The sequence below is a fragment of the Sminthopsis crassicaudata genome, chromosome X (genome assembly GCF_048593235.1).
Source record: "Sminthopsis crassicaudata isolate SCR6 chromosome X, ASM4859323v1, whole genome shotgun sequence".
Lineage (NCBI taxonomy): Eukaryota > Metazoa > Chordata > Mammalia > Dasyuromorphia > Dasyuridae > Sminthopsis > Sminthopsis crassicaudata.
Window position 1 is genome coordinate 78,272,660 of NC_133623.1, and position 144,179 is coordinate 78,416,838.

A 144,179-nucleotide genomic window follows, 5' to 3' on the forward strand; every position below is an offset into this window, starting at 1 on the left:
GTACCTGATCTAAAGCTATATTATGTAGCAGCAGTCACCAAAACCATTTGGTACTGGCTAAGAAATAGAATGGTAGATCAGTGGAACAGATTAGATACAAAGGACAAAAAAGGGTACATCTATAGCAATCTAATCTTTGACAAACCCAAAGATACCAACATTAGGGACAAAAATTCATTATTTGGAAAAAACTGTTGGGAAAACTTGAAATTAATATGGCAGAAATTAGATATGGATCCACACTTAACACCATATACCAAGATCAGATCAAAATGGGTCCATGATTTAGGCATAAAGAATGAGATCATAAATAGATTAGAGGAACAGAGGATAGTCTACCTCTCAGACCTGTGGAGGAGGAAGGAATTTATGACCAGAGGAGAACTAGAGATCATTATTGATCACAAAATAGAAGATTTTGATTACATCAAACTAAAAAGTTTCTGTACAAACAATACTAATGCAAACAAGATTAGAAGGGAAGTAACAAATTGGGAAAATATTTTTAAAAACAAAGGTTCTGACAAAGGTCTCATTTCCAAAATATATAGAGAACTGACCCTGATTTATAGGAAACCAAACCATTTTCCTATTGATAAATGGTCAAGGGATATGAACAGACAATTCTCAGATGATGAAATTGAAACTATTTCCACTCATATGAAAGAGTGTTCCAAATCACTACTGATCAGAGAAATGCAAATTAAGACAAATCTGAGATACCACTACACACCTGTCAGATTGGCTAAGATGACAGGAACAAATAATGATGAATGTTGGAGGGGATGTGGGAAAACTGGGACACTGATACATTGTTGGTGGAGTTGTGAAAGAATCCAGCCATTCTGGAGAGCAATTTGGAACTATGCCCCAAAAGTGATCAAACTGTGCATACCCTTTGACCCAGCATTGCTGTTATTGGGATTATATCCCAAAGAAATACCAAAGAGCGGAAAGGGACCTGTATGTGCCAAAATGTTTGTGGCAGCTCTTTTTGTTGTAGCTAGAAACTGGAAGTTGAATGGCTGTCCATCAATTGGAGAATGGTTGGGTAAATTGTGGTATGTGAAGGTTATGGAATATTATTGCTCTGTAAGAAATGACCAGCAGGAGGAATACAGAGAGGCTTGGAGAGACTTAAATCAACTGTTGCTGAGTGAAATGAGCAGAACCTGAAGATCGCTGTACACTTCAACAACAATACTGTATGAGGATGTATTCTGATGTAAGTGGAAATCTTCAACATAAAGAAGATCCAACTCACTTCCAGTTGATCAATGATGGACAGAAATAACTACACCCAGAGAAGAAACACTGGGAAGTGAATGTAAATTGTTAGCACTACTGTCTATCTACCCAGGTTACTTATACCTTCGGAAGCTAATAATTACTGGGCAACAAGAAAATGGTATTTACACACATATATTGTATCTAGGTTATATTGTAACACATGTAAAATGTATGGGATTACCTGCCATCGGGGGGAGGGAGTGGAGGGAGGGAGGGGATAATTTGTTTTTTTTTTTTTGTTTTTTTTTTTAAGGTTTTTTTTTTTTAATTTTTATTTTATTTTATAATTATAACATTTTTTTGACAGTACATATGCATGGGTAATTCTCCACAACATTATCCCTTGCACTTACTTCTATTCAGATTTTTTCCCTTCCTCCCTCAACCCCCTCCCCCAGATGGCAAGCAGTCTTATATATGTTAAATATATTACAGTATATTCTAGATACAATATATGTGTGTAGAACCGAATTTTTTGTTGCACAGGAAGAATTGGATTCAGAAGGTAAAAATAACAGTTTACATTCATTTCCCAGTGTTCCTTTTCTGGATGTAGCTGGTTCTGTCCATCATTAATCAATTGGAATTGGATTAGCTCTTCTCTGTGTTGAAGAAATCCACTTCCATCAGCATACATCCTCATACAGTATTGTTGTTGAAGTGTATAATGATCTTCTGGTTCTGCTCGTTTCACTCAGGATCAGTTGATGTAAGTCTCTCCAAGCCTCTCTGTATTTCTCCTGTTGGTCATTTCTTATAGAACAATAATATTCCATAACATTCATATACCATAATTTACCCAACCATTCTCCAATTGATGGACATCCATTCATCTTCCAGCTTCTAGCCACTATGAAAAGGGCTGCCACAAACATTTTGGCACATACAGGTCCCTTTCCCTTCTTTAGTAGTTCCTTGGGGTATAAGCCCAGTAGTAGTATGGCTGGGTCAAAGGGTATGCACATTTTTATAACTTTTTGGGCATAATTCCAGATTGCTCTCCAGAATGGTTGGATTCTTTCACAACTCCACCAACAATGCATCAGTGTCCCAGTTTTCCCACACCCCCTCCAACATTCATCGTTATTTGTTCCTCTCATCTTAGCCAATCTGACAGGTGTGTATTGATACCTCAGAGTTGTCTTAATTTGCATTTCTCTGATCAATAGTGATTTGGAACACTCTTTCATATGAGTGGAAATAGTTTCAATTTCATCATCTGAAAATTGTCTGTTCATATCCTTTGACCATTTATCAATTGGAGAATGGCTTGATTTCTTATAAATTAAAGTCAATTCTCTGTATATTTTGGCGATGAGGCCTTTATCAGAACCTTTAACTGTAAAAATTTTTTCCCAATTTGTTACTTCCCTTCTAATCTTGTTTGCATTAGTTTTGTTTGTGCAGAAACTTTTTAATTTGGTGTAATCAAAATGATCTATTTTGTGATCAATAATGGTCTCTAGTTCTCCCTTGGACACAAACTCCTTCCTCCTCCACAAGTCTGAGAGGTAAACCATCCCATGTTCCTCCAATTTATTTATGATTTCATTCTTTATGCCTAAATCTTGGACCCATTTTGATCTAATCTTAGTATGTGGTGTTAAATGTGGGTCCATGCCTAGTTTCTGCCATACTAATTTCCAGTTTTCCCAGCAGTTTTTGTCAAATAATGAATTCTTATCCCAAAATTTGGGATCTTTGGGTTTGTCAAAGATTAGATTGCTATTTTTATTCACTATCTTGCCCTGTGCACCTAACCTATTCCACTGATCAACTATTCTATTTCTTAGCCAGTACCAAATGGTTTTGGTGACTGTTGCTTTATAATATAGCTTTAAATCAGGTACACTTAGACCACCTTCCTCTGACTTTTTTTTCATTAGTTCCCTTGCAATTCTCGACCTTTTATTCTTCCATATGAATTTTGTTGTTATTTTTTCTAGGTCATTAAAATAGTTTCTTGGGAGTCTGATTGGTATAGCACTAAATAAATAGATTAGTTTGGGGAGTATTGTCATTTTTATTCTATTCGCTCGGCCTATCCAAGAACACTGAATGTCTTTCCAATTATTTAAATCTGACTTTATTTTTGTGGCAAGTGTTTTGTAATTTTGCTCATATAATTCCTGACTCTCCTTTGGTAGATATATTCCCAAATATTTGATACTATCGACTGTTATTTTGAATGGAATTTCTCTTTGTATCTCTTGCTGTTGGATTGTGTTGGTAATGTATAAAAATCCTGAGGATTTATGTGGATTTATTTTGTATCCTGTGACTTTGCTAAAATTCTGAATTATTTCTAATAGCTTTTTAGCAGAGTCTTTGGGGTTCTCTAAGTATACCATCATGTCATCTGCGAAAAGTGACAATTTGATTTCTTCATTTCCTACTCTAATTCCTTGGATCTCTTTTTCGGCTCTTATTGCCAAGGCTAGAGTTTCTAGTACTATATTGAATAGTAATGGTGATAGTGGGCAACCTTGTTTCACTCCTGATCTTACAGGGAAAGGTTCTAGTTTATCACCATTACATATGATGTTTACTGAAGGTTTTAAATATATGCTCCTTATTATTTTAAGGAATAGTCCATTTATTCCTATACTCTCAAGCGTTTTTAGTAGGAATGGATGTTGGATTTTATCAAATGCCTTTTCTGCATCTATTGAGATGATCATATGGTTTTTATTAATTTGATTATTAATATGGTCAATTATACTAATAGTTTTCCTAATATTAAACCAGCCCTGCATTCCTGGTATAAATCCCACTTGGTCATAGTGTATTATCCTGGGGATGATTTTCTGAAGTCTATTTGCTAATATCTTATTTAAGATTTTAGCATCAATATTCATTAAGGAGATTGGTCTATAGTTTTCTTTCTCAGTTTTCGATCTACCTGGTTTAGGTATCAGTACCATGTCTGTGTCATAGAAGGAATTTGGTAGGACTCCTTCAATCCCTATTTTTTCAAATAGTTTACATAGCATTGGAGTTAGTTGTTCTTTAAATGTTTGGTAGAATTCACCTGTAAATCCATCTGGTCCTGGGGACTTTTTCTTAGGAAGTTGGTTAATAGCTTGGTCTATTTCTTTTTCTGAGATGGGACTATTTAGACTACTTACTTCTTCCTCTGTTAATCTGGGCAAGCTATATTTTTGAAGGTATTCTTCCATTTCATTTAAGTTATTGAATTTATCGGCATAAAGTTGAGCGAAGTAGCTCCTAACTATTGTTCTAATTTCCTCTTCATTAGTGGTGAGTTCACCCTTTTCATTTTCAAGACTATCAATTTGCTTTTTCTCTTTCCTTTTTTTAATCAGGTTTACTAAGGGTTTGTCTATTTTGTTGGTTTTTTCATAAAACCAACTCTTAGTTTTATAAATTAATTCGATAGTTTTTTTACTTTCAATTTTATTAATCTCACCTTTTATTTTTTGAATTTCAAGTTTTGTGTTTGTCTGGGGGTTTTTAATTTGTTCCTTTTCTAGCAATTTGAGTTGTAAGCCCAATTCGTTGGCCCTCTCTTTCTCTATTTTATGTAAGTAGGCTTGTAGAGATATAAAACTTCCCCTTATTACTGCTTTGGCTGTATCCCACACATTTTGGTATGATGTCTCATTATTGTCATTTTCTTGGGTGAAGTTATTAATTATGTCTATGATTTGCTGTTTTACCCAATCATTCTTTAGTATAAGATTATTTAGTTTCCAATTATTTTTTGGTCTATTTTCCCTTGGCTTTTTATTAAATGTTATTTTGATTGCATTATGGTCTGAAAAGGATGCATTTACTATTTCTGCCTTACTGCATTTGATTTTGAGGTTTTTATGCCCTAGTATATGATCAATTTTTGTATAGGTTCCATGATCTGCTGAGAAGAAAGTATATTCCTTTCTGTCTCCATTTAGCTTTCGCCAAAGATCTATCATATCAAACTTTTCTAGTATTCTATTTACCTCTTTGACTTCTTTCTTATTTATTTTGTGGTTTGATTTATCTTATTCTGAGAGTGCAAGGTTGAGATCTCCCGCTATTATAGTTTTGCTATCTATTTCCTCTTGCAGCTCTCTTAATTTCTCTTTTAAGAATTTAGATGCTGCACCACTTGGTGCATACATGTTTAATATTGATACTGCTTCACTATTGATGCTTCCCTTTAGCAGAATATAATGCCCTTCCTTATCTCTTTTAATTAGATCAATTTTTGTTTTTGCTTGATCTGAGATGAGGATGGCTACTCCTGCTTTTTTGGTTTTGCCTGAAGCATAATAGATTCTGCTCCACCCTTTTACTTTTAGTTTGAATGTCTCACCCTGTTTCAGGTGTGTTTCCTGTAAACAACATATAGTAGGATTCTGACTTTTAATCCAGTCTGCTAACTGCTTCCTCTTTATGAGGCAGTTTGCCCCATTCACATTTATGGTTAGAAGGACTAATTCTATATTGCTTGCCATCCTATTAACCCCTGCTTATGCTTTTCCCCTTCCCTTCCCTTTTACCCTCCTATCCAGTATTAAACTGGTGAACACCACTTGCTTTTCACAGCCCTGCCTTTTTAGGATCCCTCCCCCACCTTAAAGATCCTCCCCTTATTTTACCCCTTTTCCTCGAAATTACTGTATTCCCTTCCCCTTAGCTTACTCCTTCCCTTTCACTTTTCAATGAAGTGGAAGAAGTTTCACCATAAATCGAATATGTCTATTGATACACGCTATGTTCATCTCCCTCCTTTCTTTCTCTCAGATATAATAGGTTACCTTTGCCTCTTCATGAGATGTAGTACCACCACTTTACACTTTTTTATGATATAATCTCCTTTCCACCTCTAGTTTCTAATACAAATTGTACATATGTTCTTTACATATTTTTTTGACAAAAGTATAGTTCTCAAGATTTCTTTTTACCTTTTTAGAAATCTCTTGAGTTCTGTATTTGAAGATCAAACCTTTTATGTAGGTCTGGTTTTTTCATCAAAAATAGATGGAATTCATTTATTTCGTTAAATGTCCATCTTCTTCCCTGGAAAACGATGCTCATTCTTGCTGGGTACGTTATTCTTGGCTGCATACCAAGTTCCTTAGCCTTTCAGAATATCATGTTCCAGGCCCTGCGTTCTTTTAATGTGGACGCTGCTAGATCCTGGGTTATCCTTACTGTGGATCCTCCATATCTGAATTGTTTTTTTCTAGCAGCTTCCAATATCTTTTCCTTTGTCTGATGGTTCTTGAACTTGGCCACTATATTTCTTGGCGTTTTGATTTTAGGGTCCCTTTCAGTAGATGATCGATGAATTTTTTCAATGTCTATTTTACCCTCTGTTTCCAAAACGTCTGGGCAGTTCTCTTTGATAATTTCCTCGAAAATGGTGTCCAAGCTCTTTTTTTCCTCCCATTTTTCAGGGAGTCCGATTATTCTCAAATTGTCTCTCCTGGATCTGTTTTCCAGGTCTGTTGTCTTTCTGGTAAGGTATTTGACAGTCTTTTCAATTGTTTCATTTCTCTGGTTTTGCTTGACTCCCTCTTGGTTTCTCCTTGAGTCATTCATTTCTACTTGTTCCAGTCTAATTTTCAATGATGTATTTTCTTCACTCACTTTTTTTATCTTTCTTTGTAATTGTCCAATTGAGTTTTTATCTTCTATGGAATTTTTTTCCATTTTATCCATTTTATTTTTTAGAGAGCTGATTTCTTTTTCCAGCTCACTAATCCTGTTTTCCTTGGAGTTGTTCACCTTTTCCAGCTCATTAATCCTGTTTTCCTTGGAGTTGTTTACCTTTTCCAGCTCACTAATCTTGTTTCTCAATGATTTGATTTCTTTATCCACTCTGTCTTTGAATGCATGGGATGACTTCTCCAGGCTCTCTTGCCAAGCTTCCCTTTCCTTTTCCCATTTCTCTTCCAGCTCTCTTGTGAGAGCCTTTTTGATTTCCTCTATGAGGTTCTTTTGCATTGAGGAGCAGCTTGTATCCCTCCCAGGGGATACATCTGGGGACAGTCTGTTCCTAGTCTCCTCAGCATTTGAAGTCTGCTCCCTCTCCACACAGAAGCTGTCAATGGTTAGAGCCCTTTTGAATTTTTTGTTCATTTTGTCAGAGTAGGAATCAAAGAAAACAAACTGACAAGAGAAACAATTGGTCTGTTTTGCGGGGGATGGGGCTGGATGGTATTAATGGGCTTCCTCTACAGACTGGGGGTAGGGCAGCAGAGAGCCACTAACAGAACAGCAATGACTGTACTGAGTCTGCGCTTCGAGAACGCACCGAGTCAGTCCAGGTGGGGGTTGGGGGTGGCCGGGCTCTGAGAGATGCTGGCTTTCTGGGGTTTCAATCTTCACCTCCGGTGTTTACACCCTCTCTGCTGCTCCTGGCTTGCTGCCAAGACGGAGCATCCACACTGGGGCAAAAGCCCTTTCACAGAAACGGCAGAGATCACACCGGGAGGGGATAATTTGGAAAAATGAATAAAAAAAAAAAAGATGCACTGGCTCCAGCAGACAGGTTTTATAACCCACTGGAAGGGCAGTGTCCAGGGTGAGCAGCTCCATTATCTTTACATAATTGCCAAGTGATGTGGAGAGATCCAGAAAGTGGTGAATGGAAGGGACCAGGTAGCTAACTGCTTGGGGGAGAGGGTTTGCTTGTATCTCTACATATGGAGAAGGAATCAGATGGATGCTGACATGCTGGATCTACCTTGTCCATCAGAGAGAGACAGAAGAAGAGAAGACCCTTGAAACGAAGGAGAAGACCCAAGAAACATCCAGTGGTTTCATCTCTGACTACGTCCGCCATGGAAAGAGCATGGCTCTTATGGCAATTGACTCATATACATTAAAATTATTAATAAGACTGCTGGAGGACTTTAAAACCAGCAGGAATCACTGGATTTCCTGAGACATGATAAGACTATTGACATGTAAGGCTTAAAAAGCCTCTAGGAGCAAAGAATGCAGTTCTAATCATGTGAGAGGACCTGAAGGATGAGAGGTATCAAGGCACAAGTGAGTTCTATGTGGAGGTGGCACATAGCCCCAAGAGGTGGCATCTGATTCCAGGTACCATGTCTCCCTCCTTAGTGCTCTCAAAGCCTAGCACTCCTCCCTATCTCTTCTTGGGCCAATCCTGTTATGCCAGGTTCCTAGAGGATCTCCCCTTCCCCCAAATCTTTAGGGGGTATAAATATGTGCTATCTAAGAATAAAGTTCTCTTTTGATTCACCCCTACCTCCTGGTTGGTCTGTCTCTGAGGGATCTGGGTTGGTGCCTGAAGTGTGGCATAGCCGTGCCGTCAATGGATGGGCATTAAGAGTAGCTCTAAGGGGATCTACAAAGTTAGAATAGCTCAAAGGAGGATGCTACATTGCAGGACTTCAAAACTTGCAGGAATCATTGGATTTCCTGACATGTAAAGTAATGGATAATAGATTGCTTTTGGACTATCTCTTGGCTGCTGAAGGAGACATATGTGTGATTGTTATTTACATACCCTCCTTCTAGGACTTCTGGAAATCTTTTACACCACCATGTTGATTTTTATTGTTTGTTATACAAGTACAATTCATGCTTGTTACACTACATTGAGCTTGCACAGGCTGTGGAGAGAGTCGTCACTACTAGTCTGTGTTATATTACCATGTGTTTGTGGGAGCATCCTCCCATGCTGATGGATTTATGTACACCTGTTTCACTTTCAGCTCTGAGGAAACCCGCTAACAATATCTGGTTTGACTCCCCATTTCCCTTCCTGAGAAATCAGAAAGGGTGTGACCACCTGTGTTCTAAAACAAAAGAAAGTGGAAGATGTAGAAGACAGGAACTCTGAATAGGTGTACTTAAATCTAGGACAGAAGGGTATTTATAGTTAAGTGCCTACTCAATGTGAGATAATGGTTCTCTAAGCACATACTTAATGTAACATAATAATTTAATCAATCTAGTTGGCTTGGGGTATATAATTAGGGTATATATGATGATGTAATGTTCTATAGTTGTGCATGCTCAGTTTGTGGTAGTGCAATAATCATTGTGGAGTATTTAAAGGGAATCTCAGACTCAGAATGCTCTCTCAGCAGCAGCTCTCAGCCACAGACACAAGAGAAGATGCCAGATTCCAGACTCCATCTTTTACTAGCCACATGGTCCTCCTGCCTCATTCACTCCTCCACTAAGACCAAGAACTCAGGCTAATCCGGAGGTTCTCAGAGAGCTAGTCCGGACATTACATGCCCCCTCCCAAATTTCCTGTGACCTCTTACTTGACAGCAGCCAGTGGCCTTGTTTCCAGCTTCCTGCTTATGGAAATCTGCCTGGCACAGGCATCTGTTGACCAGAACACACTGTTCCCCAACACTCTCTACTCTGGGTGATCTCCTTTGGTGGCTCATCAGGCCCCCTCATCATACACACTCCCTCCTGACCTCTCATCTCTCTCCATTCTCTCTTGGTGGCCTTAATAACTCCAGTGGGTCAAATGATCACACAGATGCAAGTGTGGAGGGAGCCATATCCTAAAACAACCCATGACCATGCAGATGCACTTGTGATGGGAGCCAGGTCCAAAAACACCCCATGATTATGCAGATGCAATTGTAGTGGGAGCCAGATCCAAAAACACTCCACGATTACACAGATGCAAGTGTGGATGGATCCAGATCCTAAAATGCACCACGACCATTGTTAAAAACAAGCTGAGGCTGAAAATCAGGAAACAAAGAACTTTTACTGAGAAAGTCCGGAGGAATTGGTATTTTCTGGCCAGAATTGTAATGGGAAGAGGGAACACTAGGTACTGAAGCAGACAAGCTTTATGCTGTTTGTTCTTCACAGTTCCCTCCCTTCAGATTATGAATGGACCAATTTCCCCAAGAGTGACATCATTTCTCACATTCTACTCCTAAACATCTTGCTCCTCCCTCTACATACATCCCATGATCCCTTAATGAAGTTGTAATTCCATGCTGGGTGTGTCTTCCTCATGCTTCCTCAAATTTCCATAACACTAGTTTGCACTCCTCATTGATAGGAGATGAATTAATTCATTAGTTCTTTTTAGCATGATCCTGACAGACCATTTACCTTAATTGTCAAGGGGGCCCAATTTTTGTTGTGAGTCTTGTATCATTCTAATCCTCAATGGCATCATGCAGAGAAGAAAAAACATATAAAAGTATTAGACCCCTAAATGCATTATTATTAATTAGGCCCCACTTTGTTTCCATCACTAACCTCCAGACCATGACAACCAATGAATGTTAAAAGGGGAATTCCAAGTCTGGATTGGAACATGTGAAAGTTTCCTGATATTCCATTTTATAAACTTGACCAGTTTTCTGCTGTCCATCAATTTTCATACAACCATATGATAAATTTAGCTTCCCACATTCCCCACCTTCTTCAGCTCACACTTGTCTGAGTAGTCCTACTCTGAGTGGTTTTGCTAGCCAATAAATCTAAGGCTCTTTTCTTCTGATTTGTGATGATTTTTACAGCAGCTTGAAGTTTAATCAACCTATGAAGGTGGTAGATTGGCATTCTAGAAGCCCAACTCTCATCCTGAGCCCAAGGGGCTGGTCCATAATTTTGCATGAACCTTTCTGGGAACTGAGTATCCCCCCACTTATTAGCATCACCAGTGTTGGTCAAAGATGTGTCAATAACCTTTTCTTTATGTCTAAATCATCATACCAGATTAATCCCAGATGATCTCCCTCCTCATCAGGCAGGAAGAAGAATTTAGGTCTAACCGTCCAATGTAACAACTGCCTATCCAACTGGCAGGCAAGTGAGTATAAGCCATTAGCCCACAAATCCAATAAGGGCCCCTTCGTGCTGGCTGTTCACGTGCAAATATTGTAGAAATGTTCCTCCCAACTGGGTAATTCTGTCTTGGAGTCCTAGGGGCCCACCTTCCATAGTATAAGCTCCATAAGAGAAGTCAGTGATATCTGTCTGCAGGTCATAAACCATATTTATTGATTCAGATGTTGTTTGTGAAAGAATGTACACTTTTATTTGATAAACTTGCTGTACTTACAAAACTTTTATATATTCTGTATTGGGAATAGAATAGAGAGAGAGGTTCAGGGATTTTTACTACAACTGCCTCTGTCTCCTCATATCATTATTGTGTCTCACATGACACGATCTATTCTGATGCCCAGAATGAGATCCCCAGCAGCTACTGTAGCAGGTGGCTCCCATAACAGATGTTAGCGGTGTAGTATGGGTGTCCTCTTACCGGATCTCTCCTTGGGATGCAGCATTAACTCCATACATCTCCTTTCTCTGGCTCCAACCTATGACAAGGCTGAGTGCGTGGGCACAAGATAATCCCAGAAGAGAGGAAGCATAAATAGACAGCTCTGAGCAGAATTTCCTCTCTTTCTTCCCAGTACCCCCACTGAGAGGATGAGTGAATAAAGACAGACCGTTTGCATCTCCCTGATTGGCTTGTCCACAGGCTCTGAAAACTGGTATGTATGGCCCTGACAGCCTAGAATAATGTGCCCACACAGTCCGGCACACCAGGGGCCCACCTTCCATAGTATAAGTTCCATTCTGCAGTATTCACACAGCCATAGCTGCTGTTCACTCTTCCAGTCACAACTTTGGACAATAGGACTTGATATCATACTTTCCCTACTCCAATACTCCTGAAAATACTTTCCTCTCAGTGAGTTGTTCTTCCAATGACATTCTATAAATTAATATGGGCGAGTAATCGCACCGTCCTTTTTATTTTATCCACAACATCTTGCCAAATAAGTCAAATCCCCCAACAGTAGAGTGCTCAATAATTCCTCAGAGGTACAGCATGAACTACTGAGAAGAATTGTTCCCCCCAAACCTGCTCCTTAATTACCAGGACCCAGGTGCTACCATTTGATTGGACATGAGTCTGACTCGAATCTCTTCTATCTCTACTGTAGTTGTTGAGGACAATGATTAAATGTGGAATCCAGAAAGCCTGTGAAAAGGTTTAAGGGAAATCTTTCCCTTTAAGGAGTGGCTCGGCTCCCCAAAGCCCCCCATTCCTCTCTCTGCCAGAGCTGTCGATCCCAGCCCCCACAGACGTGAATCCCAGCCCACTAGAGAAAATAAAGGAGTGCTTTGGTAATCTTTATCTGCCTCTCTGAGCAGAGCTGACAAAGTCCAAGAAAGATCGACATAACCCAGAGAAGTCAGTGATATCTGTCTGCAGGTCATAAAACAAATTTACTGACACAGATGTTGCTTGGGAAAGAATGTACGCTTTTATTTTATAACCTTTTGTTATTTACAAAACTTTTATACAGTTTGTACTGGGAATGGAATGGAAAGAGAGGTTCGGGGATCTTCACTACACCTGCCTCTCTGTTTCCTCCTATCATTGTCTCTCACATGACACGATCTATTGTGATGCCCAGAATGAGATCCCCAGCAGCTACTGTAGCAGGTGGCTCCCATAACACCCATTAGTGGTGTAGTTTGTATTTTTGCACTGTAAATGCAACTACATTTCCTCTCCCCCAACCACTCTCCCTCTCCAGTTTGATTCAGGCAATATATGCCTCTTACTGGGTCTGTCAAATGCCATATACATTTCTCAGCCTGAGACCAGAATCCAGTAGCATTATGTACCTCGGAATGGTTCCTGGGAATCCAGGCCTCTCTCCAAGGTACTGGCACCCAAGGCCATCTCTCAGATTGTCGTGGACCTCCACAAATCCAGCAATTGGTCACACTAAAACTTTTGGCAAAGGCTCCCATCACTTGTAGATATTTATTCTCCCCTGCTCCCCAAAATTGGAATCTTGGAATTGGTGTTCTTTCATTAAAGGACGTCGGGAGATAAATTAGAAAGGCAGGGATGAGGGTAATTGCCACCCTGAGGGCCATGGAAAGGCTTGATTATCCGAAAGCACCCACCCTTCTACAGTGGCACCTGGTCTCTGTCTATATAACTTCCAGAACCAAGGATGGTTGTGGACCTCTACACAAATAAGCCTAAAGGAAGAGGGATCTGGGAAAGGTCCCTGCGATTCCCAGCAAACTACCTTCAGGGGAATTCTGTTTCCATTGAGGTTCATCTGATCACAATGCATCCACTTCATCTCCCAGTCTACTCCCAAACACCAAGGGTCAAACAACCAAGCTATGAGTCTCTGGTACCGTTGGACCGGAGTCCAATCAGGATCATCATCACACGTGAGAGACATGAGGCAAGAGAATACTTTACAGGGTTAAAAGTCCCGCTGGTGATCTTGGTTTCTTGACCTTGTACCTTGGAGCAATCAGTCCAACTGTGTTCAGTAGTTCTTAGGGCAGTTGCAGCAATGAGGAGAATCCGGAATGGCCCTCCCCAGCTGGGATGCAGCTTTTCTCCCTTCGGGAACTTTAGCGGGGCCCAATCCCCTGGCTTGAAAGGATGGACCACGAAATCAAGAGGTGGAGTCTGAGCCAGGAGTCCTTTCCATCAGAGTTCTGAAAGGGAAGTGGACACTACCAGGATAGAGTCTCTCGGGCTCCTGTCCTTTGTCTGAAATGTTGGTATCTCCTCTTCCCTCCCAGGATAAGGCATTCCATAAAAAACCTCAAAGGGTGACATGCCTAGGTCTCTCCTAGGAGCCATCCTAATCCTAAAAAGGGCTGATGGCAACCACTTAGTCCACTACACACTTCTCTATAATCTGCTCTGCTATGATGTAAACCACTACTCATCCAAATTCGCTAAGAAACGCCTGAAATAATGCCTGGGTTCCCCAGTGACCACTTCTATGTAAAACTCCCAGCAGTTCCCTGGTCATTCCTTTGCTTATCATTTTCCCACCCCTCTGAGAGTACCTACCAGTCTTTATATCGTTAATGGCTCCAAGTTTCAAAGCTCCTCTGTTTCCTTCGGACTGAAGACAGGTACAGTCTTGGGATGGTCAAGTTGTGGAACTGTAACTAACATAATATGGATTACTGCTATTTCTTCTGGCAGTAGGAAATTCTCTAGCACAAGCCTAATTAATTTGCCAGGAGGAAAATCCTTCCCATTACACTTTATAAGACCCCATTCCTTCTAAGTCTTTCCAAAGGTATGCACTACCCCTTATGCATTTTTGGAATCTGTGTAGATAGTTCCCTCTGTTCCACTTATCACTTCAAGGCCTCATTTAAGGCATATTGTTGACAGGTCCGTGCCAACCAGGATCAGGTCTACTGCAGGGACCTAGACTCCAACACAAGACCAATCTGTCTCATTTCTAATTGCATAGCCATTCCTCCTTTTTCCCTGGAGCTTTCTCGAGGAGCCATCTACGAAAAAATGCTCTCTTATTTCAAAAAGAGTATCAAGTCTGATCTAACTTTGGTTTGGAGGTCTGTCACATTTAGACAGTGGGGTTCAGTTTCCCTCTGATCTGATTCCCTTTTGTGAAGGATGGTGGCCAGAGTCACACAATTCTTGGTACCTAAAGCAAAGTCATCTATTTTTTTTCTAATAATAATGATTGATATTTTTAATTTCATGAATCAGTCAGCCAATGACTTCTTCTTTGGTTCTGAATATCCCTAACTTGATGCAGATCACTCACTACCAATTCCCCCCCAAATTATTCGGCTTTCTTGCAACAAGGAAGCAATCCAGAAAATTGTTTGTACACATCCCCTTGAGATCACCCCGAGTATGTTAGACACCAAGGCAACTGGCTGCCTCTGTGTAGCCCAAGATTGAGTCAAAATCCCCAAGGCAGTCCCTTTTTTTAGCTTAAGATATAGATGCAAAGGTTTTTCAAATGTAAGTAAAGCCAACACTGGGGATGTAATGAGAGCACAATTCCCTCTTTAATTACAGGCAAAGATTGAAGATTAAGTTCTTAAATTCCAGTACTTGAGCATATTAAAGCACTTGGTCAGGACTTGGGGCTGGTAAAACGACCCAGTAGCTTTCTCCCCCCTTTTAAACATTCTTATTACAGCCATTCAAATTCTTAAACTAATTAACATCTAGATTACTTTTCTAAGAACCCAGCTGACAAAAATTTGAATAACATGGCCAAACTGACCAAATTTAGCAGTGCAAGAAGATTTAGAAACAAAACAATATGATAAACAATGCCATCTATTTTAAACTTGAAAGAGAACTCATTGTGGAACCAAACCCATAGAACCTTAGGTGGCTTCCATTCTGGTGAATGTATTTAAGGCTTATCTTACCTAGAAAGTCATTCTGCTCTTCTCCTTGGATTTTGCATACCAATCACGTCCAATTCCTAGAGTTATCAAATGGGAAGCAACTTCAACTAATTAAAGAAATCATAAAAACAATTAGCATTCGTATAGAATTTACTCAAAACCAGGCACTGTGTGAAGCGCTTTACAATTCTGGGATCCTCAGGACCATCCTGGGAGGTGAGGGCGATTATTATCCTCTTACAGGAAAGTAAGCCTTGCTAAAGAGACATAGGGATATTTGGTTCCCAGTCACACAGATAATACATTTCAAATCATATCAAATCCAGATTGGTAATTGCTCATGGAAACAGATTACAGTTTCCAGGTCCCAGTACTCTAAGCTCTTCAAAAGACAAAAAAGATCATTGTCCATAAGTCCTATTTCCATTTTATTAAAGACGAGTGGAGACAATTCCCTCTCCCTATAGTCTTTTCTCATACTTCCTTAAAGAGCTGGATTCATTCTCAAGGCCCTGCCTCCTTCACTTTTCCTTGAGCCTTTCCAGATCAGGAAGTAGCCCAAGGATTCAGCCAATGCAGAGAAATACTTAGAAAAGTGTAGTTTTACAGTTTGAATTCACTGGGCAGCTTAAAGGGTGCTGGGCCAAGGGTTACAAGCTATCATTTTGAGAATTTCCTACTAGAAGATTCCAGAAGAAAGACTGCTTTGCTCAAGAAGTTCTGCTGGCGCATGTGGCAGATGTTCCTGGACAGGGAAACCTTTGAGAGCTGCACAGTGGGAGGGAATTAAACAGTTCTCAGAACAGTGTAAGGAAGCATCTGAGATCTTATCATCACAGATCACAATGACATAGATACACACATACATAATCACACACACGCACACGCATATGTTCTGCCACATCCAATATTTGTAAAGTGTTGGGTGTAATAGAGGTTTCCTCCAGATTCTGCTGAGCGTTGGGTGCACACAGTTCCCCCGGCCTTTATCTGAACTTAGTCTTTAGACTAAAGCAGGTTCAAGGCTGAAACTGAAAAGTCTTTTCCTTTGCAATCTCTAGCTCTTCCCTGAAGGGGGAGGAAACCTCTGCAGGGTAAACTGAAGGTCAGGCTAGATCCTGAGGATGCACAATACTAGCCCCACTAATTCAGTTACTGATCTGCTGCTGGTCTTTGCCATCTTATTTCCATCAGCCTTTACCGATGGCATCCATAATCCAAAAGGACAAAAGAAGGGCTGCATTCAGGAAACTGTCACACTGATTTAGGGCATAACTCAGAAAAAATCACACACGTGAGGTAACTTGGCAGCCTCACAAACTTCCTGCCGCAGTTAATCTAAGAGTAATACTAGTAGATCATAATTTCTCTGTAAATAAGACCAAAATAAATTAAATGGGGGGGTAGAAGGAAGAAGAGTAAGGGAAAAAATGGGGAGGAGGAAGAGGAGGAAGAGGAGGGGAAGAGGAGGAGGAGGAGGGGGGGAGGGGAAGAGGAGGAGGGGAAGAGGAGGGGGGGAAGAGGAGGGGGAGGAGCAGCTGTGGGGGGCACGGTCAGGGTCAGTATCAGGGCAGAGGGGGGTTACCTCTTGGGGGTTAAAGGCAGGCGTCCTCCCAGAGCCGGGGTAGGCTCAGAGGAGAGGTGCTCCCTCTTGGGAGGTCAAGGTTGGGGACATTCAGCCTGGCGACAGTCAAGGAAAAACTCGGCCAGGAAGGAGAGGGAGAGGATCGCTGGTCTCGGGTCAGGGCCGGTGTCCGGATGGTGACCGGATGGTGACCAGCTCTCGACACCTCGGAGGGGGGCCTGGGGGCCGGGTGGGGGGGCGGCCTGGGGGGGACCAGAAAGGCCAGGACTCCAGGTACTCACTGTTGGGTGAGGCTGCACCTGACAGACGGACGGATGGGCGTCTGCAGATGGGCGGCCAGAAGGACACTGCCCACGGGAAGAAGTGGGGGAGAAGGCCCGGCCCTGACCCGCCTCACCTTGTCCCCTGGCCCTGCCCCCAAGCACAAGCTGTTCTCTTCCGCTCTCCCAGGGATGATCACGAGGACAATGCTTATCCTGACCCGACCGTGACCCAAAGTCACTTGGGGCACGAGGGGAGCTCCAGTCACGTGCCAGGGCGGAGCAGGCCCTGGCGGGAGAGGAGAGGCACGCGGCTGCCACGTCACTTCCTGGGGCTGGGGGCGGGGCGCTCCTGTGGGTAAAGACAGAAAGGAAGGAGATGTTCAGAGCGTGGCGCGGGAAGATACTGGGAACAGGGCCTTGGGGCAAGGGAGAAGGAGGTGGTCACTAGAGAGCTGTCCTCCGGCTCAGGTGACCAATTCCCCAGTTAGATCAATAACCCCGCCCCCTGCTCTCTGTCTCCATGGTTCCCACATTTCGCTGCTTTGGGACCCGCCCCATCCCGCCAGCCCTGGGGAGCGGGGAGGGTGAGGACCCCCCAGGGACAGCCGGGTCTCAGTCCTCGGGGCGGTGCCACAAAAGCACAAGCCGCTGGGGACGCTGACCCAGGCGGCTGCCTCAGCGGGGGCCCTGGGGGGGGGGCTGCGTCTGTGCCCCGGGAGCCCCTCAGGGACAGGTGCAAGGTGTTCCACTTCCCAGCGCATCCCTCGGGGCAGTGAGCAGCGCACCCAGAGCACCCAAGCAATGCCCCAGACCCACGTGGGCCCTTCCCTCCGGCCAGACTTCCTCCTCAGCCTCGGGGGAAACGAGCCCCACAAAGGACATGCTCCGGGGGCTCTGCAAGCACCCCTCCCGCCTCTCAACCTCGAATGGCTCCTGCCATACACAGCGGTGAGGCGGAAGGCTCCCCCTGTCCACTTCCAAGGAGACTCCGGTGCCAAAAGTCCCCCCCCACCGTGCCCGTGAGTCACGGACTGATCCCGCCTCGCTGAGGAGGCTTTCTTGATCGGTCCAGAGGGACTTCTCAGGGCTACAGATCCCGGTTCCCATGTGGCTCCATCCCGGGAGAACCTGCTGTTCCCCTGTCCGCGTTGTCCTGTGCTCTGTTTGCTCAGGAAACTCAACGGAACGTTTGCCGCCATTCCAGGGTTGCTGAATGCAATATGCAACACGCAGAATCCTTCAGTCTTCTCAGACTGCAGGACGGCCGCCTCCACTTCATCGGCTGCCCAATAGTTCTTTCCTCCCGGGAGCCTCACTTTCCTTAAACCGCCCGTTCAGACAATTGTCCTGTTCTGTCATTACCACCTCCTCAGGGTGCCCTGCATGCAGTGCCTCTTTACTCACAAATCCTCCTCCTTTCTCCCCTGGGCCATTTCTAGCCTCCCCACGGGTTTCACATGTCCCATGGTTCTTCTCCGATCCATTATTAACTCAGCAGCCAAAAGGATGTTCTAATCCCTTGATCAATTAACCTGCTCAGGAAATGCCTGGGGCTTCCCAATCTAACTACGGTGTCCTACAGACCCCTCTGTTTGGCACTGAGAGCTTTTTCAAACCTGGCCGTATCTTAGCTTCATAGCCTTAGTACATACTAATTGATCAGTCATCAGTTATCAAGCCTCTAAAGTACGCCAGGCAAAGTGCTCAGCCCTGGAGTTCCAAAAAAGTTTCTTCCCTCAAGGAGCTTCCGTTCTAAGGGGCAGACCACAAAGCGATCCGTTCAGACAGACTTCGTACAGAATAAACAGGAAGAATTAACCAAGTGAAGGCTCTGGAATTTAGAGGGCTTAGGAAAGACTTCTCATAAAAGATGCGATTTTACTTGGCAGGGAATCAGATGAGAAAAAAGAGCTTTGCAAGCAGGGGGGACACCCAGAGAAAACGCGAGAAGCGGAGAGATGGCGCGTCCTGTATGTGGGATCACCGGGGTGCCAATGTCACTGTTTGAATGGCTGAGGTGCAAGCAGCCTGGAGAGACAGGAGGGGGCCATTTCCTCTCAGGAGCTGTCTTCAGCAAGATGTAGCTGCTTCCTCTTCCTCACACAGGATACTTCATTAGCCATCTACTTGGCCTATCTCCCATGACTCCTACAAAGCAGGCACCTAATAAATGCTCCCTAACCAAGTAACTGACCTTCAGGTATTGCCCTTCACGCTTTTTCATTGACATGTGGTTTCTGTAGATTTTGAAATATTTAGGCTTGAGATCAATAAATCCATTCAAGAAACTCCCAAATCTCCTCTGTACATCGGGGATAAACACAGGCTCCAATCGTTGACTTTTAAAGCCCTTGACATTTATCCTACTTTTAAATTTTTATTCTATACTGTTCTCTTTCCTGTGTCTTCTTGTAATTATCTGCTTATTTTGTGCTTCACGTGACTCTTAATTTCTAGAAATCCCCCATGACAGGCACAACATGCCTGGCACATAGTAGGATATCAATACATATTTACTAAATTGAATTAAATTGACAGTAGGTGCATAATAAAACTTGTTGACCAAGCACTTGCCTTTAAGGAACATTACGCATCTTCTTTCACTGACATCTGGTGTTCAAACAGGATACTGCAATGTACTTTGAAATTTCAGACAAGGAAAAATACTTCAAAAGTCCTCATTTAAGGACATCCCATAATATCACTTCACAGTTACTTGAAGGCTACTACCTCATGTCCTTCTCCTAATATTACAGAGTCTAATTTTATTTATTTTAACCTGTAGGACAATGTACTTCAACTTAAGGGGAAACAAAGGCTGATAAATGAAGTCCTGAATTTGTGACAGGAAGTAGGTAATGAATTCCTTCATGGTACATAAGAAATGAGGCCAAATCATCAGTATCAAAATTGCCCATGAAACTCTTCTTGATCATCTGATATAGGACAACGTTACCTCCCAGCTGCTTACCTCAGCGGGGGTCAACTGGTTTCTCACCTTCACCAGGTCTTTTGACGTCTCCTCTCTGATTATCCCAATCAAAGAGCTATCTCTTTAGAGGTTCCACCACAGAGCATCCGAGTCACTCAAGTATGCAGCAACAGGTCTTTATTCTAACTCTTTACATAGTATTCTCTAACATTCCCTCTAGCCTTCCCTCTGGAGTTCTCCTGGAGTTCCCTTGAGTTCCTTCCCCACCTTCTGCAGCCCCCTTTTTATAGTCCCCTGGTCACATGAGTGAGAGTGCATAAGTTTGAGCATGATCAGCAAGAGCGAGGAAGCTTTTCCTCGTTAATGAGGTCTACTCAATACCTTTATGCCCTGTTTTCAGGCTCAGGCAGAATAAGCCTCTGAATGCTTCTTATACTCTGCCCTTGAGATCTGCCCCTGACCATAACAGGACAAGAACTCATGACTGTAGAGACACCACTGATTCGCTTTCACCCTCATTTTCACTTCATTCAACAAAATATCGATACCTCACAAGAGCTATATTCAGAGAATATAAATGCAAAAAAAGCAGTTTGTCTTAATTGTAATTGAAAGTACTTCAAGAACGTCATATCAAATCTTAGTGAGACTTGGAGCCATGCAAGTAATACTGGCTTTGCTGAGCAGAGTTAGTAAATTAAAAAGAAAACCCTGGGAGCTTACAAAAGCAGGCATTAAGTGTGGCCACGGCTGTAGTCATTGTCCTAAGTAGTAGAGCTGGGATTGCAGTCTAGCTCCTCTACTTCCAGATGCTAAATGATGTTTGCCATCTGTCTCCCACTGTTATATTTCGTCTGAACAGAGCCATGTCTCTATCTCTCCTTCCCTTGTGATTTGTCTCTCACAATTCTTCCCTTTATTTCTAGTAAGCATTGTGCTTCCACACATTTTTTCCCAATGCCTTTCTCAAATGTCCATAGCATTAGTTTGCACTCCTCTTTGAAGAGAGATGAATCAGTCCATTAGTTCTTTTCAGCATGATCCCAACAGACCCTTCCCCTGAAATGTGAACCAATCCCAATTTTTGTAGTGAGTCTTGTATCATTCCAATCATCAATGGCATCATACAACCAATGAATGTTAAAAGGGGAATTCCAAGTTTGCATTGGAGCATGAGAAAGTTTCCTGATATTCCATTTTATAAACTTGACCCATTTTCTGTCATTATCAATTTTCATACAGTCATTTGATACATTTAGCTTCCCACATACCCCACCTCCTTCAGCTCACACTTGTCTGAGTAGTCCTAGTCTGAGTAGTTTTGCTAGCCAATAAATCTAAGGCTCTTGTCTTCTGATTTGTGATGATTTCTACAGCAGCTTGAAGTCTAATCAACCTATGAAGGTGGTAGATTGGCATTCTAGAACCCCAACTCTCATCCTGAGCCCAAGGGGCTGGTCCATAATTTTGCATGAACCTTTCTAAGGGCTGACTATCCCCACGCCTATTAGCATCACCAATGTTGGTCAAGAATGTGTCAATATTCCTTTACTTCATGTCTAAATCGTCACACCAGCGTATTCCCAAATGATCTCCCTCCTCATCAGTCAGGAAGAAGAATTTAGGTTTAACCAGCCCAATGAAAACAACTGCCTATCCGACTGGTAGACAAGTGAGTATAACCCATTAACCCACAAATCCAGTAAGGACCCGTTAATGCTGAGTGTTCACATGTAAATGTTGTAGAAGCGGTCCTCCCAACTGGGTAATTCTCTGTGTCTTGGGGTCCTAGGGCCTACCTCCTTCAATAGTTCCATTCTGCAGTATTTACACTGCCATAACTGCCGTTCACTCTTCCAGTCACACAACTTGCGTGCAACAGGACTTGATGCCATATTTTCCCTACTTCAATATTCCTGAAAATACTTTCCTCCCTGGGAGTTGTTCTACCCACCCCACTCTATGAATGAATATGGATTATTATTCACACCATCCTTTTTATTTTGTGCACAACATCCTGCCAAATTAATCAAATCTCCCAACAGTAGAGCGCTTATTAATTCCTCAGAGGTAATGCACGAACTACTGAGAAGTGTTCCCCCAAAACCTCCCTTAATTATCAGGAGCCAGGTGCTAGTACTTAGTTCAATATGAGTCTGACTCCAGTCTCTTCTATCTCTATTGTCGTTGAGGACCATGCTTAAATGTGGAACCCAGAAAGCCTTTGAAACGATTCAAGGGAACAGCACCTTGAAAGCAGTGAATCCCAGCCTCCATATATGTGAATCCCAAATAAAGGAATGTTTTGGTAATCATTATCTAACTCTGAGCAGAGCTAACAAAATTCAAAAAACATGAACATAAGCCAGAGAAGTCCGTGAGATCTGTCATGAAACAAAGTTACTGACAAAGTTGTTGCTTGTGAAAGAATGTATGCTTTGATTTTATAATCTTGCTGTATTAAAAAAAAAAAAAACTTTTATATATTCTGTATTGGGAATGGAATAGAGAGGTTCAGAGAAACAATGCTCAGTGTCCACCTTCCATCCCTCTGATGTAATAATTCTTTTGCCCTTCTTCATAGGATGCAATAGAGTCTCCTTTCTTTTTTTCTTCTCCAGTACAATCTTTTTTTTTTTTTTTTTGGTCACCCTGCAATTGTTTTAGATTATCACATCAGAGTTAACATAAAACCACACCCTCTGTCTTTGTTTAAGGCTTCTACCTGCCACAGCAGAAATCATGTTTATCAGAGTTCTTTCCATAATATATTTCTGACTCCCAGAGTAGTTTTTACCACCAATGCATGGTTTCCCAAGAAGAAATCAGCTTGGTATTTTTATTCTCCACCAAAAACATATGAAGGACCTTGATCTTGCATGTGAGCCTTCAGGCAATCAATAAAGCAGATATAGGAGAACCTTTATTTTTGCCTGATGAAAAATGCCAAGTACAAAGAATTTGAACTTGCTCATGGTGTCTGGCATATATACCTCATGCACTTAATAAATGATTGATACAGCTTCTCTGGACACAGACCCTACCATCTCCAAATTTAAGAAAAAAACTAAACACATCATTTCTCAGAGCAGGAAGCCAGGGAAGAGTATGAGGACCTAAGTGTCCTTCAGAAATCCACCAAGTTAGAGAGGTCCTGACATCCTGTCCCTGGTACTTTTTATGCCCTTGAAGGACTAGGAAGATTTATTGGGAAGAGGGGCCAATCTGGTTCTATTCAGTCGAGACATCTTTTATGCTACTTACTATGTGCTAGGCTCTGTGCTACAGTGGAAATAGGAAGAATTGTTGAATAGTCCCTGCTCTCTCAAGTAGCTCACAGAATAATGGGAGAGTAAACAAACAGCCATGAAATGTTAGGTTCTTACTAAGTGCTAATGAGATAATGAGATATTTATTAGGTTCTTACTAAGTGCTAAGTCGGTACTTAACAATTCTCTAGTTCTGGCCTTTCCTGGTAGTTTGACTTGTGAATTCCTAAGGAAGAGCTTGTGTGCTTGGGAGGAGCAAGCTCATTGGTTGAAGTGGTTCTTCCCAGAAGCCCTTGCATTATCCCACGCCCATTCTCTGGGAGGATAAAAGAGGACAGCACTCCAGAGATAGGAGAAATCTCTGTTCTACACCTGGCTTGATGCAGCTCTCTGCAGGAAGGGAAGTCGGCTCTCTACAGGAAGAAGAATCTGTCCGAGAGATTTGAGTAGACACAGCAGATCTCCCCCTAGAGAGCGATCGGCAGTGTCTGGAGACAATAGCACACTACAATGAAATGCAAGTCATATACAGGAAATATTGTAAACGATCAATATAAAGAGGGCGCTAGAAATTTGCTGGAAAAGGGAAATGCTCCTACAGATGGTGAGATTCAATTGAAACTTGAAGAAAGCTAGGGAAGTCAGAGGGCAGGAATGATAAAGGAGAATGATCTTGGCATGGGGCAGCCACTGAAAGAAAATGCTCAAATTAGAAAAGATTGAAGATCTTGTCCTAGGAACAACCAGGAGGCAGATGCTTCTGTACTGAAGAATTCATCTTAGAACTGAGGGAAAGTGTCTAAGGGGTAAGGAAGCCGGACAAGTGGGTGGGTAGTTTGTAAAAGGTTTGAATGCCAGAGCGGATTTTTAGTTTGGATCCTGAGTTGATAGGGAGCCCCAGATGATTGATTTTTTCAGGTGAGGCCACACGGTACAACTTATGTAGGCCACCTGTTAAGACTGTGTGGCACAATCTGAAATGGGGATACACTGGAGGTCAAGACCTTAAACAATTTTAGCTCAATTCCTTATATATTTGAGAAATAACATTACTATGTGAGAAACTTGCTAATAATTTCCCCTACTTACCTGTTTTCTTCTACTTTTTATTTTACAATTTTTGTGCCAATTTAATTTCATGTAATCAATATTATCGATTTTGTTTCCCTTGATACTATTTCTTGTGTGGTCATAAAATCTTTCCTTATCCATAGGTCAGACAGGTACAGTTTTCTTTGTCCCCATGATTAACCAATGGTACTACAGTTTATGTCAAAATCAGGTTACCATTTTGACCTAATCATGGTATAAGATGTGCCATGTAGATTTTTGCTCAGTTCTGCCAAACTGCTTTCCAGTCTTCCCAACAATTTTTGTCAATTGATGAATCCTTAATGGTAATGCTTGGATGTGTAGGTGTACCAAACATTATATTAATATGATTTCCTATAGTGTACTGTTTACCTAATCTATACCACTGATTAACCCCTCTAGATCTTAGCCATTATCAGATCGTGTTTATGATCCCTGCTTTGTATTGTATATTTCTTTCTTTTTTGCTGTGGCAATTTGAGGTTAAGTGACTTGCCTAGGGTCACACAGTTAGGAAGGGTTAAGTGTGTGAGATAAGATTTGAACTCAGGTCCTCCTTACTTCAGGGCTGACTTCAGGCTCTATCCACTACACCACCTAGAGACAGAAGGAGAGAGAAGGAAACACCCAACAATGAGTAAGAAGTGGCAAAGAGGTAGAACTAAATCCAGTTCAGACAAGAGGCAACCAAGGTCTGAACTAGAGCAGTGGCTGTGTGAGTGGGGAAATGCAATAGATATTGTAGAGGTAGAAACAATATGGGAATGTATGAGGGAAGAAACTGAAAGCATAGTGGAGCCCTGCACAAAATTAGGAAAATAGAAAGGAGATATGTCAGAGGTAAGGGAAGATGCTATGGAGCACCCATTTGAAAGTAGCCAAAGGAACAATTCTGGTGATTGTCACTAGATGTGACAACTGAGATGCTAATAGAGGACTGATGGGATCACAAAGAGAGGATGTAGAGGGGGATGAGAAGGGGACTCAGAACAAATCTGGATATTTAGAAGCACATAGATAGCCAATTGTGTTTTTTCCAATGGAATCCTGCTGTTTGGATTCATATAGAAGCATAGTTTCGTTCATAAAATGTCAGAGTTTGGAAGGAACCTAGAGATCATCAAATGAAATCACCTAATTTTAGAGGGAAGGAAGCTGAAGCCCCAAAATGGGAAGTGAGCTACCCAAGATTGCAAAAGGAGGCAGTAACTTCCAGTGCTCTGTATGGAGGCTATCCTAAGAACCATTTTCAGCAGTGGTTGGTGGAGTTTTTTCAGCTCTCAGCAGCATCAATGCCGTTGGAGATGGTGCCCACTGATTGGTAACATCTATGAGCTTGGCATCTCTGTTTCTTGGTCAAGACTCGAGACCAATTTGAGTAGGATGGCTGTGATAACCGTGACTCATACCTACAGACGGAAGGGAGCCGAGAAATGGCATGTGATCGTGCAAGTTCTTCTTTTGATGGGATCATTGCCATGATGAGTCCGGAGGACAGCTGTGTAATGTAACATTACATAGATAGGTACATATAGATAGATACATGTAACATTACACAGCTGGGTGTCTAAATGGCAGTGAGTCAGGACCTTCGGTCCTGGAGTTTATGCAGGGTCTGTCACTGGCTGTCTGCCTCAAGAAATTGTTCAGGGACTGAAGAGCCATGGCGTGCTTTACAAATCCAGAGACACCGCCATAAAGATCTAGAGATCCCCTTTGCTCCTGGACCCTATCAGGCTGAGGTTTTTTGTCTGGGGAACTGAACAAATACTACTCATTTTCCTGCATGCCCTCTATTCTTCAGCCTTTGAGGGATGCCAAGAGCAATAACGACTGACTGCAGGAACATTGGATTCTGGGTGGCTAAAAAAGGGTGGGATTCATAAGATTTTGAAAACGTCGAGGCAGGATGTGCTGTTTATCCCATCACGAGTGCCAGACTGTCGGATTACAGGTAGGTCAGAGGATAATAAATGTGGACTGTCTCAGTCAGAAGGACGCTTTCTCAGGTTTTTTGGTTCAGAACTCCTTTTACTCAACTGTGAACAGGCGCCACATTCTTAACTTTGTTAGGATCTTCTCCGAGTTTGTCACGGTATTCCACATGGCTGCCGACCCCTTGAATCTTCATGTTCCGATAGATAGAGGGTTTTGCCTCATTAGAAACTTTTATAGCCCTGCTTATCCTACTGATCTATTTATGGCCATCTTTTTGGACCAGACCCAAAGAATTTCAATGATAGAATTAAATAATCCACTGCCTATTTGCAGCAGTGAAAGCCTATGATATAAGTGAAAATAAGTGATACTTGAAGCATTTTGGAAGAGCTGACTACCTTCCTTTCCCCTTCCCCCCCCCCCCGCCTTTTTTGTCCGGGTTCACAACCTAGCTCTGTTATCAGTTGTATAACCTTGTATAAACCACTTACGACGTCTTGATTTGTAAAATGATGTTGTCTTAATGTTCCTCTCAGCTCTAAAATGATCATCTCTCTTTCCTAGCAATATTATTGCCAAAAAGGGTATTGCTAGGGACTAGCAATTGGTCTAAATAGCACCATGAATCTATTTCAAGTAGCTTTCCATTTCTATCTGCTAAACTTTGATCTCAAATTCAAATTGGCAACTCAGAAAAGTTCTTAGGAATCTAAGACTGACCAGTCAGTCCTTGCCCTGTGTTCTGACCAAGCCCCGTTCTTTTCTCAGTTCCCTCAAGCCAACATTATTTAGGAGGAAAAAATGGAAATCAGACAATTTATAGGATATCACAACTGTAATATCTAGTGTATTTTGACTAAGATTTTCCCCAATTCCCCATAACTAACCTTATGTGATTAAGGCTAAACTTAAGACTATGTTAACTTAGTATCCTTGCCTATTCATCAGTTTGAAGGACTGCCCTATTAACCAGCTTTCCTGGTCCCATCTGACTTTCCTAGGAAGCTATTCCTGCCCACAAACAGGTGAACCAGAGACTAGGTAACGACCGTCACATTAATATCGCTCTTCCCATTTAGAAAAATGATGGACCTTAGCATTCGTTTCCTTTCATCATTTTTAGCTACACATAGTCTATTACAGTAATTTTCTTGCAGCTTTAAATCAGTCTCTGCCACCTGTTTGTCTTGCAGCTGTGTCATGGTTGATTCTTAGGACTGAACAGACCGTTAGCTTCTGGTCATTTCGATTTCTACAGGTTGACCCCTCCTTCTGATGCTATCCTATTTCCTTCTTCCTTTAGAATGCTTCAGCTGATGCCAAATGCTGTGCAAGTCTTAAAATTCCACAGCCTTGGACTAGTAAAACAATAACTTGTAAAGGCCTTATCTGGTAAGGGCTGAAGAGGTGTGTGCCCTGTTGGCCACTTGGGGATGCTAATGAGTCAGTTTGCCTTCTTATGCAGCTAACGCTCTCTGAGAGCCTCATGTGGCAGAAAGACATAATTGGGGAAGAGCTTGACTTGATGGTTCCTGTTCCATAGTTCACTAAGGACTAAGATTAGCACTAGTACAGTGCTTAAACTTCTGGAGTGAGGACCCCTTTTTAACGGCAAAAGAAGACAAGAAGCTACTATGAATTCAAAGAGAAATTCAATGAATTTAATCACATCAGCATCTGTTTTAAAAACAAGTTCTAGAAGGCACATATGCACTGCTGGTGCAACTGTGAATTGGTACGATTTCTGAAAAGAAAATTTAGAATCATGCCACAAAAGTGACCAAAACATCCATAACTTTGACCTGCTGGATATCCTGAGGAGAGCAGTGATAAAAAGAAATGGCCTCCATATAGTCCAAAATATTTCTAGTAGCACCTTTTTGCCGTAGCAAAGAACTGGAAAACGTGCCTATTAATTAGGAAATGGTTGAACAAGTTGGGCACAAACTGAATATTATATGTGACGAAACAATGAGAAATGAGAAAACTCTGCGATGGCTAGAGTGTAAATGGAAAAAACACCAGAGCAGCCGAATGCTGTGGAAAGAAGGGGATAGGAACCTTGCCTCCTTTGTAATAGTGAGGGATTATGGATGTGAACCCTTCCATATGACGTCAGACTGTTTAAAATGTGCCAGTATTATTGAATGTTCCCCTCCGTTTTGGGGATGTCTTGGAGTTGGGAGAGAGGGGTAGCACTTAGATGAATTTGAGTGTCAGTGAACCCTGGGCCTCACATAGGAACCAGGCTGCTGAGGTATAGTCCTTTCTGTCTCTAGATGTCTGATCCTATGGCACGGTGATATAGCGGGAAATAGGGGTGATAGACAAAGAATATATCAATTAAAGTTAACTTTTTAAAAGTGAGTTTTAAATGCATAAGGCCTTCCATCTATATAGTAAGTTATCTTGCTTCTTGAACTGAGTTAAGCAGAAATAAGGAAGCAAGAAGAGGATAAGGAAGACTAGAGCTCAATTTTCTTCCTTTTAATTCATATCGAGCTTTTCGTGACACCACATTCTCCTGAAAAACGCTGTGCTATGTGCATGTGGTATTCGTCTGAGCCATCAATATTCATGCCTCAGTGAAGGAAGGTGACATAAGGTAATAATGTACTTTCTCATCAGAGACTTACTTTGCAATGATAGAATGATAGAATAACCCAGAAGTCTTTGGAATGCATCCAAGACAGGATTCTTCTCTCTGCCGAGCTTCAACCAGAACTTCCCTAGCCCTCTTTCTTTCCCTCTATTTAGTAAAATGTGCCCTAGGTCTCCTGGCTGGAGCTCCTTTCCCGATTCTTTTCACCTCAACAAGTCCAGCCCCATGCAGGATCAGGGATCTCTCCAGAACCAGACAAGAGAGGTATAAACCCACCTATACTGGAGCTCCTGTTGCTGAGCATCTAGTCAGCTTTGCTGCTAGTTTTACCAACTGGCTTTTTATCCATAAGGTTTATTCATGCAGGTATTAATCTTTCAAAGTTCATTTTGAGTCTTCAAGCACTTATTAAGTGTACACGGTGCAAATCTGTGCTGAGAGTTAGGAATTTAAAGATGAAAACGACAGTCCCTGGCTTCACATGGCCTATATTCTGATCTGGAGTGAGGACCCCTTTTTAAGGTCAAAAGAAAACATGACAAGAAGCTACTATGAATTCAAAGATAAATTCAATACAGCATGTGCACAGGGAAGAATGCTACAAGGCTGTGATCAGGACAAAGGAGAGATCCAGAGGAAGGGCTCAAAGAAAATTTGAGGAGAAAGAGGTTACTTTTTAGCTAAGAGGATCCAGAGAGATTTCAGGAAAGAAGTTATGCCTAAATTGACCCTGAAAAGGAGAGAATATTTTAAAAAAAGATTTGGGCAAAATCCATTTTTGAAATGAGAAATGGTTTGTATAAATGCATGTATAATTGGACCATGAAGCCTATGCTCAGATATGTCCTTTCTGGTGAAAGGACAAGGTTTATACAGATAATTTACTGAGTAGGAGGGAGACATGATCAGACCTTCTTTTTAGTAAGATCCCTTTTTTTCTGTTTTGCTGAGGCAATCAGGGTTAAGTGAGTTGCCCAGGGTCACATAGGAACTTAACGCTAGGAAGTGTTAAGTGTCTCAGATCAGATTTGAACTCGGTCCTCCTGTCTTCAGGGATGGTGCTCCATCTACTGCACCACCTAGCTGCCATGGACGTGTCGGAATCCCTCTGACAGCCGGTTGGGGTGCACCGGAGTAAGGAGAGACCTGAGGCAGGTGGAGCTCCCTCCACCCAGCAGCCATTGGAATTATCCAGACAAGAGGTGCTGAAGGCCTGGCCCAGGATGGGGGCAGTGTGGGAAGAGAGGGGGAGACATATTTGTGATTTGTAAGGATGAAGTTGCCAGGCCTTGATGGTGGCTTGGATATGGGGAGTGAGGAGGAGTGAAGAGTCCAGAATGCGTCTTAGGTTGTGAGCCTGGGGGAATAGGAGGAGGATCGTGCTTTCCACAGTGACAGGGAAAGTAGGAGGGAGAGGGTTTATGGGAAACTTCTGCATCAGTTTGACCACTGCTAGGAAGAGAACCAAATATGGTCTGTTTGACCAACAGCCAGCTGGGAGTGATCAGATCGTGCCCATTGCTAAGAGGAAATGTGAACTAACCAGTTAGCCATAGTGCACAACTCGGGAACATCTAATGATGCTTAAAATATTAGCCTCCCAACCAAATGAGACAAATTAAACCCGGAAATGAATGTGTTGACTAACCGCACATATGTGTTGTCTCATTCTTGAAGTAGCAACAGCAAGAAGCAGCATGATGGAAGCAACACATGGCAGCTTCTGAGGGACTGGAATGGGTCAGCAGCCAACAAAGACAGATGGAAAGTGGACTAGGAATTCAGAGGAACCCAAGTCCTCCAGCTGGAAGAGCCTTTGGAGTCCAGATAATGCAGCCATCTTGTTTTACAGATAAGGAAATGGAGGCCCAGAAAGAGACTTGTAAATGGCAGAGCCGGGGTTCCAGAGCAGGTCCTCTGGCCTTAAGCTCCACACTCTGATTCCAGTAGAAGTCAGAAGGCTCCGAAGCCAAGCCCCTCAGAGTGAGAGCTGACCGAGGATTTGTTCCTGTTCTTAGGGAGTTGATTAATAGCTTGTTCTATTTCTTTTTCTAAAATGAGACTATTTAAACAATTTACTTCCTCCTCTGTTCATCTGGGAAGCTTATGTTTTTGGAAGTAGTCATCCATTTCACTTAGATTATCAAATTTATTGGCATAAAGTTGGGCAAAGTAACTCCTTATTATTCTCTAATTTCCTCTTCATTGGTGGAAAGTTCTCCCTTTTCATTTTTAAGATTAATAATTTGATCTTCCTCTCTCCTTTTTTCTAATCAGATTTACACAAGGTTTATCTATTTTATTGGTTTTTTCATAAAACCAACTCAGTTTTATTTATTAGTTCAATAGTTTTTTTTACTTTCAACATTATTAATTTCTCTTTTTAATTTTAGAATTTCAAGTTTAGTATTTGATTGGGGGTTTTAAATTTGGTCTTTTTCTAAAAGTTGCAAGCCCAATTCATTGATCTTCTCTTTCTCTATTTTATTCAAGTAAGCTTCTAAAGATATAAAATTTCCCCTTATTACCACTTTGGCTGTATCCCACAAATTTTGGCATGATGTCTCATCGTTGTCATTATCTTGAGTGAAATTATTTATTGTGTTTATAATTTAATGTTTCACCCATTCATACTTTAAGATGAGATTATTGAGTTTCCAATTACTTTTTGTTCCATTTACCCCTAACTTTTTGTTCAATGTAATTTTTATTGCATCATGATCTGAAAAGAAAGCATTTACTATTTCTGCCTTCCTGCATTTAATTTTGAGGTCTTTATGTCCTAATACATGATCAATTTTTGTATAGGTTCCATGAACTGCTGAGAAGAAAGTATACTCCTTTCTGTCACCATTCAGTTTTCTCCAAAGATCTATCATACCTAATTTTTCTAATATTCTATTGACCTCTGTAATTTTTTTTATTTGTTTTGTGGTTTGATTTTTCTAATTCTGAGACTGCAAGGTTGAGATCTCCCACTATTATAGTTTTGCTGTCTATTTCTTCTTGCAACTCTCTTAATTTCTCCTTTAGGAAGTTAGATACTATACCACTTAGTGCATATATGTTTAGTATTGATATGGCTTCATTGTCTATGCTACCCTTTATAAAGATATGGTTTCCTTCCTTATCTCTTTTAATTAGATCAATTTTTGCTTTTGCTTGATCTGAGATAAGTATGGCTACCCCTGCTTTTTTTTACTTCACCTGAAGCATAATAGATTCAGCTCTAGCCTTTTGCCTTTACTCTGTATGTATCTCCCTGTTTTAAAGGTGTTTCCTGTAGACAACATATTGTAGGGTTCTGACTTTTGATACAGTCTGCTATCCACCTCCACTTAATAGGAGAGTTCATCCCATTCACATTTACAGTTAAAATGACTAATTCTGTATTTCTGCCATCTTATTATCCCTGGATTATGCTTTTCTTTTTTTTGCCCCCCCAACCCTCTTTCCCAGCATTAAACATATGGGCCCCACTTGTGTCATGCCGCTCTCCCTCTTTAGGATCCCTCCCTCTCCCCTTTGAATCTCTTCCCCTTTCTTGTACCCTTCCCTTATTACTATTTTCCTTTTCCTTTTTCCTCTCCCCCTTTTTAATGAGGTGAGAGAAAATTCTCTGTAAAGCAAATAAGTCAATTACTTTCTATTTGAGCCAAATCTGATGAGAGTTATATTCACACAATGTTCCTCCCCCTCACTAAATTCCCTCAGATATAATATGTTTTCTTTGACTCTTTGTGGGATGTAGTTTCCCCTTTTTCTGACAATATCCCCTTTCCATTTCTACTTCCCTTTTTATGTTATATCAGTAAAAATCAAATTATACCTGTGGTCTTTATGTATATCCACAACAGAAATACAGTTCTCAAGAGTTCCTTTTACATTTTCCTTCTTCTCTTGAGTCCTATAGCTGGAAATCAAAGTTTTTGTTTAGATCTGTTTTTTTTTTCCCTTAGAAACAATTGGAATTCATCTGTTTCATAAAATGTCCATCTTCTTCCATGGAAGAAATACTCAGCTTAGCTGGGTAGTTTATTCTTGGCTGCATTCCAAGTTCTTTTGCCTTTCGGAATATCAGATTCCAGGACCTTCGATCCTTTAATGTGGAGGCAGCCAGATCTTGAGTGACCCTTATTGTTGCACTTCGTTATTTGAATTGTTTTTGTCCTGGCTGCTTGTAATATTTTTTCCTTAGTCTGATATTTATGAAATTTGCCCACAATATTCCTTGAAGGTTTTATTTTAAGATGTTTTTAAGAAGGTGTTCAATGAATTCTTTCATTGCCTATTTTAACTTCTGATTCTATTACATATGGGCAGTTCTCTTTGATGATTTCCTGTAAAATAGTATCTAGGCTCTTTTTTTTTTTTTTTTTTTTTTTTTTTTCAAAAAAGGGAGGGGGTGGGGGGAAGGAGGGGAAAATTTGGAACACAAGGTTTTGTAAGGGTCAATGTTGAAAAATTATCCATGCTTATGTTTTTAAAATAAAAAGTTTTAATTAAAAAAAAAGGTGAATGTTGAAAACTCTCTTTGCAATATATTTAGACAAGTAAAATATTATTTAAAAAAGCATTTATGACTAGGTGGTTCTAAGAATCCTTGTTAAGTTAACAAAAGAAAATTTGCAAGATCTTTTCTTTGTACCCTTTCCCACACATTAAACAACGATCAAGTTTCCTTTCAAAAATGCCCATGTAAATAGTTGATAGGCTTTAATGTCATAAGAGTAACTCCAACAAACTTCGTTAATAGTCTCTTAAAACTATTTCAGGTGAAAATTTCTCTTTAATTATGGGCAAAAGTGGAAGTTTATACATTCTTAAATTCCAGTACTTTGAAATATTAAAGCACATGATCAGTTAGGGTTGATAAAATGACCCAACAGTTTTCTCTCTCTCTTTTTAAACCTTCTTTTCACATTTTTAATCTAACAACATATAGATTGCTTTTCTAACAGCAGAGCTGACAGAAATTTTTACTAACACTTCCAAGTTTACCAATATAAGAAAATTTAGAAACATAACAATACGATAAACAATATCAAATATTTAAAACTTGAAAGAAAACCCATTATCAAACAAAACCATTACCACTTGAGGTGGCCTCAATTCAGTTGAATGCGTTTCCAAACTATCTTACACAGAAGTCATCTCATCTCATTTCCATTGCCCAGGCATACTGATTACCTCCATGTAAAGTTATCAAGTAGGAAGCAACTGCATCTAGTTAAAGAAATCACAAAAACAGTTAACATTCATACAGCACTTGCTCAATACCAGGCACTATGTAAAGTACTTTACAATCCTCTGATCCTCTCGACAACCCTGGGAGGTGGGTGCTATTATTATCCCCTTCCAGAAGGGTAAACTGAGGTAAAGAGACATAGAGTTACTTTTTTAGGGGTCACAATGCTAATACATTTCAAATCCAATCCAATCCAGTTTTATCACTAATGGTAACATTTCAATTTTTAGGGCCCCTACTCTTTGTCCTTCAAAAGACAAAACATTATTATCCATACATTTCCATACACTTCTATTTTTTTGAAAGATTGGTGGTAAAAATCCCCAGCTCCATATAATCTTTTCCTGTGCTTCCTTAAAGAGCTGGGTCAATTTTCAATCCCCTGTCTCCTTTCCTTTCTTTGGGACTTTTCAGATAAGGAGCTGGCTTCAGTATTCATCCAATACAGACAAACAGCTAGAAAAATGTACAGTTTTGCACAGTTTGAATGCCCACCTGCTATCACTGGGTAGGTAGCTTAAAGTGTGCTAGGCTAAGAGTCATAAGTGGCAGTTTTTAGAATTTCCTACTCTAAGATTCTAGAGGAAAGATTTCTTTTCTTAAGGGGTTCAGGTGGCTTGGTGTAGCAGATGTTCCCAAGCAGAGAAACCTTTCGAGCTGCACAGCAGGAGGGAATTAAATCATTTTCAGCTTGGAGAGTGTAAGGAAGCATTTGAAATCTTATATATCATCACACATCAATATATATGTATATATGTGTGGATACATATATATTTCCCCCCATCCAATAGCTATAGTGATAGGTTTAATATGGGCTTCCTACAGATTCTCCTGAAAACTGGGTGGACAGTTCCCCAGACTTTTATCTGACCTTAGTCTTTAGACTAAAAGGGGTTCAAGATGGATTCTGAAAAATCTTTTCCTTTGCAATTTCTAGTTCTTCCCTGAAGTGAAAACTCTGCACTGTCACCTCAGTGTAAGGCTAGATCCAGATGTCTCAGAATACTGACCCCCCCCCAACTCAGTTACTGATCTGCTATGGTCTTTTCCCAAAAGGGAAAGAGGGGAGAGGAATAGTATGGTGACCAGGGGATCATCTCTGAGGAGAATGATCAAGCTCAGTCTCAGAGGAGAGAGGCTATCCATCTTTCTCTGGTTCAGCATCAGAGTCAGACTCATGAAGTGGAAGAGGGAGGAGGAGAAGGGAGGGAGGGTAGAAGGGGAGGATGAGGAAGAAGATGGGAAAGGGTAGAGGCAGGGCATCTCTGCTACTCCTTGGGAGAAAGGTCAACCTCAGTCTCAGAGATGAGGAGAGGAACTCCCTCCTGGGAGTTCAATCTCCAAGGTTGGGGTCAAAGTCAGATTGAAGGAGGGAAGAATGGAAGAGGAGAGGGAAGGGAGAAGGGAAGGAAAGGAGATAGGGAAGGGGAAGGAAAGAGGGAGAGGAAGGGGGCAGAAAGGAGGGGCAGGAGAGGGAAAGGAAAGAGGGAGAGGGAGAGAATAGAGGGGAATGGCAAGGGAGGGAGACAGAGAGGAGACAGGCGGGGGGAAGACAGGAAAGAGAAAGGGGAGGGGAAAGGACAGGAGAGTAGACAGGAAGGGGGAGAGGGGAGAGAAAGGGAGGTGAGGGAGAGAATCTCTGGGTTCAGCCTGGGAGAATGGTTTGGGTCATTGTCTGGCTGGTGACCAGCTCTAAGCACCTAGAACATAGGGAGCAAGGGCTGGTTGGGGTCGGGAGGGGCTGCTTGGAGGGCAAGAGCGCTGGGGGTAGGGAGGATGGTTCTCACTGGTATCTGAGACTACACTGGACAGAGGAAAGGACAAACACTGGTCACCCAGCAGCAATGTAGGACAGACAAATGGAAGGATGGGCCCTCCTACTGAGGGAAGGAATGGGGGAGAAGGCATGGCCCAGCCCTGATTTCTGGGTCCCTGAGCACCAACACCCAGTGACAAGCTATTCTTGTCTACTCACCCACTGATGACCATGAAGGCAATGCCGATTACGACCTGACCAGGAGGAGTCAGACAACGACTAGCATGAAAGATGGTTGGAGCGGGAGGTAAGCTCCAGCCACATGCTAGCGCAGGGCAGGTATGTGGCTACCACTTCACCCCCTAGAGCTCCTGGGCTGCTTCCGGTCTCAACACTCACAGGGAAGGGCCTCCTCCTCTGGCTCCTCATCCTACTCTGTGTCTCCTTCCTCTCCATCTCTCCCTAGAGCTTGCAAGAATAATGGCACCCTAGGTGACAAGGCCCCCTTTTCCTTCCCCCAAATCCAAGGGAAAGGAAGGAAAAAGGAAGAGAGGAAGGGAGGAGAAGGGAGGGGAAGGGAGGGGAAGGGAGGGGAGAAGGGAAGTTAAGTAACAGTTGCCTTCAACTAACTAGCTGAAAAGAAAAGCAGGTCGTACATTTAAATATTATTTTAATAGTATTTTATTTTCCCAGATACATGCAAAGATTGTTTTCAAAATTAACTTTTGCAAAACCTTGTGTCCCTGGTTTTTCTCCCTTTCTCCCTTTCCCCAAAACAGCATACAATCCAATATAGATTAAATACGTGCAGTTCTAAACATATTTCCACATCCATTGTGCTGCACAAAAAAAATCGGGTCAAACAAACAAACAAAAACACAAGAAAGAGAAATCTCAAGCAAGCAAGCAAACAAAAAAAGGTGAAAATGCTATACTGGGATCCACACTCAATCTCCATAGTCCTCTCTCTGCTTGCAGATGGCACTTTCCATCCTAAGTGTACTGGAATTGGCCTTTAACTTCATTGCTAAAAAGAGCCAGGTCCATCACAGGTGGTCATCACACAATCTTGCTGTTGCTATGTACAATGTTTCTGGTTCTACTCACTTCATTTAGCATCAATCCATATAAGTCTCTCCAGGCTTCTCTGAAATCATCCTCCTGATCATTTCTTATGGAACAATCATATTTCATAACACTCACATACCATAACTTATTCTGCCATTCTCCAAATGATGGGCATCCACTCAGTTTCCAGTTCCTTGCCACTACAAAAAGGCCTGCTATAAACATTTTTGCACATGGGAGGGTCCTTTCCCCTCTTTTTAAAATTTTTTTTTATTAAAGCTTTTTATTTTCAAAACATACGCATGGATAATTTTTCGACATTGATCTTGTGTTCCAAATTCTCCCTCTCTTCTTTTAATATATACTTTACTGAAGTGGCATTTGTTGGTAGATGTAGATGGTTTTGTTTCATTTTGTTTTGTGTTCCTTTTCCATTTTTTCTTATTGTTTTTTTAAGCAAAATAAATTAAAAATACAATAAAAGACTACTGTGCACACCCACTAGAAAAAGGAGGAAGAAATGGAATAGTGTGTCCCAAAGAACACTGGAGCTCTGGGTACAGGCCAGAATGACCTGTCCTGTAAACCTGAGCTTAACAGTAAAGAACACTTTGAAGTGTTTTTAGTAAGGGGGGGGGTGGGAAACACTGAAGAGATCATTTGCTTCTTGGATACCCCAAAAAATACAAATTCGGTAACAGTGAACAAATGTATATGGCAACAGCAACAGAGTGACAACAGAAAGACCAATAAGAAACTTTTTGTCTAAAAGTACAAAAGAAAACTGCAATGAATGAGGAAATACGGTAGAGAACAGTGAAGAAAGAGACAGATTCCATGGATGCTCTCATCATAGGAAGAATACAGTGAAATAGAGTGGGTGCAGAGGTCATGACACAAACTGGTCACTGACACCATTCCTTCCACTTGTCCAAATTGGAGTAAGGAGGCAGGTTTCTGAAATTCCAACTGGTGAGCTGTGTGAAATCTGCACTGGATCCTCTCTTGTCCGCTACCACTTTTTCCAGCCCCAATCCCCACCTACAATTTAATTCTTCTAGTTAGGATTCCTGAGCCCAGAAGTCATGGAACTTTAGAATAGTTTCCTTTTTTTGAAAAAAAATACAAAACTTTAAAAACTAACTGAATGGCGTGGTTATAATTGACATAATGTATCTGGTGTTAACCCAAGAGCACATTCATGTACCTCAGTATTTAACTGAGCACTGACTACTACGTATTTTGAACTTTCTGTGGTCCTTTTGATTTGGTGTTTTCTTGGTAAAAATACTGGACTGGTTGGCCATTTCTTTCTCCAGCTCTTCTTACAATTGAGGAAACTGAGACAAACAGGATTAGGTGACTTGCCCAGGATCCAGTCTGTGTCTGAGGCCAGATTGGCTGGCACTTGGGAAAAGGAGTCTTTTTGGCGCCAAATCCAAACTCTATCTACAGTACCACCTAGATGCTCAATACTTTGAATGAGATCTCTAAAAAGATAACCAGAGGAAGGCTTGAATGAAACAAATAGGGGAGGCTTCATGTAAGGATGAAGATCATTCCCATGTTCTCTTGTGAACTTAACATTTTATAAAGGATTTTGTAATAGTTAGCAATAATTAAATGGGACTATTTGTTGTTTCTTAAATGGAGCAGCATGTCTTTAAGCCTAGGCTATGAATGAATGTCTAGCTCCAGAAAATTATTTCAGATGATATGTAACACAAGACTTCCTTTTTATAATGTCCTGTTGGTTGGGTGGAACCAAAATGGTGGAGCATAGACATCTCTATCTGAGCTCTCCAAGATGTCCCTCAGATCAAGCCTCTGAACTGGTTTTGGAGTGACAGAACCCACAAATATTTGGAGTGTAACAAATTTCCAGCAGAAGATATTTTGGAAGAACTTCGGAAAAGGTCTATTTCAGTGGGGTGGGAGGGGGGGGAGAGAGGCAGCCAAGTGCAGAGTGGTGTGGTATGCGGTGGGAATCAACTAGGAAGGATCTACAGCAGCACTGGTTATTCTGTCCTGGTTGCAAGCTGGTTCAGCACAAATATAAGAGGCAAATAGTGAGCCTCTGAACCCTAGAATAAGGCAAGACCAGGCCACACCCATCCAGCCCAGAAAGTTAGTACTGACCCAGCCCAACCACTGTCCCCTGTAGAGGAAGCTTGAACAATCTCACCTTTGTCCTAAAAGCAGACCTCAACCTTTAAAAAAAATGCAAAAAACTCTGACCATAGATAGTTTTTATGGAGAAAAAGAACAGACCTCAAACTCTGAGGAGACTAAAAGCAAACAATCTCCAGAGGAAACCCCAAAGGGTGATATGAGTTGGTTCCCATCTCAAAGAGCTCTCTTGGAAGAATTCAAAAAGGATCTTAAAACAGAAGAAAAATGGGAAAAGGAAATGAGAACACTAGAGGATAATTGGAAAAGGAAACACAGAAATCATCTGAAGAAAACTCCTTACAAAATAGATTTAGTGAAATTCCTTACAAAATAGATCTGACAAAATAGAAAAAGAAAACAACTCCTTGCAAAACAGAATTTGTGAAATGGAGAAAAAACCCATTGAACAAAACAACTAATTTAAAAATATAATTAATCAAATACAAAAGGAGCTAAAAAAGGTAACCAAATAAAATAATTCACTAAAAATTAGAATTGAACCAACGGAAATAAATGACTTAATAAGACATTAAGAATCAAACTAAACCCCCAAAAATGAAAAAAAAATGAGCAAAATGTAAAATAAATCAAAAGGACCATAGAAAGTTCAAAATACGTAGTAGTCAGTGCTCAGTTAAATACTGAGGTACATGAATGTGCTCTTGGGTTAACACCAGATACATTATGTCAATTATAACCACACCATTCAGTTAGTTTTTAAAGTTTTGTATTTTTTTCAAAAAAAGGAAACTATTCTAAAGTTCCATGACTTCTGGGCTCAGGAATCCTAACTAGAAGAATTAAACTGTAGGTGGGGATTGGGGCTGGAAAAAGTGGTAGCAGACAAGAGAGGATCCAGTGCAGATTTCACACAGCTCACCAGTTGGAATTTCAGAAACCTGCCTCCTTACTCCAATTTGGACAAGGAGAGACAATCTAAGGATTATTGGACTTTCTGAAACCCATGTTGGAAAAAAAAGAGCCTAGACATCATCTTTCAGGAAATCTAGGAAAACTTCCTGGATATCCTAGAAACAGAAGGTAAAATAGCCACTTAAAGAATTCACTTCAGGGTAGCTAGGTGGTACAGTGGATAGAGTACTAGCTCTTTAGTCAGAAGGACCTGAACTCAAATCTAGTCTCAGACACTTAATACTTCCTAGCTGTGTGACCCTGAGCAAATCACTTAACCCCAACTGATTCAGGAAAAAAAAAATTCACCAATCATCTCCTGAAAGAGACTCCAAAGTGAAAACTCCAAGGAATGTTATAAATAAAGTTCAGAATAATTGGATCAAAAAGAAAATACTACAAAGCCATCAGAAAAAAAATTCAAATATGCAGGAGCCATAATCAGATTACCCAGGACCTAGCAGCTTCCACTTTAAAGGATCTGGAATCTGATATTCTGAAAGGTGAGGAACTTGGAATGCAACCAAGAAAAAACTACCCCACTAAACTGAATATCATCTTTCAGGGAAGAAGATGGACATTCAATGATACAGGTGAATTTCATTTTTTTCTTATAAAATGACCAGAGCTGAACAGAAAATCTGATTCAAAACACAGAACTCAAGAGAAGCATAAAAAGGTAAAAAAAGAAATAACTCAAAAGAAGTATATCTCTGTTATGGGTATACTTAAGAGGGTGAATGTATAATTTGATTTTATTGTGATAATATGAAAAAAAAACACTAGAGCTAGAAAGGGGATTATACTGGAAAAAGAAGAAAATGGAGGTAAAATGAGAGAAAATTACATTTCATGCAGAGGCAAACAAGACCTATTATATTTGAGGGAAAGAAGGGAGGAATATGAACATTGTATGAATCTTACTCTCATCAGATTTGGCTCAAAGAAAGAATATCAGACCTATTTAGCTTCACAGAGAAACTTGTCTCATCCTATAGGGAAGTAGGAGGGAAAAAAGGGAAAGAAAGGGAAAGGCTAATAGAAAAGAAAATAGAAGTAGTAGGGAAAAAGTATAAGAAAGGGGGAGGGCTGTTTAAGGGAGGAAGGAAAGGGGGAAAAGGAAAGAGAAAAGTATATCCTGAAGGAAACAAGATGGCAGGAAATGGAGAATTACTCATTTTGACTGTGAATGTGAATGGGATTTTCTCTCCCAGAAAATGGAAGTGGATGGCAAACTGGATTACAAGCCAGAATTCTCCAATAATATTGTTTACAAGAAACACATTTAAAGCAGAGGACACATACAGAGTAAAAGAAAAAGGCTGTAGCAGAATCTGTTATGCTTCAGGGGAAGTTAAAAAAAAAAAGGCAGGGGTAATGATGATGAGGGTTAGGGAAGGGGGAACCCCTTTTGGGTCGGTGCAAAGATAGTCTCGTGACGGCGCAGAGTCCCTTGTAAAAGGGATTTACAAGCCCAAAAACCTAGATTGATAAAAAGGTTTATTGTAAGGATTTGGAAGTAAAGTTAAAGGTAGAATGATGCCAGGGCCAGAGGTGGTCACTGAGCAGGCAGGAACCCTTACATGGCCGGAAGGATGCCATGTTTGGGGGAAGGGCTCCTGCAAAGAGAGCTCCAGTTTGGCCCTTTTATATCTAAAGAGGCTTGTGGGTGGTATCTCAAGTTGGCTCAGATCCGGAGAGGGGTAGGACAGCCCAGTGACCAGGATTTGTAAATCAAAGGTCAGCCATTGGGAGGAGTTTCTTAAAGGGATCTCAACCCCCATCAATGATACTGATCTTAAACCAAGCAAAAGAAAAAAATGATCTAAGACATAAGGAAGAAAACTATATTTTCCCAAAGGGCACCATAGATAATGAAATAATATCAATATTAAACCTATATGCACCAAGTGGGATATTATCCATTTTTTAGAGGGGAAATTAAGAAGAGCTGCAAGAAGAAATAGAGAGAAAAACTATACTGGTGAGGGATCTCAACCTTGCTTTCTAGAACCACAAAATAAATAAAAAATATGTTAAGGAGGGTAATAGAATTCTAGAACAGTTACAAATGATAGACCTTTAGAGAAAATTGAATGGAGACAGAAAGGAATTTACTTTTTTTCTCGGCATTTCATGAAACCTAAACAAAAATTGACAATGTATTAGGGTATAAAAACCTCAAAATCAAATGAAGAAAGGCAGAAATCATAAATGTATCTTTTTCAGATCGTGATGTAATAACAATTAAATGTAATGAAGGGCCAGGGAAAAGAAGACCAAAAATTAGTTGGAAACTAAATAATCTGATCCTAAAGAATGAATGGGTGAAACAACAAATCATAGACACATTAATAATTTCATCAAAGGAAGTGACAATAATAAGACAACATACTAAAATTTATGCGATGCATCCAAAGCAGTTTTTAGGGGAAATTTTATATCTCTAGATGCTTACTTGAAGAAAATAGAGAAAGAGAAAATCAATGAATTGGGCATGCAACTAAAAAAAGCTAGAAAAGAACAAATTAAAACCTCTCAAGTAAATACCAAATTTGAAATACCAAATTTATCTGAAAATAAAAGGGGAGATTAATAAAATTGAAAATTAAAAAAAAACTATTGAACTAATAAACAAAACTAAGAGCCGGTTTTATGGGGAAAAAATCAGCAAAACCAATAAACCTTTAAGTTAATTTCATCAGAAAAACGAAAGAAAATCAAATTGTTAATATCAAAAATGAAAAGGGAGAACTTGTGACCAATGACTAGGAAATCAGAGCAATAATTAGTAGCTATTTTGCCCAACTGTATGCCAATAAATGATAATCTAAGTAAAATGGATGAATATTTACAAAAATATACATTGCCCAGATTATCAGAGGAGGTAATAAATTATTAGTCCCATTTTAGAAAAAGAAATAGATCAAGATATTTATCAACTCCACAAGAAAAAATCTCCAGGGCCAAATGGATGTACATGTGAATTCTACCAAACATTTAAAGAACAATTAATTCCAAGATGATGTAATTATTTGGAAAAATAAAGAAAGAAGGAATCCTACCAAATTCTTTTTATGATGCAGATATGGTGCTGATAACTATACCAAGTTAGGTCAAAACAAAGAAAATTACTAATTTTCCTAATGAATATTGATGCAAAAATCTTAAATATTAGCAATGAGATTACATAAAATCATCCCCAGGATAACATACTATGACCAAGTAGGATTTATACAAGGAATTCAGGGCTGGTTCAATATTACGATTAGCATAACTGATTATATCAATAACCAAATTAACAAAAACCATATTACCATCTCAATAGATGCAGAAAAAAGTATTTGACAAAATCCAACACCCATTCCTATTAAAAACACTAAAGAGAATAAGAATAAATGGAGTTATCCTTCAAATGATCAATAGCATCTATTTAAAGCCATCAATAAGCATCAGATGTTATGGAGATAAACTAGAACCATTCCCAATAATATTAGGAGTGAAACAAGACTGCCTACTATCACTATTACTATTCAGTATTGCATTAGTAATGTTTGGTTTGGCAATAAGAGAAGAAAAAGAGATTAAAGGAATTAGAGTAGGTAATGAGGAAACCAAATTATCACTCTTTGCAGATCACAATATGGTATATTTAGAGAACCCTAGAGAATCAAGTAAGAAACTACTAGAAATAATTCACAACTTTAGCAAAGTGGATATAAAATAAATCCACATGAATCATCAGCATTCTTATATATAACCAACAAAGTCTAGCAGCAAGAGATACAAACAGAAATTCCATTTAAAATAACAGTAGATAATATTAAACATTTGGGACTCTACCTGCCAAGGCAAAGTCAGGAACTATATGAACAGAATTACAAAACACTTTCCACACAAATAAAGTAAGATCTAATCAATTGGAAAAATATCAAGTGCTCATGGGTAGGCCGAGCTAATATAATAAAAGTGACAATATTACCTAAATTAATATACCTATTCAGTGCCATACCAATCAGACTCCCAAGAAATTATTTTACAGAGCTAGAAAAAATAGTAACAAAGTTCATCTGGAAAAACAAAGATCAATATTTCAAGCAAATTAATAAAAAATGCAAATGAAGGTGGCCTTGCTGTGCCAGACCTAAAAACTCTATTGTAAAGCAGTGATTATCAAAACTATTTGGTACTGGCTAAGAAATAGAATAGTCCATCAGTGGAAGAGGTTAGGTTCACAGGACAAAAGAATCAATGACTATAATAATCTAGTATTTGACAAACCCAAAGGCCCCAGCTTTTGGGATAAGAACTCAGTATTTTGAAAAAAAAAATTGCTGGGAAAATAGGAAATTAGAATAGCAGAAACTAGGCATTGACCCACATCCGAACACTATATACTAAGATAAGATTGAAATGGGTTCATGATTTAGACATAAAGAATGATATTATAAGCACATTAGAAGCATAAAGGATAGTTTACCTCTTAGATCTGTGGAGAAGAAAGGAATTTGTGACCAAAGAAGAACTAGAACTCATAATTGAACACCAAATAGATAATTTTCATTATATTAAGTTGAAAAGTTTTTGTACAAACAAAACCAAAGCAGACAAGATTAGAAGTGAAACAATTAACTGCCCAAAATTTTTACATTCAAGGGTTCTGATAAAGGCCTCATTTTTCTTTCTTTCTTTTTTTTTGAGACCAAGTTTTTATTTTTTTTATTATAACTTTTTATTGACAGAACATATGCCTGGGTAATTTTTTACAACATTATACCTGGCACTCACTTCTGTTCCAACTTTTCCCTTCCCTCCCTTTGCCCCCTCTTTTGGGCATAGTTCCAAATTGCTAGCCAGAATGGTTAGATCTGTTCACAATTTCACCAACAATGTATCAGTGTCTCAGGTTTCCCATATCCTATCCAACATCCAACATGAGGATTTCCAAATATATAGAGAGAATTGATTCAAATTTATAAGAATTCAAGCCATTCTCCAATTGATAAATGGTAGAAGGAAAAGAACAATTTTCACATGAAGAAATTGAAACCATTCCGAGTCCTATGAAAAGGTATTCTAAATCACTATTGCTCAGAGAAATGTAAATTAAGACAATTCTGAGGTATCACCACACACCTGTCAGATTGACATAGATGACAGGAAAAGACAATGACGAATATTGGAGGGGATGTGGAAAAATTGGGACATTAGTACATTCTTGGTGGAGTTGTGAAGTGATTCAACCATTCTAGAAAGCAATTTGGAACTACGCCCTAAGGGCCATCAAACTGGGCATACCCTTTAACCCAGCACTCTTTCTACTGGGATTATATCCCAAAGAGATCTTAAAGGAAGGAAAGGGACACATATGTGCAAAAATGTTTGTAGCAGCCCTTTTTGTAGTGGCAAGAAACTGGAAACTAAGTGGAGCCCATCAGTTGGAGAATGGCTGATGTTATGGAAGATGAATGTTATGGAATATTATTATTCTGTAAGATATAATCAGCAGGATGATTTCAGAGAGGGCTGGAGAGACTTACATGAACTGATGCTAAGTGAAATGAGCAGAACCAGGAGATCATTATATATGGCAAGAACAAGATTATACGATGATTAATTCTGATGGAAATGGCTCTCTTCAACAATGAGATGATTGAAAGATATAGGTACAAGGATAAGATTCTGTAGGTCTCGGCCCTCAGTTTCCCTCCATGGTCATGGGGTAATTACAGTAGAATGAACCTTTGTTATTCACCTTTGTAATTCACCCTTGTTATGCAGCTATTGAAGAACCCTGGGAACAAACATAACTATGTAAAGAACAACATCCTGGGTGGATTTTAGTCAAATCCACTAAGGACCCGTTATCTATATACAAGAAATAACACTTCACTCTTGACAGACTCTGGAACAACTCGTCCTACTTCTAGATTCACTCAAGAAAGTAAAGTCAGCATTGCTGGCATTTAGTCACCTTTGTTCCCTGGGCTCTATAAGTCATGGTAGATCAATACCCAAATTGGAAGCACCCATGGAGAGGATGCTCTGTCTGGGATCCTCCCAGTGGGACTTACGGGGTTAAAACCCAGGATTCCCTAGCCAGGGATCTGCAAAGTTGGTGCTTCTCCTGATTTGGTGATCTATGCTTTCCTTTCTCCTCCTTTGTCTATGTATATCTTTGTATTGTACTAGTTATATTAATCATAGGATTCATTAATTGCTTTTGGTGTAAGAACTACACTGTCACTTCTTGTTTTCCTTTTTTATAATTTATTTGTTATTAAATATTTTCATACAACCTGGTATCTCAGGTCTTGTTGGGAGAACGAGCCATTCTGAAGGAGCAGATTCATAAACCTTAATCTAGCAATGCTTCCGTCCAGTTCCAATGATCTACACCCAGAGAGAGGACCGTGGGAACTGAATATGGATCACAACATAGCATTTTCACTCTTTTTGTTGTTGTTTGCTTGCATTTTATTTTCTTTCTCAATTTTTTTTCTTTTTTCATCTGATTTTACTTGTGCAGCATGATATTTGTGAAAATATGTTTAGAAAAACTGCACATGTGTAACTTATATTGGATCACTTGCCATCTAGGGGAAAAGGTAGGTGGAAGGGAGGGAAAAAAATTAGAACACAAGGTTTTGAAAAGGTGAACATTGAAAATTATCCATGTATATATTTTGAAGAAGCTTTAATTAAAAAAATAATGTCCTGTCCATGATATCCCCAGGATTTTTGAATATGGTCTATAATCCATACTCTGGTCAATTTGTTGAGCACCTATTATTTACCAGACACTATGCTAAGAATGTGGGCATAGTGGAGACATAAAGAAATGTCCCCCCCCAAAAAAAAATATTTACTCTTCAGGAGATAACAATTAGGAAAATAATATGCAAGCATCTACATACAAGAGGGAGGAAGAGAGGGAGAGGAAGGAAAGGGGGAAGAAGGGGAGGGAGGGGAGAAGGGAAGGGGGGAGTAGAAGGAGGGGGGAGGGGAGGGAGAGGGGAAGGAGAAAAGGAAGAGGGGGAGGAAAAGGAGGGAGAGAAAGAGGAGGGGGAGGAGGATGAAGAGGAAAACAGACAAAATTGGTTATAAAACAATCTCAGAAAGAAGACACTAGAATTCAAGATTTGAAAAGCTTTCTCCTAGAATTTGGGGCTTTAAATGAGCTTGAATCTTATGAAATATAACTGAATAAATAATGGTAATAATCATAATAGCTAATATTTATATGCCACATACGTGCTGTATGGTGCCAGACACTGTACTATACAAAATTCAAAAAACCAGAGAAAATAGATTGATGACAACAACACAACCAAAACAAACAAACAAAAAAAAAACTAAAAGAAGAACAAATTCAAGAGTCCCAATTAAACATCAGTTTTGATACCCTGAAAATCAAAGGAGAGATTAATAAAATTCAAGGTAAAAATAAATAAAATTATAATGAATAAAATCTTAAAGATCTGTTTATAGAAATAAAATAAATAAACTGTTGAACTGGATTTAAAAAAGAACAAAACAGATATTCAGGACAAATATGATAAGAATGAATTCACCAAGCAATTATCAGAACTTATAAACCAATAAATTTGACAATCTAAATGAAATAGATGAAAATTTCCAAAAATATAAATTATCTGGATGGAAAAGCCTCCGATACAGATCTCAGTGGAAAAGTCTCTCTGACCCAGAAGTGTAACAAGGAAACTTTGTTAAACTTTGTTTAACTTTGTTAAAGAGCTAAAGTAGAATTTGAGTTAAATGGGGCAAATGCCTTCTGTTCAAGGAAAATGTTTAATTATCAAGGTTATGAAAAGCCAAGGATTGATTATAATTTTGGAGGAGATTACTGAACTTTTAAAAACTGTGCAGGTCATATGTCCTTGTTTTTCTCTGGAAAAAGAATTGGATCCAGATGAGTGGAAATTAGTAGGAGAGCAATTAGGTGAACACTACAATTCTAAACCAAACTCAATTTCCAAAATTCTAAAGGAAAAGAAAGAGCAAAATGGGGAGGTGTCAACTAAACTAGGTGAAAAGGATGAATCAGATAATAATGAAGTTAAGTACAAGTCTGAGCAAAAGGATCATTTCCCATCTCCTCCCTCAATTAACCCTTCAGGGGTGGAGCAAGAAGGAGGAGGGGAAGAGGCAGAAATACAAACAGAATCACTTGTTAAGCAGCCTATGACAAGATTAGAAAAAGCATTAGTTAAAGCTAAGAGAGAAGGACAGGATATAAGTGATTTTATACATGCATATCCTGTGATTGAAGATATTGACTCTATAGGCCAAAAAAGGAGAAGATATACACCTTTAGATTTGAATAAAATTAAAGATTTGAAAAAAGGTTGTACCCTTTATGGGGCTACATCAGCTTATGTTAAAATGTTACTAGATGGTTTGTCTTATGAAGTTCTAATCCCGAATGGTTGGAAATCCATAGCAAGGACATGTCTAGAATCTGGACAAAACTTGTTGTGGCTTGCGGAGTTTCATGAATTATGTAAAATTCAAGTCAGATGCAATTTGGAAATAGGAGTTAACACACAATTCACTTTTGAACACTTAGCTGGTGAAGGTCGGTATAGAGAGAATTCAGAACAGATTAATTAGCCCATGACAGTATATGAGCAAATTGCTAAGGCTGCAATAAAAGCTTGGGGTGTCCTCCCTGGACAAAAAGATCAGGGAGAGCCTTTCACTAAAATAGAGCAAGGTCCCAATGAACCTTTTGTGGATTTTGTGGGACATTTGCAAACTGCTGTCAAAAGAACTATTGGAGAAAATGCAGCTACAGAAATAATGACCAGACATCTGGCTAAGGAAAATGCCAATGAGATTTGCAAAAGAATTATATGGGGACTAGACAAAGATGCTTCTTTAGACGAGATCATAAGACACTGTCCTACAGTAGGAACAAATGCTTTTTACACCCAGACTATGATGAACATGGAAAGACAGGGTCCTTCCTGGCAAGGGACTTCTAGAGAAATTCGTTGATGTTTCCAATGTGGAAAAATTGGACATCTAAGAGCTCAGTGTAGTTATGGAGATAGAGTGAGAAGACAGGGTGGGAGAACAAGACCCAATACCCCATGTCCAAAATGCAACAGAAGACTCTGTTGGGCATCAGAGTGTAGAATAATTCAGGGAAACGGGATGAGGGGCCCAGGTCCAGGGCCCCAGGCAAAAAAGACTTGGGGCATGGTGGTACCTGAGGTTACACCCAAAGAGCCTTCAGAAGGTCGGGACTCTGATGTGATCTATCAGCGGAAAAACAGTCACATGGAAGAAAGGGATTACCTGATCAGTCAGCCAAAAGGCAATCAGATTGCAAAAATGGATTACACTTGGGAAGAATACAGGCCTTTTAAACCAATAGGGCTGTGTCCAGTGCAAACAACTCCAATGTAATTGCCAGATGATGATAAGAGATTTAGAAAGTGGTAAATAAAAGGAAATTAGGTAGGTTAACTGCCTGGGAGAGAGGGTTTGCTTGTATTTCTTCAGATGGAGACAGAAAAAGAGAAAGACCTCAAAACAAAAGAGAAAATCTAAGAAACATCTGACACTGAAAGAGCATGGCTAATAAAAAGACTGTTAAAGAACTTTAAAACCAGCAGGAATCATTGGATTTCCTAACACAAGATGAGACTAATGGACAATGGACTTATGGACATTTATAAATTCTCAATTTATGATTATTTGATCATGTTATTTGTTACATACTTCTAGTATGTATTATGTTACTATGTGTTTATGTAATCTATGTAATTATGTGTAATACCTCCCATATTGATGGATTTATGTTTCAAGGTCATGACCACCCTATGTTCTAAATCAAAAGAAAGGGGGAGATGTCAGGTTCTTACTAAGTGCTAATGAGATAATGAGATATTAGGTTCTTACTAAGTAATAAGTCAATACTTACCAATTCTCTAGTTCCGGCCTTTAAGGGGAGTTTTACCCCTTTGAACTTCTGGGGAGGAGCTTGCATATTTAAGAGGAGCAAGTTCATTGGTAGAAGTAATTTTCCCACAAGCCCTTGCGTTCTCACACGCCCATTCTCTGGGAGGATAAAAGAAGAAACCATTGAGCAAGGAATGAGTCGAGTCTGGGCCAGAGTTGGGACTGCGGCCTGGCGGAGCAGTTCTGGATTGGGTCAAGGAGAAGACGTCCTGTGGATTCGCTAGTCCTCCATACTTTTGGAGGGGAAGAAGAGGACAGAGAAAAAGATTCATAGAGAAAAGAAACCTCCTCCCAGAGAAGGATTACAACTGAGAGACGATCAGAACATTACAAAGCTCCTTTAAAATTTGGAGAGTACCAATAGCATTTGTTCTGGCCATCTGTTATCCTTTGCTCTCACCACATCTCCTTTTCAAATTTTACATTTCCTGGATATTTTCATGACATTTTTTTTACCCACAAATCATCTCTGGTAATATGCTTTAGTCTTCTCACTGCCCTCTGATTATGGTACTTCATGATTCATAGCCTCAGAGCATCAGATGAAAGTTATAGATGTTTAACACGATGAACAGAAAAATACTTACTTTAGACTTGCCTGATATTATCAAGGAGGATCACTAATCAAATTTAGCTCTATGTTTCAAGGAATCTCATATGACCTCTACATACGCATAGAAGACATATCACTAGAGAAGAGCCTTTAAGGTTTGCTATATTGAGTCAAGTGTTTTGAGTGTAAATGTGGCGATTCTAATGACATCACTGAAAAGAATAGCTTGCTAAAGAAATTTAGGCAAAGCAATCCCATTTTCCACCTTGGGTCTTATGCCTAGCTTTCCAAAAATTTGTTTTAATCTCTACTGCCTTCTAAAGTTTTGTCAGTCAGACAGCACATATTATTTGCCTATTATATGGCAGGCACCATGCTTAGAACACTTAGAACCCTAAGGGGTAGAGGGCAAAAGACAGTCCTTCCCTTCAAGGGATTCACAATCTAATGGTTTTCAAGGGTTGTCTTTGGGCTACCTATAGGACCTTATAAATCACCAGAGTTCTCTGGACATGAGTTTTCTCAGCCATAAAACAGGAAGTTGCACTAAATATTCTATGAGGTCCCATCCAGCTCTAAATTGGTATTACTAATGGTCCATAATATTTCTCTATAATTAGGTCCATGATTAGATTATACTCTAAACTAGTATGACCTGCAGCTACCATGTCTGTCCCTGGCAAGATGACCAGGTACGGGCTGGCTGAAGCAGTACCTGAGCTGTTTCAACCTCCTGACTGGACATTTCTTTCTTTTTTTTTCTGGATGTGAATAGCATTTTCAGCCATGAGTTTTTTGAAAATGTCTTGAATCATTGTATTGCTGAGAAGAGCTAAGTCAATCATAGTTAATTATTGAACAATGTTGCTATTACTGTGTACAATGTTCTTTTGGTTCAGTATCAGTTCATATAAATCTTTCCAAGTTTTTCTGAAATTTGCCAGCTCATCATTCTTTTATTTCCTCAGCCATATTTGATTTTTAAATTTTTTTTATTAATTGTATAATATATATATATATATTTTTGACAGTACATATCCCTTGCACTCACTTCTGTTCCGAATTTTCCCCTCTTTCCCTCCACCCCCTCCCCTAGATGGCAGGCAGTCCCATACATGTTAAATGTGTTATAGTATATCCTAGATACAATATATGTGTGCAGAACCGAATTTCTTGTTGCACAGGAAGAATTGGATTCATAAGGTAAAAATAATCTGGGAAGAAAGACAAAAATGCAAACAGTTTACACTCATTTCCCAGTGTTCCTTCTTTCTCTGCATGTAGCTGATTCTGTCCATCATTGATCAATTGCAACTGAATTAGATCTTCTCATTGTTGAAGATATCCACTTCCATCAGAATCCATCCTCATACAGTATTGCTGTTGAAGTGTTTAATGATCTCCTGGTTCTGCTCATTTCACTCAGCATCAGTTCATGTATTGACTGAGCATTTTTTTGCAAGGATTAAACTTCCCTGAACAGAGTAATATGCCCAATATTGGATAGATAAATACTTTTATCCATTTTCCATTCTTTTTCGATCAGCAGTATACTTTGTCAGCTTGGAGCAGTCCCTTCTCACCTTCATCATTTGTTCTAATGTAATGATGACTTTGGCCTTCTTGTTAATGTTCTGACTGCACATGGAAACTAATGTAGCAGTGACTCTTAAGTAATCTAATTTTTCCTATCTACTAAGACATAATCCATTTTTTTCTCTCTGATATTATTTTATCTTCATCATACCCAGCTCCCCCTAACTCTCCTTTTTTTTTTCTTTCTTTCCTTATTGAAGGCAATCAGAGTTAAATTTTAACTTCCCAGGGATACAGCTCTATCTAGTGAATGTCTGAAGCCAGATTTGAACATGGATCCTCCTCCAGACTCCAGGGCCACAGCTCTGTACCACTTAGCTGCCCTTGGCTCTCTTCTTAAAGAAAATATTCACAACATGCAAATTTGAGAGCTCTGGCTAGCCTCCAAACCATTTGACCTTTTAAAATTTCTTTGTCCTAAATCATGTTTTCCAGCTGGGGGTGGAGGGGTTAATCTATTACGTGCTCCTTTGGCATGGAAGTCACCAAGTACCTAGGTATATGTTGATTCTGTCAATTTCTCCACAAAAGAGTTTATTTGACACTTTCATATCCATTCAATCTCTCCAAATCAAAATTTCAGAATTTTCCATAAAATAAATGTACATATACCAAAAAGGATTCTAGGTGGCACAGGAGAAGGCTTAACATCAGGAAAACTCAGTTGGAATCATGCCTTTTATGTGATTCCTACTCAGATTTCCTGATGTTACTAGAAGTATGTCTCTTGGCAAATCACCTTTTCTCTTTACCCTCAATTTCTTCATCTGTAAAAGGGGACAATAATAGTCCCTATTCCACAGAGCTATTAGAGAATCAAATGAAATAATTTTGAGCAATCACTTAAATTCTCTGGGCCTCAGTTTCCTCATCTGAAAAATAAAAGAACTAGACTAAATGACCTCTAAGATTCTTTCCAGCTCCAAATCTATGATCATTCAATGCACAGAGTCCTATTAAGAAATTCAATTTGCCTAGTGCTATCCTAGGTGCTGAAATGCACACACACAAATGAATGTCCCTGCCCTTAAGGACTCAGTATAGTCTACCTGGGCAGAACTACACTTCTTTGGACTTGGTCTAGAATGACTGAGTTGATTTATTTTCTGCAGAGCTTCCCCCTCCCACCCCGAGGCAATTGGGGTTAAGTGACTTGCCCAGAGTCACACAGCTATCAGAGTTTTTTAAATGGTACCTAATGCATGTGAATTCCAAAGTACTCTGAACCCGTTTTAATTCAAGATGAAAAATTGTGTTGTTCTCTTAAAAACAGAGACATACTTGATGTGAGGAAGAGTAGTAAACAACAAAAAGCATGTAGAAGTCACAGTTTTTTACTTTTATTCTCAATACTTAGAAAGAAAAATTCATATATTAAAAGTTTAAGCTTCCACTAAGTGCATTTCAATATGTGGGTTTTGCTGAAGAAAAGAAGCTAGTTCCATAGCTTCCCTCTCCTGTCTTAGAATTTTACTGTTTATACATAGTAGGCAGGAAAAGAAGAGCACAGACTTCTCCAATCAAGATTGTTCTCTGTTTTGATCTTCAGTCCTGGAGAAACTTTGTGACAGAGAAGAAATCCCATGCCTTTATATTTCATTTCCTCTCCTTTCTCCCTCTTGTTTTCCTTAACAAAGGGGCAAAGGAGCCAGCAATGGAGTAAACTCTGACTCTGAGGTCTGGCAGTGAAACATACCTCCCCTACTTCCTCTTGAGGGAGGGGAACAAATGCTGGATTTTGATTCAAAGAAAACACTTTTAAATTCTAGTTCTTGACGCCAAATACCTCGGATGCACTGAAGAAGAGATGTCCCATCCCTGGACCTCAGTTTACATCATAGTTTCCAAAGTGAGAGGATTGGGATGGATTACTTCAAAAGTCCCTTCTATCTCTAAATCTATGATCACTTAATTCAGGTGAGAACTGGATTCCAGGGCTGCCTCAAGCAATTATGCCTCTCTGTGCCTCAGTTTCTTCATCTGTCAAAATGGGCCTTTTAGAAGGCCATCCAGAGGATCAAATAAGACAAAGTATTGCAGTTCTATGCAGTGTTAGTTATTATTAGCTCTGCTGTGGAGGAAAATCAGATTCTTGACTAATGAAGCAACAGATCTATGTGCTAGTTTTGATGGGCTTAATATAAATTTTTAAATGTTTGCAAAGTTATCTAACAATAATAATAATCATGCAAGGCTTGTAAAGTGTTTTTCTGTAGGTTAACTCAGGTGATTCTCACAACCACTCTGTGAGGTAGGTGTTATTATTATCTTTAATTTACAGGTGAGGAAATTGAGGCACAGAAGGGTTAAGTGATTATCCCAGGGTCACACAGCTAGGGAGTGACTGAGACAAGACCTGATCTCAGGCCTTTGTGAGTCCTATCTTCATTGTGCCACTAACTTCCCCAAATAAAATAATTAAAAAGTTAATTTAAAAAACAAGAGCTAGAATACTCATTGATGACTTCTGTGACCTCTGTGACCCTGGTCCAGTCATCACCTCTCTAGGTGTTAGTCTCTCCATCTGTTTAGAGAAGTGTTTGAAACCTAGGATCTCCAATGACTAGTCTAGCTCCAAACGCCAGGCTGGGATAGTCAGTCTGGAGGCTGTTTATGAATCTTATGAGTGTTTATGAATGGTGAAAGGGGAAAGTTTTCAATGCCATGTTTCAAACTAGAAAGGATCCTGGGTTGCTCATTTTCTACCTGAATAGTTTCCCAGCTTTTCTGCCTTAGGGATTTCTGTTGCCTTATTCTCTATACTGTCACTCCTCTCTCATGCATTGGATCAGTGTCTCCATAGTTTCACTTTCTCCTTTACTTTAATCATACATTGGATGAATTACTGATCTCTACCAGACCTCAGGTTCCTCCAATATAATAAAATGAAGTCCAACTAATGTTGTGATCTCATCTATCCCTTTGACCCTGAATTCTTATATTTTGACCAAGGAGAAGATGCTATAAAGTCTACACACACAGGCACACATACACCTTTGTTTCAGAATCATTACATTGATATTATGTCTTCTTTGCATCACATTTATATACATACTACATGGAAGAATGTAGGGAGACAAGGCCAGTAGCTCAAAGTTAGTTGAATAGCAGGGAGAAACCAATTCAACATTTTTTTCATTAATTTTATGATTATAATTATTTTTGACAGTACATATGCATGAGTAATTTTTTTTTACAACATTATCCCTTGTATTCATTTTTCCAAATTTTCTCCTCCCTCCCTCTACTCCCTCCCCTAGATGACAGGCAATCCCATACATATTAAATGTGTTACAGGATAACCTAGATATAATATATGTGTGTAAATCCAATTTTCATGTTGCATGGTAAGAATTGGATTCCAAAGGTATACTTATACATCATTGAAAATTAGACTCGAACAAGTAGAAATGAATGACTCAAGGAGAAACCAAGAAGTAGTCAAGCAAAACCAGAAAAACGAAACAATTGAAAAGAATGTCAAGTACCTTATTAGAAAGACAACAGACCTGGAAAACAGATCCAGGAGAGACAATTTGAGAATAATTGGACTCCCTGAAAAATGTGAGGAAAACAAGAGCTTGGACACTATTTTCGAGGAAATTATCAAAGAGGACTGCCCAGACATTTTGGAAACAGAGGGTAAAATAGACATTGAAAAAATTCATTGATCACCTACTGAAAGGGCCCCTAAAATCAAAACGCCAAGAAATATAGTGGCCAAGTTCAAGAACCATCAGACAAAGGAAAAAATACTGGAAGCATAGTAGTGCAAACAGTTTACATTCAATTCCCAGTGTTCCTTCTCAGGGTGTGGCTGTTTCTGTCCATCCCAATTCAACATTTAAAAACTATAGCAGATGCCCTTGTAAATAACTGAGCTAATTCCAGGCACCCATTTGTCTCCTTTCCATTTCTCCCAGGAAGCAACTTGCGCATTCTTCTTTCTCTCCAGAATATTTATTACCCTTCCTGACTTCACCTAACTTCAATAATCACCAGCATCTATAATACACAAACATTATTAACCATATGGGCTTAGTAGTAGACAGATGAAATAAGACCAAATTTCACCAAGTTAAAATGATAAATCTGTCATCTTGTTGACTTGGCAAACAACATTTATTTCCAGTAGCATAGATTTAAAACTAGTGAATGGTCAAAGCCAGCAAATCTAACCCCTCTCATTTTGCCAGTCTAAAAGTAAGGAAGTGGTTTGCCCAAAATAATAAGTGGCAGAGTCAGAGTTCAAACTAAAGTCCTTTTACACCAAATCCAATATCCTTACCTTTACATGTTGTCATTTTCCTTTTCTCAAAAAAGGAGAGGCAAGCGTGTGGATGGGAAGAAGAGGAAGAACAGAAAGACTGGGAAGTACTAGCAATTCCACCTGTGTGGAAACCCTAGACTTGACTGTCTCTTTCAAAAATATGATTTATATACATACAAGATACTTCTCCCTGTCTACCTTTTTAAGAGAGACTGGATGAGAAAGCACTTGAAGATGAGCATGGCTCCACCACTAACATTAGGAAAACAATTCTAAAAATATTTGCCTTACTGTTGCTGAGTCAGAGACATCACCTGTGTATGTGGGGGCACATGCTTCATCTTTGTTACTGGTATTATATTTAATAAACCTCTCCCCACAACTCTTAATAATGTGAAACAGTAAAGAGAAATGATAAGGGGCTCAATACAGACTCATTATATGTGAAAATGTTGTTAGTACTTGAATGACTGGCATCATTATTTGGATAACTTGAAAGAAAGGTTTGGGCTGAGCTGTGTATGATGGGGTGATTCTAAAAAAAATAATGTGTAGGGAGAGATTTAAAATGGGTACTTATTTCATGTGAATAAGGCATAAAAGAAATGATACAGAAAAAGCATGGAGGGCAGGAAATGCTGGAATCTTACCTTCATTGGGAATGGGTTAAATAGGAAACTATGTATATATCTAGAAGCATATAAAAGACTTTTGAATTCATAAAGAAAGCAAGGGAATGGGGTGGGGGAAGAGGACAAGGGAAGGACTCTTAGAAGATTGGGTTGGTTAAGGAATAGGAAGGCAAGATAGGAGACAAAAGTAAATTAGAGGAGTGTGGAAAGATATGGTAAATGGGGTGAGAAGGAAATATAGGAAGAAGGAAAATACACAAGTAATTATAGCTTAGGATGTGAATGAGATGAATATTTATCCATAAAATAGAAACGGATAGCACATTAAAAATCTGAATTCAACAACTGCTTCCAGGAAACGCAATAAAAATCAGAGCTACACACAAAGATAAAATAGAGGGCAGGAGTAGAATTTAATACACAAAAAGGCAGAAGTAGTAATCATGATCTCATACAAAATTAAATAGACTTACTCAAAAAATGAAAAATATCCTGTTTCAGCAATATTATTTAACTTTGTCTTAGACCATGTAAAATAAACATACAGTAAAAAATACTTGAGAGTATACAGGCCAAAATAGACACAGTAACTATATAAACTATAAGCATAAAACATTTTTCATATTTTATTATATAATAAAATCTAAATAACTGAAACAATACTTATTGTTCATGGGTGAGTAAATCCAATATAATAAAAAAGTGATAATTTTACCTAGCTAATCTATTTTTTCAATGCCATCCCAATTAAGTTACTAAAAATTAATTCACTGAGGTAGAAAAAATAATAGCAAAGATCATTTGGAAAAACAAAAGCTCAGGAATTTCGAAGAAACCAAGGGGTATAGATATATAGGAAGAAGATTCAGCAGTATCACAACTTAAACTGTGATATAAGGGGAGAGCATTGTTGAAGTATAAAATGTATAATTTTTATTACTTTAAATTAAAATTCTACAAATAAAACCAATGTAGCCAAGAATAGAAGAAATGAAGAAAACTGGGGAAAACTTTTACAGCCATCTCTCAGATAGGTCATGATTGTGATGAAATATTGTTGTAGTATATGAAAAGATGAGCTGACTGATTTTGATTTATTAAAAAAAAAAAAAACATGGGAAGACTAGGACCTATGTAGGAAGATGCTATCTACTTTGGAAGAAAGAGATCACAAATAGAAATATGCATAGTACAGTCTTATATATATATATACATGTATATGTTTATAGACATTTATGTATACTATATATAGCAATGCTTAATTGTACCTTCTTTAGGGTGGGGAAGTGAAGGAGAAGAAAAAATAAAGGAAAAAGTGAACAGCAGAAACACAAGAAAACTTACAAGGAAGCAAAGAAAAGCTGGGTAGCTTGGAAAACAATGTGTAGTATTTATTAAATAGGCTTTCTTGAAATGGAAATTTATTGCTTTATATTTAATCCCCTCTTACATTCTTCTCTTGTACATGGCAATGTACTTTGTTTTGTTTTGTTTTGTTTTGTTTGTATTTAAGTAATTTTAAAAATTTATTTTGTATTTTCCCCAATTACATATAAAAACAATTTTTAACATTCATTTTTAAAACTCTGACCTCCAGATTCTTTCCCTCCCCTCCTTTGGGAATGCAAGCAATTCAATATAAGTTATACATGTGTGATTACACAAAACATTTTCATTACAGTCATGTTATGGAAGAAAAGACACACACCCACACACATACACACAAACCCTGAAGAAAAATTAAGTTTTTAAAAAAGTATGCTTCATGACAAATGTGTAAATATGTTTAGAAGAATTGCACATGTTTGACCTATATTGGATTACTCGCTGTCTAGGAGAGGGGAAGAGAGGGAGGAAAATTTGGAACACAAGGTTTTGCAAGCGTGAATGTTGAAAACTATATGTATTTTGAAAATGAAACACTATTATTTGTAAAGGTTTCAACTCTTTGAATCAATGCTGCGGTTGGACAATTGAGCACTTGAGGCTAATTACTGATTGGACAATATTCCATAAGAATATGCTTGGAAAATGGCCCTTCCCACTATCCTGTGCTGGTCCAATCATTTGGTGTAAGCAGAGAATTGTGGGAGGGACTAGGAGGTACAATGAGACTAGCCAGGGTCACTTCTGCAAGAGAAACAAAGAGATGAGGTTGCAGAGATCCTACACTTCCACTCTCTTCACTTCTACCACCAAAGACCAAGAATAAAGACTTTTGCTTATCCTGATTCCAGCAGATTCTAAGGTATCCAGGGTGCTAATGCAGTTGCAACAATTATTTAAAAAAAAAAAAAAAGTATGCTTCAAATTGCATTCAGAGACAGTTTTTTCTGTGTGTATGGATAGCATTTTTCATCCTAAATCCTACAGAGTTGTCTTGGATCACTATATTGCTGAGAATAGGTATGTCATTCATAATTGAACATTTTACAATATTTCTGTTATTTTGCACACAATATATGTCACTTTGAATCAGCTCATGGAATTTTTTCCAGGTTTTTCTGAGAGCATCCTGCTCATCACTTTTAACAGCACAAAAGTGTTCTAATATAATTACATACCACAATGTAATGTTCCCCAACCAATGGGCATCCCTTCAACTTCTAATTCTTTGCCACCAGAAAAGAGCTGCCATAAAGTCCTTCTGTACACACAGGGTCCTTTCCTTTTTTTTTTTTTTTTTTTTATCTCTTTTGAGATAGACTTAGTATTTGGTATTACTAGGTGGTATTGCTAGGTATGCATGATTTATGTCCCCCTTTTTTTCATGTCCTTTTGGGCATAGTTCCAAATCACTATATAGAATGGCTGAACCAGGACTTCTGGCCAAGATGGCAGAGAGGACACACGCATCTATCTAAGCTCTTTCTTGCCATCAGAATAATTTTTTTCATGATATGGCTTTGGAATTAGTGCATGACTGAAAAAACCTACGAATACATTACCAACAGAAGATATCCTTGAAATTTTCCAGAAAAAGTCTGTTTTTGCTCATGGATCGGGATGGTTAGACATGGAGCAAACTACAGGCAGCAAGAGCATGGAAGGCAGCTTACACTGAGCAGACTGGAAAGGAGCCATTAGAAAATTTGCGGGGAGAACATTACCCAGTGTGAACTTCTTTGTCCTGGAAGCAAGCCAATAATACATCAGCAGAGAAACCATAAACACAGGGGGTAAAGACCTCAATCCTGAAACACTAGGGTCTCTGGGGACCTGACCACACCCACCCAAAACTCAAGAGTGACATAGCATGCTTTCAGAGTGGCTGCTGTGCATGCAGCACAGCCATTGTTGTTTCACTGCTGCCTCATTGCTACCTCCTGTAGTCTGTAGAGGAAGCTTGGTAATACCATACTACCCAAAAAGCAGACTACATTTGCTTTTTTTGTTTGTTTGTTTTCTTTGATTCTTTTTTGTCAAAAAGAGCAAAAAATTAAAGCAAACTCTATATAGATAGCTTCTATACAGATAAAGAGCAAACTTCAAACCCTAAGGAGACTAAAAACAGAGTGTCTCCAGATGAATCCTCCCCAAAGGGGGATATTATCTGGTCCTTACCACACAAGACTCTCATAGAAGAAATTTAAAAGGCTCTTACAAGAGAGCTAGCAGAAAAATGGGGAAAGGAAAGGAAAGCTTGGGTCTGGATAAGGCATCCCATTCATTTAAAGATAGAGTGGATAAAGAAATCAAATCCCTGAAAAACAGAATTAGTGAATTGGAAAAGGTATACAATTCCAAGGAAAATAGAATTAGTGAATTGAAAAAAGAAAATAGCTCTCTAAAAAATAAAATTGGTGAAATGGGAAAAAAAGTCCATGGAACAAAATAACTCACTTAAAAACTCAATGGACAATTACAAAAAGAAATAAAAAAGTAAGTGAAGAAAATAATTTATTAAAAATTAGAATTGAACAAATGGAAATGAATGACTCGAGGAGACACCAAGAATCAGTCAAACAAAACCAAAAAAATGAAACAATGGAAAAAAATGTTAAATACTTACTTGGGAAAACAACAGACCTGGAAAATAGATCTAGGAGAGATAATCTGAGAATGATTGGACTTCCTGAAAATTAGGATGAAAAAAAGAGCCTAGACACTTTTTTCCAGGAAATCATCACAGAGAACTGCTCAGATGTTACAGAAACAGAGGGTAAAATAGACATTGAAAGAATTCATCGATCACCTACTGAAAGAGACCCCAAAATCAAAACTTCAAGAAATATTATGGCTAAATGTAAGGATCCTTTAAATGGGCTGCCCTGGTGCAACAGGAGATTGAGTAGTCCAGAAGTAATCTCTGTGGATATAGGACTACCCTGTGGGTGGGATCCTAGCCATATTGAGATAGCTTCATAATGGGTGACGGCTGGTTGGCTGTGTGTGTGACCTCACAGGACCTTTATAAGCCCACTGCAGGCAACAAGTCGCTCTCTTTAACCTGGCTCCCTAGCCTGGGGTAGCTGAGCCAAGCTGATGGATAGCCGAGAGAGGTAAGGAGTTTGATAGTGAACAAGTGGATGTTCAGACCAGGTGTTCACTAGGGAGTTAACAGGTCAGGGCATTATGTGAGCAGGTATAATAAAGGCTTTTAAGATTACACGTGGCTGTTCTTGAGCGTGCTATCGGTTATTAAACTACCATTCAAGAAATCGTGGCCAGAGACCTTTGAAGGCCTCAGAGGAGGAGAGCTGGGTAGAGATGACACTGCAAAGGTCAGTGGTCAAAGATACTCTGTTGGGCCTAGGACAGACTGGTAATAGTAACTGCCAGGAGAGCATGTTACAGCTAAATTCCAGAACTATCAGACCAAGGAAAAAAATACTACAAGAAGCTAGAAAAAAAAAAAAATTCAAATATAGAGGAGCCACAATAAGAATCACTTAGGATCTAGCTGCTTCCACTTTAAAAGATCAAAGGGCCTGGAATATGATATCCCAAAAGGTTAAGGAACTTGGTATGCAGCCAAGAATAACTTACCCAGCCAAAATAAGCATTTTTTTCCAGGGAAGAAGATGGACATTCAATGAAATAGGTGAATTCCATCTATTCTTGATGAACAAACTAGAACTAAACAAAAAGTTTGATCTCCAAATATAGGACTCAAGAAAAACATAAAAAAGTAAAAAGAAATCCTGGGAACTATATTTCTGTTATGAATATACATAAAGAACACATGTATAATTTGGTTTTACACTTATAATATAAAAAAAGATGTTGGGAGCCAAGGGCTTCAGCCCAGGTGTCTCTCCCCCCTAAGTGGTCCTGCCCAGGTGTCTCTCCCCCCTAAGTGGGCCTTACCCTCAGACAAATAGTTTCGAGAATCGGCCAACCATAGAATATTCCAACATTGTATACTGTTCCTGCTCATTGAACCAGCCATTCCCATGTTCCTTTCCCAGGCCCAACCCTACTTCTCTTTCTCATGCTTTTTGCTATATAGGCTGTACCCCAAGAGCAATAAACTGAGACCTTGACTAGAATCTGCTTGGTCTCGCTCTTCTTTCTCACCCGTTTCTCTTTCAGGCTGGATTCCCCTCGACTCCCCAAATAACTGAGTCCCGCTGGACCAGGACAGGTGGCGCCCAACGTGGGGCTCAAGGTACGGACCCTTGCCAGACGGACCCCTCCCAGAGAAGTCATCACTACCCCCATTAGAAGAAGGACCACTTTCACCTCTCATGAGAGTTCCAGTCCTTGGTAAGTTTTGAATCGTCCATCTCATAGAAATGGGCCATAAGTTATTTAAAGAGCAGGTTTTTATAAAGGACCTTAAAGCATCCCTCAGAGAAAGAGGGGTTAGAGTAAAGAAAAAAGATTTAGTTAGGTAGTTTCTTTTTATAAATGAAACTTGTCCTTGGTTTCGGACCAGAACGGACCAGAGATTCATCCCTAGAAGTGGCTGAAAGTAGGCAGAGACCTAAATGATAAATTACAGAAGGAAGGGCCGAATGCTGTTCCCACAACTGCCTTTTCCTACTGGGGCTTGATTTGTGATATTGTAGAATCAGCATCTAATGACCCTGACAAACAGCAGCCCTCAACCTTTAAAAATAAGCACAAATGTAAAAAGATGTCTGACCATAGATAGCTTTTATGGAGACAGGGAAGAACAGACCTCAAACCCTGAGGGCACTAAAGGCAAAATTTCTCTAGATGTGTTGGTCTCCATCTCACAAAACTCTCTTGGAAGAATTCAAAAAGGATCTTAAAAGAGAGTTAGAAGAAAAATGGGGAAAGGAAATTAAAACTTTGCAAGAGGGCTTGGAAAAGGATAAACAGAAGTTATCTGAATAAAACTCTTTAAAATATAAACTTAGTGAAATGGAAAAAGCATATAATTCCTTACTAAATAGATTTGATAAAATGGAAGCTGAAAACAACTCCTTAAAAAACAGAATTTGTGAAATGGAAAAAAATTAAATGAACAAAATAACTCATTTAAAAGTTCAACTAGCCAAATACAAAAGGAGATTAAAAGAAAAACTAACTGATGAAAATAATTCACTAAAAACTAGAATTGAAAAAATGGAAGTGAATGACTCAATGAAACTTCAAGAAACAGTCAAACAAAACCAAAAAAAAAAAAAAAGATAGAGAAATAGAAAAAAATATAAAATACCTCATTGAAAAACAACTGACCTGTAAAAAACAGAACCAGGGGGACAATCTAAGAATTATTGGAGTACCTGAAAACTATGATGAAAAAAAAAAAAAAAAAAAACACCAGCCTAGACAACATCTTTCAAGAAATCATCAAGGAAAACTGCTTGATATCCAAGAACCAGAGGACAAAATAGCCATTGAAAGATTTCACCAATCTCCTTCTGAAAGAGACTCCAAAATGAAAACTCCAAGGAACATCATGGCTAAATTTCAGAATTATCAGACCAAGGAGAAAATACTGCAAGCAGCCAGAAAAAAACAATTCAAATGTCAAGGAAGATTACCCAGGACCTAACAACTTCCACTTTAAAGAATCAAAAGGCCTGAAAAATTATATTCTGAAGGGCAAAGGAGCTTGGATTACAGCCAGGAATAACCAACTATCCAGCAAAGCTGGATATCTTTTTCAGGGAAAAAAAAAATGGACATTCAATGAAATAAGTGAATTTCATTTATTTTGATGAAAAGAGCAGAGCTAAACAGAAAATGTGACCTTCAAATACAGAAGTCAAGGGAAGCATAAAAAGGCAAAAAAGAAAAAAAGAAAAAATTTAAAGTTAAAGTTTACATCCCTATATGGAAAGATGATATGTTTAACTCTTGAGAACTGTATCTTTGTTAGGGATATACTTAGAGGGTGTAGGTATAATTTGACTTTATTGTGATGATATAAAAAAGAAACTAGGGGTGGAAAAGATTATACTATTAGAAGAGGAAAGGGGAGGCAAAATGGGGAAAAATTGCATCTCATGAAGAGGCAAAAAGAGACTTATTACAATTGAAGGAAAGAAGGGAGAGAGATGAGCATTATCTGATCCTCATCAGATTTGGCTCAAAAAAAAGAATATCAGGCACAGAAGTAGAAGGGGAAAGGGAGAAGAAGCTGTAAAAGGGGAGGGAGGTGGTGGTCAGAAGTAAAACACTGGAAAGGAGGAAAAGGGGGAAAGGAAAGAGAAAAGTAGAATTTGGATAAAATAAGATGGTAGGAAATGCAGAAATATAAGGTTCTTGGTGGATTTTCCTGGTGGTCAGTTCAGTAATAACCACAAGAATAGCCAGGTATTAAAGTCCAAATTCTTTATTATCTCCTTCACAATCTTGTCTCCTTTCCTGGGGCCCAGGCTAGCTTTCTTAGAGACCTTCTGGAGTCATGGTTTCAATGGAGAAGCTAAGTAGGACAGCCCTGCCACCAAGATGGTGTGAGACGGGATAAATGAATCTGGCTCTCCTTGGCTCCAAGAGCTTGAGCTCTTGCCTCCAGTCCTCTTGTCTTCTCTGGCTCTGTCTCCAAGCTCTCTGGGTCTCTCTCTGGCTCTGACTCTGGCTGAGTTTGTCACAGCTTTATATGCTCTACACTGATTATAAACCAAACATTATATCACTAGGAAATCATAATTTGTTGTAAGATTAAATCAATCATACTGAATTTAGAGAACTATTAATCACCATATTAAATGAGATAACCATTGTCTCATCAATTCCACTGAATTAACACCTTGTAAGAATCCTTGTTTCAGGTTTAGAGTTGTGGCCCATAACATCTCCCAATTTCTTTTGTTTTAGAACATAGGTGGTCATGCTCTCCCTGACTTCTCAAGGAGGTGAGAACCCCAAAAAGGAGGTGATCACACCTTCCCTGACTCCTCAAAAAAGGGGTAAAAACATCCAAAAAGGAGGTGATCACGCCCTCCTTGACATCTCAGGAAGGGAGATGAAAACCAAAGGAAAATGGTGAATCAAACCAGATTATTGGGTTTCTGAAGGATCTCACTTGAAACAGGTATATATAAGTCCATCAACATGGGAGTTATTACATAAGCATATAGCAATATAATACAGGCTAGTAGTGATGTAACAAATAACATGAGTCAACATGAGGAATTATACATATCCATAAGTCCTAGAAATAGTCCAAAACCAATCTATTGTCCATTACCAATCTATTGTCTGGGAATCCAATGATTCCTGCTGGTTTTGAAGTTCTGTAACAGTCTTATGTCTCAGGGAATCCAATGATTCATGCGGGTTTTGAAATTCTGTAACAGTCTTATTATCAGCCATGCTCTTTCAGTGTCAGATGTTTTTTAGGTCTTCTCCTTGGTTTTGAGGTTTTTCTCATTTTCTGTCTCTCTCAAGGTGCTCATTGCCACCCATCTGATTCCTTCTCCATCTACAGAGAGACAAGCAAACCCTTTCTCCCAAGCAGTTAACCTATCTAGTCCCTTCCATTCACCACTTTCTGAATTTCTCCACATGACTTGGCAATTACATTGGAGCTGCTCGCACTGGACACTGCCCTTCTGTTAAGTTAAAAACCCTGTATTCTCCCCAATTGTAATCCCTTTCTCCCATCTGATTGCTTCTATACTGATTGATCATATCAGAGTCCTGAACTTCTAAAGACTCTCTGGGTCTTTAGACCCAGCTGCTATCATGCCTCACCTGTTTTTTGTTTGAGGTCTTGGAGCTGGTCCCCATCTCTCATTTCCCTGGGTCAGTCTACATTCTGAGGCCCAGTGGAACCCCTTATTGCATTTTGAACATAGGGTTTTGGGTCTTGTTCTCTCATCCTGTCTTCTCATTCTATCTCTGTGCCTACACTGAGCTTTCAAATGCCCTACTTTACCACACTGAAAGCATCAACGAGTCTCTCTGGGAGTCCCTTGCCAAGAGGGACCCTGTCTTCCAATGTTCTGCATCATAGCCTGGGTATAACACAGCATCTTATGATCTCCTCCAAAGGAGCATCTTTGTGTAGTCCCCATATAATTTTTCTACAAACCTCATTAGCATTTTCTTTAGCAAGTTGTTTGATCATTATTCCTGTAGCTGGATTTTCTCCAATTGCTCGTATGACAGCTATCTGCAGATGTCCCACAAAATCAGCAAAGGGTTCATTTGAACCTTGCTCTATTTTCGTGAAGGCTTCCCCTCTATCTTTTTTTCCTGGGAGGGAGGCCCATGCTTTGATAGCAGCAGCAATTTGCTCATAAGCTATCAAAAAATAATTAATCTGTACTGAAGCATCTGCACATTGACCTTTACCTGGTAGTTGATCAAAGGTGATTTGTATATTAACTCCAGTTTGCCTATTTTGTTAGGCTTGTATTCTACATAATTCACTATACTCCAAAAGCCACAACAAGTTTTGTCCAGGCTCTAAAGATGTCCTTGCTATAGATTTCCAATCACTAGGGGTTAAAATTTCATTATTAAAATTTCTCTAATACCATCTTAACATAAGATAATATAGCAAAATTTTCCTTCTTGTCTGTTTTTGTACTTACCCTAATTTCTGGGTCACAGATGTAGGTCCTTAGTACCACGTTCGGATGCCAAAATGTAAGGTTCTTGGTGGGTTTTCCTGAAGGTCTTGGAGCAGCTTTCGATTCAGTTCAGTAATAACCATGGGGCAGCTAGGTAGCACAGTGGATAGAGCACCAGCCTTGAATTCAGGAGGACCCGCGTTCAAATCTGGTCTTGGACACTTAACACTTCCTAGCTGTGTGACCCTGGGCAAGTCACTTAATCCCAGCCTCAAAAAAAAAAAAAAAAAAAAAAAAAAGTAATAACCAGGTGCTAAAGTCCAAATCCTTTATTATCTCCTTCACAATCTTGTCTCCCTCACAATCTTGTCTCCTTTCCTGGGGCCTGAACTAGCTTTCTTAAAGGCCTTCTGGAGTCTTGGTTTCAGTAGAGAAGTACAGGAGGCCAGGCCAGCCATCACAAAGCTGATGAAGATGGAATGAATCTGTCTTCTAAGGCTCTCAATGAATCTGGTTCTTAGTGCCCACTTATATAAGTCTACTCTACACTGAGTATAAACAATCATTATTATCATTAGGAAACCATTATTTGTTGTAAGATTAAATCAATCATGCTGAACATAGAGAACGATTAACCACCATGCTAAACTAGACAACCATTGTCTCATCAATTCCACTGACTTAACACCTTGCAAGAATCCTTGTTTCAAGTTCAAAGTTCTAGTCAATAACACAGAAGTAGTAATTTTAAGTGTGAATGTGAATGGGATGAACTCTCCCATAAAACAGAAGTAGATAGCAAACTGGATTAAAAGGCAGAATCCTACAAGATGTTGTTTACATGAATCACATTTAAAGAGAGGAGGGGAGGGGAGAAGAGGGAAGGGAGGGAAGGAGAGGAGGGGAGGAGAGGAGAGGAGAAAAGCAGAGGTAGCTATCCTGATCTCAGATAAAACAAAAGCAAAAATAGATCTAATAAGGAAAGAAACTACATTTTTTAAATGGTGCCATAGACAACGAATACTAAACATATATGCATATATGCACCAAGTGGTATAGCATCTAAATTCCTAAGAGAGAAGTTAAGAGAGTTGCAAGAAGAAATAGACAGCAAAACTACGCTAGTGGGGGATACCAACCTTGCTCTTTCAAAAACTTGACAAATCAAACCATAAAATATATGAGAAAGAAATTAAGGAGGTAAATAGAATTTTAGAAAAATTAAGCATGCTAGACCTTTGAGAAAACTGAATGGAGACAGAAAGTAACAAATTTTTTTCTCAGTAGTACATGGAACCTACACAAAAACTAACCATGTATTAGGGTATAAAAACCTCAAAATCAGATGCAGAAAGGCAGAAAGAGTAAATGCATCTTTCTCAGATCATGATGCCAAAAAAAAGAAAAAGAAAAAAGAAAGCAAATTAAATAAATGGCCAGAGAAAAAGAGACCACAAATTAATTGGAAACTAAATAATCTGATACTAAAGAATGAGAGGGTAAAACAACAAATCATAGACACAACTGATAATTTCTTCCAAGGGAATGATAATAATGAGCAGCATACCAAAATTTATGGGATGCAGCCAAATCAGTTCTTAGGGGAAGTTTTATATCTGTAGATGCTTACTTAAATAAATTGGAGAAACAGAAGATCAATGAATTGGGCATGCAACTAAAAAAACTAGAAAAAAGAACAAATTAAAAACCCAATTAAGAATCAAATTTAAAATTCTGGAAACAAAAAGGGGAGATTAATAAAACTGAAAGTAAAAACTATAACTTTTTTGTTAGGCTTGTATTCTACATAATTCACTATACTCCAAAAGCCACAACAAGTTTTGTCCAGTTTCTAAACATGTCCTTGCTATAGATTTCCAATATCAAGTCTTCATGGGTAGCCTGAGCTAATAAAATAAAAATGATAACTCTACCTAAATTAATCTACTTATTCCATACCATACTAATCAAACTCCCAAGAAATTATTTTAACAGAGCTAAAAAAAAAAACAACAAAATTCATCTAGAACTAATAAAACTGTGAACTGGTTTTATGAAAATACCAACAAAATAGATAAACCTTTAGTTGATTTGATTAGAAAAAGGAAAGAAGAAAATCAAATTATTAGTATGAAAAATGAAAAGGGTGAACTTTCTACCAATGAAGAGCAGAAATTAGGAGATATTCTGTCCAATTATATTCCAATAAATCTGATCATCTGAGTGAAATGAATGAATACTTAAAAAATATCAATTGCTCAGATTAACAGAGGAAATATATTACTTAAATAGTTCCATTTTGGAAAAACACGTTGAACAAGCTATTAATCAACTCCCTAAAAACAAATCTCCAGGGCAAGATAAAGTTATGTGTGAATTCTACCAAACATTTAAAGAACAATTAATTCCAATACTATACAAACTATTTGGAAAAATAGGGAAAAAATTCTTTTTATGACACAGATATGGTGCTGATACCTAAGCCAGGTAGAGTCAAAACAGAGAAAAGAAAATTAAAGATCAATTTCCCTAATGAATATTGCTTCAAAAATCTTAAACAGTAGCAAAGAGATTATAACAAATTATCCCCAGGATTATACACAATAACCAAGTAGGATTTATATCAGGAATGCAGGGTTGGTTCAACATTAGGACAAACCATTAGCAAAAATGACTATATCAATAACCAAACTAACAGAAATCATATGATTATCTCAACAGATACAGAAAAAGCATTTGGCAAAATCCAGTACCCATTCCTATTAAAAATACTAGAGAGTATAGGAATAAATGGCATTTTCCTTTAAGCAATAAGTAGCATCAATCTAAAACCATCAGTAGGCATCATATCTAATGGGGATAAACTAAAATCATTCCCAATAAAATCAGGCATGAAATAAGACTGTCCACTATCACAATTGCTATTCAATATTGTATTAGAAATGTTAGCTTTGGCAATAAGAGAAGAAAAAGATCAAAAGAATTAGAATGGGTAAAAGGGAAACCAAATGATCACTCTTTGTAGATGATATGATGGCATACTTAGAGAATCCTAGAGAATCAACTAAAAAACTTCTAGAAATAATTCACAACTTTAGCAAAATTGCAGGATACAAAATAAATCCATACAAAATATCAGCATTTCTATATGTTATCAACAAAGTCCAGCAGCAAGAGATACAAAGAGAAATTCCATTTAAAATAACTATAGATGACGTAAAATATTTGGGAGTCTATCTGCCAAGACAGGAACTATAGGAACAAAACAACAAAACACTTTCCACACAAATAGTCAGATCCAATCAACTGGGTAGCCTGAGCTAATAAAATAAAAATGATAATTTTACCTAAATTAATCTACTTATTCCATACCATACTAATCAAACTCCCAAGAAATTATTTTACAGAGCTAAAAAAAATAACAAAATTCATCTAGAAGAACAAAAGGTCAAGAATTTCAAGGGAATTAATGAAAAAAATGCAAATGAAGGTGGCCTAGCTGTACCAGACCTAAAACTAAATTATAAAGCAATGGTCATCAAAACCATTTGGTACTAGCTAAGAAATAGAGTGGTCAATCAGTGTAGTAATCTAGTGTTTGATAAACCCAAAGACCTTAGCTCCTGGGGCAAGAACTCACTATTTGACAAAAATTGCTGGGGAAATTGGAAAGTAGTATGGCAGAACCCAAGCAAGCATTGACCTTCACCTAACACCTTATATCAAGATAAGGACCAAATGGGTTCATGATTTAGAAACAAAAGGTGAAACTATACACAATTTAGGAGAACAAGGGATAGTCTACCTCTCAGATCTGTGGAGAAGGAAAGAATTTGTGGCCAAAGAAGAATTAGAGGACATTATGAAATGCAAAGTGGATAATTTTGATGATATTAAAAGTTTTTGTACAAAGAAAACCAATGCAGACAAGATTAGAAAGAAGCAGTAAGCTGGGAAAATTTGTTTGCATCCAAGGGTTTCTTGATAAAGGCCACATTTCTAAAATATATAGAGAATTGACTCAAATGTATTATAGTTTAAGCCATTCTCTAACTGATAAATGATCAAAGGATATGAACAGATAATTTTCAGATGAAGAAATTGAAGCCATTTCTAGTAATATAAAAAAGCTCTAAATCACTATTGATCATAGAAATGCAAATTAAAACAACTCTGAGGTTCTACTACATACCTCTCAGATTGGCTAAAATGACAGGAAAAGATAATGATGAATGTTGGAGGGGATATGGGAAAAGTGGAACACTAATACATTATTGATGGAGTTGTGGATTGATCCAACCATTCAGGAGAGCAATCTGGAACTATGCTCAAAAAACTATCAAACTGTGCATACTCTTTGACCCAGCAGTGTTTCTACTGGGCTTATATCCCAAAGAGATCTTAGAGGAGGGAAAGGGAGCCACATGTGCAAAAATGTTTGTGGCACCCCTTTTTGTAGTGGCTAGAAACTGGAAACCATCAATTGGAGAATGGCTGAATCAGTTATGGCATATGAATGTGATGGAATATTACTGTTCTATAAGAAATGATCAGCAGGATGATTTCAGAGAGGCCTGGGGGGACTTACATGAACTGATGCTGAATGAAGTGAGTAGAACTAAGAGAACACTGCAACAACAAGAATATACAATGATCAACTCTGAGAGACCTGGCTTTTTTCAACAGTGAGGTGATTCAGGCTAGTTTCAATGGTCTTGTGATAGAGAAAACCATCGGCACCCAGAGAGAGAACTGTGTGTGGATCACAATATAGTATTTTCACTTTTTTTGTTGCTATTTGTTCCTATTTACTAGGTGCTAACTCGGTTGTCTAATTTAGTATGGTACTAAGTGCTAACTGCTATTTGCTTGCATTTTGTTTTCTTTCTAATTTTTTTACTTTTTGATTTGATTTTTCATGTGCAGCATAACTGTAGAAATATTTATAGAGGAATTGCACATGTTTAGCAAATATTGGATTACTTGCAAAAAAAATCTGCACCACAAGGGTTTGCAAGAGTGAATGTTGAAAACTATCTATGTATATGTTTTGAAAATAAAAAACTTTAATAAACTTAAAAATAATAATACATATATTTTACTAAAATATAAGCTCCTTGAATGGAGAAAAAAATATTAATGAGCATCTTTTATTGCAGGCCTGTGTTTACACTGGAAATCTGAGCAGTTCCTTGAGTAAACACAGTCCTCCTAAAAGAATGAACAAATATTCTCCTTGATGGGCCTCTTGTGATGGAGTACTCCCTGTACCTGGGAGGCTGCTACATCTCAAGAGTCACATATCAAGCATAGCCTAATATCATATTTAGCCTATAAAAACCCCTTAGTAGAAAAGGAGTTTAAGAACTCGGCTAGGAAGTACTATACAGCTTGTCTACCAATGCCTCTCATTCAAGACTCGGAATAGCTGTGATCATGGATTCTCCCAGCCAAGGAATTCAGATGTTTGTGCCTCCTTGAAAGTGATGAGGATGTATGTTGTTTGTTATAGTGTCTTTATTGCTATGGCATCCACTGTGGTTTTTTTGAATTTTCTCTTCCCTTATGTCTCATTTAAATCAAGGTTCTGGGCAGTAATAAACTTCTGCCCACCCTAAGACTATGCCTTTTGAATCTAGATTAATCTTACAAGAGTTTAACATTCAAGATATATAAATGAGGGGTGGGTGCGTGTGTATATGTGTATGTAAAAGTCATTGGTTCAAAGGCATGAACAAACAATTCTTTAAAAAAAAAAAAACTGCAAACCATTCACAACTACATTAAAAAATGCAAATGAAGATAATCCTGAAGGTTCATCTTACACCTTGCAAATAGGCAAAAAAGAACAAAAAATGGCTAATATGTTGTTGGTGGAGTATGAAACTGGCATAACCATTTTGGAAAGTAATTTGCAATCATGCAAAGGAAGTAACAAAAATGCCCATACCCTTTAAAACAAAGACTTCGTTCCTGAGATAGTACCCCAAGGAAGCCATCAGGAAGAAAAAAGTCTGAATTTGCTCCAAAATGTTTATAACAACACTTTTTGTACCAACTAAGAATTAGAATCAAAGTACATGCATATCAACTGGGAAATGGCTAAAGAAAGAGTGATACATAAATGGAATGGAACACTATTGTGCTCTAAGAAATGATGGGTGTAGTCAGTACGGAGAAATATGAAATGTTTCTTTGTGGATTGATGCAAAGGGAAATATGTAGAGCCAAGAACACAGCATATATACATGTGCAAAAATGTTTGTAGCAGCTCTTTTTTTGGTGGTAAAGAATCAATTGGGGAATGGCTGAATAAGTTATGGCATATGAAAGTAATGGAATATTAGTTATTGTTCTGTAAAAAATGATGAACAAGCTGACTTTAGAAAGGCCTGGAAAGATTTGAAAGAACTGGTGCTGAACAAAACAAGGACTAGGAATACACTAACAGCAAGAATGTGCCATGATCAACTATGAAAGACTTGGTTCTTCTCAGTGGTTCAGTGATTCAAGGCAATCCCAATAAGTGTTAATAAAAACACGATCTATATCCAGAAAGAGAATGATGTAACTCAACCCATGCTATGCTCACTTTTTTTTCTGTTTTTTTTTTCTCTCTTAGTTTTCCCTTTTGTTCTGATTTTTCTTTCTCAATATGATTCATGAAGAAATGTGTATTTAAAAGTTAATATAAAGAAAACAGCATACAAGGTAACTACAACAATTTAAATGGAAAATGCTCATTCAACAAAAAGTTTTAAAAGTACCTGGAACAAAATGTTAAAGATCAAATGGGACTAACTACACCTTCAGTCTACCCTTTCCTGGAGGTGAGAGATCTCCAGGTGTTTTCCTATTACATCCACCAGTTAGAATGATTTTTTCCCCCTCCCTAAAAGAAAAAATACTTTTTGTCACATAGCATGACTCTCAGAAAGAAAGGATACATGGGCTAGCATGGTGATGTAAGAAAAAGAAAATATCCAAAAAAAAAAAAAAAAGAAAGAAAGAAAAAATTAAGACTCAATCTCAAGAATAATGATGGAGAGGCAGAAGAGGAATGAAAGGGGTTTGGGTTAGTGTTTACAAGTAGCAAATTTCATACTATAAACCTGTGAGGATGAAAACAATTAGTACTTGCTAAATATAGAGAAGTTGATAGATGGAAAAGATTACATATGCAGTGTAACAGATCAAATACAATAACATGGTGATTTCAAAAGTCCAAAAATAGCAGTAGGGGTGGGGCAAGGGAGGACACCTTATATGATAAAAGAGTGAAAGGATAAGTGAAAAGCGATTTGGCAAAAGTTTGATAGATCAACATCTCCCACCTATTTCAAACAAAACTACTAATGGCTACAGGAATTAGCTATAAAAGGGGAATCATTAGCAAATTAGAGGAGCAGGAGGAAATTATTTTTCACATCTATGGATAAGGGAAGAGGTCATGACAGAACAAAGGACAAAGAGCATCACAGAAAATAAAACGGATAAATCTGCTTCTATTGAAATGACTTTAAATAAACAAATCTAGGCTGAATTAAAGGGGCAACAGTTGAGTAAGGAAAAACAGCAAAGTTCTCCTATGAATGGTGAATGTGCAAGATACAGAAGGAACATATTTCAATTTTAAACATTAAGAGGCATTCTTCAAGAGATCAAACAAAAGATATGAACTGGAAGTTTTCAAAGGAAGAAATCTAAGCTATCAAGAGCCCTATGACCAAATGCTCCAAATCTCTTATAAGGAGGGAACTGCAAATGAAAACGCCCTGTCCTTTCAGTCTAAATCATAGAGATCCGCAGATTCACCGACAGGCCCCTCTTTCTGTCCTACAACATACATGGAAATGCTCCCTTCACCAGGAGCTGCAACCTGAACAAAAATAAGGAGACCGTGAAATTATACGTGGCCAAACAAAGGAGACGAAAAGGAGAAAGGGAGTTCATGCACAGTCTCCTCTCCCGTATCTCCAAGGCCAAGCCAAGGACGGGAGGAAGGGAGAAAGAGAGGAAGCCTCCAGCCCACTCCATTAATTCCAAGACCCCTCTCTCCTGACCGGCAGGTCAGCTCCGACAGGAGGAGCCCGCACACCCAAGTGCACCCGTGTGCACACACACCTACACACCCGCACACAGGATCCTACCTACACGCGCGCACACGACCCTCCCTCTCCCCGGCAGAGCGCCTTTCCCAGGGGCACTAAGACCCGCTAAGACCGGAGGGGAAGAGTAAGGAAAGGGGGGAGGGGAGTAGAAGAGTAGGAGGGAGTGGGGCACACATACACCCAACGCACGCACACGTAGGCTCCTTGGGGAGCCGCCAGCTAAGGGGAGGGTGGTAAAGGAGGGTAGGGAAACTGGGAAGAGGAGGGAGGAGTACGGGAAAGGAGAGGAAGGGGAGGAGAGAGGAGGCGGGGAAAGGAAAAGAGGCAATAAAGAGAGAGGGAAAAGGAAGGGAGGCAAGATGGAGAATGGGAAAAAGAGGGGGAATGGAAGGAGCCGGGGAGGGAAAGGGTAGGGTGAAGGAAAGGAGAGAACGAGGGGAGAGGGTAAAAGAGGGAGGGGTAAGGGAGGTCAGGAGCACCTAGGGCTGCCCTCGTCCCCTATCCCGTCCCAGCTGCACCGGGAATAACTTCCTCCGCGGGCGAAGAGCAGGGCTGATCCTGGAGAGAGTGGGAGGGGCCGATCCGGAAACATCAGACAAAGGGAAGTGAGTCAGCTCTGGAGCCGGAAGGGGGGGGGCGGGGCGGACGCTCGGCTGGCCTCCCCCAGAGCTGAGGGAGGAGGGAAAGAAGGAGCGAGGGGAGAGGTCGGGCTCATCACCTTTAGAGAAAACTCGGCCTGACAGGGAAGTCCCAGGGCAGCAAAATCCTGAGCTCCCCAAAAGGGAAGAAGAGCTCAGCAGCAGTATCTGCAAACCTGCAGGGACATGGATTGCTAACACACACATCCCTGAGCAGAGGAGGAAGGGGATGGTCTGGGGAGGGGTGCTTCTCCATCTCCTTTCTCCAAGGGTGAAACCGGGGTGGGGAGAAAGCGGGGGCTGCCCTGGCAGCCCCAGCTGCTCCTGACCAGGCTGTGGGACACTGGCAGCGGTTGCTGCTGGGTAATTCCCTGAATGAGGAAGAGACTTGATGTGTCCTCCCAGGCTGTAGGAAGCTGCCCTGCCCATTAGGAGCATCTCTCAGAGCACTTGAGGGGACCCAGGCATCCATCCAAGAGTCCCTGGAGGCCCCTTTGTCAGCCAGCTGCAGGGTTAGGGGCTGGACACTTGAGAGCTCTGGGGGACTCCCAGAGAAGCCAAATCCCTCCACCACACCTTGTCTCTCAGCAGTTTGTGCTCTCAGGCTTGCCTAGGGCACAGAGGCCTCAGGTGACTGACTTCCTGCTGCCCCTCCCCCACAATCCTTACAGGTGGTATGTGGTAGAGATTCCAGTGGTCAGCTCAAAGAATGTTTCCCAGCTTACCCCCTGATCTAAGAAGCTGGGGAGACCAATGAACATGCTCTTCTAATGAGATGGGAGAAGAGTAGCCCTATCAGAGGTGAGTCCCCCAAGGATATGGGGAAGCCACTGAAGCGGGTTGTGGTCCCTTTAAGAAACTGTATTTCCTATTGATCTGTGATTCTTTTCAGATTCCCAGCCCCTGCTGGCTGAGGTATCCTCCCCAGACAAGTTGTCTTTCCCGGATGCCAGAGCCTTTGATTCAATTACAAATCCTGGTCAAAAGCCTCACTTTGAAATATTGTTAATCCCAATAGAAGATCTGGCCTGTCCCAGCCCCCACTGGTTCTGATCTGCTCCGGTTGTCCCAGCCCCCACCAAGACACCCAATATAATAAGCTTCCATCAACTAAAGTCTTCGCAGATGGACCTCGGCAGCTTCCTTTGCTGCCAGGACGTTCTGTCCACTGAGAACTGCATTCTAGTGCAAAACTCCATTTTCCATGGATCTGCCACTCTAGAAGTCAGTCTCTGGGTAAACTGATTTCATCTAACAATAAACTTTCATTTGCAACTAATATTCAGCAATGAGTGAATTCTTTCACTCTAAACCTGCAGCCAATTTAAAGGGCATTCTTAACAACTCTCTTATAGCTACTAACCTCTAGACCATCAGCATCACTCAGACAGCATCACCACCAAGCCCAGAAGCTATGCATCATCCCCAGGAGGATGGAAGGCCCTCCGCCAGGCAAGCCTTCCAGCCCGAGATCCTTCCTCCATACCCTGCCCTGGCCCCAAATGCCCTATTTCTCTCGATGCCATCCTTCCAGTCACTAGATTCCCAGGATCCCAGATCTCCAGCATCAGCCATCTTCCTTTATCCGACAGTGGGGGAAACCAAGGCCCAGAGTGGAGTGGCTTTCCTAGGGTCACATAGATCTGGGCAGATGTGAAAAGCCTGGCAAGTTCAGTGATAGCAATGCCATGCTCACTACAGTCCCCAATCTCTGGAATACATCAGCTATGGACCTACTCTCATTCCCTGTCAGGTAGAAGCCCAAATGCCTAGTATCAGGTAGAACCAATTCCCAGACGATCCTGATTGTACAGTATGATTATAAGGAAAGGAGCTTGGGGCAGCTAGGTGGCGCAGTGGATAGAGCAGCAGCACTGAATTCAGGAGGACCCGAGTTCAAATCTGGTCTCAGACACTTAACACTTCCTCAGGAAAAAAAAAAATAATAATAATAATAATAAAGAAAGGAGCTCTTTATCAGCCTCCACTGTCCATCCCCTAACCTCTGGGTATCTCTAAACTACCCTTTCAGATATTGATATTGATTAGCATACCCAATCAGATATTGATTAGCATACCTTTAGATAGGTCTGGGACCTGGTCTGCCAGGTGCATTCCATCTGGCTCCTCTTTGGATCCTCCCTCAGAATTCCCACCTTTACTTCCCTAGGAAACCCATCTTTGCTAAGTTCTTTCTAGGACTAAGGCCACTTAGGCAGTACTCTCTCTCCCTCCTCATAATTCCTTCCTTTAATGGCCCCTTTTTCCTCACTCTATTCAACTCTCATTGGTCTGCTAAACTCCCCTATGGACCTGCCAGTCGATGGTTTACCTCACGGAGTGTTTCCTTTCCCCTGGGGAACTTGTCTTTTCCTTGCTTACTATATCCTCTCCCAATTCTATTTCATATTTGCCACTTCTGGAACCTATTCTACCTCTTGTTTTTGTCTATAACCTCTTCCCTAAACAAACCCACTTTTTGTCAAAGAGAACGGCCATTATGAATTTGTCACATGTTAATTTCAAACTAGGAACTGCTGCCCCCACCTCATCACATCTAGGATCAAATACGAACCCATCTGCCAAGTATCTGCCACCTAAACTCTAGTCATACTCACATATGCATCAGAGGGATGCTGTGGTTCTTCAGAAACATGTGTTCCACGGTCTGATGCACCCAAACCCACACTAGTTATCTTCATGATGATACACAGCATTGTATCATCTATCACCATCAAAGAGCACAATAAAACCTGGATCCCAGGTGATCGCCTCCCAGCAAACCTCATTTTTCCTATATCTGCTTTGCTGTATTAACAGAATAATGAAACACATGGCCCAAGATGCCAGTTTATGTCCTTTTCCTCACCTGAAATCCATTGACAGTGTATCTTTAAAGGGCTGATATGAAATTCCCCAAAGTATTCTTTTTACTTCAATTCCAAGGTGTGCATGATAGAACTTACAGCTATCATCACTTCTCCATAACATGGGTTTTGGTCCATGTGTCCTCCTTCCCTCCTCAAATAGCAAATCTTTTTCCCTAAAAGGAGATAAAGCAATCCCAGGACCTAATTGGCTTCTGCTTCCCTGGCAAAGCTTCTTAGTCACCTAAAGGCAGAAAAAAAATTCTCCCCCCAGGAAGTCAAGACCCCTCCACTTTGTGGATTTCTAAAGATCCTCTGCAGTCACTGTGGCCCTCTCTGGTGCTCTATCCTGCTGACTGGGCACTTCTTCATATGTAGAAAAGGGAAGCCAGGTCCCCAGAAGCTAAGGGTTCTTGTCTATCCTTGTTACGCTTCCATGCTGTGTGAGGTTAAGGTAGACCTGCTATTGTTAACTTGGGAGTGCACCCATTTCGTCCCAACAGTGATTCTGAACTGGACTAGATGGAGGTCAGCCTCTAACACTTGGCATAGTTGGTGACTGGGATGAGATGCAAAGGCCCTGCAGATATGGAGGACTAGATGGCCAGGCAGTGCATGGCTTCAGGTCCCAAGAGATCTCCTGATCATGGATCAAGATTCATGCAAAGGGAGTTGGTTCCCATCAGGTAGCATGATTAGTGTAGCACATGCTGGAGGAGTCTGGCCAAGAGGGCAAAGGAAGTACCAAGCTCAGAAAACCCTGGTTGGTGTGGGCCGACAGGGAAACAAGACCAAAAGTTGGGCCAGCACTTTCAGCAGCCAGAGACAGGGCACTTAGCTTTCAGGGGCTGTCCAATGAGCACCCAAGGCCAGCTAATGGTATTGGTGACTGTGCAGGTGAAGGGTTCTCTCCTGACAGAAGTGGGGACTGAACCAGGAACCCACCTTAGCATCTTTTTACTCAGAAGTTCAACTCCCAGTTGAAGCTAGAGCCATGAGATTAGAGGAGAGAAGCCATAGAGTAGACATTTGGGAAATTCCTGCCCAGTTGAGCTCTTTGTGCCAGTCAGAGCACGCAGTCTGGCTCAAGTCATCCTCAACCTGTCCTCATCTGGCAAAATGGCATTTTCCCATCTCAGGGCAAAAGATTGACCACAGTAACTGGGCTTATATCCCAAAGAGATATTAAAGAAGGGAAAGGGACCTGTATGTACCAAAATGTTTGTGGCAGCCCTTTTTGTAGTAGCTAGAAACTGGAAACTGAATAAATGGATGCCCATCAGTTGGAGAATGGCTCAATAAATTGTGGTATATAAATGTTAGAGAATATTATTGTTCTGTAAGAAATGACCAGCAGGAGGAATACAGAGAGGCCTGGAGAGATATGAACTGATGCTAAGTGAAATGAGCAGAACCAGGAGATCATTATACAACAAAAAACTATATGAGGATCAATTCTGATGGAAGTGGCTGTCTTCGGCAATGAGAAGATCCAATTCAGTTCCAATTGATCGGTGATGAACAGAACCAGCTATACTCAGTGAAAGAACACTGGGAAATGAATGGGACTGCGTGCATTTTTGTTTTTCTTCCCAGGTTATTTTTACCTTTCTAAATCTGATTTTTCTTGTGCAACAAGATAACTACATAAATATGTACACATATATTGTATTTAACATATACTTTAACATGTTTAACATGTATGAGACTGCCTGCCATCTAGGGGAGGGGGTAGAGGGAGGGAAGGGAAAAGTTGGAACAGAAGTGAGTGCAAGGAACTATGTTGAAAAATTACCCATGCATATGTACTGTCAATAAAAAGCAATAATAATAATAATGATGATAATAAAAAGATTGACCCCAGGAAGCTACAACTGCAGCTACATTTGACTGTCTAGGAGATGTGCCCAACCTTGAAGAGTCAAGAACAAATCAATGCCACCCTCGGAAGAAGGGTTCCCTGGTCCAATGGTTTCTGGGAATCTAGTTTCTAAAAGACTTGCTTTATTAAAATGGGCTGATTTTGAACATAATTATGGCTGACTCTTTACAATCCTTCCTGATTCTGTTTCTGGGGCACAGTTGCCCCTAGCATCAAGATCTTTGTCCCTTCCGAGGATTTTATTCCCCTGCAGAAATACCTCAGGTTCCCCTCAAAAGCCAGACTTTCTTTCCTCTAAGATTATTCAGAGAACTCACTTCCAGAATGGAGAAGATTGGAAGATCTAATATTTCCTTGGAAGAAAAGGCATAACTGATTGGTGGCAATCCTGAGTCCAAGGATGAGAGTCAAGGAGATTCCACATGTAGTCCCCGTTGACAGAGAAGATTGCCCCTACCCACAGGGACCTCCATGGGGGGGGGGGGGGCAGAGATTTTGTATCATCCCCAGAAGTCACTGTGATGGAGGGAGACATCTTGGCAGGTGAGATGAGAGCACTGAATGAGTAGCAATACAGAGAAAGGTTTGGTTTCTACTTAGATCCTAAGACAGTCAAAAACCAGTAAGAGGCTTTTGACTCTCAGCTGCTTTCCTACCAGTGGCCCTGATGTTGAATAAAAATGGTTGACTGGGCCAGACATGTCCAAGACTGATGTTCCCGGAGCTGATCCAATTCATAAAAATTACTTAGGCATATGTACTGTCAAAGAAAATTGCTGGAACTCTTATCTTTCCAGAAATCAGCAAGAGTCAGGATCACTAAACGTCTTTATTCTAGATCTTTACCTTCGCCTCCAACGCCCGGTCACGAGTGCAAGTGAGCGTGAGTTCCACCACCCAAGTTTCTCTTGCTCCTCCCACACAAGTCACTTCCCTCTCTTTGTCTCACCAATCAAGTCAGCACAGAACAGCTGGGGAGGGTCAACCTTAAACAAGTTAATAGGGAACCGTCCAATTGGCAATTAGTCTCACGTGCTTCATCATCCAAGTGCATTGCTCAGTTCTAGCCCTTTACAGAAAATGTTATAATTATAAAAATTAATAAAAAATAATAATTTGGAAAAATGAATACAAGGGATAATATTATAAAAAAATTACTCATGCATATATACTGTGAAAAAAAATTATAAATAAATAAAATTTAAAAAAAAAAGAAGAAGAAGATACGTCCCAGCCACGCTCCCAGTCTCACAAGCTCACAGTGGAGGTGTCATCCTTCACTCCTCACTCTCTCCATCCCTCAAACCAACATGTTGTGAAGACTTGTCAATTTTACCTTTGTAACAACTCTCATGTCTGTCCCCTTATCTCCTGCAACAGTGCTACCACCATGGTGTAGGTCCTCATCACTTCATGAAATGTGCTATTGAAACAGCCTTCTCATTGGGCTCTCTAACTGCAGTATATCCCCATCCCATTCTGTCTTGCACTGGGCCTAAAGCACAAGTTTGAGCCTCCCCCTTGCCCATTGCCTCAAAAAATCCAGTGGCTCCCTGTCTACTCTGGGATCAAATTTTAAAAACCCTCTCTGTCATTTAAATCCTTTTAAAATCGACCCACCCACACCTTTCCAATTTCCTTACTTATTTCACAACCCTGTCCCTGCCCCCATCATGTGCTTTTCAGGGTAGCCACATTGGCCTCCTTGGTGATCCCAACACAAGATAATCCATCTCCCAGATGGGTTCATTTTTAGTGGCTATCCACCAAACCCAAAATATCCTCCTTCTTCATCTCTGCTTCCTGACTCCCCTAAGTCCCAGCTGAAATCCCACTAGCTACAAGTTTTTCTCTTTCCTGCAAACTTCTAGTGTCTTCCTTATGTAGATTATTTCCAATATTTCCTGTATTTGTCTTGTTTGTACAGAGTTGTCTGAATGTTGACTCCCCCATTAGTCTGTGAGCTATTTTAGCTTTTAAAGGTCCTATTATTCCCAAAGTTAGCTTCTGGCACAGAGTAAATGCTTTGAAACATGTTTATTGATTGACTGACTGACTGAATGGAACCCAGTTGACCCCAGTGCCCCTGATGTAGTTTCCAGATCTCTAAGGGCATTAAAAAGTCCCACCAATGGGCAGTCAGGGCCTCTTGAACTGTACCCTTCCTTGGCACATTGCCCTAATGACCAGATGAGCTTTTGTATGGAGACGATAGGGGCTGTGTCCAGAGAAACTATGTCACTGCATTTCTAGGCTGTATTAGCTCAAAGTCATCCTGCTACTGTTAACTCTCCAATGCCATCCAAATACTTCATTTTATCCCAAATTGAAGCTTTCACCTTTGAATCAAGGTGACAGCTCCACCAAATTAGACACTGTGATAATAACATTTAATCCATAAATATAGATTTGTGGATTTCAGCATGTGGAAGTGGGGAGTAGCAGAAAAGGCATGTGCTTTATACAGTTCTTTGCACATAGGAAGTGCCTAACAAATGCTTTTTCAGTCATTTCCATCATTCATGAGAGGCAGTACAGATTTCTTGAATAGATGGTGAATTTGGGTCCATTAACTAATCATGAGCTTTCAGCAACTTATCTCTGGAAAATCTAAAGCCAATGTCCAAAGCATCATGAAAATACAAGTGGGATGACAATTTGAGAAGATGGACTTGCCATGGCAACCCTCTCCATAGCTTTTAGATAAAAGGCATAGTCCCTGGTAATTTTCCTTTAGGATACGCTCTGCTTGAGAAAATCTGTGAACTGTTTTAAACAGTTGTGACAATTGCCTTTCAATGGCAATTTAGGGAGAGACAGGAGGTAGCATGAGCCGGATCAAACAATGCAGCATCTCCCCACAGACCCAGATGGAGATAGATACGTGCCTTGAATCCCAGAGCCCTGAGAAGAACAGGATCCCCAAGCCACCAGCTTTGCTCCCAGCCCAGCCCCCATAGATATCAAAGGGAGAAATCATTGAAAATACAGAGCCTACACTCCTCAGTACTACCAGCACCAACTGCTGACCAACTGTCTCAGTACACACAAAAGCACCCAAGAGTCCTTGCAGTGGCAGCATTCTCCAGACCAGCCAGCCTGCTTCCAGCCCACTTCTCACAACCATAACTGGGGTAAGCACCTTCTATGAAGAAAGGGCCAGCCAGCTTCATTCATCTGCCCACCAGGTGCCCCTCACAGGGCAAGCAGGGCAGGCTGGCTGAAGAAGTAAAGCATCCTGAGGGAGGGACAGGAGCTAGCCTGGGCTTCATGTGACTTTGGGGTTCTTCTAGTCAGTCTAGGGTGGGTGTTTCTGACATGGAGTCTACATCCCTCTTTTTGCAAGATTTACCTATTGCTCTGATCCCTGACCTCTGTCTGATCCATTTGACAAGGGCCCTCCCTGCATACGACTGAAGAAGTTGCAGGGGGTTATTCTGGAGAAGCCTCAGGGCTTTTCACCTCAAGCCTGGACTATTCCAATAGCTGCTGACTAGTCTTCCTGTCACAGGTCTCTGCCCACTGCAGTCCATCCTCCTCACTGCTGCCAGAATGGTCTTCCTAAAGCACAAGTCTGACCAGGCCATCTCTCCCATTCAAGATATTGCTGTAACTCCCTATCATCTCAGGGATTGAAGATAAAATCCTATTTGGCATTCAAAGCTCATCACAACCTGCTCCCATCCGTGATCCAGTGACACCTTCCTCCCTGCTGCTCTTTGCACAGGACACTCCATCTCCCAGCTCTGGCCATTTTCACAGGCTGGCCCCCCTCCCTGCAATGCTCTCCCTCCTGTCTCTGCATCCTGCTCTCCCTGACTTCTTTCAGATCCTAGTTAAAATCCCACCTAGTACAAGGAGCATTTCTTCTGGCTTCCTTAGCTCTAAGGCCTTTTTATTTCCAATTTATCCTGTATCCAGTTCATTTACACTTCAGCTATTTGTATATTGTCTCCCCTGGCAGACTTGAGAAAAGGGGGTTGCCAATGGATTTTCTTTTTCTTCCTGTGAGCCTGGCACTTAGTAAGCACTTTATAAATGTTTCTTGACTGAATAACTGAGACACTATGGTTTTCTTCACCTTCAGATGGCATGCATTTTAGCCTCTTGACCATCCTGTCTATCCTATCTTGATACTCTCCAGCTTATTAAAGTCTCTCTTATTGCACAGCCCTTGTCTTATTTGGCTCCCCCTTCAGACACTGCTACAAGCAGGTATACCTGCTACTACACACAGAATATTTGATGTAGGTTAAGATTCTTTTCTGATTCCCAACCCCCATGAATCCCAATGGGAGATATCCGGGCTCTCCCAGCCCCCATCGGATCTGAGCCAACTTGGGCTGTCCCAGCCCCCATTCTAATGATCGGCTCAGGTTTCCCAACCCCCCACCACAAGCACAAACAGTTCCTTATCTAAAAATCCATTGAATTCTATTCAAATTCTAACCCTGTTGAAGCCCAAGCCAGAGGCCAACCTGGGACTCCATCCACGAGCCCCTTCAAGATTACCCAAAGCCCCCCATTATAAAAGGGGGAAACTGGAGTCCACTCTTTGCAGAAGTCCCAAACATGGCATCCTTATGCCGGTCATGTCAAGGGTTTCTGCCCACTGGACCTGTAGCTCCGGTGCCCTCTTATCTCTACCCTCAACTTTACTAACTAAACTTTACTTCCAAACCCCATAATAAACCTCTTTTATCAATCTAGGTTTTTTGGGTCTGTAAATTCTTTTACAGAGGACTCTTGTGCTGCCACTAGATCTCATTTAACTCTGTATCCTTGCACTGAATCCAAAGGGGTTGCAGGGGAGCTCTATTTGACTCCCTGTACCTCAAACCTGCCACTAGACCTCAATTAAACCTAATTTCATTTAGATACTCCTTATCTAAGTCTCATCATACTCACACTACTTGAAGAAACCTCCCTCCTTGATTTCCACTTAAAAAGCCTGTGTAGACTTCCTCTCTTAGCTAAGGCATTAAGGCACTGCTGGGTTTTGTTATATACAGAAAGTTGTTAATTATTAAAATTAGTTTTTAGTTTATTCTCTAGATTCTCTACATTTACCATCTGCAAAGAAAGACAGTTTTGTTTCCTCATTGCCTCATTTGTTGCCACATTGCCAATATACCTGCTTGCTGATGGCTTTAGATAGTTACTATTTCTTATTTTATGGAAAATTCCCTTTCTTTCTATGTTCTCTGGTGCTGGTCAGAGGAGTGGTAGGTTGGAGAAATGGTCCTTGGATCATAGGCTGTTAGATCTCAGAGGATCCTTATGTAAAAGGGTGGGGCTTCACTGATTAACCCATCCCCCTCAAAGTAAGCAAATATCTTCCTTAGGGAAGAACAGTTATTAATTGAATCAATCAATTGTTCAATCAATTGATTAGAACCCAGTGAGAATGGGGGCTGTATATGTCTTCTGAAATTAATCAACAGCACTGCCTTAAGGGATTTGGTCATACCTTTAGGAAATTATGTAAAAGAAAGGACCCATCTCAGAAAAGAATAGAGATTCTAGGGTTTGGAAGTAGAGAGGAAAGAGCAGAATCTAGACAAGCTGAGCCAGGAATTAACAGAGCAGGGCCAACCAGCAACAGGAGAAAGAAATGAAAAACTGAGTTCTGACAGAGAAGGAAAATATCCAAAATGAACAGTGGTTCTATAAGCATCTCAAAGTAGATGAGCCAGGCTTGTGTTACCTATGTACCCACCTATTTGAGGCCTAAGAAAAGTTCCAAAAAGAGATATGCTCCTTCCCAACTTTTTCTGTTCATGCCTGTCTAGTCATAGACATTTTGGTATTCTGAATTTTTTTTTCCTGAAGCAATTGGGGTTAAGTGACTTGCCCAGGGTCACACAGCTAGGAAGTGTTAAGTGTCTGAGACCAGATTTGAACTCGGGTCCTCCTGACTTGAGGATTTTTAGCTTTTATTTTCTTCATTTCACAATAACACCCCTCCTCCCCAGGTTAGCACTTTTACAAATCAAAATGTGTCGGCCAAGAAAAATTCAGTATGTCTGATTTCCTGTTTCAAGTATTCTGGGCTGCTTCCTCTAAGGGAGAGCCAATGTAAATGATGCTTTTCAGATACTTTCTTTTGAAAAACTAAAGAAAAGGTGAGATAGGGAGATAGGGAGAGAGGGAGCTAGGGAGAGAGGGAGGGAAGGAGGGAGGGAGAGAGAGAGAGAGAGAAAGAGAGAGAGAGAAAGAGAGAGAGAGAGAGAGAGAGAGAGAAAGAGAGAGAGAGAGAGCGCTCATTTCTAGCTGCAATAGGCAGGTAAATAGGAAATATTTACAGAGGAGGTGGCACAAGAGCTAGGCTGTCAAGACCTGGAAAGATATCAGCAAGTGGAGTTAGTGGTAAAGTCCATTCCCAAGTTCACAGGAATAGCAAATTGGAGTTTTTAAGGCCCTTAGGACATCTAATCCAATATTCTCATTTTCAGAGGTGGGAAGTAAGATCCATAGAGCTAAAATGATTTGTTCAAAAGACACAAGATAGTAACTACCTTCATCAGGGTTTAAACTCAGGGCTTCCTGATTTCAAATACAGTGCCTCTATTATACCACGATGACTTTAAAATTTTTTTAGTTTATGGATATTTTGTTCCTTAAGTTACTATAGTAATTCCATGTATCTTTCGCCTTACCCCAGTAGTCAAACCATATGACAAACAATATTTTTAAGGGAGGAAAAAACATCAGAACAATTGCTCAATATATGAAAAAAACGTCCAAAAATATATGCAATGTGTAATATCTGTGAATCTTCCACCTCCACAAATTGTTATTTGGAGGATGTCTTCATATATTTCTTTCTTCAAGTCCTATTTCATCTTTAAAATTTTTGTTAGATTCATTTTTTATTTTGGGGTATGTCATTGTTCTTTCTGTTCACCTTGTAATTCTTGTATATATTGTTTTTTGGCTCCACTTCACTTTGCATCAGTTCACATGGTTCTGTGTTCATTTCTTATTAGTCCATTGCATTCATGTACATCAAAGTGTTTAACCACTCCTTAACTGATGAGCATCTACTTTGTTTTCAATCTTTAATGCGCAAAAAAAGTGTTGTCACATTTTGGAATATATGGCCCTTTTTTCTTATCATTGGCTTCCTTAGAGTATAAGCCCAGTAATAGAGTCTGATAAAATGGGTATTGGCATTTTAGTCTGTTTGCAAAGTTTCAAATTATTTTCCCAAATTGTACCATTTCATAGTCTGGAACAATGTGTTGAGGGGTGAGCCACCCCACAGGCCCAATCTGCAAGTTGAGGTTTTGGCAAAAACCATGGGGATTATTTTCACTGAGCATTTCTCAGTGAGCTCTATCCTGATTAAGAAAGTAGCAGCAATTTGGGATACAGAGTTCAATTTTATTTAACTTTCTGTGGCTAGGGCCTAGGGATGATCTCAGGATGAATTGAGGGAGTAATCTCCAACTCAATTATGGGTGGTGATAATTCCAGAGGCCAGGATCTCCAAGTGAATTGAAGGTGGGGATTATTTTAGGAGTTCCCCAAGGCCAAGTAAAAAATGAGTGTGGGGGTGGGGAGGGGGGGAGTTTGTGAGCCAGAACCAGGAAATTCAGGGTTTTCTGACCCAGGCCCCCCACAAAGATCAGGGGACCACAGAGTCCTGTTATATCATTTCCCCCCTCAAGCAGTCACCCCAAATTCATTTGGGGGAAAGGGACATCTTCTGCAGCTGCTTTCCAGCTCCAGTTTTCCCTATCCTCAATGGGGTTCAGGCCAAGAGGGGAAGTGCAATCTGAAGGTGGCAGCAGCAACAAACATCTAGGGAATGTTGAGTGTCCAAGTCAGCTGTCCCATGATCTTCAGACTGAACAAGTAGCTGGAAGTTTGTAGCTTGGAGCCTGGAGGAAACAAATCTCACAAGCAGGTTAAAAGTGGGGTGGCATACAGGGTGGAGATGGAGACATTTGGGAATGGAGCTTTTGCAAATAATGCATCAGTCCCATGTGTGGGCTGCCCTGAGGATGCCGATGGCCTCCCCAACAATCCTGAATGCCCCCACTGCCCACGGAGCTCCTGAGCTGGAAGGCTAAGAAGGAGTTAACTACTGGCAGGGGTCACAGAATGGCATCAAGAAAAGCCAGAGAGAAAATGCAAGGAGCAAAGTTCTCATGGTGAGAAAGTAAGGAAGGAGATTATAGTGAGAGAAAGAAGGACACACACAGTTTTTCACCCTTCTTTCTCCAGAGTGGTTTCAGGGATCTTGCGGAAGAGTAGCTTCAAGTCCTATATGGGTTCACAGGGATATTCTGAAATATCTGAGGGAGAAGTAACAGAAGCAGCATTTTTTCTTATTGTAGAAATATGAGTGCAGCTGGGGAACCCTTCCAGTTTGACTGATGTTGAAGTAGTCAGAATGACCTTGTATGCTCCTTTCGACTTTATACCAAGAGGGTCAGCACCTTGAGGCTTCCAAGGTTTTGAGTACACAATGTCCCCTGGATTTACAGGGGAGGCAACCTGAGCATGAGCATCTGCAGGTTTAGGGAGATGCTCCTTTGTGTATTCAGAAAGGGCTTTCTGGACTGCACCGAGCTGTGTGGCAAACTGAGTGACCCGATGCTGTTCTGATCTACCAGAATGTCAGTGGTTAGGAAGGGCCTCCCATCCAGAAGTTCAAAGGGTTAAGCTTGATATTCTCCCAGGTGGAATGCAGACTCTAAGAAGCCCTAATGGGAGGTTCTTCACCCAATGCTCTCGAGTCTCTAAGCACAGTTTAGTGAGGACTCGCTTGACGGTGTGGTTCATTTTCTCCCCCTTCCCAGAAGCCTGAGGACGACAGAGTGGAGGTGGTGATTTTAAGTGCCTTGGCCACATTTTGGGTCACCTGGGAAGTGAAGGCCAGGCCACTGTCACTCTGTAAGGAGCTAGGCAGACCAAGGCGAGGTATGATCTCTTTTTAGCAAGCACTTTGATGCCTGCTGAGCTTTCTCCATCCTGCAGGGAAAAGCTTCTGCCTGGGGAAGAGCTTGCATGCTTAGGAGGAGCAAGCTCATTGGTTGAAGTACTTCTTCCCAGAAGCCGTTGCATTATCCCACGCCCATTCTCTGGGAAGATAAAGAGGGCAGCTCTGGAAGAAAAAGTTAGTCTCTGCTCTAGACAGACTTGAAGCAGCTCTCTGCAGGAAGGGAAGTCGGCTCTCTACAGGAAGAAGAATCTGTCCGAGAGATTTGAGTTGACACAGCAGATCTCCTCCCAGAGAGCCATCAGCAGCTTCTGGAGACAACAGCACGTTACCATTGGTGCCCAACGTGGGGCAAGGACTTTTCCTTATCCTGATAAGGACTCATTCTGAGCCCTTCAGAGGAGCTAGCCCAGACCTTCACAATTTGGCATCAGGCTTATTGTTACATGCCCCTAATAAGCAACCTGGTGATAGTCACCTAGATTCTGACTCCAGTGAACAAAATCCAGGAATATATTGGACAGCAGCTGTGACAGCTGACCGACCTATGCTCACCATCTATATAAATGGCATAGCATTAGAAGGATTGGTAGACATGGGTGTAGATTGTACAGTTATTAGAGGTGCCAACTGGCCCAGTCACTGGCCAAAGATTAAGGCAGACACCTACATGTCTAGGGTAGGAGGATCAATAGCAGCAGAAGTTAGTGCTAGGCCTTTGAGATGGATATTTGAAGGTGAAACAGGAGTTTTTACTCCTTTTGTGACTGAAAAAATCCCCATCAATCTGGGGGGAAGAGACATTTTACAGATAGGAGATAGGATTACAGATAAGCACTTCGGCTTTTTAGGCAGGGCTGCTGTTGAAGGCCTACCTGCACTTTCACCAGTTCCTATTCAGTGGAAGACTGATTCACCAGTGTGGGTAGAACAGTGGCCCTTAAGAAGTGATAAAATTCAGGCCTCATTAGACATAGTGAACGAACAACTTGACCAAGGACACTTGTGGCCTTCTCTCAGTCCTTGGAATTCCCCAGTATTTGTGGTGAAAAAGAAATCTGGAAAATGGAGGATGTTAACTGATCTAAGAAGAGTAAATGAACAGATGGAAACTATGGGAACTCTTCAGCCTGGACTTCCATCTCCTACTCAGTTGCCAAGAGAATGGCCTCTATGGGTTATAGACATTAAGGATTGTTTCTATTCTATCCCTCTAGATAAGGAGGATATGAAAAGATTTACTTTTTCGGTGCCTAGTGTCAATTTGGCTGAGCCTTATAAAAGATATGAATGGACAGTTTTGCCACAGGGAATGAAAAACAGCCCTACTATGTGTCAAATGTATGTTGCTGCTGCTCTTGCTCCAGTAAGAAAAGCATTTCCAAAAGTAATATTGTTACATTATATGGATGATATTTTGGGATGTGCACCTGAGGAACAAATTTTAGAAGCATGCCTACAAAAGACAATGGAAACACTAAAGTACTACAAACTGCATATAGCTACAGAAAAAATTCAAAGGCATGCTCCTTTTCAATATTTAAGATACGAAGTATATCCTAAGACGCTCACAGTACAAAAGCTTTCTTTAAGAACAGAGAAGTTGGACACCTTAAATGATTTCCAAAAATTAATAGGAGATATCCAATGGATGCGTCCAGTGTTAGGCTTAACTACCAATCAACTACAACCTCTATATGACAGTTTAAGGGAAGACAGGGCTTTAAATTCATCACGCCAGCTTACAAAAGAAGCACAAGAGGCTTTGAGAGAAGTTGAACTGGTTTTATCCAATGTGGTTGAAAGAGTCACTCAAAAAAACTTAGAAATATCAGTTTTTGCTACACAAGAGGCACCCACAGCAGTCCTTCATCAAGGAGACAGTGTGATTGAGTGGGTGAACCTCCCAGCACAACCAGAACAAAGCCTTACTCCTTACCCAGTGCTTGTGGCTAGGATTTTATTAAAGGCTATTAAGAGAGTAATCTGGTTTAAGTCCTGACAAAATATACACATTCTATACTAATGCACAAATTAATGTATGCTGTGAGACCATCCCAGAATGGCAAATTTTATTGGCCACCGCTCCAAATTTTGCACATGGATCTCCATTAAAGATAACCCGGCTACTACATAATTGGCGATGGATTTTTGAAGAAAAGGTTTCTAATGTTCCTCTTAAAGGACCAACAATCTTTGCAGACACCTCCAAAGAAAATATTTGTGCTGTATATTCTCATGATTTAACCATAAAGAGAGTAGTCAGGACTCCTTTTCAGTCCACTCAACAGAATGAATTATTTGCAGTCATGCTAGCTCTTATTTATTACACAGGAGACGTAAATATAATTACTTATTCAGCCTATTCAGTAGGTGTAGTACAAAGAATTGCCACAGCCCAAATAAAATTTGCAGCCTCTAATATTTATCAGCTCTTTAAGGAACTTCAATAGCAAGTGAGAAAACATCCAGGCAAGATTTATATCTTGCATGTCCACTCACATAGTGGACTTCCAGGTGCTATTTTTGATGGTAATTCAAAGGCAGATAGCCTTCTAACCATGTTGGCCAATACTCCTTTATTTCAAGAAGCCCAAGAATCTCATTCTAAATATCATTAGGCTGCTTGAGCTTTACGTTTACAATTTGGAATAACAAGAGAGGAAGCTAGGAGCATAGTAAAAAGCTGTACAGCTTGTCTTCCTTTCCATGCTCCTACACTCCCTCCAGGGAAGAATCCTTGTGGTTTGAGACCCAATGAAATCTGGCAAATGGATGTGACCCATTATAAATCTTTTGGTCGTCTGTCTTTCATCCACGTGGTAGTAGACACCTTTTCAGGATTCACAGCAAAAGAGACAGCCCAAGTGGTCACTGAATTCCTTATCCAAGCATTTGCAATTATGGGTGTGCCACAAGAAATAAAAACAGATAATGGACCTGCATATAGTTCTAAACATTTTGTGCACTTCTGTGCACAGTATAAGATATTACACATTACTGGAATACCTTTTAATCTGCAAGGTCAGGCAATAGTAGAGAGAAGAAACAGAGACATTAAGACACTCCTCCAAAAACAAAAGAAAGGGGGAGCCACAGGTAGCCCTAGGGAACTTCTAAATTTAGTTCTCTATACCATTAATTTTCTAATTTTTGACAAAGATGCACTGGCTCCAGCAGACAGGTTTTATAACCCACCAGAAGGGCAGTGTCCAGTGCGAGCAGCTCCACTGTCCTTAGATAATCGCCAGGTGATGTGGAGAGACCCAAAAAGTGGTGAATGGAAGGGACCAGATAGGTTAACTGCCTGGGGGAGAGGGTTTGCTTGTATTTCTTCAGATGGAGAAGGAATCAGATGGGTGGCAACAAGTCGTATCAGAGAGAGACAGAAAAAGAGAAAGACCTCAAAACAAAGGAGAAAATCTAAGAAACATCTGACACTGAAAGAGCATGGCTAATAAGAAGACTGTTAAAGAACTTTAAAAACCAGCAGGAATCAATGGATTTCTTAACACAAGATGAGACTAATGGACAATGGACTTATGGACATTTATAAATTCTCAATTTATGATTATTTGATCATGTTATTTGTTACATACTTCTAGCATGTGTTATGTTACTAAGTTACTATGTGTTTATGTAATCTATGTAATTATGTGTAATGCCTCCCATATTGATGGATTTATGTTTCAAGGTCATGACCACCCTATGTTCTAAATCAAAAGAAAGGGGGAGATGTTAGGTTCTTACTAAGTGCTAATGAGATAATGAGATATTAGGTTCTTACTAAGTGCTAAGTCGGTACTTGACAATTCTCTAGTTCCGGCCTTTCCTGGGGAAGAGCTTGCATGCTTAGGAGGAGCAAGTTCATTGGTTGAAGTAATTCTTCCCAGAAGCCCTTGCATTATCCCACACCCATTCTCTGGGAGGATAAAGAGGGCAGCTCTGCAAGAAAAATTAGTCTCTGCTCTAGACAGACTTGAAGCAACTCTCTGCAGGAAGGGAAGTTGGCTCTCTAAAGGAAGAAGAATCTGTCCGAGAGATTTGTTTTTGATTTGTTTTTGTTTTGTTTTGTTTTGTTTTGTTTTGTTTTTCCTGAGGCTGGGGTGAAGTGACTTGCCCAGGATCACACAGCTAGGAAATGTTAAGTGTCTGAGACCAGATTTGAACTCGGGTCCTCCTGAATTCAAGGCCGGTGCTCTATCCACTGAGCCACCTAGCTGCCCCCTGTCCAAGAGATTTGAGTTGACACAGCAGATCTCCTCCCAGAGAGAGATTGGCAGCTTCTGGAGACAACAGCACGTTACATATATGCACGTTACATATACATATGCATATATATATATAGAGAGAGAGAGTCTATTTGCCAGTCTCCCCCTGGGGATGTGCCAGCTCTTTCAGGATTTACTTGGGCACAGACTGGGCAGCTTGTTTCCTCTAGCTTGTGACTTGCCTCCTAGGGGCAACTGGCAGCCAGTTTACCTCTCCCAGGTCTTTGGACATCTCAGTCACAACCAGCATGCAATACCCCAACAGAGCACACGAACCACCTTGTTCATTTTTAGAAGTTTATTGCCTGGATAACATCTTGACTCTGACCCCAGTTCCCTTTTACATGTATATATTAGGGCAAATGTTAGTTAGCCCCTGGCAGCAAGCAGTAACCAATCATAACGGGAGACGTATCTATAGAGGTGCGTGCTCAATACAAACTTCCTTATTTCTAGGAACCTGTGCCTGGAAAGGAGCTGCAGAATTCACACCCGGATGCCTCTCTAAGGTCGAGGAGTCCTAGGTACCCTGTTTTGGTTTTGTGCTCCTTGCTTAGGCTGCAACAGTGACCAGTAAACATACATTTCCCATGGGATTGGAAAGCATTTCTTTCCAAGTGGGTAACTTGGTGAAGACCAGAGATAAGTTTTCACTGACTTGCCTCTGGGACTAAAAGTTGGCTTGAGGGTGTTTGAAACCAGACAGAAGGAGAAAGGGTGCATCCCCTTTCTTCTGCAAGGACTTGTTCCTGTGAGCTATAGGAAGGGGTGTAAGAATCAGGGAGCTGGGGAATTAAAGGTGCCATAGTCAGGGGTGAATGGGCAACAGCTGTAGCAGATGAATCTGCAAACCTATTTCCCTTGGCCTGAAGTGAATCTCCTTTCTGATGTCCTTTACAAAATATGACTGAAACCTCTCTGGGGTTGTGGACAGCTTGCAATAATTGTAGAATTTCCCCTGTATATTTAATAGGAGAACTTTTTGCTGTCAAAAGTCCCCTTTCTTTCCATATAGCCCCATGAGCACGCAAAATATGAAAAGCATATTTGGAGTCTGTATAGATGTTTGCTCTCATTCCTTTCCCCAGTTCCAAAGCTCCAGTTAAAGCAATGAGTTCAGTTTTCTGGGCAGAAGTCCCAGGGGTCAGTGACTTAGCTTCAGGGGTGTCTAGTAGGAGAGCCTGATATCTAGTAAGCTTCCTACTAACAAGCCACTGATGCCCTTTGGCTTCTAAAATGCTCTGAACCCTGAGGGGGAAGGTGTTAAAACCTCCAATGGCTGCCCTAGGATGAGTTTTGAGGGTTCTTCAATTAGAAGGGCAGTAGCAGCCATTGCTCTAAGACAAGAGGGCCATCCTAGAGTCCAGTTTCTTTGAGAAATAGGCAACCAGTCTGGCATCAGGTCCAAGAGCCTGAGTTAAGATCCCCAGGGCCTGGTCCCACCTTTCATCTACATAGAGTACAAGGCTTTTCTAAATTAGATAAGGCTAGGGCAGGGGCAGAGGTCAGTTTGTCTTTCAGGGTCTTCTTTTTCTCCTCAGTCAGAGAGCAAGAGGTGGGTGTAAGATTGTAGTCCAAATATTTGACAGACTGGCAGGCAATGAGGGCTTTGGATAGGAAGACTCTGAGGCCAGAAAATTAAGCGTTTTTATGGCTGCATCTGGGGAAGCCTCTTGGGTGGGGCTGCAGATCAAAATATTATCCATGTACTAGATGAGACTGCTGTTAAGTAGCTTCAAGTCCCTTAAATCTTTAGCTAGTGCCTGTCTGAACGTGTGTGGCCTATCTTAGAAGCCCTAGTGTTCAAGTTAATTGGTAGGGATATTCCCCTGGCCTCACCCATTCAAAAGCAAAAAAATTTGTGAGTTTTTATGCAAAGGTATACAAAGGAAGGCATCTTTAAGATCTAGAGTGAAACTTTTCATAGTGGCTAGAAACTGGAAGATGAATGGATGTCCATCAATTGGAGAATGGTTGGGTAAATTATGGTATATGAAGGTTATGGAATATTATTGCTCTGTAAGAAATGATCAGCAGGAGGAATACAGAGAGGCTTGGAGAGACTTACATCAACTGATGCTGAGTGAAATGAATAGAACCAGAAGATTGCTGTACACTTCAATGTTGCATGAAGAGTATTCTGATGGAAGTGGATATCTTCAAAAAAGAGAAGAGCTAATTCAATTCCAGTTGATCAATGATGGACAGAAACAACTACACCCAGAGAAGGAACACTGGGAAGTGAATGTAAATTGTTAGCACTACTGTCTATCTACCCAGGTTACTTATACCTTCGGAAGCTAATAATTAATGTGCAACAAGAAAATGGAATTTACACACATATATTGTATCTAGGTTATACTGTAACATATGTAAAATGTATGGGATTGCCTATCATCAAGGGGAGGGAGTAGAGGGAGGGAGGGGATAATTTGGAAAAATGAATACAAGGGATAATGTTATATAAAAATTACTCATGCATATATACTGTGAAAAAAAATTATAAATAAAGATCTAGAGTGAAAAATCACTTTCTGTCTCCTGGGATCCCGGGTAGGGATAGTGTAAGCATTGTATACAATGAAGTGAATCAGAATGGCTGCCTCATTAACTGATCTGAAGTCCTGCACCATACAAAACTTCCCATTCAATTTTCTAACAGGGAGATTTGGGGTATTGCAGGGAGACTCACAGGGAACTTAAAGTTTGTGCTTAAGAAATTTCTCAATCAGGAGTTGCAATCTCTCCCTAACCTCTGGCTTTATTAGGTATTGGCATTTATGGGGGAGTACATTGAGGTCCTGCAGCCATACTAGGGCTGGGACAGCATGGGTAGCTTGCCCAGGGATTCCTTGGTCCCAAAGAGAGGATCAGATTTAAGAAGGAATATGGAAGGGAATATTGAGAGAAGCACAAAAAGATCACCTGGATGACTGAGAAGGGAAAATTGGGTCCACAATTTCACCATTAAATCATGACCCAGTAAGGAAGCAGGACAGGAGGGAATAATAAGAAAGGAATATTTAAATAACAGGTCACCAAACTGGCAGGGCAGAGGGAGTCTCCAAACAATTCTCAAGTTTCCCTTCAATCCCCATTACTTTATGGAGGGAAGAATGAGTGAGACTAGAGTACTAGAGAGAGACAGAAAGAGAGGCCCCTTATTAAGAAAAAAAAAAATCCAATGATCTTACCCGCCACATCCAAAGTTATTATGGGCTCAGCTGTCGTGATGGAGCAAGGAGGAGCTGCTGAACCCTGGGCTCCATCATTCCAGGTCTTGAGGATGCTGGAGGGCAAGACATTGGGTAGTAGCACATCTACTCTTTGGGCAGTCTCTCTTCCAGTGCCCTTCCTGATTGCACTTGGGGATAAGGGCCAGAGGCAGGGTTCCTCCAAGGACAGTTGCAAGCCTGATGGCCCTGTCTATTACACCTGAAGCACAAAGCTCTGTGTTTCCCGGAAATAGCAGCAGCAGAGATGTGGGCCTGCTCTTTATTTCTTGCTCTGGCCCTGCAGTCTTTCTCTGCTGTAGCTTGGTACCTGTTGTTAAAGACTCCAAAAGCCACTTCTAACAGCTGGGTCATGGGAATTTGAGGGTCCAAGGCTAACTTCTGCAGCTTGGTTATTTGGTCATTTAAAAGGTTAATATCTAATTTTGATTCCCCTCCAATAAATTTTAGCAGCATCTTGCAGTGCTGTTTTAATTTAGGATATTAAGACAAGGCCATGAAAACGTTAACATAGATAACTTCAGTCCATTTGCCTTGTTTTCGGCAAAACAAATCAAGCTGCTGGATAGTACTATAGTTAATTGAGCTATTAATGGGCCATTTTCCCAGGTTCCCCAAAATATATGGAGGACAGGCAGCATTACAAAAGAAAATAAGTTTCTTAGTTTTGAAATCTTTCAGGCTAAATTTGTCTCTGTTTCTTAAGAGACAGCCTAAGGGAGAATCCTTAGAAACAGAGGTGGATTGTCCCATTTTCCTTCACAAGCCTTAGACTTTCCAAGTTCTATAGTGCCCTGTCCTCTCAGGTATCCCAGAGAGAGTGATAGGTGACAGAAGTGCAGGAACTTCCAAGTCTAGGTGTCCCCAGTCAAGGAAGTCTGCTGAGCATGAAGCTCCCGACAGCCTCAAGCCTTCCTAGGGGCTTGGCTTGTCCCAACTATAGAATAGAGGCAAAAGAGGTGAAAGAAGGCTTACCTTAACAAGGAAGATGTAAAATTTCAGGGATCATACCAGACCATCAAATGACACCCTAACAGCAATTGGAGGTCCCCAGGCTTGTGTCACAGGTTTTAAGAATTTGCGGTCTCAGTCTGCAAGTTGAAGTTTTGGCAATTAAAAAAAAAAGGGGTGGGGAGAGTTTGTTTTCACTGAACATTTCTTAGTGGGCTCGATCCTGATTAGGAAAGTAGCAGCAATATGGGATATAGAGTTCAGTTTTACTTAGCTTTATGTGGCCCAGGGCCAGGACCTATTACATCAAATGTATGTATGCCTATCTTTGAACAACCCTTCCAACATTGGCAAAAATTACCAAAAAATGACAAAAAATCAATTTGTATTACACAAGATAAAACCTCAGGATTGTTTTGATATGCATTTCTCTTATTAGTGATTTGGAGCACTTTTTTTCATAAGGATGTGAATTCTTTACAATTCTTTTGAGAATGGTTTGTTCATATTCACTGACCATTTAGCTATTAGAAAAGAGATATTTTACTTATACATATATTCATTCAAATATTAAGAAAATTATATATATATACATACATATACACAAACACATTATTAAAACATATATCTTGTATACTAAACCATTGTCTGAGAAAGTTGAACAAGATGCACTAATGTCTATGCAGAAGTTTTTCAATTTCTAGTTCTCTCTTCCATTTTAGATACAGTATTATCTTCAGTTGTTCTTTTACTCTGGGGGATGGATAAATTATAGGACTCTAACCCCAGATATGGATTGAAATATCTTCCATTATTCTTATTCAGAAGATACCCAATAAATATTTTTAAGAGCCCTAAGACTCTTAGATAGTCTCCCCTCCAGTTCAGTTAAGTTGGCTCAGAAATGGAGACCAATGATCTGAAGCAAGGTCAAGTATAAGAAAATAGGGATAACTCAGTGTAAACAGTCCCATTCCCACAGAGTGAAGAAACACAAGTTAGAGCCCAGAAACTCTTCCTGTAGCATAAGACTCCCAAAGGCTCTCTGGCCAGGAATGGTCATTCTTATAGTCTCCTTGAGGGTCAAGGGAACAGCTGAACTACTCATTTCCTAAAAATTTAAATGCTTTGATATTGGAAGCATCCTGACAGGAAACAATGAAGGTTGTTCAGAGGGTTAACCTTTTCTGTAGGTAGAATGAGTGTGTCTGGGAACTGTGATTTGAGAATGTACCTGGTGCTCCCATCCCCAAATCTCTCTACCACTGATTCATATTGAGTAATAATCACAGCAGAAAACAAAACTAGAACTATAATAATTTAGAAAGAATTTTATTAACTTGTTTGACAGAGCCAAAAAAAGGTAGTACACTCATCTCCGCCTCCTTCCACCAAATCTGTGTAAGTTACATGCTATATAGGATTCAAGCAAACAAACAAACAAAAAAAAAAAAAAAATAGCAAATTGGCTAGCATGGAGCCAGTTTCCAGATAAGTCATTTGGGTTGTTTGAGTTGTATAGCAAGAGGAAAGTTTTCACATCAGTCATTGAATCTGCATGGTTTCCAATCAGCATAAACTAGGTCCAGCATTAAGCATTAAACAAGTCTGGTCTCTAAGCAGGTCTGGTTTCTCAGCCATGAAAGGCTAGGTTCAAACAGTCGAAGAAAAATTTTTCACAGTTCCCCCTTTGGGATTTAAAGTCCACCATTTCCATAATAGAAGTACAATTACAGAAGCAGATTAACATTCTAAATTAACTAAATTAACATTCAAAAGGAAGTTAGTTAAAATAATCTGAGTCAATGTAGGCATCTCCTTCATTGTTCATCTTATCTAGAAGCTTGACAGAATTCTTTCAAGAAGGGACCCAACATCTCATACTCAGAAGGATCAAACTGAATAAATATTAGAAGTTGAAAGACAAAGGACAGACTTGCACCAAAAAACAAGTGCACTGCATAATATAGGAAGATTTCCCAGATATCAAAAGAATACATATAGCTAAGAGTATCACAAAAAGTTTAAAAAAAAACAAACAAACAAAAAAAAAAACAAACAAATTCACAATCCCATGCTTCCTTCAATGTCATAATGTCATAGAAGTGGAACAAATTTAGTTAAGCATAGTCTCATATATCCCTTGAAGAAACCAACCTAATTAAATAGTCTTTTGGTAACTAAGTCAGCTTATGAATTTAGTTAGCTTAATTATCTTGGTTCATGACGTTCCACATAGCCATTTGATACCTGGAAACATTCTCCTCAGAAATTCTGGGCTAGGCCTCATTCTGAAGGCAGTTTCAAAAAGGCATTTCTGTTGAATTTGGTTTTCTAATAATTAATTCATGTAGTAAAAACCAAACCTTATGAAAACTTTATGCTTGTCCTTTTGTCATTGGTCTTATTGGAAACAACTGAAAGCCAATATATACATGTTGCAGTTCTTAGGGAAAAACAATTTGATTGTTTTGCTTTTCTCAAAGTGAAATTTATTATTCTATTAAATTTAAAACTTTTAAATCTTTATCGCATCTTCATCCTAATTGTCCTATTCTCCTTTGATGATTTGTATTATCCTCATGTCATCCAGGATGAGATACTTTAAAACCTAACTTTTACATTAATATTTAACTATTAGTGCACACAAATTCAGAATAGTTAAAATTAAAAACAGTAAGATCTTTCACACTTGCATCTCATTATAGTAACTCAAGAGATGTTTAGTACTGCAACAAGATTCATCATATAGTTCACCTGCCCAAAGCTTTATAACAACAACAAAAAGGAAAAAGAGAGGGACATCATTATATCAATATCAAGACTGTCCCTAAAGGGCACAGACTGACCTGATATAAGCATAATAAGATAAAACTTCCTTAGCTCTGTTTGATTCTAGGTAAGAGTCACAGTTAACCTTTACTTTGGAATAACCAATCATTGAAAAAAATTCCACATTATTCACAGGGTATCATAGCCAGGCTCCAGGTCTTCTTCAGAAAGGAAATAGTACAACAGGGAAATTGAGTCAAGAGGATCCTACCATTACATTAGCAAGGTCGTCCTCTCAACCTTCCCAGGCAGAAATCCACTTATAACAGTTCTCAGACTGCAGGCCATTTGAGCAGCACACGGCATTTCCCTTAAGTGGTGAATTATTAGCTTAACGACAATTCAGATACTCATACCTAAAATCAAAACCCAAAATAATATTGAATTATAGTCCCAAGGGATTTTTTCCCATGTTGTTGCAATAACAGTTAGCATTACGCAATGCAGGCCTTATATTATTCATTTTTCCTAGTTTAAATCCATACTGGAACAGAAATCAATTTGAAATCAAGAGACCAATCACATTCTGTGATTATACACACAACAGGGAATAAATTATAGTTAACTCAAAATTCAGAAAACACTGCCCTAAGACAAAAATAAATCTGAGAACTGTCCATACTAAGTTGGCTCAAAGATGTAATTTCAATATATGCTACCCCAGGTGCACTTGCACAATTTTCATAAGTAATGGCCAATCTATCAAATAAAACAAATTTGTAAGCCCCTTTACTTCAGTTGTGAGAAGTCCTAGTTTCTCATTAAACCACTTCATTATTTTAGAAACCTCTCACAGAGTTAATAAGATTTTACAATCTCATTAAGGATGAAAACCCAGGGGATAGAAAACCTTTCAAGTCCCCAGAGCACTTCACAGATATACTTTCTCAAATTCTAAATAGTTATTATTACTTTTGAAGCAAAATATACCCAATTAAATACTTGACAGGTTTTTTTAAATTCTTAATAACAAGATTCTATCAATAGATAAGTTAATTTTCCAAAGATAAATTGTATCATTCTCTGGGTATTACTTTTCACATTAAAAGCATTTTTTATACAATGATCTCCCCAAAAGCACTTACAAGAAAAATTAAAAGCCTAACAATAATATAAACAATATGAATTTAAAAAACATAACCCAAACCTCATTGCTAATCAAATAATAATACTAATAATCAAATAATTGAATGCATTTCAGAATCATCTTATATAGAGACTCACTCATCCATCTACCAATTTGGCATTAACTACATTTTAAAAAAACAGTATAGAGTAATTACATTTTAAAAATCGTTATTCATGCAGTTTCAAAGTATATTGCCTTAATGCTAGATATTGAGTTATATAGAGTCAAACAACACAATTATAATAACATAAGTGAACACATCTCACTTCAAATTAAAAAATAATTAATTTCTAAGACAAATTCAATCAAATCAACATCTGTATTTACAATCACAGTTAATAAATAGTAACATTCAAAATCTCAATTTTTTTCAAAGCTCATTAACATCTCAAATTATATAGCATATTGTTCTCAGCTAGCTCCATTCCAGTGATTTATGATGGTAGTCTCACATTTTCATTTTTAAAATAAATTTTTTTTTTTTTTTTTTTTTTTTTTTTTTTTTTGCTTTTTGCTGAGGCAATTAGGATTGAGTGACTTGTCCTGGGTCACACAGCTAGGGAATACTAAGTTTCTAAGACCGGATTTGAACTCAGGTCCTCCTGAATTCAAGACCAGTGCTCTCTCCACTGTGCCATTTAGTTAGAAGTGCAAAAAAATTCTACTCTGCTAAGTGTAAGATATAGCCTGTTCTGGCTATTAGGCTAATGGAAAAGAAGCTACTTTCGCCTATATGGTAGGGAACCACAGAAGCAGGTCTTTGGCCTCTCCCATGAAGGAGCCTCCATACTCCATACCCACCTTTTTGGAATGTTTGCCATCTTTGGCAAATAGGTAGGGGTATGTTTTGAACACTATTCTTGTCCCCAGTTTAATAAAGCTAAAGCCTAACAATAACATAAACAATATGAATTTAAAAAACATAACCCATGTTATGCATGGAGCATAAGAGGGAGCAATGAGCAATGCATTTTCCCTTGTTTCCCTAAAACTATACATGAAAATGTCTCAAAACAGTCAATGTTCCATTATCAGATACAATCTCATGTGTACAGATAAAAATAATTATTACCCCCAAATATAGTTTTGGTGATTTAACAAAACAAACATCAGTTGACAAAGTAATCAAGTACTTCAGATAGCTTAGCCTTAACTTTAGCATTAGAGCTTTTCATAAACCACATAAAAGAACAAAGACTAAGAAATTTGTTTCCCCATCTCTGATGGAAACCTTTCCAAAATACACAGAGCTCTTCACAAAGTTAAATAATCATCACTCCTCTCTCAAATAAGGAAACAGTAAATTTCTTCAATGCAAAAAGTCAATCAAACTGGAATCCAGACCCCCTCCCCCAAAAAATCATTTTCATACAGGACATAACAAAATTTTCTAAGGGTCCCTTACAGACAGCTTCTAAGAGCCCTCAAAATTACATCCATATATCCCTAACACTGCCAAGCCAATGTATATGGAATTATAAACATACCCAACAGGACAGAAAGACAAATAGGCTCAACTGGAGAAATAGCATGGAATGTCAGCTACTTGTGGATTTTAGGCAAAGGAATTCTTGCCTACCCCCCTCACCTAAAAAATTGTAGAGCATTTTTCTCCCACAAAAGACAGTCTAGGTCTATTTAAATGAAAAAATAACAAACCTTTCTACTAAACAGTAACATTCTAAGGATTCTAGATTTTTCACATTAAACTCAATATCAATATTTAAACAGGATTCAGTAATAAAATACCACCATTTAAATAGTTAACAAATGAAAAGTTTGCAAAGTTAAATTAACTGAACTGATTTGTGAAGGAACACACAAAAGAAAAAAAATCACTGTATATAGTCCCCAAAAAGCCAATTTTTCTAGTTTCTCCAAGTCTAGGATGTCTAAAATTTAAATTCCCCAGGTGGGAACAAAAGTCTCTTAAGGGGTCTATGCAAATAGAGTTCAATTTAATTTTAATGGAGGGCCCACATATAACTGATTATTCTGCTGAGTCCCTGATGTTCAAAGACAGTTATATTTCACTCCTCTCCTCTTACCCCCTTCCTCCCTGCCTTGGGTTTTCCAATTCAACATCCAGCCTGAAATCATGCTTCCAGGGTCATCATGGTTTAATTGCAGGTTTAAGAATTCCATTATTTGCACCTAGAACTGAAAAGGAAAAACAAGACAACAAAATACCAAGTCCATTTATCAGGGGTACAAGGTAACAAAGAAGAAAGGGGAAGGCAGTCCTTGCCCCCACCCAGGGCATCTACATTGCAAGTAAACAGGACTTTCCTCCATTCCTTAACAGTGGGGGGTAGGGTAGAAGTAAGATTGTCCTTAACTGTTGTTTTAAAGATTGAACCTGTTCTGGCAATATGATGAGTGAAAAGAGGCGCCTCCCATATATGTGATAGGGTAACACAGAATGTCTTCTCCCAGAATCTGTTCCTTAGCCTCTCCCATGTAGAAGCCTGTGCTAAGTTATATGACATGAGCAAGTCTGGTTACATAAATTTTCCTGAAAGAGATCAGTTTTTAAAAGATGGTTTAAAAGTAGATTAAAAACTATAATGAATACTATACTTTTTCAAAACAATGAAATAAAGGAAATGTATGTTCTGGTTCTCTTCACCTTTCAAGACTTAACTATATGTTTTATCATTTCTACCACTTGGGGAAATAAAGTATTTTGATTTTTGAAATATTTTTAATTTATTAAATACTGTTTTTATGCAGCAAAATATTTACATGACTACAGATGCTATAAGAAAAATCATGTATATGTGTGTGTGTACACACACACACACATACACACACAACACAAAATCCCATTATAAATCATTCTGTACATCCCATGCTACTGGCAATAGCATGTACTTCTGCAGTAGCAGAACCAAGAACAGAATATCATAGACTTATATCAAAACCCTCCACTGAATCTTGGGGTCCCCTCCCTCTTTGTAGTACCATGGAGTGGTGGGCTATAGGCTGTGAAAATGTATTTCAGGCCTTCATAGTCAGCTTGGTCAGACTGCTTCAGGAACAAAAGAAGCAATCTTGAACCACCTGTTCTGTAAAGTTCTATACTGCTGATGTTGAGGAAAATAGGCTCTGAACTGCCTATGTTAGACCAGAGACCTAAAAAACTGAGGGAGAGGGACAGGTCACTAGGACATGAAACTGTATGTGGGGGCTTTTCAACACTCCATTAAGTATAAAGGAAGAGCACAGCTTCTCTCTGGGGCCAGCTCTGACCACCCAAAAGTCATTAGAGGGCAGAGACATAGTTGAATTATGAATTGCCCAGAAAGGGAGGAAGACCTTTGAGATCCAGCTCCTAAGGAAACCACAGTCAGAGGGTAGGAAGTGAGGAAGTGAGTTATAAGAAAAATAATAATCAAAAAATACTGAAAGTATCATATATTTCAAGACAACAGGGAATTTGAACATAAACATATTTTTAAAAACACCAAACAGTAACAACAGAAAGAAACATAGCCTACACATCTATTAAACAAGCTCAGGCATCACAAATACAAAGAAAAAAAAAAAAGGAAAAGATCCAATACTTGATAAAACAGAGAACTCTGGAATTTGACAACATGGAACCATATTCTATTCCTGAATAGTTCAAAAGAAAAATGATTATGAGAGCAGAAATTATGTCCTGCAGAGCAAAAATAAGGAATAGAAAAATTTGTACAATGAATAACAAACCTCACCAAAGAAACAAGAGAACAATAAAGAATGTAAATCCACAGAAGTGAAGAGCTCAGAAAATGAGAAGTCAAAAACAACTTCAAAAGAAAATTTTCTCATTATGCAAGAAAAAGATATGAAAAAGAAGAACGTGTAGAGACAGTATAAGAATCGTCTTCCAGAAGAACACACCAGGATAAAAACCTGAAGGAAATAATAGAAATATCCAAAACTTTGAAACCCAGAAGATGAAATTCCAATTGAAAGAATTCAGTGTTTCCAGAAAATTATGCAGCACTGCAGACGCCAAGATATATAATGGTTATATTTCATTTAATTCAGAAATAAGTTCTGCAAGTCATCAAGAAAAAGACTTTCAAATACAAAGGAAAGAATATTTAAACAGCACAAGACTATTCTGTACCCAATAGAAAACACAGGAGGGAATGGAATAATGTGCTCTAAAGAGCAATGGAACTCAGGATGCAGCTACATGTAGCATAGCTACCCTATTCTGAAAATCAGAGCTTAACCATACAAGACAAAAGATGGAAGAAGAAAGAAGAATTTGAAAAGTTTTTTAGAAAGAAAACCAGAATTGAAGAGATTACTTACCCCTCAAACATTTCAAATAACAGGAATAAATAAAAGCATCAGGAAAAAATAGTAAGAGTAACAACAGAGATATCAGTACAACTTCTTTCTAAATGTATACAGTGACATAAAAATGAAGTGGAAATTTGGTTGAGGTAACAATGAAGATAAGAATGGAGGTATTATGTACAGAATGTGGCAACACCTTGCTTAGAGGTGAATGCTTTTTTTTGTTAAGGATTACTTTACAATGTGGAAAGGTACATAAAAAGAGGGAATAATCACACCAAACAAGAGTAGTGATACCTCAGGGTCAAATCAAGGGCTATTGATGAGGGGAAGGTGATTTGTATGATCCAGAAAGAGAAGGGAGAAAGAAAGGGGGACAAAGACTGAAAAGGAACTGGAAAGGAAGAAGGCCTCACTTTGGAGGTGAGAGGCAGTTCAATTGATGAATGCTACTATGGGTGAAGGATCATTCAATGAATCAGACCCAGAAATATGATACTTGAAAAGGCCACTTACCCTGGAGAAGAGGGTTTTGGAACCTCTGGGGCATCTGATACCCAGAAGAGTGGGAAAGCACAGACACAAGGAGATTTCCAGGTAAATGCAGCAAAGTAATTGAAGGAAGATAATACTATGTCTACAGCTGAAGAAGAAACTTGAAATTGAAAAGTTTCTGCATGGACATTAATCCTTCTAGGATAAGAAGGTAAAATGAAGGGAAAAATTTATTTTAAATTTCTCTGATAAAAGTTTAGTATCCAAGATGTGAACAGTTACATACACAACTATCTTGTACAACAATTTGAAATTATGCAAATCAAGTGGCTAAAATATTCACACCATTTGAATTAGAGACTTGATTACTGAGTTTATTTCCCAAGGAAGCCATAAATAAGAAAAAAAAATGGAGCCATATACTGCAAAATACTTACAGCAACACTTTTTTATGATAGACAAATGACTGGACACAAAGTATATGTCCATCAATTGGTGAATGCCTAGACAAATTGTGATACATGAATGTAATGGAATATTACTCTGTAAGAAATGATGTGATGAATATACAAAAGAATGGAAAAATCTATAATGATTCTGAGTGATGCAAGCAGAGTGATGTAATAAAAGAATTTACATAGCAACTGCAACATTGTAAACACAAAGAACAACACAACAAAAGAATATCAAAATTATAAAGAGCAAGTGAATAAAGAGCATGAATACATATGATAAGACATTACAAAATAGCCCTTCATGGAGGTGGAACATTCATAGATTTATTGTACATTTACCAATCAGTTGGGCTTTTTTCTTCTTTTTCCTCTTAAAAAAATACTAATTGTATGAGATGGCTCTTTGGGAGATGGCAAAGGGGTACACATAGGACACTAACGATGTAAGAAACAGAAAATATCAATAAACTTATTTCAAAAAAATTGTAAATCAGCTTCAGTCTTCCTCCTCTTGACTAACTGGCTGTCCCCTTCCAGTATCTGGCAATCGGAATACTCTAGTTAGTGGACTTAGAGGAAGAGAGCTCGTGTTCTGTGGAGTGAGCAGGATGAACTGTTGGCATTGCTGGGAATGTGCAATGCTGAGGATCATGTCCATGGCAATTCTTCTACTGACTGGATCCATGTAGCTATCAAATGCATCCAGGCATCTGAAGGGGGATTCTGTTACTGACCATAAAGTAAGCATGAAAAAAAAGTTTGAAAAAGAGTTTTCACTCTCTGATTGGAATTGCATGTCACCAAAAGCAGCTTTATTTCCTTGTATAGGGTGAACTCTGATAGAAAGGGATTCATTTTTATGATCAAAGCTCATTTCCCCTGAATAAGAACACTGAGCTATTAAGTCTTCAAAGTATGATTTGCATCTTAAAGCAAAACTTCTTTTTAATTGCTGGTATATTTCATATCTTTGTTTTAATGTTTGATCCAATGACTTAATACAGTTTTTCAAATTCCTCACTTTAACATCTAGAATTTGGTATCTTTCTTTTATTTCTTGGTACTGTCTTATTATTTCTTCTCTGCTTCTGTGATGGCTATTTTCTGATTTTATCTTCTGTTTTAACAGACTAATTTCTTTGTCAAGAGCAGAGGCGGTTTTATTAACTTCTTTTCGCTCTGGGCAGATGTATTTGGCCTGAGCAATCTCTTTCTCCAGTTCTCTCTCTTTCATAGTTAGTTCTTCTTTTTTTATTTGGAGAGAATCCAGGTGTTGTTTAAGCCTACCTTGAGAAAGTAGCAAGTATCGTTTTTCAGCATCCACTTCTAAGTTCACCTGGAGTAGTTCTTGTTTAACAGATTCTATTAATTCTGAAATTTGACAAATGTTTATCTTAATGTTTTTCTGTCTCTGTTCAGCATCTACTTTCTGTTTTCTTAAATTTTTCATTTCTTCCTTTTGAATTTTCATCTTTTCCTCAACCTGTTTCATCTGTATTTTAATTTCTTGTGCCCCCTTTTCCACTATTGAGATATCTACTGACTCTTTTTCTTCATTCTCAAGATCTTTTATTTGTGTAATGATTTGTGTCACTTTAACCTTTATATCTTTTAAATGAAGATGATGATTCTTAATAGTTTCTTGGTTCTTTCTGATATCACTTTTAAGTGTGCATATATGTTGCTGAAACACAGACAACCGTGCCATTGTATTTGCCATTTCTTTCTCCAAGTGATTTATTTCTATTTCCACATCAATCAAGTAAGTAGGTCTCAATTTTTCACATGAGTAATAGCGGCGCTCTAGCACCTGGTCACCATCAGCAGTGAAAACTTCAGTACAGTTTTTGGGGGGCTTCTGAGCCTGCATCACCGTGCGAGCCAAAGAGTTACTTTTAATAAGCAGCACTGACTCTATGCCCCTTATGTCAATCAAAGCATTGGCCACCACTGCATCATCTATTTCTAAAGCTGTGAGAACTGTTGGAAACTCTGGGTGAAAGGCTGCTCTGTCTGTTACATCATAGGCTTCCTGCTCAAATGCTGACACAATTATCTGTGGTCGTGGAGACCCTGGTGGATAAAACCTTTTCATAAGCCCCTGAAGTACTTGCTCATCTTTATGGTTGTCACAACAAAAGGCAAGAAGGAGTCCCTTTAAGCAGGACTCAATAGCCAGTGCAAATTCAGGGTCCCGAAGATGAATATAAGCTCCTAGTGGGCCTACAGGTTTGGAAGTAAAGTGACCGAGTCTATGGGCATTGTCTACTGCTTCAAGAAGGGCTATAATTTGTGGTTCAAATCGCTTCAGTGGATCACTTTTACAATCTTTTAATCGATTTAGCTGTTGTTGCTCATCAGTCAGTATTTGCTGCATATTTGATATTTCTTGCCTAAGTCTAGCCTGTTCTTCATTGTCTTTTTCTATAGTTTTCTCAAGCTGTACTACCATTTGAATAAGTGAATCTTCTTGATCCCTAAAGTTCTTTACCTTTTCCCTCAACATGAACATTTTTTCCTGTTTATCCAACTTTGCTACTTCCATACTCTTTTTTAGTTCTTCAATTTGGTTGCAATGTTGTTTTGCCTTGTCTAATTCTTTAAATTTATTTTGGGAAGAATTATATAAAACTTCAGCTTCCTTGTATGCCTTCTCTTTTTTATTTACCTCTTCTTTTGCCTGAGCACATTTGGTCTCTAATGCAACAGCTTCCTTGTTTAAGTATTGCAAGTTCTCTTGAATATCTTTAAACTTCTTGGCTGCTTCATTAAATTGAACCTTACAGGCCTCCAATTTCTGATTTAATATGAAAGTATGTTGATTTCCAATATTTATATTCCTTTTCATGTCTTCAATTTGTCTTTCAGATTCAGTCACTACTGCCCAAACCATCTCATGTTTCAGATCCTCTACTCTCTTCCTTGTAGCAACCATACTATGGAAACACTGTTCTATCTCTATGCCCTCACGTTTTAGCTCCTGAAGCTGCTCTTCTCCTTGTTCTATCTGATTCTGAGTCCTAGCTTTTTTCTCCAAAATGCATAAGTAATCTTCATTCATCTGTTCAAGTGGGGTCACTTTCAAAAAGAATTTGTATCTGTCACTACCATGTCTGGTCTGCAATAACTGCCTCCCCATCTCTTGAGATAAAATAAATGCTGGATTATCTACCTGTATATTAAAATGATCAAGAATGGCCATAAGCTCTGCTTTCTTAGAAGAAATCAGCTTTCTTGCTTGGTCTTGTAGTTTGTAACTTGCAGTGCCACTGACACTGATCCGTTGCTGCACAGTAATTGAGTCCCCATACAATTCAGATTTAAAAGCACAATCCCCAGTGTTCCTTAGTGTGATGGAGACATTGGCTGAAGCCCCTCCATCTTTTACAAACTGTCTCAAAGATGATCCTAATGATTTTCCACCCAGACCAACTATGAGAGCGGTCAGCAAGGCACTCTTGCCCCAGGATCCTGCCACAAAGTTGACATTGGACCCAAATTTAACAGGTCCCAGTGCAGCATAGCACATAAAGTTCTCCAGCTGGATACTCTTGATGATCCCCCCTCCCCCTGAGACCTGAACAGAAACATCACTTCTATTTGACCAGCGCGGGATGGGGACCCTCTCCTGGTACTTCCTCAGGTCACTCTCTGGCCCTGGCCTTGCTCTGGGCTGCTCCTCTGAGGCAGCAGGGAGGACATGGTCCTCCTTCCTCTGAGCCATAGAGTCAGGGACAGAACACACCTGCATGGATGTTGGAATGACCCTTCCATCATCCCTTTCACCTCCTCCTACCCCTCTCCTCTTCTTCCTTCTCCTCCTCCCCATTCTTCCTCTGCTTCTTTCTACTTTCTCCTCTCTCCTTCCTCCTTCCTCTCCTCCTTCCCTTCCCCCTGCAACCTTCTCTCTTTCCCCCCGACCTGCCTCTTCTCCCAGGAGTCTCAATGGAGGGTCCTCCACAAGGTCTTGGCGGTCTCCTCTTAGAGCCATGGCCTAGCCCAGCCCAGCTTCCCTCTGTAGTACAGCAAGCTGCCACTAGGTGGAACTTCCTTCAGAGCCTCTAGGGAGAGGCGAAACTGACTAGGCTCAGCCTCCGTCAGGCCCCAGAGCTCTGAGCTCCTCCTTCTAGCGCCCCTCCCGTTCCAGGAGCCAATCCTCCCCCAGCCCCCGCCAAGCAGATTTCCTCACGCCCCTCCTCCCCGCGCCCCTCCTCCCCCAATCGCCCCCTTCGTCAAGCAGACCTTCCCGAGTCTCCTATCTACACCTTAGTCAAACAGACCTCCTCCTCGCGCCCACGTCCCCGCGCCCCAGTTAAGCAAACCGCCTTCCCGCAGCCCTCCTCCCCGCGATGCTGCCGAGCACACCTCCTCCTCCCCCTCGCGACCACGCAAGCCCGTAAGGCCGTCAGGCCGGTTCCCTCACCACTCAGCCCGAGACTGCCGGCAGCACCAGATCCCAGTCTGTGACAGCGACGCCACCACAGGTTCTTCCCGATCCAGTAGGGCGACCCGGGAAAAAGGGAAGGGGCCGAGCGCGAGAGGAAACACCTCTGCACCACAGCCCCTCTCACTGGCAACTGAACCTAGGCAGCACCCCCCCACACACACACCTTCCGCGCCTGCGCAAGGTGCGGGCTGGCGGAGGCGGGGCTCGAGCGGTTCCAGTTCCGGGGCTGGAGGGGGAGGGTTTCAGGAGTAGTGAAGAAGCTATGCTTCCGGTGGCGGTGTCTGTCTGACTGTCCGTGCTCCTCTCTCTCTCCTCTCTTACACTCCCTGTCTCCTTTTCTGTCTCTGCCTCCCCTCATCTCTTTTTCTCTTCTTTGCCTCTTGTTTCCTCTTTCTCTTTTTCTCTCCTCCTCTTCTCTCATAGTCTGTCTCTCTGCCTCTATATTTATTCTTTGTCTTTCCCACATTTTTCCCTCTGTTTCTCTCTGTGTCGTTTCCTCTTTCAGCCCTCTCTTCCTCTCCCTTCTTTCCCCTGACATCTTCAATGAATGTGTTTACACTGGCCTCTCAGATTCCTTTACTCGAGGGTACCACGCTTTTTCAATCATCAAAATACTTTGTCCCCCTGTCTTTCTCTCTTCTTTTCCCTCTTCCTCCCTCCCTCCTTCAGCCACCTCTCTCCTCTCTCCCCTGGCATCTCCAACAGAGATCTCATCAGCCCTTCAGATTCAAGGACACCATACCTTTCCAGTCACCAAAATTATCAACTTTGGAGCTATTCTGGACCCCTCAGGTTCAGACCCTGTTCACTCACTTTCAAAACTACAATTGGCAAGTTTTCTTGCTCTCACTCCCCCCATCTCTCGTACACATTCTTTTGTCCCCACTCATATCCTAACTACCCTACTTCAGACTCAGGTCGATAGCAATGGAGGTAAAAACAAACCCCAAAAATTGAATGAATAATATTGATTATATAAAACAGGTTTTTCCACACAAACAAAACCAATGCAGCTAAAATTAGAAGAATAGCAGTAAACTGAGGAGGGGGGGGAAATTCTTTGCATCAACATTCTCTGATAAAGGTCTCATTTTTAATATATGTAGAGAACTAAGTCAAATTTACAAGAATAAAATCATTCCTCAATTTATAAATGGTCAAAAGATAAGTAGACAGTTTTCAGAAGAAATCAAAGCCATCAAAAGTCATATGAAAAAAATAGTCTAAATCACTAATAATTACGGAAAAAAGTAAATTAAAAACCTCTGAGGTATCATCTTATCTTAGCCTGTCCGAAATGACAAAAAGAAAAAGACAAACACTGATGGGAAATAGGCATATTAGTGCACTATTAATGGAGCTTTTTGTAAAGCAATTTGGACCCATGTCTTAAAAGCTTGTACGTATTCTCTGACCCAGCAATATGTGACTACTAGATCTACACTCTTAAAGAAAACAAAGGAATAGGGGGGAAAAAGGGGGGGCGCCATATGTCCACAGACATATATAGTAACTCTATTTATGGTTGCAAAGAATTGGAAACTGAGACAATGCCCATCAGCTGGAGAATGACTGAACCTATAGTATAGGATTGCAATTGAATAATATTGTGCTGTAGGAAATGATGGATATGCTTTCAGAAAAACCTGAGAAGATCTGTATGAATGAATACCCAGAGAAATAAATGTAACTAAGAGAATAATTTGTACAGTAATAACAATGTTGTAAAAATAAACAACTTAGTAACTGATCAACACAATGACCAATCAGAATTCCAAGAACTCATGATGAAACATGCTATCCCCTTCCAGCTGATGGAATCAGAGAAAAGATAAAAGTATATTTTTCTTTCTTTTTTTAAACATGGCTAATGTGGACATTTGTTTTGTATGGCTATACATGTTTGTAATGAGCTCTATTTTTCTGTCTTCTTCAATGGGGGGGGTGAAGGAGAGAATTTGGAATTGAATATAAATTGAAATTGAGTTTAAAAAATGAAAATTAATAGCAAAGATCTCCTAATGTGTGTGTAGGTGTGAGTGAAGGGGGTGGACTTCCCACATCCAACCTCCCTCTCAACAAGCTATCCTGTCATCAATTCCAAATTTATTCTTTTGTATAGCTCCAACCCAAGAAACTTCAATAGCCACTATTGCCTCTAAAATAAAATACTATTTAGTTTTGAAAACTCGTCACAATCTCAATCCATTTTTCATTTCTAGCCTGACTCCCCCATTCCTCCCCTTCTCACATTCTATGTTCCAGCCATACTGACAATTATAGATATGGGTTATTATATTTCCCATATCTGTAACTTTGCACAAACTATCCTCCTTGTCTAGAACTATCTCCCTCCTGCCCTCTTGGAACTCTGAAGTCTCATTTAAAATGCTATTTTTTTATGAATCTGCTCCTCAGGTTAGAGCTTACCTCCACATTAGTCAAAAAAATTACTTAGCATATATATTCTGTATTTATATATCCATGAACTCCTTGAAGGCAAGATTGTTCTTTTTTCACTATTATAGCTACAGTAGTAGGCATCTCATTAACGCTTACTGACCAACCAACTGATGATCTAAAAAAAGTTTGACTAAACTCTCCACCTCTCTGAGTAGTGTTCTTACTACTCAGAGTAAGGCCCAACTTTGCCTATATGACTTTGGGTAAGTGATTCACTATACTTTCTGGACTTTTCATTCATTTATAAAATGAGGTAATTGGAATAGATGTTCTTTAAGATTCCACTGAATTCTTTATATCTTTGGCATATTTTAGGGGAATGAGGGTGAGAATGGAACTTAAAAATTTTGTATGGCCTATTTTGTGCCTTTTGCCAAATGATTCCTGTAGTATATACTGACTAAATTTGATTTCTAAGAAGTATATGTGTCCTTCATGGCTGAAATACTCTTTTTCCTCTACTACAACTACAGACTTCCCTGACTTTCCTCAGGTCCTCATTAAAATCCCACCCTCTACAAGAAGCCTTCCTTCCCCAACTTTTCTTGATTCCAATGCCTTCCTGTACAGGGCCAGAACTCTGAAAAGGTATACTTGGATCAAGGACAGCAGGGTACTTACGGTTAAGCACTTACTCAGTGCGAGAAAATGGTTCTCTAAACATATACTTAATGTGATATGGTGATATAATCATTACACATGCTCAGTGTGTTCTAGGGATGTAATTGTACTGAAGTATTTAAGGGAGTCTCAGTCACAGACACAAGAGAAGACACCAGACTCCAGATTCCAGATTCTGGACTCCATCTTTCACCAACCTCATGGTGGCCCTTCTGCCTCCTTCACTCCACTAAGACCAAGGACTCAGGCTGATCCCGAAGTCCTCCAGAGAGCTAGTCTGGACATTACACCTTCTCTCTATTTCCTCTTATCCTGTACATAGCTTGCCATGTATATCATTATTTGCATGTTGTCTTCTCCATTAGATTGTAAATTCCTTGATGGCTTAACTTTTTTTTTAAAAATCCCCAGTGCTAATGGAGTATCTGGCTCATTGTAGGTGCCTTATTTATTTTATTGAATAATTTATTGGTCAAAGTAATGAGGTCCTGGGTATCTGGGTGAGGTTGGCAGAGAAAACCTGAAATACTGATAAGATTATTCTCTGAGGCAAGCTGGAAAGGGCATTATTGGGGATCAATTCAACCTTAATAGTCCCATCTTCAGTAGAGGTCTTGGGTAGCTTCATCTTGCTGTGTCTAGTCAAAAATCCAAGTTATGTCAACCCCCTGTGGTTAAATTTCCCCTCTAATCTGCTTTTAGCCCATGGTATCTTTGCCTTTTGGATTAGTCCCCCAAAGCATTCTACCTTCTAGTGTCTTTCTCCTCACCCTCCCCTATGCCTTATGGTGTCTTTCCTCTCATCCCCCACCATGCCTTATGGTGTCTTTCTTCTAATTATTTTAGGGTGCTCAACTCCTCTATGGATTAACATGCTAATCAGTGGAGTACTCCAACCTCATGGTGTATTCTGTTTCTCCTGGCTAATTGTGAGTTCCCCTATGGAACTTGTTTTTTCCATTGTTAATGTTAAAACCACTTTCCTGTCTAACTATGTCTCCCAAGTCTACTTCATATTTACCATTCCTGCTGTCTACTGTATCTTCATTTTGTCTGTAACCTTTTCTCATAAATAAACCTACCTTTTGCCAAAGAGAATGGCTATTATGAATTAATCACATGACCAAACCTCAACATTTGGTGCTGAACCTCAAATACATTGTATGTAGGAGTTAAGTGAAAAATGGTCCCTTGATATCCACTATTGCTACCTTCAATCAGAGGTCCTACTTTTTGGACTGTGTACAAACATCTGAACAGAACTGAAAAACTGAACAACAGAATACACCTTTAATGTTCCAGTATTTTATGAATGATGTTACATGCCTTATCTGCTTCACTGCTGAATGCCATCGCAATTGTTTAGTTTAGTTTTATTTTTTCTATAGCTTAACATGGCACATGTTAGAGTAGTTCTAGATCCTCTTTGCATATCATGTATATGATAACTTAGAGAAATATGATTTTTTTTCGAATGGGAATTATGTTCCTTACTGACATTATCATGGAACTGAGCTAGAAATGTCCCAGAACCTAATGTAATGCAAACTTCTCATTTTACAGGGGAGGAAAAGAAGGTTCAGATAGATCATACAGACAAGAAGTAGCAGAGTCTGCATTTATCTTATTTTACATAATGTGAAACTGAGGCCCAGAATTGGAAAGGGACTCATCAGGGGTCAAACAATTAGTAAGTAGTAGAGTATAGATGTGAATCTAGGACCTTTGACTCTAAATACAACAGTTCTTTAACCACTATACCCACCCCCAGAAGTCTACCAATCTTGGTCAAAGATTAAAAGTAGACTGAATAAAGAAAGATTATTTTGTCTGCTCCTATTTGTTTCCTAGAAAGGTAAAGTGAGCAAGGAAAGAGACTTGCTAGAAGGCAGACATTTAAAATTCTGATCAGGGACTTTTTCAGCCATGACATTTGGATTAGCAACTCTTTCCAGAACTTTCTTGTGGGTAGGGAACTATTATGCAGGTTCCTTTGTTACAATTTTTTTCCTTGAGCCCGTCCACCATGATTGTCTTTGGTTTGAGAGAGACAACCAGATGACCAGCTTTTTATTAAATGCTGGCATTATTAATAAAATGACAAAATTACCCATAAATTATAACTCTCAAATGTTTTTAAATGCTACAGTTTATTGCATCCTAAAGAGATCAGAGTCTTCCACCCTAGATTCTTAAAAAAAAACTCCCCTATATATCTTGGACCTATGTGAAATTTTTTCCATAAGAAGAATTTGTTATTAGGACTCTAGCTGTGATTTGAGTCTCCCTTTTACCAGTAATTAAAATTTATCTGGGTAAGGTTATGTGTTTTATGTTTATTTATCTGTTGTTAATGCTACAGCTTTCTAATTTTCACTTTCACTAGCAGAAGGTTCTTTCCACAGGCAATGGGGAAAGAGTGCATGCAAATGAAAACCTCTGTGAAAGAGGGATTTGAAAAAAAGTTCTATTTTTAAATTGAATTTCTGTGGTATTTAGAGAGTAATTCAAGAGATATGGGATGCTTCCTGAGAAATTTTAGGATCCACTTTGGGACTGGAGCCTGGTCATTCCAGTCCTCTTATTAATTTTAGAGTTAATAAGCATATGAGGCCCAAACTTTATTGCAGGCAAGTTTCATTGAGAGCCCTAGGTTTATAATTGAGCTCAATGAAACAGGCAAACCGCAATAATACCAACTTCTGTAAAAATACAAATCTTAGGGAGCAAATTAGGACCTATTGAGCATGGTTAAAACTCTTCCCAAGAAGGAGAAGTCCTCTTGGGGTTTTCAGTCAGAAGTATGCCCCAAAGGAATTAGGCTAAATGTTGAATTGGGTATAGGAGGGGAAAAATCTGTTCTGAGCAGAAACAGGAGGGAGACAGGTAAGTAAGAAAATTGGATACTTGCTCACCCAAGCAAGTAGTCTTAACTTTGATTTCTCTACATTTTTGCCTGTGTCTTTGTCTTAAGGATATGGCCTGTATTTTCTAGGTGGGAGGAACTGAAAAAGCAAGTTAAGACTCAGGATTTTATAATTTTAGAGGTAGAATCAGAAATGGACACATTTTCTCTATCTCTGTCTCTGTCTCTCGCTCTGTGTGTGTGTGTCTCTGTCTCTCTTTTTCTCTGTCAGTAAAAATGCCAAGTTGTTTTCTCTCCTTTGAATTTAACAACTGACAAAGTTCTATACCAAGCAATCTATATCAAGATTGCAAAGGCTGATGAGGAAAAGCTAAGTGAAGATGTCAACTGGAAAAATGAGGGATTTTTTTTTGTTACTCCAAAGTTAGAAGAATAAAGGTTTAATTAGATCCCAAAGCTAAAGTTTATAGTATAGAAATTGAATGAATAACGAGTTTACTATACTCACCTTAATTTATTTGAGCACCCTTATTATCCAAGAGAGACTGAAATAACCTGGAAATCAAAATCAGCCAATGGAGGTGGAATGAGTGTTGCCCAAGTTTGATACCAGTGAGCTTTTGCAATATCTACCGGGTGAACCCAGAATACCTCTGTTGAGCCAGCAACCACAGAGCCAGTTCAAACTGTTCACAGGGCCACAAAAGAACAGAGCTTACACAAACATCCTGGTTCTGGGTATTCTGTATTCCTCCTGCCTCCCTTTGTTGTAAAACTATATAAATCTTTCTCTAAATCCTTAATCTTTGGAGCAGCAGACTACGTTCTTGCTGTTCTCCAATTGTGCATATGCTATACTCGCCTAAGTAATGCTTCCCAGGATTTGCACTTGAACTGGCCTTCCTTCTTATCTCAGAGACTGGTTGGCCAGCAGGAATCCATTGTGTTCCAATCTCTCCAGGTGAGTTCAGTGACCCAATTCCAATTCCATACTCCCATCTCTTTCCTTTGAATCTGCCTTTGTTGTTGGAAGATTGAGTAAAGGCCTCAAAAGGAAACTTACTAGTAGGAAGCCACAGGTAGCAGCATTTTATTTCTACACCTAAAAATCCTTTGTTTTAGTTTTTGGTCCTATTACTATCTTAATTTTATACCCCTAAAAGCCATCTGTCTTATGCCATGGATTATTATTATAATAGCTTTGAGGTACCGGTTAATAATTGTCCTCCTGTACTATTGCAACCTACTACATATTTTGGCTATCTGGCCCTGATATTTGTAAGTCTACATCATGGTCCCCCAATCTGCATGTATGTAACTAATAGGCAGAAATTAACCCAAGATGAATTCTGTCCCCATTGGCCAACTTTTTAAAAATTGGGATAGAATAAATTATTTTAAGAAATGTCTTGATGAAGCTGAAAAGGAAATTAACAAATGGCCACTCAGAACTACCGAGAGAGAAGCCTTTTGTAACTTGCATTCCCTTAAGAAAAGTGTAGATAGAATTATCCTGCCTATGCATCTGCCTTCCCATTTTGTCTCTGTGTATTTATAAAATATAGGAAAATCTTTGTTTCACATCATGTTTCTGTTGTTTGTAGATTCTGTGACCTCAAAAATATGCAGCCAAACAGAAAAAAACTTATTTTTTTACTTAATAGTATCTTATCTTTTCCCTGAATGCATATAAAGATAATTTTCAAATTCATTTTTATAATATTTTGAGCTTAAACTTGTTTTCCTCCATTCCAAACTTCCCCCCTCCCCAAGACAAGTAATTTGATATAGGTTATACATGTATAATCATGTTAAACATATTTCCAGATTAGTCATATTGTCAAAGAAGACTCAAAACAAAAAGAAAAAATATCACAAGAAATAAAAAAAAATTTTTAAAGTTCTATCTCGGAATGTGGTTAGCATTTTCTATCATAAGTTCCTTGGAATTGTCTTGAATCATGGAATTGCTGAAAAGAGCTAAGTCAATTATAGTGGATCATTGCACAACGTTTTTGTTGCTATATATAATATTCTATTTCTGCTCATTTGTTTTGCATCAGATCATACAAGACTTTCCAGGTTTTTCTGAAATCTGTGTGTTCATTACTTCTTATTGCATAATAATATTCCATTACATTCATATGCCAGAGATTATTCAGCCATTCCCACTTAATTTGCATTCCCTCAATTTCCAATATTTTGCCACTGTGAAAAAGGGCCATTATAATTTTCTTTTTTTATGATCTCTTTGGAATATAGACCTAGTAGTGGCATATTGCTGGGTTAAAGGGTATGCACAGTTTGGTTGCCTTTCGGAATATTTCCAAATTGCTCTTTAGAAATTGTTAGATCTATTCACAACTCCACCAACAGTACATTATTATACCAATTTTCCCACATTCTTCCAAACATTTATTACTTTCTTTCTTTTTATCACGTTGATCACTATGATAGGTGTGAAGTGGTATCTCAGAGGTGTTTTAATTTAACTTTCGCTTATCAGTAATGATTTAGAGCATTTTCTTCATGGTTATATGATAGCTATAACCATATATAGATATAGATTTTCTTCATGGCCTATAGATAGATTAGATTTATTCATCTGAAAACCGTCAGTTCATTTGACCATTTGTCTATTAGAGAAATAGCTTGGATTCTTATAAGTTTGGCTCAGTTCTCTATATATTTGAGAAATAAGGCCCTCATCTAAGAACCTGCTGATTGTAAAGATTGTTTCCCAGCTTTCTGCTTTCCTTCTAATCTTGGTTGCACTAATTTTCTTTTTTTCTTTTTAATATGGCTTTTTATTTACCAGATATATGCATGGGTAATTTTACAGCATTGACAATTGCCAAACCTTTTGTTCCAAGTTTTCCCTTCCTTCCCCCCACCCCCTCCCTCAGATGGCAGGTTGACCAATACATGTTGAATATGTTAAAGTATAAATTAAATATAATATATAACAAAAAGAATTGGACTTTGAAATAGTGTACAATTAGCCTGTGAAGGAAATAAAAAATGCATGCAGAAAAAAATAGAGGGATTGGGAATTCTATGTAAGTGGTTCATAGTCGTCTCCCATAATTCTTTCGATGGGTATAGCTGGTACAATTATTACTGCTCTATTGGAACTGATTTGGTTCATCCCATTGTTGAAGATATCCATGTCCATCAGAATTGATCATCATGTAGTATTGTTGTTGAAGTATATAATAATCCTGCTCATTTCACTCAGCATCAGTTCATGTAAGTCTCTTCAGGCCTCTCTGCAATCATCCTGGTCGTCATTTCTTACAGAACAATAATATTCCATAATATTCATATACCACAGTTTATTCAACTATTCTCCAATTGATGGGCATCCACTCAGTTTCCAGTTTCTAGCCACTACAAAGAGGGCTGCCACAAACATTCTTGCACATACAGGTCCCTTTCCCTTCTTTAAGATCTCTTTGGGATATAAGCCCAGTGGTAACACTGCTGGATCAAAGGATATGCACATTTTGGTAACTTTTTGAGCATAATTCCAAATTGCTCTCCAGAATGGTTGGATTCTTTCACAACTCCACCAACAATGCATCAGTGTCCCAGTTTTCCCACATCCCCTCCAACATTCTGCATTGTCTTTCCCTGTCATTCTAGCCAATCTGACAGGTGTGTAGTGGTATCTCAGAGTTGTCTTAATTTGCATTTCTATGATTAATAATGACTTGGAGCATCTTTTCATATGGTTAGAAATAGTTTCAATTTCTTCATTTAAGAATTAATTGTCTATTCATATCCTTTGACCATTTATCAATTAGAGAATGGATTGATTTCTTATAGAGTCAATTCTCTATACATTTTGGAAATGAGGCCTTTATCAGAACCTTTGACTGTAAAAATGTTTTCCCAGTTTATTGTTTCCCTTCTAATCTTGTCTGCATTAGTTTTGTTTGTACAAAAACTTTTCAATTAACTACAATCAAAATTTTCTACTTTGTGATCAATAATGATCTCTAGTTCTTCTTTGGTCATAAATTCATTCCTCTTCCACAGGTTTGAGAGGTAAAGTATTCTATGTTCCTCTAATTTGTTGATAATCTCATTCTTTATGCCTAGATCATGAACCCATTTTGATCTTATCTCGGTGTATGGTGTTAAGTGTGGGTCATTGCCTAGTTTCTGCCATATTAATTTCCAATTTTCCCAGCAATTTTTGTCAAACTGCAATAGTTTTCTTTGTGCAAAAGCTTTCTAATTTAATATAATCAAAATTATCTATTTTGCATTTCATAATGCTCTCTATCTCTTGTTTGATTATGAATTTTTCTTCCCATATGTCTCACAGGTAGACTATTACTTGTTCTTCTAATTCCTTAGAATTTTCCTCTTTATATCCAAATCATGCACCCATTTACATCTTATCTTAGTATATGATGTGAAATGTTGGTCTACACCTAGTTTCTGCCACACTATTTTTCAGTTTTCCCACCAATTTTTATCAAATACTGAGTTCTTTTTTTTTGCATTTTACAATTTTTATTCACTTAAATATACAATGAGAAAAGAAAATAAAAAGAACATGTTCACAGCAGAACATGAGAAGATTCAATATTAAACAATAAATTTCCATTTCACAAAAATCTATGTAACAAATCCCATGCATTGTTTTTAAAGCAAACCAGCTTTTCTGTGCTTACTTCTAAGTTTTATTTATTCTAGGTTATGCATTTTTAATTTAATTTTTTCTCCCTCCCTCTCTCTCTTACTTTGAACATGCTTGAGTCTATAGACATATATGTATGCATGTATATCTATTTATACATAGATACATTAATCTATCCAAGACCATATTATGAATATTACTATTTGTCAGTTTTTCTCATTTTTTGTATTGATCCAAGTCTTTCCATGTTTTTGTAAATTAAGCCACTCATAATTACTTATATCACAGTAATATTCCATCACAATCCCATATTGCATCTAGTTTAGCCATTCCTTTATTGAAGAGTACTTCCCATTTCAGGTAATGTAATAGGTACAAGATGATATCTCAATGTTATTTTAATTTTCATTTCTCAAATCAATCATGATTTAGAGCATTTTATTATATGATTTAAATAATTGGATTTATAAATAAGGTAAAAATAACCTGAAAAAGAAAATAAAAATGAAAGTAGACAATAACAAAAGGAGTGGAAATGCTATGTTGTGATCCACACTCACTTCCCATAGTTCTTTTGCTGGGTGTAGCTGGTTCTCTTTATTACTTGCAAAATACCATTTATTACTTAACCCTGAGCATCACTTCATTTGCAAAAGCCCTAGCATTACTCGGTATTTTACATTGCCAGTCTCTCCTGTTTTCCAGGGTGTCAGAGAACCTCTGGCCACTGATCTTTGCAGTGTCAACTAACTCTACCTGGCTGCCTCCTCTGAGGCCTTCAGAGGTCTCTGGCTACAATTTTTTGAATTGTAGTTTAATAACCAATAGCAAGCTCAAGAACAGCCATGTGCAAAATTAAAGTCTTTATTATACATGTTCACATAATGCCCTGATTTGTTAACTCCCAAATGAACACCTGGTCTGTAAAAGACCCACATATTCACTATCAAGCTCCTTACCTCTCTTGGCTATCCATCCACTTGGCTCAGCTACCCCAGGATAAAGAGATTGACCTCCTGCTGTGGTGGGCTTAAAAGGGGTCTGTGAGGTCACAGACACAGCCAATCAGAGACAGAGCCATCTCCTGTTGCAAAACTATCTCGATATGACAAGAGTCCTGCTCATAGGGCAGTCCCTAGCCATAGAAATTATTTCAGAGCCACTCAAACCTCCTGTTGCGCTGTGCTGGCCCATTTAAAGGACCCTTACAATTACCGAGCAATTGGAACTGATTTGGTTCATCTCATTGTTGAAAAGAACCATTTCTATAAGAATTGATCATCATATAGTATTGTTGAAGTGTATAATGATCTCCTGGTTCTGTTCATTTCATTCAGCATCAGTTCATGTAAGTCTCTCCAGGCCTTTCTGAAATCATCCTGCTGGTCATTTCTTACAGAACAGTATCATTTCATTTCATTCATATACCACAATTTATTCAGCCATTCTCCAGTTGCTAGGCATCCACTCAGTTTCCAGTTTCTTACCACTACAAAAAGGGCTGGCACAAATTTTTTTGCACATGCGGGTCCCTTTTCCTTCTTTAAGATCTCTTTGGGATATAAGCCCAGAAGTAACACTGCTGGGTTAAAGGGTATGCACAGTTGGATAACTTTTTGAGCATAGTTCCAAATTGCTCCCCAGAATGGCTGGATGTATTCACAATTCCACCAACAATGTATCAGTGTCCCAGTTTTCCTACATCCCCTCCAACATTCAGCATTATCTTTCCCTGTCATTCTAGTCTGTAGTGGTATCTCAGAGTTGTCTTACTTTGCATTTCTCTGATTAATAATGACTCGGAGCATCTTTTCATCTGGCTAGAAATAGTTTTAATTTATTCATCTGAAAATTATCTGTTCATATTCTTTGACCATTTATCAATTGGAGAATGGCTTGATTTCTTATACATTAGAGTCAATTTTCTATATATTTTGGAGAATGAGGCCTTTATCAGAACCTTTGACTATAAATATGTTATCCTTATTTATTGCTTCCCTTCTAATCTTGTCTGCATTAGTTTTGTTTGTACAAAAGCTTTTTAGTTTGATATAATCAAAATTTTCTATTTTGTGATCAATAATGATCTCTAGTTCTTCTTTGGTCACAAATTCCTTCCTCCTCCACATATCTGAGAGGTAAACTATCCTATGTTCTTTTAATTTGTTGATAATCTCATTCTTTATGCCTAGGTCATGAACCCATTTTGACCTTATCTTGGTGTATAGTGTTAAGTGTGGGTCAATGCCTAATTTCTGCCATACTAATTTGCAATTTTCCCAGCAGTTTTGGTCAAAAACTGAATTATTATCCCAAAAGCTGGGGTCACTGGGTTTGTCAAATACTAAATTATTAAAGTTATTGATTATTTTGTCTTGTTAACCTAACCTATTCCACTGATCAACTAGCCTATTTCTTAGCCAATACCAAATGGTTTTGGTGACTGCTGTTTTATAATATAATTTTAGATTTGGTAGGAGTCCTTCATTCCCTATTTTTTTTCAAATAGTTTATATAACATTGGAGTTAATTGTTCTTTAAATATTTTGTAGAATTCACATGTAAATCCATCTGGTCCTGGGGATTTTTTCTTAGGGAGTTGATTAATAGCTTCTTCTATTTCTTTTTCTGAAATCGGACTATTTAAGCAATCTACTTCCTCCTTTGTTAATCTGGGCAGTCTACATTTTTGAAGGTAGTCATCCATTTCATTTAGGTTATCAAATTTAATGGCATAAAATTGAGCAAAGTAACTCCTAATTATTGCTCTAATTTCCTCTTCATTAGTGGAGAGTTCTCCCTTTTCATTTTTAAGACTAATAACTTGATTTTCCTCTTTCCTTTTTCTAATCAAATTTACCAAAATTTTATCTATTTTATTGGTTTTTTCATAACACCAACTCTTAGTTTTATTTATTAATTCAATAGTTTTTTTTTACTTTCAATTTTATTAATTTCTCCTTTTAATTTTAGAATTTCAAGTTTAGTATTTGATTGGAGGTTTTTTAATTTGCTCTTTTTTTAGCTTTTTAAGTTGCAAGCCCAATTCATTGATCTTCTCTTTGTCTATTTTATTCAAGTAAGCCTCTAGAGATATAAAATTTCCCCTTATTACCACTTTGGCTGCATCCCACACATTTTGGTATGTTGTCTCAATGTTGTCATTCTCTTGGGTGAAATCATTGATTGTGTCTATAATTTGCTGTTTCACCCATTCATTCTTTTTTTTTTTTTATTCATTTTTCCAAATTATCCCCTCCCTCCCTCCACTCCCTCCACTCCCTCCTCCCGATGGCAGGTAATCCCATACATTTTACATATGTTACAATATAACCTAGATACAATATATGTGTGTAAATACCATTTTCTTGTTGCCCAATAATTATTAGCTTCCGAAGGTATAAGTAACCTGGGTAGATAGACAGTAGTGCTAACAATTTACATTCGCTTCCCAGTGTTCCTTCTCTGGGTATAGTTGTTTCTGTCCATCATTGATCAACTGGAAGTGAGTTGGATCTTCTTTATGTTGAAGATTTCCACTTCCATCAGAATACATCCTCATACAGTACTGTTGTTGAAGTGTATAGTGATCTTCTGGTTCTGCTCATTTCACTCAGCAACAGTTGATTTAAGTCTCTCCAAGCCTCTCTGTATTCCTCCTGCTGGTCATTTCTTACAGAGCAATAATATTCCATAACCTTCATATACCACAATTTACCCAACCATTCTCCAATTGATGGACATCCATCCATTCAACTTCCAGTTTCTAGCTACAACAAAAAGAGTTGCCACAAACATTTTGGCACATACAGGTCCCTTTCCACTCTTTAGTATTTCTTTGGGATATAATCCCAATAACAGCAATGCTGGGTCAAAGGGTATGCACAGTTTGATCACTTTTGGGGCATAGTTCCAAATTGCTCTCCAGAATGGCTGGATTCTTTCACAACTCCACCAACAATGTATCAGTGTCCCAGTTTTCCCACATCCCCTCCAACATTCATCATTATTTGTTCCTGTCATTTTAGCCAATCTGACAGGTGTATAGTGGTATCTCAGAGTTGTCTTAATTTGCATTTCTCTGATCAGTAGTGATTTAGAACACTCTTTCATATGAGTGGAAATAGTTTCAATTTCATCATCTGAGAATTGTCTGTTCATATCCCTTGACCATTTATCAATTGGAGAATGGTTTGGTTTCCTATAAATCAGGGTCAGTTCTCTATATATTTTGGAAATGAGACCTTTGTCAGAACCTTTCCTTTTAAAAATATTTTCCCAATTTGTTACTTCCCTTCTAATCTTGTTTGCATTAGTATTGTTTGTACAGAAACTTTTTAGTTTGATGTAATCAAAATCTTCTATATTGTGATCAGTAATGATCTCTAGTTCTCCTCTGGTCATAAATTCCTTCCTCCTCCACAGGTCTGAGAGGTAGACTATTCTCTGTTCCTCTAATCTATTTATGATCTCATTCTTTATGCCTAAATCATGGACCCATTTTGATCTGATCTTGGTATATGGTGTTAAGTGTGGGTCCATATCTAATTTCTGCCATACTAATTTCCAGTTTTCCCAACAGTTTTTTCCAAATAATGAATTTTTGTCCCTGATGTTGGTATCTTTGGGTTTGTCAAAGATTAGATTGCTATAGATGTACCCTTTTTGTCCTTTGTATCTAATCTGTTCCACTGATCTACCGTTCTATTTCTTAGCCAGTACCAAATAGTTTTGGTGACTGCTGCTATATAATATAGCTTTAGATCAGGTACACTTAGACCACCTTCCTCTGACTTTTTTTTCATTAGTTCCCTTGCAATTCTCGACCTTTTATTCTTCCATATGAATTTTGTTGTTATTTTTTCTAGGTCAACAAAATAGTTTCTTGGGAGTCTGATTGGTATAGCACTAAATAAATAGATTAGTTTGGGGAGTATTGTCATCTTTATTATATTCGCTCGGCCTATCCAAGAGCACTGAATGTCTTTCCAATTATTTAAATCTGACTTTATTTTTGTGGCAAGTGTTTTGTAATTTTTCTCATATAATTCCTGACTATTCTTTGGTAGATGGATTCCCAAATACTTTATACTGTCAACATTTGTTTGGAATGGAATTTCTCTTTGTATCTCTTACTGTTTCATTTTGTTCACCCATTCATTCTTTAGGATACATTTAGTCTTCAATTACTTTTTGGTCTATTTTCCCCTGATTGTTTGTTGATTATAGTTTTCATTGCATTGTGATCTGAAAAGAATGCATTTACTATTTCTGCCTTTTTGCATTTAATTTTGAGGTCTTTATGTCCTAATATATGGTCAGTTTTTGCATAGGTTCCATGAATTGCTGAGAAGAAATTATATTCCTTTCTATCTCCATTCAGTTTTCTCCAAAGATCTATCATACCTAATTTTTCTAATATTCTATCTACCTCTTTAACTTCTTTCTTATTTGTTTTGTAATTTGATTTATCTAATTCTGAGAGTGCAAGGTTGAGATCTCCCACTATATAATTGTTTATTTCTTCTTGCAGCTCTCTGAAATTCTTCTTTAGGAATTTAGATGCTATACCACTTGGTGCATATATGTTTAGAACTGATATTTTTTCATTATCTATGCTACCCTTTAGCAAGATATAGTTTTCTTATCTTTTTTAATTAGATAAATTTTTGCTTTTGCCTGATCTAAGGATGGCTACCTCTGCTTTTTTTGACTTCACCTGAAGCATAATAGATTCTGCTCCAGTCTTTTACCTTTACTCTGTATGTATCACCCTGCTTTAAATGTGTTTCCTGTAAACAGCATATTGTAGGATTCTGGCTTTTGATCCAGTCTGGTATCTTTATGGGAGAGTTCATTCCATACATATTTACAGTTAAAACTACTATATTTGTATTTCCTGCCATCTTATTATCACAAGATTATATTTTTCTTTTCATTTCTCCCTTTACCCAGTATTAAACTTATGGGCACCACTTGCCCTCCCTCTTTAGAATCCCTCCCTCCCCCTTAGAGTCCCTTCCCCTTTCTTATACCTTTCCCTTATTTTTCTGTATTCCCTTCTATTTAACCTACCCCTTTCCTTTTTTCTTTTCCTCTCCCACTTTTCAATGAGGTGAGAGAAGTTTCTCTGTAAACCAAATGTGTTTAATATTTTCTCTTTGAACCAAATCTGATGAGAGTATTATTCACACAATGTTTCCCCCCCCCTTAATTCCCTCAGATAGAATAGGTTTCTTTTGCCTCTTAGTAAGATGTAATTTCCCTCTTTTTACCTCCACTTTTCCCTTTTTCTGATACAATCCCCATTCCACTTCTAGTTTCTTCTTTTTTAATATTATAACAGTAAAACCAAATTATACATGCACTCTTTATGTATGCCCTTAACAAAAATACAGTTCTCAAGAGTTCTTTTTATGCTTGTCTTGAGCCCTATATTTGGAGGTCAAATTTTTGTTTAGCTCTGGTTTTTTCATTAGAAATAAATTGAATTCACCTGTTTCATTGAATGAATGAATTTCTTCCCTGGAAGAAAATGCTCAGCTTAGCTTGGTAGTTTATTCTTGGCTGCATTCTAAGTTCCTGCGCATTATGGAATATCAGATTCCAGGCCCTTTGATCCTTTAACGTGGAAGTTGCTAGATCCTGAATAATCCTTATTGTGGCTCCTCTGTATTTAAATTGTTTTTTTCTTTCTGCTTATAGTATTTTTTCTTTGGTCTGATAGTTCTGAAATTTAGCCACAATATTCCTTGGAGTTTTTGTTTTGGGGTCTCTTTCTGAAAGTGTTTAATGAATTCTTACAATGGCTATTTAACTTCTGATTCTATGACATTTGGGCAGTTCTCTTTGATAATTTCCTGAAAATTAGTGTCCTAGGCTCTTTTTTTCATCATGATTTTCAGGGAGCCAATAATCCTCAGATTAGCTCTCCTAGATCTATTTTCCAGGTCTGTTGTTTTTCCAAGTAGATATTTAACATTTTTTCTATTTTTTTTTCATTTTTTGAGTTTTGCTTGACTGGTTCTTAATGTCTCATTGAATCATTCATTTTCATTTGTTCAGTTTTGATTTTTAATGAGTTATTTTCTTCATTAGCTATTTTTTTCTTTTTGTATATGTCCAATTGAGTTTTTAAATGAGTTCTTTTGTTCTATGGAAGTTTTTTCCATTTCACAAATTTTTTAAGTGAGTTATTTTCTTTTTCTAAAATTAACAAATTCTGTTTCCTTGGGAGTTCTTTACCTTTTCCATTTCACATTTCAGGAAGTTCTTTTTCAAATCTTTCTTTTACGAGTTATATGCCTTTTCCATACCCTCTTGCCTTTCCCCATTTTTCTTCTAGCTCTCTTTAAGATCTTTTAAAATTTCTTCTCGGAGATCCTTGTGTGGTGGGGACCAGGTTATATCCCCCTTTGGGGTTTTGCCTGGACGCTTATTAATCTCCTCACGGTTGGAAATCTGTTCTCTTTCAGTTTAGAAGCTATCTATAGTTAGAGTTCACTTTGCTTTTTTTACTCATTTTTAAAACAAATCCCTTGGGGATTGCCTTTAGGGCAAGGAGGTTCCAAGCTTTCTGTACAGAACAGGGATGGACAATGGCTGTTCTGTCAATAGGTTGTAAACAGGCTGTTAAGAGTGGCTGCCCTGCAAAGAGTGGCTGTGCTGTGATTGTGCTGAGTCACTCCTGGTGCTGGGTGGGTGTGGCCAGATCCTATGAAACTCTGGCATTTTGGGGTATACTAGAGTATACCTTTAGCATTTGTGTAACTTCTCTGCTGATTTACTGCATTGCAACCAAAGCAGAGCAGCCAACACTGTGATAGAGTCCTCCCTGCAAATTCTCCACCCTTGGAGATTGCACCCCACCCCTGGCTGGCCTCTGTGTTCTGCCTCCCTGCCTTTGCTGGCCTCCTACCACTGGATCAAGACCGACCTTTTCTGCAATCTTCCAAATTATGTTCTGTTGGTAATTTGTTGTACTCCCAATATACATGGATTCTACCAGTCAAGTACTATTTCAGAGGCTGAATTCTGTAATCAATACTAAGGGTAGTAGGGGAGCTCAGAATGAAGTGTGTGTCCTCTCCACCATCTTGGCTCTGCCTCAAATACTAAGTTCTTATCACTGAAACTGGGGTCATTGGGTTTATCAAACAGTAGATTAGATACTAATAAATATAAATATAAATAACTATAGTTATTTACTACTGTGTCTTATATATCTAATCTATTTCATTGATCAACTATTTCTTATCTCTTCTAACTTATTTTGATGACTGTCACTTTATAATATAGTTTTAGATCTGGTAAGGACTAAATCACCTTCCTTTGCATTTTTCATTAATTCCCTTGATGTTTTTGACCTTTTGTTTTGTCAGGTGAATTCCATAATTTCTTCTAGCTCTATAAAATAATTTTTGGTTGTTTGATTGGTATAGTATTGAATAAGTAAATTGAATTAGGTAGAATCTTTATTTTTTATATATTAATTTGGTTCATCCATGAGCAACTGATATTTTTCCAATTGGTTAGCTCTAACTTTGTGTGAAAAGTGTTTTGTAATTGGGTTCATATAGGTTTTAGGTTTGTCTTGGCAGGCAGACTCCAAAATATTTTATATTGTCTATAGTTAGATAATTTCTTTTTCTACCTTTTGCTGCTGGACTTCGTTGGTAAAAGAAAGAAAAGTAGATGAAAAAAAAAAGTAGATGAGGGGAAATTGACAGTGATTTTCTCTGACAAAGATGCTATTTGAGATATATAAGGAACTGATTCAAATTAATGAAATTATGTGTCATTCCCCAGTTGATAAATGGCCAAAGAATATGAACAGGAAGTTTTCAGAAGAAGAAATCAAAATTATCAATAAGCATGTGGAAAAAATTCTCTAAATCCCTACTGATTAGAGAAATGCAAATGAAACCAACTTTGAGGAACCACTTCAGATCCATCAGATTGTCTGATATGACACAGAAGAAAAATGACAAATGCTAGAGGGAATGTTTAAAAATTGGGAAACTAATGCACTCTTGATATAGCTGTGGAATTTGGAACTATGCCCAAAGGAGAATAAAACCATGCATACCCTTTGACCTAATAATATCATTACTAGGTCTGTATCCCCCTCCAAACAAGAAATGTTGGAAGAGAAGCCCAAAAATTGGGACACTAAAAATGAATACTTTTGGTGGAGTTGTAAACAAATCCAATCATTTTAGAAAGCCATCTAGAATTATGACCAAAGAGTAGCAAAATTGTGTCTGCTCTTTGACCCATCAATATCCCCATTAGGTCTGTTTCTCAAAGTGAATAGGTTAAAAAGGAAAGAATTTTACTGTTTTAAAATATTTTTGGCCATTTTCTGTATGGTGACAAAGAACTAGAAATTAAGGGGATGTTTGTCAATTGTGGAAAGGCTAAATAAATTATGATGTAGGAGTTTGAAGGAATACTACTGAGCCATAAGAAATGATGAGCTTGTTGATTTTAGAAACCATAGAAAGATTTGTCCAAACCAATGGAAAGTGAAATGAGCAGAACCAGGAAAACATTGTACATAGTATCAGGAACACTATGATGATCACCCATGAATGACTTAAAGATCTCAAGCAAGTACAAAAGTCTAATGGAGGAAAATGCTTTCCAGAACCAGATAAAGAATGAAGCATTGAAGCATATTTCTTCACTTACTTTATTATCATGACTTTTCTATTCTTTTGAATTGTTTCTTCTTTCACAAATCTGACAAGTATGGAAATATGTTTTACCTGATAGCACAAGTATAAACTATATTAAAATCGCCTAGCATCTTCTGAAAGAGAAGGGGAGGGAGGGAGAAAAATTTGGAACTCAAATCTTTGTAAAACTGAATGCTAAATAAATAATATGCTAATAATTTAAATAATTTTAATAATTTAATAATATGCTAATAATTTTAATGCTAAATAAATAATATGCTAATAATTTTATTGACATGTAACTGTAAGAAAATACTATTTAAAATATTTAGACTATATAAAATATTTAGACTAAATGTGAGGAACCTAAAACTGAAGATGAAATAATGTGATAGAAAAGAACAGGAGAGGGTGAACTCCATTTATGAATGGAGTGTGATATATTTTATTATTTAAGTATTTGCATTAATATGAATACCTGTAAAATTGTGGAAGATTTTGCCATTTTACTAGGAAAATATGTCTGGAATACAATATTAAAGAACAAGTAGAACTGGAAAGAAAACACGAGAAGAAACTATCATCCTAACATGTCTAGAAGGTGACAGATCCACAGTGTTACACATTGTGTACCTTTTCCCAAATACATTGATTAGTTGTCCTCACTTTTCTTTTCCTCCCTAAAAACAAACAAAAAAACCCTTTTTGTCACATGGGCTAACACTCGAGGAGAGAAGGAAGGATCCATGGGATATCCTGGTAATGCAAGAAACAGAAAAATAATCCAAAATTTTTCAAAATAGGTCAAGAATCTTGAGAGAAATAATGGCATGGGTAAGGAGTAAATTTTTAAAATGAGCTAGTGATTATAAGAAGCAGATTTCCAACGATACTACATATCAGTGATTATGAAAACAATTGTTGCTACTATGTCCTGTCTGAATTTTCCTGACTCCATTTTGGTTTTCTTGGTAAATATACTGGAGTGGTTTGCCATTTCCTTTTGCATCTCATTGGAGAGATGAGAAACTGAGACAAACAGAGGTAACTTACTTGCCCAGGATTACACTGTAATACAGGAGAAACTGAGGTAAGATAGAGATTAGAGAGTTTTAAATATTTTATTTGGATTTCTGAGAGGGAGAGATTGTGTTGGGGGCATGTTGCCCCCAGGGCTGATGTCCAAAGCATCCAGCCTCCAATGTGAGTTCTCAATGAAATATATAAAAGCTCCAAGCTCAGGTACACAAACTCTGGTGAGTGGGAATCTCCAGGAGGGACCATCAATCCAGTTCTGATAGGTTTGGGGTAGGACCATAAATTCTTGATGACTTAGGAGGAGTTAGGAGCTAGGAAGTCTTAACTTCCCCTAATCTTGAGTTTACACATTTTCAATTTATAATCTTAGAGTAACTAGCCCTAAGTTATATCAATCCTAAGGATCAGGAGGGGGGTTGTAAACCAAGGGGATTAAGGCAAAACAATTCAGAAATATTGAGGCAGAATAATTTAGGGAAACTGAGGCAGAATAATAAAAGGGAACTGTGGCACAACAACACAGCTAGGAAAATGAGTCCCTGATGAGGGACACATCACAATCCAGGACAAAACTTATTAAAAATTCAAATTTTGATCAATGGAAAAGATAAGGTTATGCAATGCCTTAGCAAGTAAATAAAATAAAATAGAGTTTAATAAATACAGAGGCAGCAATTGGGTTTGGGGGATGGGAGTATTCACTGATAAAAAAAATGAGATCAGGGAAAACAGCTTATTACAAACGTGTAATAACATCTGCATGTTGTGAAATGTGTATCAACATATCAGCATCTCAATGCCAACTATTAAATTAAACTGCAGATATATAATTAGAAAAGCAATGAGAAAATTACTTTTCACATCTATGGATAGAAGTAGAGATCATGAGAAAAGAAGCAACAATGATTGTAATGGAAAGTCATCTGCATCCAGAAAAAGGACTGAATGTGGATCACAACATAGGATCACAAAAAAATAAAATGGATGATTCTGCTTCTGTAAAGTTGAAATGTTTTTATGCAAACAGGTCAAATGCAGTTAAAATGAGAAGAGTCACAATTAAATGAGGAGAAACATCTTTGCAGTAAAGTTCTCTAAGGACTATTAGATATGCAAGATATCAAAGGAACCAATTCCATTTTTCAGGATTAAGAATCATTCTTTAGTAGGTCAAAGGATATGAACAAGAAGTTTTCAAAAGAAGAAATCCAAGCAATCAAGAGCCTTATGACAAAATTCTCTAAATACCTCACAATGAAGTCACTTTGACTATAAACCATAGATGTCCATAGATTCAGGGACAGTCCCCTCCTTTTCTACAATAAAGGACATGGAAATGCCCCTTTCACCAAGTAGTGGTTGAAATCAGAATAAAAATTAAACATATCATTAAATTAAAGGACACAAAAAAAGACAATATGGAGAAATATGGGTAAGAGTTAAGAGTTCCTGGACTGTCTTTGGTAGGGTAGGGAGCTGTCCTGGGCTCCCTATAAGGGAATAGCACAACAGCAGTAGCAACTACAGACTCCCAGCCCCCGAATGGGACTTAGATTTCTAACAACCCATAGTAGAAAAGGAAAGGGGTAATCTGGAAAAGAGGCAGCTTTCAGCCTCCTTTCTCCAGGAAGGACCTGGACAGTGCTGCTCCAAGATAGAGATGGCCCCTATTTTGGCCAAGCCTTAAGTAAAGATCTTAGAGACCTTATTTGTAGTTCCTCTTGGGAATTTTCCATAAAAACTAGCACTAGCACCCTGAATTTTCTGGGCTCCCAACGGTATAAGATTTCACTTCCAAAGGCTAAAGTTACCACCCAGGGTGTGTGATACTTGGTCATATTCTTACCTTTCCTTCTTAATACCTAGGTCGTGAGCATAAACAAGCCATTCTTGAATATCCTACTCCTATCTTGAAAAAGCAACTCAGAGCTTTCCTAGGGATGGCAGATTTCTGTAGAATATGAATTCCCTATGACTCTGAACCTTTTGTTTGGGGACAGCAATAAGAAAAAGCCTTTAACATCGGAAAGTCCAAGCTTACTTCAGCCCCTGCTCTTGCATTCCCTAAGCTAGAAAAACTTTTTTTTTTTTAATTTTTGTGGATGAAAAATTAGGCCAGGTCAATAGGGTCCTTGTTCAGACACTATGTCTTGACCAAAGACCTGTGAACTATTTCTCTTAGCAATTAGACCCAGCAGTGCTAGATTGGCCCTCCTGCCTTTGGGCAGCAGCTGCCACTGCCCTCCTGGTAGCCAAAGACAACAAAATTACACTTGGCCAGACCTTAATTATGTCCACCCCACCCCCAAGAGAGTGCAAAATATCCTTTATTTATCAATTGAGGAATGGCTTGTATTCTTATAAATTTGAGTCAATTCTCTACATATTTTAGAAAAATTACTTTATTTCTAAAATATATAAAGAACTGATTCAAATGCAAATTTTAAATACTTAAAGTATGAACAATTTTCAAAAAAATTAAAACCATTTCTAGTCACATGAAAAAAAATGCTCTAAAACACTATTGATTAGAGAAATGCAAATTGAGATACCACTACACATCTCTCAGATCTCAGATTGACTGAGATGACAGGAAAAAATAACGATAAATGTTGAAGGAGATGTGGGAAAACTGGGACATTAATACATATTTGGTGGAGTTATAAACTGCTCCAGCTATTCTGGAGAGCAATTTGGAACTATGCCTAAAGAGCTATCAAACTGCATACTCTTTGATCCATCAGTGTCTCTACTGGGCTTATATCCCAAAGAAATCTTAAAGAAGGGAAAGGGATCTGTATGTGCCAAAATGTTTGTGGCAGCCCTTTTTGTAGTGGCCAGAAACTGGATGCCCATTAATTGGAGAATGGCTCAATAAATTGTGGTATATGAATATTATGGAATATTATTGTTCTGTAAGAAATGACCAACAGGCAAAGGATATGAACAGACAATTCTCAGAGGAAGAAATTGAAACTATATCCACTCACATGAAAGAGTGTTCCAAATCACTACTGATCAGAGAAATGCAAATTAAGACCACTCTGAGATACCACTACACACCTGTCAGATTGGCTAAGATGACAGGAACAAATAATGATAAATGTTGGAGGGGATGTGGGGAAATTGGGACACTAATACATTGCTGGTGGAGTTGTGAAAGAATCCAGCCATTCTGGAGAGCAATCTGGAATTATGCCCAAAAAGTTATCAAACTGTACATACCCTTTGACCCAGCAGTGCTACTACTGGGATTATATCCCAAAGAAATACTAAAGAGCGGAAAGAGACATATATGTGCCAAAATGTTTGTGGCAGCTCTTTTTGTTGTAGCTAGAAACTGGAAGATGAATGGATGTCCATCAGTTGGAGAATGGTTGGGTAAATTGTGGTATATGAAGGTTATGGAATATTATTGCTCTGTAAGAAATGACCAGCAGGAGGAATACAGAGAGGCCTGGAGAGACTTAAATCAACTGATGCTGAGTGAAATGAGCAGAACCAGAAGATCACTGTACACTTCAACAACAATACTGTATGAGGATGTATTCTGATGGAAGTGGAAATCTTCAACATAAAGAAGATCCAACTCACTTCCAGTTGATCAATGATGGACAGAAATAACTATACCCAGAGAAGGAACACTGGGAAGTGAATGTAAATTGTTAGCACTAATATCTGTCTGCCCAGGTTGCATGTACCTTCGGATTCTAATGTTTATTGTGCAACAAGAAAATGATATTCACACACATGTATTGTATCTAGACTATATTGTAACACATGTAAAATGTATGGGATTGCCTGTCATCGGGGGGAGGGAATAGAGGGAGGGGGGATAATTTGGAAAAATGAATACAAGGGATAATATTATAAAATATATATATATATATATAATAAAAAAAATTAAAAAAAAAAAAAGAAATGACCAACAGGACGATTTCATAAAGGCCTGGAGAGACTTACATGAACTGATACTAAGTGAAGTGAGTAGAACCAAGAGAACCTCGTACATGGCAACAACAAGATTATGTGATGATAAACTCTAATGGACGGAGCTCTTTTCAACAATGAGGTGATTCGAGATTTGTAATGGAAAGTCATCTACATCCAGAAAAAAGACTGAATGTGGATCACAACATAGTATTTTCATATTTTTTGTTGTTATTGTTTGCTTGTTTTTATTTTCCTTTCTCATTTTTTCTTTTTGATCCTTTTTTTTCAGCATGATAAATGTGGAAATGTGGAAAATGTGTATAGAAGAACTGCACGTATTTAACATACATTGTATTACTTACTGTGTAGGGAAGGGGATGGGGAGAAGGGAGGGAGAAAAATTTGGAACACAAGGTGTTGCAACGGTGAATATTAAAAAGTATTTTAGATACATTAAAAAATAAAAACACTATTATTAAAAACATCTAGTGATTCCATTTATTAGAATGGCTAAGATGACAGGGAAAAATGATAAATGTTGGAAGGGATGTGGGAAAACTGGAACACTAATGCATTGTTGGTGTAGTTGTGAACTGATACAGCCATTCTGAAGAGCACTTTGGAACTATACCCACACAAATATTAAACTGTGATCCTTTGGTTCAGCAGTGTTTGTACTGGGTTTATATTCCAAAGGGATCTTAAAGGAGGGAAAGGGACCCACATGTGCAAAAATATTTGTCACAATTCTTTTTGTAGTGGCAAGGAATTGGAATAGAGGAGAACCAGGAGAATGTTGTGTACAGTAACAGCAAAATTATATGATGATCAACTGTGATGAAATTGTCTCTTCTCAGCAATGCAATGATCCAAGACTATTCCTATAGACTTTAGAAGGAAAATGCCAAGCACATCCAGATAGAGAAATGAAGACTAAGTGTGGATTGAAACATAATATTTTCATCTTTTTTTTTGTTTGCTTGCTTTTCTGTGTGTATTCTTTTTTGTTCTTATTTTTGTTTCACAACATGACTAATATGAAAGTATGTTTAAATAATTATACCTGTATAACCTATCAGATATCTTGTTGTTTTGGGGAAGGGGAAGTAAGTGAGAAAAGGAAAAAAAATTTGGAACTCAAAATCTTGCAAAAATGAATGTTGAGGGGCAGCTGGGTGGTGCAGTGGATAGAGTACCAGCTCTGAAGTCAGAAGAACCTGAGTTCAAATTTGTCCTCAGACACTTAACTTTTCCTAGCTGTGTGACCCTGGTCAAGTCACTTAACCCCAATTTCCTCAGGGGGAGAAAAAAAGAATGTTGACTTTTTTGTTGTTGTTTGTTTCCTTGTTTTTTTCTTTATCATTTTTTTTGATCTGATTTTTCTTTTGCAGCATGATAAATGTGGAAATGAGAAGAATTGCACATGTTTAACTTGAATTGGATTACTTGCTGTCTAAAAAAGGGGGCAGGAGAAGGGAGGGAAATAAATTTGGAACACAAGGTTACACAAGAGTAAAGGTTGAAAATATTTTTACATGTAATTGGAAAAATAAAATATTACTGAGAAAAAAATGAAACATTTAATTGGTCTTGCTGAAAGCTCATTATTAATAGTTCTTTGTATATTTTAGTGAAAACAAAATAGATGTATAAAATTAATAATTTTTTTCAAAATTGAAAGAAAATTATGGGCACAGTCAATCCAACAAGCACTTATTATGTGCTTGCTATATATATGTCAGGGACTATTATTAAAGACAAATTCTTTGAACCAGGTAAAAATAAAGGTTATCTTATATGTTATGTTATTAGCCTAATTGCTCAGCTTAAGGTCCTTTATCCTTCCTCTGGGGAGAATTGCAAGCCAAATTCAGATGCCCGCTGGGGAAACCATGGTTTGGTGGCAAAAGATGCTCTGGGAGGTATTCTGAAAAGCACAGGCTTCCATGGAGTCAGAAGACCTGGGTTCAAATGCTGCCTCTAAGGCTTGGTACCTATGTGACCCTGGGGAACAGCATAACCTTGTTGGACTTCAGTTTCTTCCCTCCCCCCAATCCCCTAAGAGGAGATCAGTGAGGTCACCAGAGTGCTTGGGATGATGGATGTTCCCGTTCCTGGTGCATGTTGCATAGCAACAGCTGCTTGTTTTATAACAGCTTCTTGTGCATACTGTTCTGCAGTCCGAATCTCTGTTTCTCTTTATCTAGCTCTGGCCCTGCCTCTGTCTCTGTAACTCCCAATGTATGTCTTTGTTTTGCTCTCTGTCTCTCATAATATATAATACAGTGTCTGGTGGAAGTAAATGGGTATCTCTTGAAATTATTTATCCTTAATGATCCCAGCTGGCAGTCCAAGACAAAGCCAAGAAGTAGCCCATCCCTCCTCCCACCTAGAGATTATAATGGGGATGCCTAATAATGAGGTAATTTGAATGCCAGCAATTCAGGGCTCCAAATGTCCTTGGCAACAACCAGGCACCATGGCAACCAGTGATTGTAACTTGCTGCTGCTTCCTTAAGGTCTGCTGGGCTTTTGTGGGATCATTTGTGCTACCTGACAAGGGAAATATTCATTTTTGTTTTTTCTTCACTTATTACTAAATATCACTGGAAGGAGGATCTCACTCCAGGAGTGGGAAAGACTACATTGGTACCCTACACATCCCAGATTGTGCCAGAGGTCAGAGAGTGAGAGGAAGAATTTAGTTTTAATTAGCTCTGAAGGATAAAAGATAATAGGAAACTGTATCAATAGACCTGACCTCCATTCCACTCCCTAATTAGGAAGATATCTAGCACAAATTGTGTGAGTTTAGGCAAATACCCTTCCAGAATTGATAGTCAGTGTTCTGACAATCTTCCCAACTCTGTCTCTATGCTGAGGATCTTTCTAGTTTGGCCAGACTATGTATAAGCAAAGATCACCCTGGAGCAGTGACAATCTGTGTTCCAAAGTATCTTTCAGATGTGGCATTCTGTGCTGCTAAAATGACCTATCCAATTTCTAATATATTTTGTCCCAGGGAACCTCCAGCTCTGGCATTCCATATTCCCAGATCTCACATTCTGTGATTTAAAGATGTTCCCAACCCTGACATACTATGATCTATGATCTAACTGTAATGCCATCTTACAGCCATGGATTGTACGTCCTTTGGACGTAGTTTCAAATTGCTCTCCAGTTTCCAGTTTCTAGCCACTACAGAAAGGGCTGCCACAAACATTTTTGCACATACAGGTCTCTTTCCCTTCTTTAGTATTTCTTTGGGATATAAGCCCAGTAGTAGTGCTATATAATTCTAATTGTAGCTCCAGTGTATTTAATTTTTTTCTTGTTTCTTGCAAAATTTTCTCTTTGATCTGGGAGTTTTTAAATTTGGAAATAACATTCCTATGTGCTATTTCAAAGGATTTTGTTGAGGTGATTTGTGGATTTTTTCTATTTCTACTTTCCTTTCATTTTCTATCACTCCAGGACAATTTTTTTGGATTATTTCTTGCACTATTGTGTCAAGGTTCTTTTCTTGTTCACAACTTTCTGGCAGTCCAATTGTTCTCATGTTTATTCTTTTAGATTTGTTCTCCAGATCTATTGTTTGTTTTATAAGATGTTTTGCATTCTGTTCTACTTTTTCATTCTTTAGAATATGCTTTGTTATTTCTTGGTCTCTCAAAGCTTCACTGACTTTCCCTTGCCCAATTCAAATTTTCAAAGAGTTATTTTTCATTTTTGAGATTCTGTATCTCCTTTTTTAGTTGGTTAACTTTTTTTCATAATCTTGGGTTTTTTGGGATTTTTTTTGGTTTGTTTTCCCTCAATATCTCTCATTTGATTTTTTAAATTCTTTTTTGAGTTCCCCATAGTAAGTTTCTATAGTAGGGTTCTTCTTTTCTGGTTCTTTTTTTTTAAATTAGAGATATTGGTGTAAGCACTTCTAATTGTGGGATGGGGGAATGGTGCCTCTAGCTTCACTTGAGCTCTCCCCTCTGACCTGGAACTCCAAACTAAGAGCTTTACCCTCCAGCAAGTGCCTGCAGCCAGCAGTATTTCTGCCCTACAGCCTTTGCACTGGCAGGTGTGCTGGTTTCTTCTCTCCCAGAGCTGTCTCAGTAGCACAGGTGGACCTAGCATTCTTAATCAGTTAAGGTTCTCTCAGTCTTTCCAGACTCAGACCCTGACTTCACAAACAGTCCAGGAGGTAAAAGTTTCTGTGATTCCTGCTGAGGCTGCAGCCAAACCCAACTAGCTTTAGGACTCCCCACTTGATGTTTCTGCAGAGCTAGCCTGGAGGTGTTTGCATTTCACACAGGTTACTCCCCAGGCTGGGGGATCTTTCTTCATATCTTTTGAGGAGGACCCTGGTTTTGCCCCAAGTCTTATTGATTTTTCACCAGTCTATGTTTGCCCTGAGGCATAAATTTGTTCTATTTGTGGAGGAAATTTGTAGAGCTAAATATATATATATATATATATATATATATATATATATATATATATATATATATATATATATATATATATATATATATATATATATATATATAATAGCTTAAAACAGCCTGTTCATCTTCTCTGAACATTGGTATACTAGAGAATGACTTACATGTAAATGATAAATGATAAATTTGCCTCAGGTCTCTATATAGTTAAAGAAATAAAGCCTTTACCAATTGTAAAATTGTTACTCAACTTTTCTATTTTCTTCTAATCATGGTTGTGTTGATTTTTGTTTGTGCAAAACCCTTTTTGATTTAATATAATCACAGTGATCCCTTTTATGTCTTATAATAGTCTTTATCTCTTGTTTGGTCATAAATCCTTCCCATTTCCATAGATCTCACTGGGAAATTATCCCATGCTCTCCTAATTTGCTTATGGTTATCACCTTTTATGTTTAAATCATGTATTTATTTTGGCCTTCTTTTGATACATATACAGTGTAATATATTGTTCTATACCTAGTTTCTGCCATACTGTTTTCCAGTTTTTCCAGAAGTTTTTGTCCAATAGTGTATTGTTGTCCTAAAAGCAGGATTAGGCTTATCACACTCTACGGAAAGAGACATATATGTGCCAAAATGTTTGTGGCAGCTCTTTTTGTAGTAGCTAGAAACTGGAAGATGAATGGATGTCCATCAGTTGGAGAATGGTTGGGTAAATTATGGTATATGAAGGTTATGGAATATTATTGCTCTGTAAGAAATGACCAGCAGGAGGAATACAGAGAGGCCTGGAGAGACTTAAATCAACTGTTGCTGAGTGAAATGAGCAGAACCAGAAGATCGCTGTACACTTCAACAACAATACTGTATGAGGATGTATTCTGATGGAAGTGGAAATCTTCAACATAAAGAAAAACCAACTCACTTCCAGTTGATCAATGATGGACAGAGGTAGCTACACCCAGAGAAGAAACACTGGGAAGTGAATGTAAATTGTTAGCACTAATATCTGTCTGCCCAGGTTGCATGTACCTTCGGAATCTAATGTTTATTGTGCAACAAGAAAATGATATTCACACACATGTATTGTATCTAGACTATACTGTAACACATGTAAAATGTATGGGATTGCCTGTCATCGGGGGGAGGGAATGGAGGGAGGGGGGGATAATTTGGAAAAATGAATACAAGGGATAATATTATAAAAAATATATATATAATAAAAAATTATTAAGTAAAAAAAAACCACATACACACACACAAAAAAAGGATTATCACGCTCTAGATTACTTTGATTATTTACTTCTGTGCTTTGTGTGCCTAATCTATTTCACTGTTCTACCAATCCATTTCTGAAACAATACCAGATAGTTTTGATAACTACCACTTTATAATACAGTTGGAGATCTGGTATAGTTAGTCCACCTTCCTTCTCATTTGTTTTGGTCAATTCCATTGATATTCTTGACCTTTTATTCTTACTGATGAATTTTGTTATGATTTTTTCTAAATACATAAAATATTTATTGGTAGTTTGATTGGTATGGTACTGAATAAATAAATTAATTTAGGAAGAATTTTTATTATGTTGGCTCAGCCTATCCGTGAGCAATTGATATTTGTCCAACTATTTAGATTTGTCTTTATTTATTTGAAGTCTTTTTGTGTTTATATAGTTCCTAGTTTTTCTTGATAGATAGACTCCCACATATTTTATACCCTCTATATTTACTTTGAATGGAATGCATCGTTCTATATCTTGTTGCTGGGCTTTGTTGATTATATGGAGAAATATTGATGATTGATGATAAGTTTATTTTATATTCTGCAACTGTGGTAAGATTGTTAATTATTTCCATTAGTTTTTTGTAATGTTCTTGTTGGTTTTCTGGAGGTCTCTGGACCAGCCTTCGTTTCAATTCGGTAATCATCACAAGAATAGCCAGATATTAAAGTCCAAATCCTTTATTCTCTCCTTCAAACTCTTTCTTGTCTCCTTGCCTGGGGCCCAGCTAGCTTTCTTGAGGCCTTCAGGAGTCTTGGTTTCAGTGAAAAAGCTAAGGAGGAGAGCCTGCCACCAAGAGGTTGATGAAGATGGAATGAATGTTTCTCCTTGGCTCCAAGAGCTTGTGCTCCCACCTCCAGTCCTCTATTTTCTCTGGCTCTGTCTCTAAGCTCTCTGAGTCTCTCTCTGGCTCTAACTCTGTTGAGTATAAATCAATCACTATATCACTAGGAAACCATTATTTGTTATACGATTAAATCAATCATACTGAACTTAGAAAACAATTAATCACCATGCTAAACTTGATAACCATTGTCTCATCAATTCCATTGAGTTAGCACCTTGTAAGAATACTTGTTTCAAGTTCAAAGTTCTGGCCCATAACAGTTTTTGGTTTATTCTCTAAGTTTACTTTCTCCAGAGAGTGAAAGTTTTGTTTTCTCATGGCTTAATCTACTTTCTTCAGTTTCTTTTCCTTCTCTTACTGTTAGAGTTAACATTTCTCTTACAGTTTTGAATAATAGAAGTGATAATGGGAATCATTGCTTCACACCTGATCTTACTAGGAAAACTTCTGGCTTATCTCCATTACAAATGTTTTCTGATGGATTTACCTAGAAACTATTTTCACTTTGAAGAAAGCTCCAT

The 144,179-nt window shown here is 38.9% G+C and overlaps 2 long non-coding RNA genes and 1 pseudogene across 8 annotated transcripts; 1 reads left to right on the forward strand and 2 right to left on the reverse strand.

Moving 5' to 3' along the window:
- Positions 1-12,522: 12,522 nt before the first annotated feature.
- LOC141548776 (uncharacterized) lies at positions 12,523-112,005 on the reverse strand. 7 transcript variants are annotated; one of them, XR_012484057.1, is made up of 8 exons: positions 111,809-111,987; positions 98,200-98,315; positions 96,060-97,280; positions 67,294-67,542; positions 17,320-17,650; positions 15,475-16,221; positions 14,120-14,220; positions 12,523-13,755 (listed from the first exon to the last, which is right to left on the reverse strand). It is a non-coding gene; the product is annotated as an uncharacterized LOC141548776 (long non-coding RNA). The 7 variants fall into 7 exon arrangements; XR_012484056.1 differs by lacking the exons at positions 96,060-97,280; positions 98,200-98,315; positions 111,809-111,987 and adding exons at positions 34,229-34,360; positions 75,863-75,976; XR_012484054.1 differs by lacking the exons at positions 96,060-97,280; positions 98,200-98,315 and having other exon boundaries at positions 15,475-15,560; positions 111,809-112,005.
- Positions 75,909-78,067, forward strand: LOC141548778 (uncharacterized). The gene is made up of 3 exons (XR_012484061.1): positions 75,909-75,988; positions 76,693-76,822; positions 76,914-78,067. It is a non-coding gene; the product is annotated as an uncharacterized LOC141548778 (long non-coding RNA).
- On the reverse strand, positions 99,481-111,534 carry LOC141548775 (structural maintenance of chromosomes protein 6 pseudogene; annotated as a pseudogene).
- Positions 112,006-144,179: the final 32,174 nt, after the last annotated feature.